Source organism: Aedes albopictus, chromosome 1, assembly GCF_035046485.1.
Source record: "Aedes albopictus strain Foshan chromosome 1, AalbF5, whole genome shotgun sequence".
Lineage (NCBI taxonomy): Eukaryota > Metazoa > Arthropoda > Insecta > Diptera > Culicidae > Aedes > Aedes albopictus.
Window position 1 is genome coordinate 50,871,298 of NC_085136.1, and position 142,316 is coordinate 51,013,613.

General features: G+C 41.2%; 2 protein-coding genes across 2 annotated transcripts in view; both read right to left on the bottom strand.

Annotated features, from left to right (window-relative positions):
• Positions 1-3,952, bottom strand: part of LOC109397930 (thiamine transporter 1) — a 17,000-nt gene extending 13,048 nt beyond the window's left edge. Inside the window, exon 1 of the mRNA XM_029855427.2 lies at positions 2,933-3,952. Within this exon, the coding sequence (XP_029711287.1) occupies positions 2,933-3,443 (511 nt within the window). The 5' untranslated portion in view covers positions 3,444-3,952. The remainder of the gene's footprint in view (positions 1-2,932) is intronic.
• Positions 3,953-51,803: 47,851 nt separating this feature from the next.
• On the bottom strand, positions 51,804-120,115 carry LOC115256649 (muscarinic acetylcholine receptor M5-like). The gene is made up of 3 exons (XM_062845998.1): positions 120,100-120,115; positions 109,533-109,968; positions 51,804-52,676 (listed from the first exon to the last, which is right to left on the bottom strand). The coding sequence occupies exons 1-3, from the start codon at positions 120,113-120,115 to the stop codon at positions 52,037-52,039; spliced, it is 1,092 nt and encodes a 363-aa protein (XP_062701982.1). The 3' UTR covers positions 51,804-52,036.
• Positions 120,116-142,316: the final 22,201 nt, after the last annotated feature.

Sequence of the window (142,316 nt, forward strand, 5' to 3'; positions counted from 1 at the left end):
ACCGGAATTTTTGGATAACCGCCGAAAATTATTCTGCATAAAGAAAATGCAGGGACGTGTAATGAAAACCGTCCAAGGTAAAGGCGTTGTTGGATAACCGCCGAAAATTTTTCTGCATAAGGAAAATGCAGGGACGTGTAATGAAAACCGTCCAAGAAACCGGCATTTTTGGATAACCGCCGAAAATTATTCTGCATAAAGAAAATGCAGGGACGTGTAGTGAAAACCGTCCAAGGTAAAGGCGTTGTTGGATAACCGCCGAAATTTTTTCTGCATAAGGTAAATGCAGGGACGTGAAATGAAATCCGTCCAAGGAAACGGCATTTTTGGATAACCGCCGAAATTTTTTTCTGCATAAGGAAAATGCAGGGACGTGTAATGAAAACCGTCCAAGAAACCGGAATTTTTGGATAACCGCCGAAAATTATTCTGCATAAAGAAAATGCAGGGACATGTAATGAAAACCGTCCAAGGTAAAGGCGTTGTTGGATAACCGCCGAAAATTTTTCTGCATAAGGAAAATGCAGGGACGTGTAATGAAAACCGTCCAAGAAACCGGCATTTTTGGATAACCGCCGAAAATTATTCTGCATAAAGAAAATGCAGGGACGTGTAGTGAAAACCGTCCAAGGTAAAGGCGTTGTTGGATAACCGCCGAAATTTTTTTCTGCATAAGGAAAATGCAGGGACGTGAAATGAAATCCGTCCAAGGAAATGGCATTTTTGGATAACCGCCGAAATTTTTTCTGCATAAGGAAAATGCAGGGACGTGTAATGAAAACCGTCCAAGGAAACGGCATTTTTGGATAACCGCCGAAAATTTTTCTGCATAAGGAAAATACAGGGACGTGAAATGAAATCCGTCCAAGGAAATGGCGTTATTGAAAAACTGCCGAAAATGGTTTGCATCAGGAAAATGCAGCGATGTGTAAAGAAACCCGTCTAAGGAAATGGCGTTGCATGATAACTGCCGAAAGCTGTGCGTGAGGAAATGCAGGGACGTGTAATGAAAACCGCCCATAAAAATTGCATATCGTAAAACAGTTTAAAATTCGAAGTACGCAATGAAAACATATCTACTGAAAATATGTTGTAGAATCTCTTTCGAACTCGTTTTGTAGAATCTATTTTCGTATAATGAAGGATATTTGTGTGTTATATATGGTCCATCTGTACCATCACATTGAAGCATTGAAAGTGGATTTGTATGATATACGGATTCTTTAGTCTGATAAATCTCGAATTCGTTAATCTCTTGTTTTTTTTTCTTGTTTGACAAATAATTCTTACAAAATATGTTCGTTTTCGTTGAATGCGTCGAATTTTCGCAATCGTGAATAACGATTGATTTGAGTGAGAGAAAAACAGGGCCGGCTACATAACGAGACGTGCGCTTGAAGGAGAGAAAACGCATCACCCAACTGCGTGTGTTGTAGTTATTTTTATTGGAGCTCGGCAAAACCCCATAGATGATCGGTTAGCATTGCAAGTTATCAATCAAATGATATAGGTTCGATATTAACAAAAGTGCGTTTACTAAACAAAAAAGTAAATGTGGCCATTCGTCTTAATTCTTGTATCTTGAAGTGTATCTTGTTGCTTTGGTGCCATAAGGATGAAGAGAACGAAATTGAAGGTTTGAGCGTAAAAATAACAAGCCTGCTAGTAAGAGAACATTTTTTTTTTTCGGAGAAGAGGGAGAATGTGGGGTATGAACAAAGCTGAGTAGCATTTCCCATGCGTGTATTTCCCCTAGCAAGCATCAGTGACAGCCAGCACCATGACGGGGTCATCGTCAGTGTGATGCTGCCTCATTGACGAGTGGACTGTTGGCGGAACAAGTCGCCATCACCGTGAGGTTCCGTATTATGCCAAGTGATTCTACTGCAGTTTGCTAAGATGGCTGGGAACGGATTGTTCCAGTGAGTTGCCCGGCATTCACACCTCTGAAACATCCTGGAACCCCTCTAAAATCCCCTCAGACGCCTCCGAAATGTCCCTGAAATGCTCCGTAATCCCTAGTATAGTCGGAGTTTTTGGAGTAGTTTCTAGTTAACTCCTCAACTCAACTCAACTCAAATATCCACCATTTCTCGGAATTTTTGAATTTATTCAGAATTACAATGCTGTTCAAGTAGAAATTCCCGGCGAAATATTTGTTCGATTTGGAACGAGTTATCATAAATTTGCAATGAGTAAATGGAGAGGATTGTACTAGAGATTTATATGAGATTATTCTTACGAAAGTTCTAGGATATCTCAATTCACTTTTGTCCGGAAAATAGAACAAAATCTTCCCGCCCCTGAGAGTTTCTTGTACTCCTGGAAATGCTTTTAGGGTCTCCTGGATCCCTCAGAGTTTTCCTGAAACGCCAATAAAATCTCCTGGAACTCCCCTAAAATACCCTGGAATCTTCTCGATTTCTCTGATACACACTGAAATGCCCCTGAAATCCCCTAGGAACCCCGTCAAATGTCCCAGAATTCTCCTAATAAGATCCATCGAAACGCCTCTGAGAACCCTTGAAACCCCCTGGAACCCGCTGAAACTCCATGAAATTCCCGTTTGCTCCTAAGTACTCCTGAAACACTCTGAGCCCCTCTGAAGCGCCCCTGGGACCTCCTGAAATGCCTCTGGGACCCTCGGGAACTCTCTGAGACCCCTGGAGCTCATGCCCCTGTAACCTGCTTTTGCTTTACCTTAACAGCGAACCAGGTCTCCGTTGCCATTACCATCATTATTACATTTTCTTATGCACTGTATTGGTAGGTACTGAATACCTTTTTTTATGCCCATGGTGCATAGTTTAGATCTGCATAAAATCTGTATAAATCTGTATACTTGGCATCCCTGCCGCACTGTTCTTTTTCTTTTGATCAGAGCGCGAACTCCAAATCTTATTTACCGAGTAATGTAATTAAACATGCTTACCTCCCAATGAAATGTAGTTCAGTCCTAGATAGTCGGTTACGCCAAAGTAGATAACCGTCTGTGAAATCGTTGCTGCCAGGAATCTCCCGGCCTGAGTGGCCGACCGGATATGCGAGGTGACCTTCTGATAGTGCTTCCTGTCAACCTTCGCGTAGATGTACGTCCAATAAGCAATCTCTGCAGCCATGTAAGTTCCATAGAACACCTCCAGAACTTGGAGCGCCCCAAGAGAACTGGTCCACACGAACAAACACCATACCACGGTACCGGCCAAACCGGCCACAATAATCAACGGTTTGTAGCGAAAATAGTCCGTAATCAAAAACACCACCACCAGCTGAGCCACGTACGAATACGTCCCAATGGGGAAAACATCTTGCACTACCTGTTCGACAGTCACGTTGTGCCAGGGACCGGTCAGAAACTGAAACACGAACGGTTCACTCGGTCGGAACTCCTTCAGGAAACCGAAAATGCACAAAATCAAAGAAACACGTTGCCAGCCTTCCATCACTAGCCATAACCAGTGTCAATAATCACTCCTAATAAGTATCACTGGCCACCAGCAGCAGTAAACGCTTGAGACGTGCCCTATCACTTCCTACAACCAAAGCCGTTCACGTTCCCTAGCGTGAGAAGCGAGATAAGCTACATTGAACGGCTGGCGGCCCAGACGACGACGACGCGACATGTGGTGTGCATACTTCGATGACGACGATGTGCGATGCACTACAAGAACCGTCAAACACGTGCCTACTGCCTTCTACTGCTATCGCTTATCAAGTCCCGCGCAAACTTTTCCCTCCGTGTCAGCATCCACCGCCGTACGGAGCAAACACGAACTCTTTATATGACATGATTTCGAAATTCGAAGAGCTGATGGTTCACCGAAAGAATGCACTACGCCAACCGTGCAAGAGCTGCCAGACTCGAACTCATCCCACCCACACCCACATCCGACTCTGCAGCAGCAGTAGCAGCAGCAGGAAAAACGACCAACTTTAAAAATAGAAGAACGAGGTGTGTGTTAATTCGAACCTCTGTGTTCGTCGAACGTCGAACCGCGTCGAACGTACGTATAGACAATTACTGCTCGTCGATAGTAAGAACTGGCGCGACAAACCATCTGATCTGATGAAACGACGACATCACCATCACCACCAGCTACCAAGGCAGCTGCCGCGCCGCGCCAATTTGACAAGCAATCAAATGGAATCAACACCACCCGTCCGTCGTTTTGGGGCTTGATCGTCTCTCACCGGGTGCGCATTCGATGCAGTTATCAGCATATGCACTGCACGTATACATGCAGGCCATCAAACGCATTGTGTGTGTGGTTTGGGTAGCATTCTTCTGTTCTGTTCGAATGAGAGTAGGAGTTCGGGTTCTGGTTCATGGTGCATGTCTTGTTTGGCTGAACCAAAATACGGCAGTCTTTCAACCCCATGCATGTTAAAAACGATCGAATAAGAAGGAGCCTGATTCTCAGCTTTGTCTTGTATAAGCTCTTCTATAGTTTTTAACTCAGCGTTTTCTTTGCCAAAATTTCCAAAAAAATGACCAGTAGTGTTTTGTTTTTGCCTTTCTCGTACACTAAGTGTACTGGAAAGGCTATATGTTCACTCCAAAAATGACTTTTTGATAGAAGGCCCGGAGGGTCGAGTCACATATACCAATCAACTCAGCTCGACGAATTGAGGTGATGTCTGTGTGTGTGTATGTATGTATGTGTGTGTGTATGTGTGTGTACAAAAAAAACTCACATCACTTTTTGGCAGTAAACCTCAACTGATTTTAATGACCAACGGTTCATTCGACGCGGAATCTGGTCCCATTGTTTCCTATTGAAAATGGTTCGGATCGGTCCAGCCGTTCCGGAGTTATGGCCATTTAGGTGTTCCGGATCGGTACCTCAGGAAGGGGCCAGATATGAAAACGCTACAAACCCATTCATGCGACACATCAAACCACGGCACTTTCGAAAACATGATGAACGGTAAACAAGAAAATAGTCTCGGGCCATATCTGAACCGGTAGTGTTCCGGAACCGGTTCCGGGTGACCCGCCGGAAGTGGCCAAATATGAAAGTGAACCAAACCCTTCATGCGACACATCAAACAGCGGATTTTTCGATAACCTGATAAACAGTAGGCAGGAAAACATTCTCAGACCATATCTGAACCGGTAGTATTCCGGAACCGGTTCTGGGTGTTCCGCCGGAAGTGGCTAAATATGAAAGTAAACCAAACCCATGCATGCGATACATCAAACAGCGGCTTTTTCGATAGCCTGATGAACAGTAGGCAGGAAAATATTCTCGAACCATATCTGAACCGGTACTGTTCCGGAGCCGGTTCCGGGTGATCAACCGGATGTGGCCAAATATGAAAGTAAACCATAGCCATACATGCGACACATCAAACAGCGGATTTTTCGATAACCTGATAAACAGTAGGCAGGAAAACATTCTCAGACCATATCTGAACCGGTAGTATTCCGGAACCGGTTCTGGGTGTTCCGTTGGAACTGGCTAAATATGAAAGTGAACCAAACCCATGCATGCGATACAACAAACAGCGGCTTTTTCGATAGCCTGATGAACAGTAGGCAGGAAATTATTCTCGGACCATATCTGAACCGGTAGTGTGCCGGAACCGGTTCTGGATGTTCCGCCGGAAGTGGCTAAATATGAAAGTGAACCAAACCCATGCATGCGATACAACAAACAGCGGCTTTTTCGATAGCCTGAAGAACAGTGGACAGGGAAACATTCTCAGACCATATCGGAACCGGTAGTGTTACTGAACCGGTTCCAGATGTCACGCCGGAAGCAGCTAAGTATAACCAAGCTAACCAACCCCTTACATGCGACGCATCACATCGCAAGCTCTTCAGGCAACCTGATAAACGGTTAATAAAAGAGAATACTATCAGATCATATTTGGATCAACCGATAGAGTTCCGGAACCGGTTCCGGGTGTCCCGCTCGAAGTGGTCAAATGTAGTAGATACCAAAACCTATGCCTGCGGCACATTAAAAAGCAGCTTTTTAAATAACGTGATGAACGATTAGTCAGAAAATAGGCTCAGACCACAACGAAGATCTTTATAAAGGCTACCGATAGTGTTCCAGGACCGATCTAGGGTGTCCAGCCGGAAGTGGCTAAATGCCAAAAAGAACCAAACCTATGCATGCGACACATCGAACCGCGGTCTTTTTTTTAAACCATGAGGAACGATTAGCAAGAAAATAGGCTCAGACAGGCTACCGATAGTGATGCAAAACCAGCATTGGGTGCTTCCTAGGGTGCTTCGCAGGAACTTCAAAAATGAACAAAGTCAATGCAAGCGATAAATATGTGTAAGAAAACAAAATTTTGACTGAACTAAGGCCACATACATACAGACGTCTTACTCTACTCACTCTCCATCGTCCTTGTTTTCAACGGTTGAAACAAATATTAATCGTTGTTGCTAGTTTGACGTCTACTCACTACCAACATCAAGCCGCAGTGGAACGCAACCTGATTAGCATTTGGCGATTATTTTTTCGTAACGATGCATATAATAGCAATATGTTACAAATGATATGTCTATTTGTCTGTACTAAAGCAATCTCATCAAATCACTGAGGTGTAAAAATATACAGTAGGATAGGTCAACGTTATATGAGAAAATTATCGCATTAACCCCGGAGAAAGTTTTTTCAATCCTCTTTTCCGTCTAAAACTACTGGGAATTTTTTTATGGGATTTAGTGTGGGCAATTTCACGTGCTTACATTTTTTGTCAAATTTTACATGAATTTTGTAACCCATGATAATAAAATATAGCCTAAAGTGTGAAGAAAAAACTATGTCGAAGACCGTAAAGCAGGGCTGTCCAACATACGGCCCGCGGAATCGATGAATGAAACTTGGCGCAAGGATTGAAATATTTGAAGATATTTCATATTTAAATAAAATTTAATATAAAAAATAAACTCGAAATAGGTAGAGTGTTTTGTTAAAAATTTTCAAAGATTAAAAAAATTAAATACATAAATTTAAAAATTTTAAACTTGAAAGGTACAGCCAAATTTGAAGCAGAATTTCAGCAAAATTTACTGAATTTCAGAAAAACGTTGCTGCTGAACAGCAGAGTTTACTGAACGAATCAGGAAAGTTTGCTGAATTTCAGCAAATTGTTTGCTGCAACCTGCAGTTCGGCAAAATTCAAAAGTATTCAGGGTGATTTTTGCAAAAAATCAAGAATTCTTGCTCACATTTTTATGACCCAAATGATGTCAGTGTTGTGAGTTGCCGTGAGAACGGGTAATCGGATGTACAAAATTTCACTGTTGCATTCGTGCTTTCGAAATTTGATGTCGAAATTTAATGTCTGGCCCGTCGACTGGTATGGAGTGTCACTTGTGGCCCGCGGCCACGAAAGGTTGGGCAGGCCTGCCGTAAAGTCATCTGTGATTGTGAAAGACGTTATATCCTAGCTTGTAATTATCGTCTTGATGTTGATCGGTCTTCAGTGATAGTGAAGGTGCTCAAGCAGTCAACTGAAAATTCTGATATTTTTCAGCCCAGTCTATACGTTTAACGTAACGTCGGAATATGTTCAATTAATATAAATTTCCCAATTTTATTAAAATTATTGCTTTTCTAAATAAGGTATGTATTCTCAGGATTCAGGAACAGTTCGCATTACGTCAACGGAAAGATAATGCTTCGGAATGATGGCCCTAGCACAGAAACTAGCTAAACATACAATAGTAGAAAATTTCAAAAACAGGGACCGAATTCTAAACCGCTCGATAGGTAGGAGATTGTCCACATCACGACGGTTTCAAACCGAACGGACTCAATAAATACCATAACTTCCGTATGACATTTTTAAGTTAGGCAAGGCCATCTTGACTAGGAAACCTTGACCGATTGAACCCTTGAAAAGGCCCCATACAGATCGAAACGTCGGAAAAAATCATAACCTAGTGTTTTAGATTCCCCCAAAAGGCTGAAGCCAACATTTTGAAGCAAAATCATCCCAGTCGTATCCCAACCACGGGGAGATCATGAGTACATGTTCGACGAGAAAGGCACTATCACCACTAGGTGGATTAATCTGGGTTTTTCCTTCTCTTATCATTGGGGAAGAAGGGGGTGGGGGTATTGTTTGCAAAACGATGAGTCGAAAAGGAGACCGTCTAACATAGCTCTCGTTCCCACAAGTTCCTATACCTTGCACGGGTCCAGCGATAACAAAGACCGCCAGCTAAGAGTTGTGTGCGTAGCTGGTAGTGCAGATTGGGCACTGTTGTCCTTCTGACTTCAGCCAGATTGAGGAGGTACGCCTCAAGCGTCTGTTCACCAAGGAGGTGCGGCTCAAACAGCGTTCTAGCATGCAGCGGCTGAGTAAGAAACGCTGCACCACGCCCAGCTGCACCCAAGGTGGTAGCCCCATCAGTGCGGTCGTCCTAGTGTTGGTTGGGACGTTAAACAGAACTGGCACGATGGCCCTCTTGCAAGACAGGAGTGTTGGCGTAGGCCCAAAAAAGCCACCCGTAAAAATTCCAATTGCGAAATACGACTCGATACAATCGGCAAAGACCCACGCGACGAAATAAGGACTACAGATTGGAAACTTGGAACAAGTCACTAGGTTTCGCAGGATGTGACAGAATAATTTATGACGAACTACATCCCCGTAACTTCGACATCGCGGCGTTGCAGGAGCTTTGTTGGACTGGACAACTGGGAACAGGATTAATAGTGTTGGAAAAGATGCGACAATGTGTGATCGGGTGGCAGCCGATCAACGCAAGGATGTGCGTGTATGTTAAGAGTTAAGGGCCGTTTCTTCAACTACAAAATCATCAACGTCCACTGCCCACACAAAGGGAGACCTGATGACGAGAAAGAAGCGGCCCATATAGCCGAGGCGGTAAACGCACGGGTATTCAGCATGACCATGCTGAGGGTGACGGGTTCGATTCCCGGTCGGTCCAGGATCTTTTCGTAAAGGAAATTTCCTTGACTTCCTTGGGCATAGAGTATCTTCGTGCCTGCCACACGATATACACATGCAAAATGGTCATTGGCAGAGGAAGCTCTCAGTTAATAACTGTGGAAGTGCTCATAGAACACTAAGCTGAGAAGCAGGCTTTGTCCCAATGAGGACGTTACGCCAAGAAGAGAGAGAGAGAAAGAAGCGTTCAACGCGCAGTTAGAGCAAACATACGATGGTTGCTCGCCGCGTGACGTGAAAATCGTTGTCGGCGACATGAACGCGCAGGTAGGAAGGGAGGAAATGTACAGACCGATAATCGGGCGAAACAGCCTGCACGCCGTATCGAATGATAACGGCCAGCGATGCGTAAACTTTGCAGCCTCCCGTGGTATGGTAGTCCGAAGCACCTTGTTCCCCCGCAAAGATATCCGCAAAGCCACCTGGAGATCACCCGACCATCAAACAGAAAACCAAATCGACCACGTTCTAATCGACGGTAAATTCTTCTCGGATATAACCAATGTCCGCACATACCGCACTGTGAATAAAGATTAGGATCACTACTTAGTCGCTATATGCATGCGCTCAAAACTTTCGACAGTTATCACTACGCGTCGAAGTCGAACGCCGCGGCTCAACATCGAGCAGATGCCTAACGTAGAAGTGGCTCAAGACTAGGCGCAACAGTTAGCAGTGGCCCTACCAATGGAAGAGCAGCTTGGCGCAGCTACACTTGAAGATGGCTGGAGGGACATCCGATCCGCCGCGCCATAGGTAGTACCTCGGCTACAGCACTAGGCTTCGCGACTCCGATTCACAGAAACGACTGGTACGACGGCGAATGTGAACAGTTGAAAAACGAGAAGAATGCAGCATGGGCGAGAATGCTGCAACACCGTACGAGAGCGAATGAGGCACGTTACAAACAGGCGCGGAACAGGCAGAACTCAGTCTTCCGGATGAAGAAGCGCCAGCAGGAAGAACGAGATCGCGAAGCGATGGAAGAGCTGTACCGCGCTAAGGACACACGAAAGTTCTACGAGAAGCTGAACCGCTCGCGCAGACGCTTTGTGCCACAAGCCGACATGTGCCGAGATAATCACGGGAATATTTTCACGAGCGAGCGTGAGGTGGTCGAGAGGTGGCGGCAGCATTACGAGGAGCACCTCAATGGCAACGTTGCAAGCACCGAAGGTGGCGCGGTAACAGATTTAGTAGTACGTGCGCAGGACGAAAGGTTTCTGTAGGGTCCACTTCCGGAAGCAGAGTGCGGAACTGGAGACAAACAGCCATGGACCGAGTGGAATGGAGACGGCTACTATGTACAGCAGAGGCCACCCCGGCCTTAACCTGATCGGTAAGGTAAGCGTCCCGAAAGCTGGGATGGGTGGGTCTGAAAAGGCCAGCTCGTCACGGATTAAAGGTAACAGGAGGCGTCGCGCTCGTCGTCAAGACCGAACAATCTAAGTGCTCGGATGTCTTGAAGGCAAGGAGGAGCAACGCCAAGCTCGTGGATGTGGGGCCAATGTGCGCAGTAGGGGAAAGAGGGGCATAACGCCCCGGCTAAGCATATGTGGTCATCAATCTCAAAAGATGCTTATTGTAAGGTCGTATTCTGCCTTGGAGAGCAGTTTACTCCTTTTAAGAGACTTCAACTTTTGAACCGCGTGCCCACACAAATCCCCATTCAAATAAATGATTCAAAAAAGTGTTACTTTATAGGTGCCGGGAATCTGCAGGAGGCAAAATGCTTTTTTGGGTGAGGCAAAATTCCCGCTGGCATTTCCCGCTTTGACTTGTTGTGAAATACCAAGGGGCTCCATCGAACTCTTCCCCAGCGGCAATTGAAGGAGTAGGAGGCGCGTGGTGGTTTAATGGCTTGATTCCATATAATCAGCGCGCAATGTCTTAATTTCTGTGCGCTGCAAATTAGGGAATCTTTCCAAATGTGGAAAATCGTCATTTTTCACGCTTTTCTTTCGACAATAGCAGCCGTTCTTGGGCTTAACCTGCTCAGTTTGAGTTCTAGTTTGCTTGCATCTAACGGAAACCTCCACAATATGATGAAATCGCGTGAAGGCGTTTTGTTCCCGGGGGGCGTTATGCCCGCAGTTCCCCTATTAGACGTACTCATAGGGGTGAAATGTGACCCTCGAGCTCAAGCGCGACAAGCATTACAAGGGCGTCTCCTACAAAAGTCCTTGGCGAGGTCATTGAGGTGAGGTCTCTTACAGCGGAGGCGGCTCTGAAGGTGCCAAACCTAGATGAGATCACCAAAGCAGAAGAGATCCTCACGGCACTGCGCAACAGCTCGAGGTGCAGGAGGCCACCGCAGCCATTCGGCTACGGAAGGGCCCGGCTGATACATAGGTGGCCTTAGTACAGCTACCTGTGGTGGACGTTAACAAATCCGTTAAAGTAGGTAAATTCAAGGTAGGCTGGTCAGTATGCCAACTGACCTTGCACCAGTCACGGGAAGTTTGCTTCAGGTGTCTGTAGACAGAACACAAGTCATGGGACTGTAAAGGCCCTGACAAGAACTGTGTGTGCGATGCGGCGGCGAAGGCCATTAGGAACAAGGTTGCATAGTCCACCCACATGTTTGATTTGTTTCGAGAAATCCGTGAGCTGCAAGCATTCTACGGGTACTCCTATGTGCCCAACCTACAGAAGAGCCTTAACTGACAAATCACATTGCAGGAAACGCAGCTCAGCAATTGATTTTCCAGGTGGTTTCTGAGTGGGGGACGGATATGGCCATCATAGCGGACCCATGCCGAGTACGCGCCGGCAACGGCAATTGTGTCCTAGAATGGGTCTAGAAAAACGGCGGCTATATGGTCGACGGATAAATACCCCTTACAGTAGTTGGTGTCTACTACCTATGAGGGCTTCGTGGTTGCCAAAGTAAATGGAGCTTCTTCTGTAGCTGTTATGCGCCTTGGTCGGTCGAGCAGTTCACGCAGATGCTGGACTGTATAACGACCGTGCTGCCCGGACGAAGGCCGGTTGTAATAGCGGGTGACTTCAATGCCTAGGCCGTGGTGGTTCGCTACAGTATCAACTTCAACAACAACAGGCAGCGCGAGCGGGTGGAGGAAGAGGCGGCTCGGCCAAGGCCGTAGACCAAGCCCCTCGTAGATGACAGACATCATACTTTGCCAACGAGGTATTTAAGGAGGCGCTCCGCCGTGAGCGTTTAAGCAAAGACGAGCTGGTAGCGGTGCTCTCGCGTGCGTGTGATGCAACCATGCCTAGACAAATCCAGTCTAGAAATGGGAGACCATCGGCTTACTGGTAGACTGACGCGATTGCGGACCTGCGCCGTGTCTACCTACGGGCTAGGTGGCGGATGCAGTGAGCATGATCTGAGGAAGAGCGAAACGAAAGGCGGGTAGTGTTCGCCACTGCAAAAACCGCGCTGAAGATTGAGATAAGAGCAAGCAAAATGGCCTGCTTTGAAGGTCTCTGCCAGAGTGCCAATGTGAACCCGTGGGGTGAAGCCTCCACGATCGTTATGGCCAAGACAAGAGGTGTAATGGCTCCTACAGAGCAATCTCCAGAGATGTTGGAGGTGATCATCGAGGGGCTATTTCTGCGTCATGATCCTAGTACTTGGCCTCCTTTCATAGGACAGCCGGGGACTGGGGCTGGCGATGAGGAGAGGGTCACCGATGAGGAACTTGTGGGGATAGTAAAGTCCCTTAGCCTTAGTTGCTATTGCAGAGGCTCCCGAGATGTCCAGGTCTGCTATGCAGAAATGCCTGGACGAGGTAGTTTCCCAGAGGTTTGGGAGCGGTAGAACCTGGAATTTAAACAAGAATAATGAGGCACACAAAGGGTGTAAAAGCCTGGAGCAGCCAGTTCGCCTTCCGGAAGGACAGGTCGGCCGTAAACGTTATCCTGTCGTTTATGAAGACGGCTGAGGTAGCGCTGTAGCGTAAGAGGAGGGAGATCAGCTACTGTGCATTAGGTAGCGACTCTGGATGTAAGGAATGCGTCCAATAGCGCCAGTTGAACAGCTTTTGTCGATACTCTCCTGCGTCTGGGGATACCCGTGTGCCTGTACAAGATTTTCGGGAGATACTTCCAGAATCGAGTACGTTTTTACAACACAGAGGTGGGTTGGAAGTGCTTTCACATAACCACTGGAGTCCTTCAAGGTTCAATCCTGGGTACGGTGTTATGGAGTGGCATGTACGACGAGGTGTTGAGGTTAAAGTTCCCGAAGGGGGTGGCAGTCGTCGGCTTCGCTGGCGATATTACACTGGAGGTCTACGGTGAATTTATCGAAGAAGTGGAGATGACTGCTACCCACTCGACCGCAGTTGTGGACCAACCAGCTCAAATACTCAAAGCAGTTGTTAAAAGGATTGTATCGCAGATGAACTCATCAGGATGGGCATAAGCAATTATGCTTTTTCTTATAAGGATGTCTAATTTTGGCATTCAGCACATTTTTATACATACCAGCTAGGTTCATCTGATAAAAACTTCAACTCAAGCATAAACTACTGTTATTTCTGCAAGAATAAAATACCAATAAAAAAGATTGCCCCTCTCGCAAATCCAATTTCGGAACCCACATACCTACTTATCGAATCCACGCAGCTTCGCAAAGCAAACGACAAATTTGTGGTAATGCACTGAATCGAATCCCACAGAAATCCAACCCGTGTCGTCAATAGAGAGAGAGCACAGCCCAGCAATCTCCAAATAGAAATCGGTCCATGGATGGATGCTGTGTCGTTTGATTGAATCTTTCGGTATCCCAACGACGAGAAATACTTGTAGGAGCACAACATAGAGGAAAAAAAAGAAACAAACTGTTGCAACAATCTTGCATATATAGGGGAAAGGTTTGATTCGGTTGCTTTACAAGGCTTCCCAGCTGGGAATAAAAAGAAGAGTAACTAAAGCAGCCAGCTCGTAGATGATGCATGCTAGATGCTCTGGCCATATGCTTTAGCCTGTGAGTTCAACCCAGCCCATGCATCGCATGACGCTGCTGATGCATTCTGCTACCATCCTAGGGGGCTACATGGAATACCAAAAACTTTGTTACTCTTCTATTGCTTTCGGTGCGTATGTGAGTTCAGCACTATAACTTTAACTGGGCAGGATAGAGGTACCACTGTTGTTCAGATTAATCAAAGCTCAATTCTAGAAGTTTTGAGAATTTTTTTGTAAGACTAAGTTTTTTGTATTTGTTTCATGAAGCCCGTATGGCCGATGCGGTAAACGCACCACTTTTTAGCGAGAACGTCTGCGTTCGATTCCCGGTACGGTCAGGTTTTTTTTGTAGCGAGTAATTTCATTGGTCGTAAAGTATAAATTGTTAAATTGGGCAAAGACGGCGGGGGCTACTAGTACTACAAGTGACTTGTCTAGCTCTGCAACCAACGAAGTCACACGATGATGGTCCACCTACCCTAGCAGGGTGCATCAACTCCATCACCGTGTCAACTAGCACCCTCTGGTGATTTGCCCTCCCATAGATTGCCTGCCTGTGCTACATCGAGCAAATATGCTGGGTTGCAAAATATGGTTATCTTTATGGAAATGATGGTTCTGATTTGGCTCCTGATGATGAGTTTCGGGAGATTATAGCTCCTTTTTATGACGCATGATATTTCTAAGTTTTCTCGAATACGAGGTCACGCAGTGTGGTTTATGAAGCATGTTATGCCACTACTAATGGGATGGGAGTTATCGAAACGAATTTGCTAAAATAGCTTCTGGGAACTGCATAGTGCATATTGATTCTTCATCCATGCAGGAGAGGCGAAACACGCTCGGATACAAGGAATTTAAATTCGGTTTACTCTCCGTATACTGTGCTATGTGCATTGCTACTTCTAAAAGTAAATATTTCTATTGGCGTTCTATCGTACCCAAAACATGCCGGATACAACCAACCAACCGCTTTTCAACGAAAGGTAGCAATACCGTTTTCCCATTGCAGCGCCCAGCGAAACAACATTTCAAACCCCTTCTCAGAACAACAACAATCCCACCGACCGTATCGCAGTACCAACTCTGAACCAAGCCAAACGAAGAAACGACGCATATTGACTGTGGAAATTTGTTATGTTTGCCAATAATGTAATCCAAATATTTCTGGCTGCATTATGACATTAACCATATCGTAAAGCTAAATATAGCCGGTCTAGGAACGTATTCGAATTTGATGCATCGGAATTGCTTTCAGCTAGGTATCGATACCCTATAGGAACACAACGACGACCACACATGGTGCAACTAGCCATGAATGTTGATTGCCTACTTTGTTCGTGCTGGACATGTGTAAAGAGGCGTAACCTCATAAATCTGGTAGTAACAAAGCCCATGGCTTACTGTGAACTGACTGGATTTGTCTGTGTCTGACTTAGCAGCGCTGGCTGTAAGTCTGCACGAGCTCTTCGGGCGATACCGATGTACAGGTATGATGCGATTTTACTACCTCATGAAAAAAGAAATAGAAAAAAGGTCCCAACGCCCCACTTGTTCATCGACATCATAACAGCGTATGTTGCGCAGCAGTCTACAGTGGGCTGGTCACGTAGTACGAATATCGAAAGATAGAATTGCAAAAACTATTAGCGGTGACTGTTGTTATTATAGTTTGAATATATTAGAGACCGATTTGGCCTCTGCATCTCCATAGTTTTTCAGAGAAGGAGAAGTTGGGTTTATGCAAGATGTAATAAAATTCTCGCGCTCAGTATCATACGGGCGTATCTACAATGATCGATTTCTCTTCATCGATTTTCTCTTCGGCTCATAACTTAGCCTGCAAATCATTTTTAGTTGTTTTTGTTGTTTTAGATGCTAGTCCTAGTCGTTCTTCACCGAAATACACCGAGAGATCATCCGAATATTGATCGTATTTTCCGGAATAATCCGAAGAGAAAATCGACGAAGAGAAATCGATCATTGTAGATACGCCTGTATGATACTAAACGCGAGAATTGTGAAGTCATAAAGTCGGGCCACTACTGTTGTAGAACCACACGTTTTCATTTCATCTCTCAATATTATACATAGCTCAACACTAGAAAAGTTTATGTTCGATGCGTGTTTCGCCATGCAATGGAGCAAGCAATGGAGAGACAACAACGTCAGTCTGCACAGGATACACCACCAAACAAACATATTGTGTACACCACCTCCCAATAGAAATATGAAAACTGTCTGTGCACTACACCGCAACGCACCGAAGTAATGTCGGGGAGCGTTACAACATCGTTAAATGAAACTGCATATCGCTGGCGACGGTTCGACGACGATGACACAAACTTTCGATCGCTAGTAGGTATGCGCTCGAGCCGGCAACGACGACGACGACGACAACCGATATGGATGAGATGTGCTGTGGTGGTAACTGCTGCGTGTAAAGTTGTAAAACATTGTCCGTGTTAACACGCCGACCGTGGCGACGTTTATATCCGCAAATCCGCCATCCGAAAAATGCATTAGTGCAAACCTGTGCGAATGAAGTTTTTTTTTTTCCTATTTTATTTTATGAGGCTGCGTGAGTTTTGGTCCGATGATGCTCCCCTTCATATGACCGATGGAGACGCATGGTGGTTGAGGAAAAACTACATCAATGTGCTATCATCATCACTCATATCGGAAGTAAGATGGGGTTTGTATCTCATATTTTGGCTCACATTTCCACGAATGGTCAGGAAGCAATCTGCTGAGGACATGGATTCATCAATCAAAGTGGATGGAATGGAACTGGAAAAGAAAGATGTCCAAAGGTAGTATATCAAAGCAATCCTTTTACGGGATGTGAATACAGAAATACATCAAAGCTAGGCATTACATACATAGTAAGGAATGTAACACTATTTCTACAAAGGTAATAGAATGTGCTTTTCATCTGATAACCCCTCGTTTGGCTTGTTGCTATTAAGTTAAGAGTATCATTTCCTCCGCTGCTATCTTGGTAAATATTGCCTATGCTATCCTCGTCCAACAGGTGTTTGTCGAAGTGTTGGTTCCACTTTTCGATCGCTATACATGCATACGTGAGGAGGCTCTCGTCCTTACACCCGCATATTTTAGCTTGCAGTAAGAAGTTTTTGATTCTTTGATTCGACTCGAAGTCTTTGACTTCGTGAATGCTTTGAGCATCTGGTAGAACTTACGTGTTTCTTTTTATTACTTATTCTATTTTTTACAGTTTTTTATACCCTAGGGCACTATGGATTTATCCCGGGATTTTATATTTCTGAGCATTCCATCAGGGATTCCGTCATATTGACTCCTCTTGCGATTGCTTGGGGGATTTTTGCACGGCTTACTCCAGAGATTGCATCAGGAATTCCTCCAGGATTCTTCCTGGGGTTCCTCCAGAGATTTCTGTAGGGATCGCTTCCTGGTTAACTTGTGGATTATTACCGAGATTCATAGTTCTTCCTGGGTTTTCTCCCGGGATTTCCACAGGGATTTGTTCCAGGCTCCCCGCAGGAGGTTCCCTAGCAATTTTCCCCAGAATTTCATCATTTATACCAGCTGGGGTTACTTCATTGGTTTTTACCGAGTTTTCTCAGAGATTCCTCGCAAGGTGCATTCTTTCAGGGGGATCCCCCGGAATTAATTCCGGCATTCCCTCAAGCATTTATTTATGAATTCCCCCTAATTTTGTATAGGGATTTCTCTCTGAATTATTTCGAGATTCCTTCGGGATTTCTTCATTGTTTTCTCCCGACATTCATTTATGGATTTTTATTTCGCAATTTTCCTTTCAAATTCTATCAGCGATGTTTCATGGAATTCCTTTTAGAATTCTTTTTTATCCATTCCCGGGTTTTCTACGAGGATTTCTGTCAAGAATTACTAGATTTTTTTCTGGATTTTTTTGGTACTCCTCCCGGGATTCCTTTATTGAATCCTCTCAGGATTAATCTAGGCATTCCTTCAGGGATGTTTCCCTGTATTCTATCAGAGATTTCTCCCGGGATCTTTTTATCAATTCCTCTCGGGATTTCATTCAGGATTTCTTTCGGGGTTTCTGCTGGAATTCCATCATTGATTCACCTGGGATTACTCCGGGATTTGCTCATAGATCTCTTTCGGGATTCCTCCAGGATATTCAAAGGAACTTCATGGGACTTATCCTGGGATTTTTTCGATGATCATTTCTAGATTTTCAACGATTCCGTCATTGAGCCCTTCCGGGATATTTTATTGATTTCTTCCGGGATTTTTTTTCCTCGGATTTCTTCAGTTATTCCTTTCACAGTTCTTTTCGGGATTCCCTCAAGGATTTCTGTTTGGATTCTTCCAGGGATTCTATTATTTCTCCAGGGATTTCATCTGAGAATTCTTCTGAGATTCCATTCGCGATTCCTTCCTTGAGTCTTTCCTGATTTTCTTCGGGGATTTCCCCCGATGAGCTTTTAGTGAATATTTCTGAGATTATTTTAGTGATTTCTCCAAAAGAATCCTTTCTGGGTTCCCTCATGGATTCCTTTAGCGTTTCCTTAAGGGATTCTTTCGGTTTTTGCTCTAGGAATTTTTAAAAATTCTGTCAGGGATTACTCCGGGAATCCTTCAGGGGAAGTTCTTTCAATTCTTTGCTGCCTTTCGATATTTCTCCTAGGATTTCTGGATGGATTTTTCTTGAAACTAGATTTCTTCAGACAATATTTCCGGGATTTCTGCGAGGATTATTTCACGAGGAAGAGAAGAGGATTCCTTGACAGTGTAACGAGTCATGCATGAGGTATGGGAAAATATGTTGAAACGGACAGGAGAATATCAAACGTTCCGAGAAGTTTACCAGCGTTTGATAGCATTTCAGGGGCGTTTCAAGGGAAAATGTGCGTTTCAGGAGGATTCTCAAGCCTTTTGATGGCGTTCCAAGGGGTTTCAGGGGAAATTTCAAATTTATTATTATTTCAAAAGCGTTTCAATGGAATATTGGAGGTTTCTGGAGCGTTTAGAGGCGTTTGAGATCAGTGTCGGTTCAGTGGGGTATTAGGAATATCCTTAATTTTTTAGGATTACAAGGGCATTTTAATGAGATTATGGAGGTCAAAAACAAAATAAAATAAATGGACGCACGATTTAGAAATTGAGTGTGCGAAGGACATAGTGAAAATTATTAATCTGTATACGGGCTCACACACAATTATTCTTTTTACTTTTATTATAATCACAGTTTGAAGTGCTTACATAAGTTGCTTAAAAAGTCATTTCTCAGGGATCTAAATAGGGGGCTTCTTGGAGTTTTCGAGGATGTTACAGAGGCACTACTGGAAGTTTCAGAGAGTATCCAGGTAACATTTTGATGGCAATTATTCTTGTACAGGTTTTTAGAACCATCATAAAACCAAACCTCCAAAAACGCCTGCGTAACACCTCTGTAAATGCTCTGAAACTTTCTAAAATGCCTCCAAAATTCCCCTTAAGACACCTTAAGACCCCTTTTAGACGAGATCACCTTAAATGCCCCTGAGACCTCCTATACCCCCTGAAATCCCCTAAAATGCTCCTGAGACCCACTTGAACTCTCCTATAATTCCCTTGAAGCGCCTCTGAGACCTCATACAACATTCTTGAAACCCTGTGGATCCTCCTTAAGTTGCCTGAGAGGACCCTGAGACCCCTTTAAATGCCCATGAGAGCTCCTGAAACGTCCCTATAACCCTTTAAAGCGCCCTTGAGATCCCTTTAGCCTCCTGAAGTTGCCTGAGGAGACCCTGAGACCGTCCTCTGGTGTCCGTTGCCATAGTTACCGTTTTTCAGCCATTCCATAGAAAAACGATATAGTGCATCTCCGATTGTCGTGAAACTTGGTGGGCTTGTAGTTCTTCGGAAATAATTAGACCCGTATGTTTTTATTTCATCATTAGGGTGACCAATTTTCATACAGGGTGGCCCAAAAAATTAAGGTTTTTCAAAACTCAAATTTTTCAAAAAAGCGCAACTTTTGAACCAGTTGAACCAGAATTTTAAACTTCTTTTTTTGTTTGAAAGCTATTGAATTGTAGTTTTCAGGAAAAATACGTTAAAGGGGCTAAAATGTGAAGAATACTATAAAATATGCAAATATATTGGTTTTTTCACGTTTTCATGATCTCGGGACCAAAGAGGTACCCTGGTTTAATATTTTTATCAGAAAATTCAGGAAATTTGGCGTAACATATCAAAAAATCAGAAATGTATGTTGTTTTGTTTTTGAGATATGATTTTTTGAATATAGAGAGTCATATATTTTAGTACTAGCTTCTCTAAAATTGCTTGAAATTGCAAATTCTCATAAACTATGCATAGTATTGCTTTTTAAAGTGATTCCTGGTGGTTTTGGTATCCATAATATTATAAGGAATCAAAATATAATCAAATTTAAAAAAGTGTCTTGTATGAGAAAATTTGACCCATGATTCGACCTTTTATTTATATCTCAAAAACTAAAAAATATACATCTCTGATTGTTTGATACGTTACGCCAAATTTCCTGAATTTTCTGATAAAAATATAAAACCAGGGTACCTCTTTGGTCCCGAGACCATGAAAACGTGAAAAAACTAATATATTTGCATACTTTATAGTACTTTTTACATTTTAGCCCCTGTATTTTTCCTGAAAACTACAATTCAATAGCTTTCAAACAAAAAAAAAAGAAGTTCAAAATCGGTCAACTGGTTCAAAAGTTACGATTTTTTGGAAAATTTTTAGTTTTGAAAAACCTTAATTTTTTGGACCACCCTATATGAAAAGTGGTCCCCCTAATGACGAAATAAAAAAATACGGGTCTAATTATTTCCGAAGAACTACAAGCCCACCAAGTTTCACGACAATCGGAGATGCACTATATCGTTTTTCTATGGAATGGCTGTATTATTACATTTTTTATGCACAATATCGAATAATTGGCCCTTTCTATGCAAGGTAAAATACCTGCATAAAAAGAGGTTTAAGTATATTCCAATGAGTGTTGATATACGTGTTTTCCAAAGAATGCCGATAAAGGGGTTTGCGGTTCATCGTAAGGCAGGTCGAATGTCCGTGGTATGCTTCCCACAGTCGATGCAAACGAGCGTTTTGGCTACGACGGTGGGTGAATTGATTGACGACAATAAATAAATAATTTACTACTAACAGAACGCATTGCCTTCAGTTATAATTATTCTGCACAATAAATAATTCATGGAGCTAAACTAGCATAGCACCGCACCGTTCCTGCTGACGTATTCTAGACTTTAAATTTGAAGGAACGCTTTGAAACCAAAAAAACACTGTTCATTTATACTTCAATGTGCCACCGGTTTTTTCAAGGAAGCTTTCACAGTCTTTTAGAATTTTCACACAGGTCCATCTTTCTTTACGCTTGGTCGTTGGTGGACAAATTTGCTATTGGCAATCATCTTGGATAAATCTGAGTCAATAGCTTCACTTCATGCCATCACTGTGCCCCGCATCGTTATTGGGGATGGATCAAGGAGAATGATGTAAGATGGCTTTGTGTAAGAATACGATATTCAGAATAGACACATGGTATATGATTCCTTTTTTCCACTGATTCGGAAAATGGCAAACATTTCGGGACCCGTTTTGATGAGTTATAGGCCCAGAGCTGCTTTATAGTTGTTCAACTGTGTATCATTTCTTCCGTTGTCGTTCCCTACACCATTCAAGTGTTTGCCAAACCCGAGCAAAGGCGGATAACAAAATGATAACATGTTCTGTTACCTGGTTATCATTCGTTTGATAATTGAGTTTGTTATCATTTAGGTTGAATTAAGAGCCAACATAACAAAAATGATAACTCATATTTACTTCTCGAATACCAAAATGATAAGAAGTTAAGTTATCATTGAGTTCAAGTTGATAACTAATTGTGTTATACAATATTTTGTTCAACATTAAATTTAGTTATTAACCTGAAAAAATACGGCTGATTGATAACTAGTTTTGTTATCAATTAGTTATCATTCAGTGCTATTTTATCGACCAAAATAGTAAAAATCTACTTTACCGACATCATCACCTATTGAAAAAAGTTTCTTATAATTTACAACCAATGTTTTCAACTATTGCGCCTAGGCGGGTCTCGAACCCTGATCGAGTGATTGTCGTTCGCAGCCGATAGCCCCTATACCAACGAGACTCATTGAGAGTGAGAGTAATAAAAGGCTACGCTTTCGAACTGCAGTCGCATTGAAGGTGGAAAGCGGAATCTATTTTTAGAATCGAGGTTCATTAGACTCTCAGTTTTGGGAAAGCTTTGAAATATGCGTATGGAAACAGATAACATATTTTGTTATCATTTAGTATTTTTGTGTTATCGCGATAGACCAAAATTATCGATAACTAAATTTGTTATCATCTGGTTATCATCAATTGAAAAACATAACAACAAAAATAACAGAATGATAACACCGATAGCACAGTTTATTATCAAAGTGATATCACTTTGTTATCCGCCTTTGCTCGGGAAGTGCTGCTCCCCCCTTTCAACCAACTTTCTTTGGTTTTACGGTTTTCAAGAAAGTATTCGTAGGAAATAGCTAGGATTGCTATCTATATGTAATAGTGTTATGGGTTTTAGTGAGTCATATAAAGAAGTAATGAAGGCATGCAATACATTCTAAACAGTAATGTATGAATGGACAGCTTTTGAGCGTACATGTAACGGTGCTTTATTTTGAGGAATTCAAGATTTATTTTGCCAGACTGAAATCAGCTACCATTTGAAAGGCACCCTAACCGTTATGCTGCCGTGTGAATCATAATTGTTAATAGGGGTTCCCATAGAACATGGGACAACAATGCTGCACACGGTATTATGCCAAAAGAGTGTCTGAGAACTGGACCTTGTAACGAACATTACCCGGTATGCTCATTCTTTCGTTTCTAAACAAAAAGGAACAAATCCAGTGCACTAGAGTGGTCCAAATGTGGAACTTCAAACCAGTCGCTGTCAAATTATCACGAGAACTTTTTTATCTCATAATTCTCTCGAAAGTTTATGTATATTTTATTTACTTTCATCGCTCCACTACCATTTTTACTGGGGCCACTCCATCATTCACATATAGGAATGTGTGGTACTTTGAATTCCCGTTCCCGTTAATTCAATTTTGAGCCTCCCAAAAAAAAAGGAGAGGTTAAACTTATCTCCCCTGCTTCAACTTTCCGGCTGGCGTTTTTCTGACAGCTCCCATCAGGGGAAGTTTAGCTTTCTTAGGTATTTATTTGCCAATCGTAATTGAAAAGGGAAGCTTTTCGTCCGTTCGCTCGGATTTGTTGATAGACCCGTTTCCCTTCACGGTCAGTCCTGAATCAACCTGGTTCCGTTGGGGTGGATTGATTGGGAAAAGTTTTACGGTGGGATTTGTTATTAATTCAATTGGCGGAAGAAGGAGTTTGTTGTGGTTGAAAGTTCTCTTCCAGAATCCTATCTCAAGTGTCTCAATAACTTACTTAACAAAAGGTTCCATGAAGAAAACTACCAATTCTTTGCAGCAAACGACCGGGAAGGGTCTATTTTCGGTTTTCATTCTCCGAAGCAGCTTTCGAGTGAGCTAAGAATCAATCATTCATTGCGTTGAAGCATCTCTCTGGTTCTGTTCATTTCATTTTTTTTTCTTCCCGTCCATCGCCACCATCCACCAACTAGAAGGCTAGAAGCCAACCATAAGCCGGTGTGAAAATGCTTGTCTGGAAAGTTTTTCAGAGCATTCACCATCACCATCCGAAAGCGAGTAGCGTGCCATTCTGTGTTGTGGCAGTGAAATTGGTTAGCCTTCTCGGAATCGGTAGTGAGATGGCGACAAGCCTCACTGATGTGAGGATGCTGCCAACCGAAAAATGGATCTCCTTCATGGTTGGGACATGAAAGTACCTACCTTAAAATGACTAGTGACAGTGAAAAGTTCAGCACGTGTGTGTGTGCTGTTTTCAACGTTGGACGTATATTTTCAATGCCAATTCCGCTACGGATTTGCTGGTAGCTGTTGTGTATTCAGTCATGATAAAGAATTGCAATGTACTTTGTCACTCAGAATAGTATAATTTATTTGGAAGGAATTTATTACTGGTGCGCTGTTCCCATGAAACGGGGGGATCCTATCAGCTGCTCTACGTACATATCTGAGAAAGACGAGAAGTTTTACCGAGTGCCGAAATTTGCAGACATATTTATAAGAATTTTCGACATACGGATATGAGATGCATGAAAGGTGGAAGCAGCACTTCGACAAGCACCACAATTGTCACCGAGAACGTAGCCACGAAGGATCAAAGTAGCAAACGAAATTACCGTGCCAGTACAGCAGAATATTGGAATGATCTAACTCTTTCGCTGAGTGAAACTTTATATGGCATTCTATATCACAAGGATACTGATCGTTTCCAATTCATCAAGATTTTTCCTTGACAATTTCCCAGAACGACGTGCAGCTCAGTGGACAAGGTCAGCTGACGTGAAATTGTTGATTCAGCATTATTCACAAAGATGGATGTGTATGTCAAATCTACCCACGACCGTCGAGTAAAGAAGAAATGTAAGGAAAAATGGATCTGGGTGGAGGTTCAAACGAACGGTGTAGATTTCATCCTTATATAAACTGTTACAAGCACATTGCTTCACATAATTCCAAGAATTATGCTATTTTTATTATGATTACATATAGGATAGCTTTAATGGGAAATGATATCTTCAAATTAAATATGTATAAAATGTCAGTCTGTGTTTATTTGAACGGTGGAAGTACTGTCGACGGTTTCGCCTCATAAATTATTTAAAATAATTACAACGGACTGTATTCCCTGGCTTCTTCTGCATGCGACTCGCTTTTATAAACTTCCTAATGACTCCTGAAAAAAAAAAGACATGATAAACATAACCGTTCGGAATAGAAAATCAGCTGGATCCAGACTGTTATCTCACAAACACTGGGGTATGTTGAGAGTTGAATGACGAAGTTAAATCTCAATCAACATATGGTGATGGAGACGACAGCCAGCATTCCCAAAATACCCCATTTATGTATTTAGTTTGAGTGACAAACAGCTTTAGCTGTTAAGAGATAGGGTAAGGGAGGTATTTTGGACCCCTTTAGGAAGTGGATGAACAATTCAGCGAAAAAAGAAGGTTCCCACTTCAAAATATGGATAATTTCAGTAGGCATTACGTAGAGCAACAAGTTTTCTGTCGAAAAAGGCCAAACAGAACTCAAAATTGGTGTAATAAATACAAGAAATATCAAAACTCCTGAAGGATCTCGGGCTTCTATTTTGGACCACCTGATTTTATTTTGGACCACCAAGTGCACATATTTTGGCCCACCAAATTAAACTTCAATTGATTCATGAAATGAAAGCCACCTCAGCAAAAATTTAAAAATAATTAAAACTACGTGAAGTTTACATCTTTTCTATTCATTTTTTGAGGCAGGGAACGTTTAAAAATTACGTAACGGAAAAAAAAGATGAAATTTTGTTGCAATTGCCAGTTTTTACGCATTGTAGTATGATGTTTCATAAAAAAAATGTGACGCGAAACGTGTATTTATTAACTATTGCATGACGTCAGTCACCATGTATAAATTACGTAACGCTTAATAGGAAGTGCGGAAGTCTAGTGATTTTGCTAAGTATAAAGACGTTCCACACATATTTTAATGAGTGGAAAGGCCATCAAAAATAAAGTAATTTGAATGATACGTAATTTGTCAAACATACATTAGATAACACATTGTCGCAGTCATCAACTGATTGCCGAGAAGGACAACTTTTCTACACTGGATGACTAAACACCTGAAAATTTCAACTTGTCGACAAGTTGTTAGGACACAAACCGAATCGAAATTTTTAACTTGGTGAAAAGTTGTTAGAACAAATCGAACCCACAACAATCTCATTGTAAAATAAACGTATAACAACCCAGATCACGGGAGGTCCAAACTTATTCTATTTATATGTTTTTAGAGTACATTACATTGGCATGAATATTTTGTCCCTTAAGAAGGAACTGGAGAGATGGATCTGACAGGTGGTCCAAAATATGTCCACATCTGATTATGTTGAACATATTTTGGCCATACCTCAAACCACCATTTTAGTGAATATTATCGCTCCACCGAGGTTAAGATCAGTTTATTTTGAGTTCTTACAAGGCCCTAACTACATTCACATGAAATAAATATTTATTTGTAAAATTTAATACCTCTTCGAAGCCGACTACAAATTTGTCACCTTCTTTGTTTTTGGTGCTTTTCCGTGCGTTTCATTGGAAGTGAAAACATTTTCTCTATTTTTGATACTGAACAGCATATTTAACTGACATCCAAAATAAAGGTCATCACATAATTGAATACTTTTCGTGTTCCAATAAAAAATTACCAAGATTTAGTAGAGATTATGTGATAAATATCATAAAACTCTCTAGGTGGGCCAAAATACCTGCCCGGTCCAAAATACCTCCACTACCCTACATGTTTTTTGTTTTGCGATACAGTTGGCGTAATGCAGACGGGAGCGTCTTAACGGTCGAGCGGGAAATGGTTGTAAGGTGGAAGCAGCACTTCGACGAGCGCCTACGTACGGTGTTTCTACAAATTCAAAATCTGGAAAATATTAGACGTTGTCGGAAACGAAACCTTGCACATAAGCATATGTAAGTGAAACAAAACCAGGTTTAGTGACGATTATGTTGCGTAACATATTTGTTTTTCTGAGTTATTACGGCTGGGAACAGTCTGTTTCGATAAAAGTAAACAGCTTCGTAAGCAAAACGTTACCTCATATTGTTGGAAGCAGTACATCAACTCTCTAATGCCCACTTTTTTATTTTGACCTAAATATAATATTTCGTCATCTAAAATCGATTTAAACAGGTTTTAGAAAGTAATTCCTTTTTAACATTCACAATACGCGCAACGTGAGACGAGACATAACACTTATAGTTCGTACTATCGTTGGGCAATACGATAGTAAGAACTATAAGTGTTATGTCTCGTCTCACGTCGCGCGTATTGTGAATGTCGTTACTGTTCTTACGTTAGCACAAATCACGTAAATTTAATAGTAATTTTTTTTGTAATTTTTCTAATTTTTATTTTTGAACATCCCTACATTTTTATACTTCTTCAGGAGCCTATTTGGTATAACAATTTTTTCAAGATGAAAAATTTTTGAGCAGTGAATCAAAATTCAATCATCGCGCAACAATAACGACAATGTCGCAACCTGAATTTGTTGCGACATTCTACCCAATGCGACATACGTTTGTCCCAACTTGAACAGAATAGGACAGTTTAGAGATTTTTAAGCCTTGCATTGTGATTTTCGAGCGGCAACTTCGAGTCGGTAAACACTGCAACGCTGCTGAAGATGTACAATACAAAACTGGTTTTGGAAGTAAAATTAATATTTTAATTCAAAATGTGGAATGAAATGTAGAAATGATAGTAACTGAGTCAAAGGTATCAGGATTTTAACAGGCAGAGAGATAGTGGGTTTCAGGGGCGTTACAATGGGTTCATAGGGCGTTTAGGGAAGTTTCCGCAGGTTCAAGGGGCTTTTTGTAGGCGCTTTCGTTGATTAGATGGAGTTTCAAGGGGTTTTAGGGCATTGTAGGGTTTTCGGGGGGCTTTACAGGGTTACTACTGGAGGTTGGGGGATCTTAGGGGCGTTAAGAGGATTTCAGGGACGTCTGAGATGCTTGAAAGGATTCCACGAGGCTTTCGGAGGCATTTCAGGAGATTCCAGAGAATTTTTAGCAGGATTCAGCGGTTTTACATGGGGAATTAAGGGACGTTTCTAGAGGTTGCTAGTCTTTTCCGGATAGGAGGATCTGAATATCCTTGAAGCTTCTTCTGAACGCAGTTCAGTGCACTTGAAGTTACCCCCCCCCCCCTCGCAAATTTCCCAAATGGAGGAGAACGTGCCTCTGGAGCCGACCTACTGATACTTCCCCTCAAAACACCACAAACTTCCTCTGCCTGTAATGAATCTGAAACTTCCTGGAATGCCTAAAAAAACCCTGGAATCTTTTGAAAACTTCCTGTAACGCCCACGCTCTGAAACCCTCTGAAACCCTTGAAACTTCCTGAAACCACCTGTATCCCCTCCGGAACCCACTAAAAGTTCTCTGAAACTCGCACGCACCTGCAGTTCGAGGACATAGCCCCCTGAAACTACTGAAAATGCTTCATAAACTCGCTGAAAATTCCCAAAAAAAACCCTAAAACTTCCTCAAATCCACTGTATGTGTGTACGCACATGAAACCCTCCAAAACCGAAACCCCAAAAGCCCATAATTCTTTTTTTAACGCCTATAAAACTCGTCGAAACATCCGAAACGTCGAAAATCTGTAAAGTGTACCAAACACTCTTAAAAAACCGTACCTTTCCAGATACATCTACTCACGATAACCCACGAGATACACTAAAACTTCTTTTTATACACCTTCCTTATGCTCTGCTTAGAAAAGAAGGAGAGCTATACAGAATCAATCTTGTGCATTAAAAAAAATCATGACGACGGTAACTATGGCAACGGTGGCAACCCGAACAGGAGAAAATAGCTGAAGAATACCAAACTCAGGTATGGAAAACTGAATACCTACAACCTGAATGAGGTATTAAGAAGCCCTGCATTAGAGGTAAAATGCATGAAATAATAACTAGTAACAGACATCAGGAATGACAATACCTAAATAATAATCGGCAGTATTTCGATACAAATAGTGATTTTTTCATAATTGAATAATGTCTCAAGCAGTCCTCAACACCAAACCAATAACTCGTCGAGGTATTTTATAACTACCTAGAAAATACCATAATAAGTTATTTTCAATACCTGGGAAACTGACCAATATCTCGTCTTGGTATGATATCTGATTTTGGTATGCTGTAGTTATGTATCAGTTATTCGTTCCCGCTCGGGAAGGCGACGTTTACAGGGGAGAGTTTCAGGGACGTTTCTGGGATTTTCGAAAAGTTTAAGCGTAGTATCAGAGCCCCAGGGGCGTTTCAAGGGGGTTCCAGGGAGTTTCTGGGGATACCAGGAGATCTCAGGAGCGTTTAAGGTGGTTTAGGGAATTCTCAGGAGGCTTCAGGGGGTTCCGGGCGGTCTCATTGGCGTTTCAGGGAGCCTCAGGGAGTTTTAAAAGGTCCACAGGGGCGCTTCAAGGGATCTCATGGGATCTTGGAGGCGGCACAGCGGGTCTCAGAAGCGTTTTAAGGGGATATAGGGCCATTTAAGCGGGTACCAGGGAGGACCTGGAGGTCTCATGGACGTTTGGTAGAATTTCTGGTGGCCTCAAGGAGTTTCAGTGGGCTCCAGAAAGTCCCGGAGGTGCTTCAGGAAGTCTCAGGCGTGTTACATGGGTTCCAAAAAGATTTTAAGGGGATTTCGGAGGCATTTCAGGAAACTTCAAAGGATTTTAGGCAGGTTTCAGAGGCATTACGGTGGCGTTTTCGGAAACTCTCAGGTGCAGTGGGGCCCGAGAGGGCTTTAGATTTCGGAGACATTTCATGAAGCTTCGGAGGATTGGTTGCGGGTTTTAGAGGCATTACAGGTGTATTTTTGGTGGGTCTCCGATGCGTTACTTGGGGTTCGTAGGGGTGTTGGGGTGGTGTCGCAGGCATCTCCGGAAGCTTAAGAGGATTTTAGGCGGGTTTTAGTTTAACGCCTTCGTTTCTGGGATTTCAGCGGGTCTCAAGTGCGTTACATGATGTCTATGGGGGTCTCAGTCGCGTTACGTTGGTGTATTCGGGGGTATCTGAGGGTCTCAGATACGTTACATAATGTCCTTGGGGGTTTTGGGGGAATTTTAGAGGCATTTCAGGGAGCTTCAGGTGATTTTCAGAGACCCTTTCACAAAAACCGTTGGATTTAAGAGTGTTCTTTTACATCCCTGATACGGCATTGACCTGAAATGCCTCGAAACGCATCTTCTTCTTCTTTATGGATCTACGTCCCAATTGTGACATGGCCTTCCTCGCTTCAACGTAGTGTTGTTTGAGCACTTCCACAGTTATATCGCACATTGAATTCTTTGCCTTGCATTGCATGAATTTGTATATTGTGAGGCTAGCACAAGGATACTCTATGCCCAGGGAGTCGAGAAAATATTCCCGACCGGAACGGGAATTGAACCCACCGTCTCCGGATTGGCAATCCATAGCCTTAACCACTAGGCTTACTGGAGACCCCCGTTGGGCGTAACCAACCGATCAAATTGTCGTCCACATTGTCATTTGGTTCTTCAAATTTGTACTTTTGACCTGGAACTCATTGCACCTATAAAATCCCCTGGAACACCCTTGAAACCCTCAGAAACCCCAAGATCGTGCCTGAAATTCCCTGGAACACCCATCAAATGTCCATTAAATTTCCGGGAACGTCCCTGAAGCCCCTGAAACGCCGTTGAAATGCCTTGGAATTGTCCTGAAACCCTTAAAATCGCCCTGAAATTCCTCTGAAATATCTGAAACGCTTTCTCAGGAATTCCCTTGAATACCTGAAACGCGGTAACACCCCTGAAACGCCTCATAAAACCCTCAAGCTTCATGAACGCCCCTGAAATCACCTGGCACACTTCTCCAACGCTCCTGAAATCTCCTGTGAACATCCCTGAAGTCATATAAACGCCGTTAAAATTCCCCGCAACGGCCTTTAAACTCTTGAAACGCTTCTTAAGCCCATTAAAACGCCTTCGAAACGCTTTGGAACGTTCCTGAAACCTAACCCCTGAAACGCATCCTAAGTCTCCTGGAACATGCAAACATCCTGGAACAATCCTGAAACTCCTGGATTGTCCACGAAACCTCCTGCAACTCCCTGAAGCTTCCTGGAATGTCTCAGAAACTCCTTGAAAATTCCTGGAACTTTTCTGGAACTGCCTCGAGCACCTTTGAAATCCCGACCGAATATGATCAGGCGGCATTCGCAATGGTAGTAGTTTAGAAGTCGCCTTCCTTGTTAAAGGGCCAGGTTACCCTTTCCTCCTCCTCCTTTGGTAGTCGTTTCCTAAACTAACCTTTGTTCTTCGAATAAGCGTTCTTCTTGCTTTTCAGGTGATCATCGCATTGCTGCTTCCTCTTTTCAATCACGTCACACCCGTTTATCAAAAGGCTAGGAACGGGCCCACGCCGTTCCGGATCCGCTGTTTCCGATTCTTCTTGTAACGTTTCACGTTCTACCGGGCTCCATGCTGCAGTCTTACCGCCCACGTATCGTTTTTTCTCGTTAAAAATCCCGGCTTCGTCGTTGATGGTTGCTTTTACTGAGCCCCAGAAGTCCAACACTGCCTCGAGAATCTAGTCGATTCTCTGAGGCGACATCTAGTTCCTTCAGTTGCTCTGGGTTGTACCGTGGTGGTCGTCGGTACCGTACATTGTTAATAAAGATGAGTTTAGAGCACTGCGGAAGATTCTGTAAAAACTTGTGTTGAGATTCTCGTTTTGCAACTTTGGACAGAGCAGCTCTTGACTGTTGGAGAAATGCAGAATTTTTAAGAGTCAGAGCTAAGCCCCAAATCTCTTTTCTTTGTTAGAAGAGGTTAGAAGAAATCTTTTACATAATAATGGAGTTGAGCTGTTATTCATTTCATTTTTCATTTATTTAGTTCACATCAAATTCATGATAATACTGAATCAACAATTTGCCGCCATAATACTCGATTTGCAGCTGCAGCTCTCCATCCTCGGTCACGCCCAACACTCGCCAGATCACGCTCCACCTGGTCCGCCCATCGTGCTCTCTGCGCTCCACGCCTTCTTGTACCAACCGGATGGTTAGCAAACACCAACTTTGCAGGGTTGTTGTCCGGCATTCTTGCAACATGCCCTGCCCACCGTATCCTTCCGGCTTTGGCTACCTTCTGGATGCTGGGTTCGCCATAAAGTGCAGCGAGCTCGTGGTTCATCCTTCTCCGCCACACACCGTTCTCCTGCACGCCGCCGAAGATCGTCCTTAGCACCCGTCGCTCGAAAACTCCGAGTGCTTGCAGGTCCTCCTCGAGCATCGTCCATGTCTCGTGTCCGTAGAGAACCACCGGTCTTATTAGCGTCTTGTACATGGTACATTTGGTGCGGGGGTGAATCTTTTTTGACCGCAGTTTCTTCTGGAGCCCATAGTAGGCACGACTTCCACTGATGATGCGCCTTCGTATTTCACGGCTCACGTTATTGTCAGCCGTTAGCAAGGAACCGAGGTAGACGAATTCTTCTACCACCTCGAAAGTATCCCCGTCTATCGTAACATTGCTGCCAAGGCTTGTCCTGTCTCGCTCAGTCCCACCTACCAGCATGTACTTTGTCTTAGCCGCATTCACCACCAGTCCGACCTTTGCTGCTTCACGTTTCAGGCGGGTGTACTGTTCTGCCACCGTTCCAAATGTTCTGGCAATAATATCCATGTCATCCGCAAAACAGACAAATTGGCTGGATTTCGTGAAGATCGTACCCCGGCTGTTGAGCCCGGCTCGTCGCATAACACCTTCCAAGGCGATGTTGAATAGTAGGCAGGAAAGTCCATCACCTTGTCGTAGTCCCCGTCGAGATTCAAATGAACTGGATAGCTCACCCGAAATCCTTACGCTGTTCTGCACACCGTCCATCGTTGCTCTTATCAGTCTAGTCAGCTTCCCGGGAAAGCTGTTCTCGTCCATAATTTTCCATAGCTCTGTGCGGTCGATACTGTCGTATGCCGCTTTGAAGTCGATGAACAGGTGATGCGTTGGGACCTGGTATTCACGGCATTTCTGGAGGATTTGCCGTACGGTGAAGATCTGGTCCGTTGTCGACCGGCCGTCGGTGAAACCGGCTTGGTAACTTCCCACGAACTCATTTACTTTAGGTGAAAGACGACGGAAGATGATCTGGGATAGCACTTTATAGGCGGCATTCAAAACGGTGATCGCTCGAAAGTTCTCACACATTAACTTGTCGCCTTTCTTGTGGATGGGACAGATTATCCCTTCCTTCCACTCCTCCGGTAGCTGTTCGGTTTCCCAGATCTTGACTACTAACTGGTGCAGACAGGTGGCCAACTTTTCCGGGCCCATCTTGATGAGTTCTGCTGCGATACCGTCCTTACCAGCCGCTTTGTTGTTTTTGAGCTGGTGGATGGCATCCTTAACTTCCCTCAGCGTGGGAGTTGGTTCGTTCCCGTCCTCTGCTGCACCAACATAGTCATTTCCTCCGCTGCCTTGGTCCTCCGTGCCTACATTCTCTTCGCCATTCAGGTGCTCGTCGAAGTGCTGCTTCCACCTTTCGATCACCTCACGTTTGTCCGTCAGGAGGCTCCCTTCCTTATCCCTGCATATTTCGGCTTGCGGCACGTAGCCTTTGCGGGATGCGTTGAGCTTCTGGTAGAACTTGCGTGTTTCCTGTGAACGGCACAGCAGTTCCATTTCCTCGCACTCCGCTTCCTCCAGGCGGCGCTTTTTCTCCCGGAAGAGACGGGTCTGCTGCTTCCGCTTCTGTCTGTATCGCTCCACATTCTGTCGGGTTCCATGCTGCAGCATTACCGCCCGCGCTGCATCCTTCTCCTCCAGAACCGCTCTGCACTCCTCGTCGAACCAATCGTTTCGTCGACTCCGTTCTACGTACCCGATAGTGCTCTCGGCTGCGTTGTTGATGGCTGCTTTCACTGTACTCCAGCAGTCCTCTAGAGGGGCCACATCGAGCACACCCTCGTCCGGCAACGCTGCCTCGAGATTCTGCGCGTATGCGGTGGCGACATCCGGTTGCTTCAGTCGCTCTAGATCGTACCGGGGCGGCCGCCAGTACCGTACATTGTTAATAACGGAGAGTTTTGGGCGCAGTTTAACCATCACCAGGTAGTGATCGGAGTCGATATTAGCGCCACGATAGGTCCTGACGTCGATAATGTCGGAGAAGTGCCGTCCATCAATCAGAACGTGGTCGATTTGCGATTCCGTTTGCTGTGGTGATCTCCAGGTGTAACGATACGGGAGGCTGTGCTGAAAGAAGGTGCTACGAATGGCCATGTTCTTGGAGGCGGCGAAATCGATGAGGCGTAGGCCATTTTCGTTCGTCAGCTGGTGGGCGCTGAACTTTCCAATCGTCGGTCTGAATTCCTCCTCCTGGCCTACCTGAGCGTTTAGATCCCCTATGATGATCTTGACGTCGTGGTTTGGGCAGCGGTCGTACTCGCGTTCGAGCTGCGCGTAAAATGTGTCTTTGTCATCATCAGTGCTTCCGGAGTGAGAGCTGTGCACGTTTATTATGCTAATGTTGAAGAATCGGCCCTTGATCCTCAACCTGCACATTCTTTCGTCGATCGGCCACCAACCGATCACGCGCCTCTGCATATCACCCATCACGATGAAAGCTGTTCCCAGCTCGCGTGTGTTGCCGCAGCTCTGGTAGATGGTATGATTACCTCTAAACGTTCGCACCATAGATCCTGTCCAACACACCTCCTGCAGCGCTACGATTCCGAACCCGCGGTCCTTCAGTATATCGGCGAGTATGCGGGTGCTCCCGATGAAGTTGAGAGATCTGCAGTTCCACGTACCGAGCTTCCAATCGCAAGTCCCTTTTCGTCGCTGTGGTCGTCGCCATTGGTATCGGTTCGCATTCTTCTCTTGTTGATTTTCCGGTGCTAGTCTTTTTTACGGCTGGCTCGCAGGGCCTGACACCAACCCACTAACCCAGGGAGCTGGGCTTACCTTCCCGGAAGCTACGGGTTCTGCATTGGCATTTCCTCCAACTACAGTGCTAAATAGCTAGGCTCGAGCGCCAGTCTTCGCCGGGGGTGGTGTTTTTAATGGGCGCCCAGGAGATAATATTTTACCTGAGCTTCCACCCCCAGTTGAGTTGAGCTGTTAATGAAATGCCAATATTTGTACAATAATCTGAGCTTTCACTTATTTGTGTAACGGTGTATATTGTCTCTAGAGTATATTGATGAAATTGTATTCTCTAAATCGTGTGAGGGGAACATCCATCTATCTAAAAACAAAATTCTGTCTGTCTGTCTGTTTGACCCTTATGCATTCGGAAACTTCTGAACCGATCGGTGTGAAACTTTGTATGTGGGTATGTTTGAGACCGGGGAAAGTTCTTTGCTGGGTGTGAGACCTCTCCGGTCTCTATAACAAGGGGTTCCCGTACAGATGACATGGCGGAGGACGTCTCTATGGACAATGACATGCATGCCAAAAAAACACAGTTGGTAGGCAATACGACGTTTGTCGGGACAGCTAGTCTACAATAAAAACTAGCTCACGAGCTTTATACGATAGAACTTATTACCTGAATTCAACCCAACAATAAACTTTCATTCAAAAGGCTCTTCATCCCAAACGTTCTCGTAAACATCATGACCACTCAGTCAAATCCACACTCAGAAACAGTTACAGCCAGTCGAATTGGTTTGGTGGACGTAAGCTAACCCCAGATGAGCCCAGTCGAAAACAAATTACAGTTCTGGGCGTCCGTTTCTTTTCCCTCCTCGATTGATGGGATTTCTTTCGATTTCTTTTACAAATTCAAACTACGTTGTTTGGCTCTGATTGCGGGAGAGAGGTCTCGATTTGGGTTTATTTTGTTTTCGATAACCGTTATCGATGCTTATTGAATCTGTCGTTTTTTTCAGGATTTGGCTTTGGGTTCGACTTTGTATGTAGTTGGGGATGGGAAAGCAATAGATTTTTCCTAACAGACCTTATCTAACGAATTTGCATTTTGAATTTACATTCTTATTCTTAAACCCTCTCATGCATTTTTGAATCCTTCAAAATGGACTGACATCACGAGGGGCAGATCTGACCAGAAATCTCTATTAAAGTTCACATTTCCAAAAGCAAGATTTATTTATTACAAACAAAGCAACAATCTTAGTATAGAAAAGTCGTTCTAATCGTGGTTTGTTTTAGTTTATGTTCTGTATATGAAAACCGTTATCTTTTCCCTCAACGTTCTGTAGAATCTCAATCAATACCAACTTTACTCTAGCATTCATAACTCTTTAAAGTCCTCTTTTAAATTTTGTACTTCAAACTGATTTCCTGACTATTGATGCCTGTTGAAAAAATAAAACATAGCAGCTCTGCTTATCACTATCACCTATATCGATTACCCTTTTGAAGAGAGAGAACAAATATCATCAATTTTCACTTTACTCTGCTTGGCAGGTAAACATTTCCCATCGAAAGGTAGGCAGGCCCTATCGTGGTGTCAAATCATCATCACAGGGCGAAAACATCACCCATCGCATCGTCGTGCGTGGTGCCCTTATCAAACGTACTCTCAGCCACCAGCAAAGCAGTTAGCAATATCGATAATGGATTGGAAACGCACAGGTCCACAGCAGGACGATTTTGCCCACAGCCTGTTCCCTGTCGATCTCTTTGGGGTCCAAACCAGGGTTGCCACTACATTTTTTAACTTATCTGGCAAGTCCGTAATTAAAAATCTGGCAAAATCTGGCACTACACGTTGCTAAGAAAATCCTTAACTTTGATCAAATTTGTACTGAATTTATGATTTAAATAATAAAGCAGTGTTCAATAATATTTGTTTTATTAGATTGGAATGCCTTCAAAATAATTTCATATGTAGTATGATAAAAACCATTATCAGTAGTTCAAAATTATCTTAAATTTTAGTATTGTGTTCAAGGTGCAAAATGTTTACAGTTATTAACAGAGCTAACTAGACTATTTCTGCATTGAATATTCAAAGCAAAAATACATTGCCGTTTCCCCCCTTCGTCGACTCTGTCATTTTAGTCAATAATACGAAGTTGAACAAGAATTATTCACGAGTATAGCTACAATTTCCACCAAACCAACTAAACAGTATACAAGCTGTGTAACTCATATTTCTTCAAATGTATCAAAAACGCAAATGTAATTTTGTACTTAGATAACATAATTACAAATATTCTCTGAATCTTATTCAGCTGAACAACGAGAACCAATAATAATTATCGATGATTATTTGAATATGCAAGAAAATTAACGAGTTTTCGGCAAATAGATTAAGATAAAAAACGCTGAATTTTGAGTTGTCTCAAAATTGCTAGATCAATGAAATAATTTTTCAAAACACCAAGGAGGAGTTGCGTTGATAAACAATCTGGCTTGAAATAAAAAATCTGGCAAAATCAATGGTTTCTCTTTTTGTATTTTTGCCACCCTAAAATCTGGCAGCGCCAGATAAATCAGGCATAATGGCAACCCTGGTCCAAACATACCTATGTGAGTGACTTATTTGTACAGTGGAGTGATGCCAAACCTTCGATAAAGTTGCCTGTTCCTTTTTGTGCTGTCCGGTGAAATTGTTTCACGAAGAGAGAGATGCTCATATAGTGACGGTTAAGTGGTAATAAAGCTGTAACATATCAAGCCTCACTAATGGGTTTTTGATTTATTATAGCGTAGACGGGACCATATGAAATTTGACTAAATTCACAAAAAAAATCCTCCAGGATTTTTCCAGATGTTCGTTAAAGGATTTCACAGAAATACTTGCAGGAATGCCTCGAAAATTCCACCAGGAATTTCCTATAAATTCCTCCAGCCATTTCCCAGAAATACTTTCGGAAATTCCCCATATATCCCCAAAAAAATCTGTGCTTCTGGAAATTTTCTAGCGAATCGATCCAGGAATTTTCTAGAAATTCATCTAGGAATTTCCTAGAAATTATTTCTCAGAAATACCTTTAGGAATTTCCCAAAAATTCCTGCGAGATTTTGCCAAAAATTTCTACGGGAATTTCCCAGAAATTCATACAGGAATTTTCCTGATATTTCTCCCAGAATTTCTCAAAAATTTCTCCCAGAATTTCTCAAAAATTTCTCCAGGAATTTCCCAGAAATTCCCACGGGAATTTCCCAGAAAATCCTACGGGAACTTCCCAAAAATTCCGGGAGTTTCTCACAAATTCCTCCAGGATTTTCCGAGAAATTCCTCCGGGAATTTTCCAGAATTTCCTTCTAGAATTTTCCAGATATTTCATCTGGGAATTTCCCTGAAATTCCTCAAGAAATTCCCAGAAATTCCTCTGGAAATTACCCAGAAATTCCTCTAGAAATTGCCCAGAAATTCCTCCGGGAATTTCCCAGAAATTCCTCCGGGAATTTCCCAGAAATTCCTCCGGGAATTTCCCAGAAATTCCTCCGGGAATTTCCCAGAAATTCCTCCGGGAATTTCCCATAAATTCCTCCGGGAATTTCCCAAAAATTTCCTCCGGGAATTTTCCAGAAATTCCTCCGGGAATTTCCCAGAAATTCCTCCGGGAATTTCCCAGAAATTCCTCCGGGAATTTCCCAGAAATTCCTCCGGGAATTTTCCAGAAATTCCTCCGGGGATTTCCCAGAAATTCCTCCGGGAATTTCCCAGAAATTCCTCCGGGAATTACCCAGAAATTCCTCCGGGAATTTCCCAGAAATTCCTCCGGGAATTTCCCAGAAATTCCTCCGGGAATTTCCCAGAAATTCCTCCGGGAATTTCCCAGAAATTCCTCCGGGAGTTTCCCAGAAATTCCTCCGGGAATTTCCCAGAAATTCCTTCGGGAAATTCCTCCGGGAATTTCCCAGAAATTCCTCCGGGAATTTCCCAGAAATTCCTCCGGGAATTTCCCAGAAATTCCTCCGGGAATTTCCCAGAAATTCCTCCGGGAATTTCCCAGAAATTCCTCCGGGAATTTCCCAGAAATTCCTCCGGGAATTTCCCAGAAATTCCTCCGGGAATTTCCCAGAAATTCCTCCGGGAATTTCCCAGAAATTCCTCCGGGAATTTCCCAGAAATTCCTCCGGGAATTTCCCAGAAATTCCTCCGGGAATTTCCCAGAAATTCCTCCGGGAATTTCCCAGAAATTCCTCCGGGAATTTCCCAGAAATTCCTCCATGAATTTCCCAGAAATTCCTCCGGGAATTTCCCAGAAATTCCTCCGGGAATTTCCCAGAAATTCCTCCGGGAATTTCCCAGAAATTCCTCCGGGAATTTCCCAGAAATTCCTCCGGGAATTTCCCAGAAATTCCTCCGGGAATTTCCCAGAAATTCCTCCGGGAATTTCCCATAAATTCCTCCGGGAATTTCCCAGAAATTCCTCCATGAATTTCCCAGAAATTCCTCCGGGAATTTCCCAGAAATTCCTCCATGAATTTCCCAGAAATTCCTCCGGGAATTTCCCAGAAATTCCTCCGGGAATTTCCCAGAAATTCCTCCGGGAATTTCCCAGAAATTCCTCCGGGAATTTCCCAGAAATTCCTCCGGGAATTTCCCATAAATTCCTCCGGGAATTTCCCAAAAATTTCCTCCGGGAATTTTCCAGAAATTCCTCCGGGAATTTCCCAGAAATTCCTCCGGGAATTTCCCAGAAATTCCTCCGGGAATTTCCCAGAAATTCCTCCGGGAATTTTCCAGAAATTCCTCCGGGGATTTCCCAGAAATTCCTCCGGGAATTTCCCAGAAATTCCTCCGGGAATTACCCAGAAATTCCTCCGGGAATTTCCCAGAAATTCCTCCGGGAATTTCCCAGAAATTCCTCCGGGAATTTCCCAGAAATTCCTCCGGGAATTTCCCAGAAATTCCTCCGGGAGTTTCCCAGAAATTCCTCCGGGAATTTCCCAGAAATTCCTTCGGGAAATTCCTCCGGGAATTTCCCAGAAATTCCTCCGGGAATTTCCCAGAAATTCCTCCGGGAATTTCCCAGAAATTCCTCCGGGAATTTCCCAGAAATTCCTCCGGGAATTTCCCAGAAATTCCTCCGGGAATTTCCCAGAAATTCCTCCGGGAATTTCCCAGAAATTCCTCCGGGAATTTCCCAGAAATTCCTCCGGGAATTTCCCAGAAATTCCTCCGGGAATTTCCCAGAAATTCCTCCGGGAATTTCCCAGAAATTCCTCCGGGAATTTCCCAGAAATTCCTCCGGGAATTTCCCAGAAATTCCTCCGGGAATTTCCCAGAAATTCCTCCATGAATTTCCCAGAAATTCCTCCGGGAATTTCCCAGAAATTCCTCCGGGAATTTCCCAGAAATTCCTCCGGGAATTTCCCAGAAATTCCTCCGGGAATTTCCCAGAAATTCCTCCGGGAATTTCCCAGAAATTCCTCCGGGAATTTCCCAGAAATTCCTCCGGCAATTTCCCAGAAATTCCTCCGGCAATTTCCCAGAAATTCCTCCGGCAATTTCCCAGAAATTCCTCCGGCAATTTCCCAGAAATTCCTCCGGCAATTTCCCAGAAATTCCTCCGGCAATTTCCCAGAAATTCCTCCGGCAATTTCCCAGAAATTCGTCCGGGAATTTTCCAGAAATTCCTCCGGGAATTTCCCAGAAATTCCTCCGGGAATTTCCCAGAAATTCGTCCGGGAATTTCCCAGAAATTGCTCCGGGAATTTCCCAGAAATTCCTCCGGGAATTTCCTAGAAATTCCTCCGGGAATTTCCCAGAAATTCCTCCGGGAATTTCCCAGAAATTCCTCCGGGAATTTCCCAGAAATTCCTCCGGGAATTTCCCAGAAATTCCTCCGGGAATTTCCCAGAAATTCCTCCGGGAATTTCCCAGAAATTCCTCCGGGAATTTCCCAGAAATTCCTCCGGGAATTTCCCAGAAATTCCTCCGGAAATTTCCCACAAATTGCTCAGGGACAGACAGTGTTTTGACAGTGACAGTGGTTATTTCAGATGTTGCGTTGTGTGCAACCAAAAAGCTGTTCAAGACATTTTACGAAGTTTTATTAGTACTTTATAGTTCCTAAGAGCTCATTCCCGTATTCTGTGTAACCTTCGATCTTTAATAAACTTGAAAGTATATTCTGTCATGAAAACAAAACTTTTTTTTATTAAATTGGCCAGCCTGCCAATCTACAGAAGCAGATTCAATAATACTCTAATTGGCTTATTAACGGATGCCATTACAATAAAACACAACATAACATCATCCTCCATGACGAAATGTTAACAATAGATATTTTTTTCAGAATCATACAACTCACTCTCTGCTCCGGGTTTTCCTGACCGGAAACAGCTGATAATCGGCGCTTCCGAACAAAAGTCACAATATGAGTTCGTTGCATTCATCAGTCTCCATTGGTACCCCCATTTTCCGAACATCATTTTAATCATTGATAACATCCGATTAAATGGCATGAATGGCCATAAATTCAGTTCACAATAGACCGAATGTACCTACCCGTCGACGACGTGTCGTCAACTGCAAATATCAACGTCCGTCATCACGTCCTCCGGCTCTGTGAATGTCGCCGGCGGACTGAACTGTGTCTCTACAATAAATCATGCATTTATTGTGGAAGCTGCTGCTCTGTTCACTCACTCACTCACCACCGACTTTTCATCAATGCGAACGGGTGAATTATTTGCCGTCTGCCTGTGTTGGGTGAAAAGTGTTCCGAGCTGGTGCATTTGATGTCGTTTTATGTGTCCGAGGTTCAATGAGCGATGTGTGTTTTATGACATCGTTAGCTTCGACGATGAGTGATTTTTGTAGAGGAACTGCGCAATTATTCAGCGGTTTGTTGACGTAGGACTACGTATTTTTCGAGAGAACTATTACCAACAGATGAAAATGTCGTTTCATCCTATAAATCATCAAAAACAATAAATCCAGGATCAAAACTCTCGTTAGTTGAGTTATATTATGCCAAAACTCCTTTGAGGAATTATTCATAAGTAACACTGAAAATGTTCACACTGTAATTCCTCAACATTTTTTAATGCAGCAAATTCCCCTAAATGCTAACAGCAGTTCCATCAGATTTTAAATACTGAGTTTCTATAGAGATTCCAACAGAAATCCTTACAGAGATTATGGCTGAAGATCCTCTCTTAAAACGTTTTATAGTCTTTTGAGTGTAGAATTAGCATTTAAGTTAAAATACACATAAATAAAAATAAAAAAAAACTTCAGACTCTAGTTTAATTTAAAAATACTTCACTAATACTTCACTTTTGCAAAAGAAAATAAAAAATGAATAACTCTTTTAAAGAAAAACTAGAAAGGACGAGCAAATTCCTTTTAATTTTACTACTGTGCTTATCTTCGGACAGATAGGCCTATTTCGTCTGTGACTTACAGACTTCTTCAGTGTCAAGTGCTCGACTGAAGAAGTCTGTAAGTCACAGACGAAATAGGCCTATCTGTCCGAAGATAAGCACAGTAGTAGAATTAAAAGGAATTTGCTCGTCCTTTCTAGTTTTTCTTTAAAAGAGTTATTCATTTTTTATTATCTTTTGCAAAAGTGAAGTATTAGTGAAGTATTTTTAAATTAAACTAGAATCTGAAGTAACAAGTTCTACTAAAAGCTCTAAAGTAATAGTAAAATAAAAAAAAGTTTATAGTAAAGTTAACAGAGGAATTATAGAGATTGAATACTTCCAGTGAATGCTTAATAAAATCGGCAGAGAATTCTTCATTTAATTGATCAAGTGTTCTGTGCCTCTAAAGACTCAAGAAGAACTTTTTAAAACATTTTGCTTAATTGCTCGTAAGACTTCCACTGCAATTCCTCTAAGGAATCCTGACATTTCTTCAAAATTTTCTTAGATATTCCTTCAGGTATTTTACCAGAAATTATTACAAAGAACTTCCTTAGTAATTCGTTCGCGAAATTAACCAATGTTTTTTTTTTTGAAAATATTGTTTTTAAACACTATACTATACTATACTAAATTCCTCCAGGGAACCATCCAGAAATTTTTTCAGGGGTTCTTCTAAAAATTCCTTAAGAGATTGCTCCATGAATTCCTCTAGGAAATCTGCCATAAATTCGCCTAGGAATTCCTCCAGAAATTCTTCCAGAAATTCCTCCTAGAGTTTCTCCAGGAATTCCTCTAAGCATTTCTTCAGAGTTTTCTGTAGGAATTCCTGCAGGGATTGCTTCAAGTATTCTTCTAGGAATTCCTCCAGAAATTCTTCTAGATTCCGTCAGAAATTACTGTCATAATTCCTCCAAGAACTCCACTCGGAATTCCTCTAGAATTTTTTCCAGAAATTCTTCCAGGAGTTTCTTCAGGATTTCCTGTAGGAATTCCTGCCGGGATTGATCCAGGATTATTTCTAGAATTTTTCCAGAACTTCCTACAGGGACTTCTCTAAAGGGTCCTTCACGGTTTCTCCCTGGAATTTCTCCAAAGGTTGCCCAGGAATCTCCAGGATTGCTCCTTGAATTTCTCTAGGAATTCCTCCAGAAACTTCTCTAGGAATTCCTCCAGAAATTCTACAAGAATTTCTTCCAGGAGTTACTCTCGGAATTCCTCCAGGAATTTCTTCAGCGTTTCTTGTAAGAATTCCTGCAGCAATTTATCCTGGGATTTCATTAAGAGTTCCTGTAGTAATTCTTGCAGGAATTTACCCTGGAATTTCTCCAGGAATTTTCCTCAAGGATTTTTCCTCTGGGGATTCCTCCAGGAATTCCTCTAGGAGTTCCTCCAAAAAATTTTCCACAGATTCCACTAGGAATTCTTTAAGAGATGGCTTTGTGAATTCCTCCACAAATTCCTCCATGAATTCATCTAGAAATTCCTCTGGGAATTCCTCCAGAAGTTCCTTTCACAATTCTTCCAGGAATTCCTCCAGGAGTTCTTTCAGAAATCCCTCCTGACATTTCTCCAGCATTTTCTTCAGGATTTCTTGTAGGGGTTCTTGCATGGGATTGATCCCGGATTTACTCTAGGAATTTTTCAGAAATTCCCACAGGGATTCTTCTAAGGATTCCTCCTTTTCCAAGATTGCTCCATGAATTCCTTTAGGAATTCCTCCAGGAATTTCTCCAAGAGTTCCTCTTCGTCTTCCTTCGGTTATTTCACCAAGATTTTTTTCCGGGTTTCCTATAGGAATTCCGGCAGGGATTGACCCAGGAATTTATCTTGTAATTTTCCAGAAATTCCCACAGGGATTCCTCCAAAGAATCCACCAAGGTTTTCTCCAGCAACTCCTCGAGGAATGGCTCCAGGAATAACCAGGATTGCTTCATGAATTCTTCTAGGAATTCTTCCAGAAATTCTTCCGGGAATTCCTTCAGTAGTTCCTCTGAGAATTTCTTCAGGATTTCCTTTAAGCATTCTTGCTAGAATTTATTGAAGAATTCCTCTCGGAGTTTATTCTGAAATTGTGGAAATATCGCCTGGGGAATGAATTTCAGGAGGTTTTTGTGTATCAACTTTACGAAGAAATCCAAAAATAGTTTTGAAACACATCCAATGAAAGTTCTGGATGAATAAGCATATATGAGACTTCGTAGTTTTGGTGAATCAAATAATTGATAATATTTTCTTATTCTATGTAAAGCTTGGGAATTGCCTGAAATGCATTTAGTGCAATGTTATCAGAGTTTAAGGAAAAACAGTTTTGGAGATGTTTTCAAGATTTCTAATGGTCCCATTCTTGCTAGAATTTCTCCAGGACTATAGTAGATATTTTTTCTTATTTCTCCGTAAAGTTTCCTTCTCAAAAGGCTTACCAAATATTATATAGTGATTTCATTGAAAAATTTCAGAAATTCTTCAGAATATTCTCTCGGAATCTCGTTTACCCAGAAACTTATTTTAAATAAATAATGTATTCAGAGCGGAATACGAATTCAAACAAGATTTTTTTTTTCCAAAAGTTTTATTAGAAATTTCTCTACAGAATTCCTTTATCAATTTATTTGGAAAGACTTTCTACAGATGAATTTCATAAATCAACATTTCTCCACAGAAAATATTTGGCGAAAAATAATGAAAAACCTGAAAGTAAATTAAGTCTATTGGAGAATTCTGAAGCAATCTCCTTATTAACCGAAATAATTCTCTGCAGCAATCCTTTGATGAACTTCTACATTAAGATAGATGAGACAATTGTTATGAATATTGGAGAGATTTTTGAAACTATCTTAAATATTGGAAAATTCTTAAAACATAAAGCGAAAAACTTCCGAATTTCTGAAGGAATCTTCGAAAAATCTCCCAATGAAATACTTCTTAAATAATTTAATAAGAGAACTGCCATGAAATATCTGGGTGAATTCTTCAGGATGATAAATGAAGATGATGATCTTTCGAGACGTTTCCCAAAGAAATTCTTGAAGAATGAACTGAAAAGATCATTGGACGAAGATGTAAAAAAAAAATAAAAACGTTCAAAACTTGGCAGTGGTGAGATATAAATTTGCGAAAAACATTGGTTCTGGCGGGATTCAAAACCACGATTCCACATTCGGAATAGAACATCAAATTAGATTCAAAGCATCACTCCATTTGGGGCTTTTTTTTTAATTGGCTTAAAATTGACTGAGTTATGACCAAACAACGATTCGTGCAAAACAAAAATCGGATGTAAAGTAATTCTTAAAACAGTGCCAGTTTATTTTTCAAGTATGAGAATCTCTCATAAAATCAAATGAAAAAACTCACGTAAATCTCCTAAAATTGTCTTGGGAGAAATCATAAAAGAATGCATTCAGAAATTTCTAAAAAAATAAAAACAAAAGTTTTAAAAAAGAGGGAGTCTAATGAGTTTTGGAAAAATCCTTCACCAAGAAAATTTCTGAACAACACCGGTAAGAATTGTATATAGAAAAATGAAGCATTTAAAGAAACAAATTAGTAAAAAACTGATAGAGCTTTAGGATTTTTTTTCCAGATTTTCAGTAGAAATAAAACTCAGAGATCACAACGCAAATCCTCAACAGTATGGTGCTGCCTATAATAAAAAAATTGAAACCTGGACATCGTATCTCCTGGATAAAAATCACATAAAAAGAGAAATCTCCAAGTTTGAGCCGAGAATGTGGAGATTGAGAAGTGGCGCAAATGATTTAAGATTGAATTTTCGAATATGTGTGAAGAAATGCTTTCACTTTAGGTGACATAACTTTCTCAAGTTTCAAACGATTTTCAATAATTTCAAAAAACAAAACTATACGAAAACATTTCAAGAATTTCTTCTTGGAGTTTCCAAAGGTATCTTCAGGAGTTTTCTAGAGATTTTTTCACATGTTTATAAGGGATTAGAAATTGCTTTAGTTCTTCTTTTTCTTCTTCTTCTTTCTGTCTCGACGTTCAAATTGGAACATGGCCTGCCTCTCTTCAAATTAGTGTTCTTTGAACACTCCCACAGTTATTAATTGAAAGGCTTTCTTTGCCTGCCATTGCATGAATTTGTATTTTATGAGGCAAGCAATTATTCATTCTGCCCAGGGAGTCGAGACAATTTTCCCGACCAGAACGGGAATCGAATCCGCCGTCTCCGGATTTTCGATCCATTGCCTTAACCACTAGGCTAACTGAAGATCTGGAGTGTTATGTACAAAGCAATTTCCGGAAGCATTTCTGAAAATTCCCTGGAAAAAATATTCTGCAGTGCTCTAAAGACATCCGAGGTGACATTTCTGATTGAACCATGAGAGCAACTTCTAAAAGAATACTTGTATGACTTTTTGCAGAAATCACTGAAGAAATTTCCTAAAGAATTCTTGGAGAAACGCTTGGAAAATTTTTAGAAGCAATCCATGTAAAAAAGTTTGTATAAAATAGTTAAAAATAGTTAAAAAACTGAATGGAATTTTTTTTGAAAAATCCCTTGCCAACTTTTTCTGAAGAAATCCCTAAAATTTTGAGAAATTTTCTGGATTAAAAAAACTTCTAAAGAAATTTCAGAAGAAATCCTAATTGAAATCTCCGAAAAAAAAGCTTGCTCTCTTTAGAAATTGTAGGAAGAACTTTTGAATGAATCCCTGGGGGAAAATTAGAAAACATCCCTGGGAAAGGTTGTAGGTCATTTCCCAGAATCCCATTCCCCAGAATGCCGTTCCCCAGAATGCCATTCCCCAGAATCCCATTCCCCGGAATGGGACATTTCCCAGAAAGCCGTTCCCCAAAATGACCCATTCCCCAGAAAGCCATTCCCCAGAATAGGACATTCCCCAGAATCGTTTCTATTTTTATTTTCAAATTGGTTTTGGGACAAAATTTGAGTAACCCTGATACGGTAGGTTGAGCAGTACTAAGCTTGAAGTTGCACTAGTGTTTGGCTACATATACCATTACTTAATGGATTGGGGGCTTGTAATAGCAGCTGCTGACTTCATATGAGATTATCCCTTCTTTTTGAAATTGGCTGTTCTTTCTAGTAGGGTTATTGGAGAGCTCTATGGCGAACAAACTGCTTAACTTTATATAAGAGATTGTTCCTTCTTATCATCAAAGGCTGTTCTTTTTAGTTGCACTATTATCAAACATGGTTAGAAGGAAAACATGACTGACTCTGGTTTTTTTTCGTACTCGTCGACACACTGTGTAAGATACACTACCGCCATCTATTGAGCGAGAAGGGCGAAACATTCTTTTTTGCTGGGTTCAGGTTAGTGAGTACCATTTTGACTGAAATCACACTAAAACAGGTCAACTCGAAATTGCGTCGAGTAAACCCAATTCAGCTTTTTTTTTTGTAAATGTCTTAATAATGCAAACAAAGTTATTTTAATGTATTGGATTCATACGGCATGTGATTTATTTTTGAATTACCATTGGAATAATTACATGTATGGTTGCATCCACCCAAGAAACTTTGAAGGGAATTTGGTCACAAGGATAAAATCCAGTATCTGGCATCCGAAAACCTTCATTGAGACATTTGACAACTTGATTTACACAAAAGCATCATTTGAAGTAGAACTATTTTTACAAACCTATTCGTGTTATCGTACAATGGAATATATGAAAGACTCCTCCTTCTTTTAAAATATGCTGTTCTTTCAAACTAAGTTGGATAGATAACGAAGGCACACTTTTAATTTACATGAGCACAAACTGTAACAAGTAAAAGCCTAAACTACTCTAAACTGTAACTGTAGCGCAGTAGTTTGGCGAATATACAGTTAAACTTTCCATCTATATGTTTTGCTTTTTCTAAAAATGCGCTGTTTTGTCTCCGATTGGTCCAAACAACATTTTTTGCAGCCAAGTGTCCTTTGCCCTAATGAGTTACCAGGTGAGTTACCATCTTTTTTTTATTTTTCATAACATTGGTATATAATTCAACTTCATGCAAAAGTATGGAACTCTACAAGTTAACGTACTCCCGAAACAATCATTCCGAGATGCGTCCAATAGAATGACTTTTTTGTCTTCTGAAATTTGCCTTCTTTAATTAACAGGCTGTTCTTTTGGGATATTTTGGAATTGAGATTTTCTTTTATTGGGTGTTATTCAAAGTTGAATGATAAAATGACTGACATTAGTTATTAGAAATACAACCTTCTTTAAGTAAGGTTGCCACATTTTTGATCTCAATTCATTAGGTGAATTTTGAGATACACTGAAGAAGGTATCATTATATGAAAACCATTTCCATTTGAAAGTTATCTCATTCATTTCCGAGATGAACTAGCCTAGGGTTAAAAATCTCGTTAATACAGACAAAAAAAAATATTCCATTCAACGATGTTTAACTTGCCAGGGTGGAAGGATGATTTAAACCACGCTGAAGTGTTCTGGTCTTCCGGTGGAGTTCGGTCACATCACCTTGAGCTCTAAAACCAAACAATTCACCAGAATTCCCATGGAACTACTGAATCTCATATTTTTCTGGGGAATGTCGCATTCTGGGGAATAATTTTCTGGGGAATGTCCCATTCTGGGGAATGGATTTCTGGGGATTGGGTCATTCTGGGGAATTCCATTCTGGGGAATGTCGTTCTGGGGAATGGGTTTCTGGGGAATGACATACAATCCTGGGAAATTTCTAGAAGGGATCTCAGGGAAATGCCTGGAGAAATTTCTCGAGTAACCTTTGGTGGAATTCCTAGTAAAAAATATTGAGGAATTTATAATTTGGCGTATTTTCTAGAAGTATTCTTGAAGAAATATGTGGAAAAATTTCTAAAAAAATCCTGAATGCCTCGAGAAACGTATTGATATGCTTCTGCAAATATCCCTGGAAAAAGCTGGTGAGATATTTCTAAGGGATTTTCCATAGAAATTCTCAGGATATATTTTTGAATGAACTCCTTTGAGAACCCGTAGATGAATAAATGGAGATATCCTTCGAGGATATCTCGGATAAATTTCTGGAGTAATACATGGAGGAATATCTGGGTGAAATCCTGAAGGAATCTCTGTATGAACTCTTGCAGGAATCTCTGGAGGAGTTCCTGCCTGGAATTACTAAAAGTTATAGTGCAAGAATCTTTGGATAAATTCCTGTAGTATTTTCTCGATAAAACATTGAACAAATATAAGGATACATTCATGTCCAAATTTTCAATGGAAACTCTGCAATAGCTGGAAAAATCTCTGTTGTACTTTCTAAAAGAATACCTGAATAAATTTCTGAACGAATATCTGGAAAGAAACCACGGGAAGCATGTTTTGAAGAATCTTTGATCGAAAAAACAAATCTTTGGAATAGTTTTTAGAGAAATCGCTGAAGGAATCCGTCAACAAATTTTCGATGGTTTTTAAAACAAATCTGTAGGAACACGGATTCCCCAAAGATCCGAAAAGACCGTTGAAACTCGAACACGTGGTAGACGAAACACGCGGTGTGTATGAAGCGATAGTTAGGGTATTCTCCCGTTATTGGTAGCAATAATGCGCGGATGATGTGTTCTGTACGAGCGATATATTTGAACTGATGGTTTAATCTGAACACAGATATACTATTACTCTACAAGGGGGTATAGTGTGATTGCCGAATATTATGCTCACTAGCCGAATGATAGTGAGAGAAGAGAGAATCTAAATCGACTTATATCTAGGGTATGAGTGTGTAAAGAGTGTGCTACAATTAGTGTTTATATGTAGGAACTAAGATCTTGCCCCAACAAAATCCGTAAAAAAAATCGAAGTAATCCCTGGACGAGTTTCAGAAGTAACCTATAGAAATCTACCTAAAAGAATTCGTGGAGAATTTTTTGAAGAAATTCATTCCGAAACTTCTGAAATTCTGAAAGATTTAATGGATTAAATTTGGAAGAAAGACATAGAAGATATCCTTGGACTTGAAATCCTTGGACGATTTCATGAACAAATCTCATTGGGAATTTTCGAAGGAATTTCTAGGAAATTTCTCTAATCCCTGGAAAAGTTACTGAAGAAATCTTTGTAAGAATTTCTGAAGGTGTCTGCGGCAGATTTTCTAAAACAATCCTTTGAAAAATAGTGGAGAAACCATTGATTTTAAGGATTTCTGAAGGTAGCTTTTCTTGGGGAATTTTTGGAGAAAATTCAGGGGGATCCTCTTATAAAAATTCCGAAGGCAATTCTGGAGGAGATTCTGAAGCGAATCATGTAACATTTTTTATGGAACTCTATCACGTAAGGTCGGGCTCCAACGTTCAGCAGGATTCAGATTATCAACCGAAGAATCTAGTAATTCAACCAAATGCCAACAAGATGACGAGCATGAATTGGGCAGACAACTGATCCGAAGCAGTCTAACAATGGTGTGTCTGAACGTTAACCAAGCGTATCCTTTGGAGTTTACCCTTCCACTAACAACACCCAAATTCCCGTGACACCTAGGCCTGAGAGATCGTAGAGTTGTCTACATTTTTCATAGGTGTCCAAAACTAACCATCCTTTCCCATTCCTCAGCAGCCGCAAGGACGTGGCCAGGACAGTGCTCGACCATTGGATGATTGCGTCAGTCTTATCTAAGAATCAGAGATTAGTCCCAAATCTTTGTGCTTTGGTTCGGACGGGAAGGAGGCAACCCTCATAACACCGGTCTAGGACTGTACCACCTACGAATTTGTGCGACTCGCTTAATGCTAATGCTAACTCTATCACGTAAGGTGATAGAATTGTGTGTCTTATTATTCTGAAGCTTCTGCGGCACGATTGCATAACTCTTAGGCGTTATCTGATAGATGCTGCACACTGTACTGTGAAAGTTTGAAAATAAGGAAAACGACTTTTTCAACCCGTTTCTGTTCTAGCGATGGCTATGAACTTGTGAATATACATGAATTGTGTATGTAGAGAGAAGCGAGAAAGTATTTAGAAGAAAGATACAAAGTAGGAGGAAAGGGCCAGGCCAGGGATTGAACCCAGGACCTTTTGCTTACGAATCAGAAGCGGTAGCCACTAGACCACCATGCCCATCTTATCAGAAGGAATCCAGAGAAGGTTTTATAAAAAGTTGCTAAATAATTTCTGAGTTTCTGAAGATATCCATGATAAACTAAAGAAAGCCCTGGAAAAAAAAATCCCAGTGAATCTTTGTTAGATTTTTTAAAGAGGTCGTTAAGGAATTTCAGGGGCTTTTGAGGAACAATCCTTGAAAAAAAAATCGGAATGTCGTGACGAGTTTCTGGAAGAATCTACGAAATATTTCTTCTATGTGTGGGGATTTCTGAAGGGGCCCCCGGAGTTTCTTCTGCTTGAAAGGCATGCAAGGATCTACCGAAAATTACTTCGGAAATTCTGCAGCATTCACATATTGGTCACTGAAACTATAATTCAAGAAGATTTGTTTACAGACCTTGTACACACTAGACTGATCCATAATCTCTGCAACCGTTCAATTTGAGCATCTCTCGTACGTGACCAAACAGCATCCCGTTCAAACTAACTGAGATCTAATTTATCCAAGGGGACGGCATCCTATTTTTTCACTATGGAGTTTGACAGGTTGGATTGTGCCTCCTTACGTGGAGCATAAATTTATGCTCCAGCCAAAATATTCACCAACACAGTCGTGGAATTTGAATGTTTACCTTTTCACGAGGGATATTGGTGCAAAACGCTTGCATCACATTAGATCTCGTAAAAGTGTTGATCATAAAAAAGCGGCATAATTGATAATTTTCAATTTGAGAGTGTCAATGTTTAGGTAAAGTTCCTACAGAGAGTGGGAATTGTTTGTGAAAAGACACACAACACACAACGCAAACGTTGTTCGCCAAAGTGCGTTTCTCCATATTTTCTCCAACTGCTGTATTGAGTGAATGTTGGTATTAGTGAGCACTGGTTGCGCATGATAAGCGGCAACAAAATCAGATCACCATAGCACCCCCGTGAATTTATCACTCCGACTATCATCAAAAGCACACATGCGGCACCTTACTGGCTCCACTCGCAGCAAACAATTCCGCTTATGTTTATCGACTTAACAACGGTATCATCACCTTCCGTGAAACACAATTAGCACCTACCTACTGCTCTTGACCCTGACTGTGGTGACAGTACCGATGGTGCTGATGATGATTATGCAAACCCCCATCAGACGACGCATTACCAGCAGCTGTCGCCACTACTACTGCTGCTTCTGCCGCTGTGTCTCTCTGCTTCAAACTGACCACCCCGTCCGTGCTGAGAATGGTGTCCATAGTTCGCAGCGATTGCCGCTGCTTCCGCCTGCTGCTGTACTTTCGGAGCAGGGCAGCCGTCCCACCTACTCCACCGCCTCCACCACCTCCGCTATCACAACCGCTGGCCACGTACAGCCCGCACATGGCGCTACTGTTTCGACGGTTTCGCCGCAGTCCACCGCCGTCGTGACCCGAGGCCCACGAGCACGGCCGAAAGCACCGGAACAGATTGAGGAACGCCTTACGGAAGCCACCGCTCATGAAGCAGTAGGTGATGGGGTTGCAGCACGACGACGAGTACGCCAACAGCTGGAAGAAGCTGATGGCCGTGTAGCCCAGGTTGTGGTAGACGGTGCTCGGCCAGAACAGGGCCATCGTGTTGATCACGTACAGCGGCGTCCAGCAGATGAAAAACTCCAGCACCACCACGAACAGCATTTTGATGATGCGTTTTTTGTTCGTTAGGCTCTTCTCCATGTTGGATCTGTGGGAGGGAAATGGGGGAAAGAAATTCTATATCAGCTCTTTAATTGAATTGGGTGCAAAATCCATTAGTGTGTATGTGAAAGTAATTTTCGAACGCTAGATTTAATTTATTAGGATTTTTTGAGGGAATGCATTGAAGATTTTCTACGCTAGGAATTTATAAGATACCCTTCAATGTTGTACAGTCAGAATTTGTCATACACGGTGTCACCCACTTTGCGCGCACCGCAATTTCTCTGTAATATTTTAAAGAATGCAGTTGACTTTTGGAAGGTAATTAGCTTACTACATACAGGGGGTGGCCAAAATATTTGGGATAGGCAACTTTTTTTTCTCTCATAAAAAAGTTCAACATGCTGTAACTTTTCATAAAGTGCATCAAAATTTCTCAAATTTTGACGGTTTGACAACCTATTATATGTGCATATATGGTACAAATTTAAGCTTGATTGGTTAATCTTTCGCGAAGCTAGAACCGTTCACGTTAAACACTATTTTTTAGACAACTAATTTTTGAGCTGTCATATCTCGGAGACCTGTGAACCGAATTGAATGAAATTTTGAGCGATTATAAACAATATATTAATGCTTAAAAATTCTTTTTGAACGTTGAAAAAAGTTATGATGATTTGAAATTGTCACCCATTCAGAGGAAAATGAGTCAAATTTACAATACCGCACAAAAAATACTAAACGTGTTCTTCCTATAATCTAAATGGGCTCTAATATATCTTACTATAGATATCTTTAGAACAGAAGTAGAAAATCTTTGGATATCGAAAATAAAATTTGATGACATAGATGTGAAAAATTTATATTTTTTTCGAGAAAGATCCTAAAAGTGTCAATCCATCATAACTTTTCTCGACATTTGAAAAGTACCTATGTTTTGAAGAACTTTCAAGCATTAATATTTATTGTTGATAAACGTTCAAAATTTCATTCAATTCGGTTCACTGGTCTCCGACATATGATAGCACAAAAATCAGTTGACTAAAAAATAGTGTTTTATGAGAACGGTTCTAGCTTCGCGAAAGATTAAAAAATCGAGCTCAAATTTGTACCAACGATGCACATATAGGTTTACAAACAGTCAAAATTTGAGAATTTTTGATGCACACCATGAAAAGTTCAGCATGTTGAACTTTTTTATGAGAGAAAAAGAGCTGCCTATCCCAAACATTTTGGCCACCCCTAGGAATTCCTTCGGGATTCCTCCAGGAATTCCTTCGAGATACCTCCAGGAATTCCTTCAGGAATCCTCCAGGAATTCCTTCTAGAGTCCTCCAGGAATTCGTCAAGGAATTTCTTCGGGAATTCCTCCAGAAATTTCTTCGGGGATTCTTCCAGGAATTATACCGGGAATTCCTCCAGGAATTTGTTCGGGAATTCCTTCAGGAACTTCATCGGGACTTCCATCAGGAATTCCTTCGGGAATATTCTTCTAGAAATCCCTTCGAGAATACTCCTCCAGCATTTTCTTCGGGGATTCCTCCAGGAATTCTTCCGGGGATTTCCAGGAATTCCTCCGGGCATTCTTTCAGGAATACTTTGGGAGTTCCTTCAAAAATTCCTCAGAGAACTATGCAGAATTTTCCCTTGAAATATTGCAGAAATTCCTCCAGAAACCGCTTCACAAAATACTTCGAGAATTTCTCCAGAACTTCCTCAGGGCATTCTTCCACTAATTCGTCTCGAAATTCTTAAAAAAAAAATAATACCTCAAAAAAGTCCTCTGAGAATTCCTCTAGAAACTCCTCTTGGAATTCACGCAGAAATTCCTCCGAAAATTCTTCCGCGAATTCCTCAAGCGATATATCCAGGAATTCATGCAAAATTTCTTCTAGAAATTCCTTCCTTAAAAACCCCTCCAGGAATTCATATAGAAATTCATCCAAAAACCTCCAGTACCTCCAGAAATTCGTCCTAGAACTCATCCATATATTCCTCCGAAAATTCCCCAGGAAATGTCCAGTGAAATTTCCTTAGAGAAACCTCAAGTAATTCCCTCAGGGAATCTTCTATAATTTCCCTCAGGGATAACTCAAAACATTTCCACACAGAATCCTCAAAGGAATGATCAAAAGAGTAATCCTCGAAGGATTTTCTGGAGAAATTCCCGGAGGAATCCCCAAAGGAATTTCCGTAGGAATCCCCGAAGAATCCTCGGAGGAATTTCTGGAAGAACCCCGAAGAAAGTCCTGGAGAAATCGCTGAACGAACTGCTGGAGAAATTCCCGAAGGAAGTTAAAGAGGAATCCCCGGAGAAATTCCTGGAGGAACCCCCGAAAGAATTCCCGGAGGAATATTCCTGAAGAAATTCCTGGAGGAATTCCTGGAGAAATTCCTGAAGAAATTTCTGAGTAATCTCTACGTGAATTCCTTGAAGATTCTCTAAGAAAATTTTTTAAGGTGAAACTGGATCCATTACCTCACTTTTTGGTTTTTGATTTTTTTTATAAAATAACGCAGCAATATTTTCAAAATCGGTTTTCGTGTACATTTAGAGTATGGATCAAGGTATCTCCTGATTTTTTTTCCTGGTGGAAAATGTTCGTTTTATCATAATCCAGTTTTAAACTAAATTTCACAAAAAAAATGGTTTCTGCAAAAATGGAAAACATTTTCCACCAGGAAAAAAAATCAGGATATACCCTAATCCATACTCTACATGTGCACGAAAACCGATTTTAAAAAAATAAGGAAATGCTTCCAGTTTCGCCTTGAAGGATCTCTGAGGTAATTTTTCTGGGGATTTTGTGTGGAAATGTTTGAAATTATGAGGAAATTAATGAGGATTCCCTGAGGGAATTTTTTGAGGTTACACTGAGGAAATTTAACTGAGCACTTTTTGGGAAATTTTCGAAGGAATATAAGGATGAATTCTAGGAAAAATTTCTGGAGGAACTCCCGGAGATATTTCCGGAGAAATTTTTGGACAAATTCTCAGAGAATTTTCTAGATGAATTTCTATATGACTTCCTGATGGAATTCATGGAGGGATTATTAGATGAATTTCTTGAAAAAAAAAATTGGATGAATTCCTGAATAAATCGCCTGAGGAATTCGCGGAAGAATTTGCAGAGGAATTTCTGACTGAATTCATAGAGGAAGTTCCAGAGGATTTCTCAGAGGACTTATTTGATGAATTTTTTGAGGAATTTCGAGGCTAATTAGTGGAAGAATGCTCTGAGGAAGTTCTGGAGAAATTCTCGTACGAATTTCTAGAGGAATTCTCGCAGAATTTTCTGAAGGGATTCCCGAAGGAATTCCTGCAAAATTTCGAGAGGAACTTCTGCAAAGTTCCAAGAGGAATTTCTGATGGAACTCCCAAAGAAATGTTGGAAGAAATTCTGGAGGAATTCCCGGAGTAACTTCTCGAGGAATCCCTTAAGTAATTTTTGGAAGCGTTAACGGAAAATTGTCTAGAGAAATTCCCGTAGGAATTTCTTGTGGAGTTCGTGGAGGAGTTTTTGGCGGAATTCCCGAGGAAGTTTCTGGAAGAATTCCCAGAGGAATTATTTATACCCGTAACATATCTAGAGGAGTTCTCAAGGGATTTTTTGGAAGAGTTTCTGGAAAAAATCTCTGATGAATTTCTGGGTATTCCCGTAGAAATATCTAGAAGAGTTTCTGGAGCGATTCCCGGAGAAGTTTTGGAGGAATTTCCGGAGAAATTTCTAGAGGAATTCACTGAGGAATTTCTGGAGGAGTTACCGGAGGCGTTACCGGAAGATTTCATGAAGGAATTCCCGGAGGAATTTTTGGAGGAGTTTCTGTAGGAATTCATTGAGGAACATTTCTGCATAAATTTCTGGACGGATTTTTGACTTTTGGAGGAATGCCCAGTAGAGGACCTCGCGGAGGAGTTTCTGGAGATACTTTCGGGGGAACTTCTAGAGAAATTCCAGGAACAATGTCTTGATGACTTACCGAAGGAATTCCTGAATTAATTCCTCGCGGAATTTCAGGTAAAATTTCCAGAGGACTTCCTCAAATTATTCCTGGAGGAATTCCTGGAAGAATTTCCAAAAAATTCCTGGAGAAATTCCTGAAGAAATTTCTGCAGGAATTCATGAAGAAATTTCTGCAGGAATTCCCAGAGCACTTTCTGGGGGTGTTCCGAGATGTTTTTTCTGGCGGTTTTCCCTGAGAAAATTATGGAGAAATCTCCGGAGCAATTTATTGAGAAATTCCCAGAGAAATTTCTGGACCAATTCCTAGATGAGTTACTTGAGGAATCCCCGGTAGAATTTCTGGAGAAATTTGAGAAGGAATAACCGGAGGAATTTTTGAAGAAATTCCTTGAAAAATTTAGGAACCTGAGAACTTTCAAGAGGTATTCCCAAAACATGTTCTGAAGAAATTTTTTGAAGGTTTCCCGGGGGAATTTCTTGAGGAATTGCTTAGGAATTCCAGGAGGAGTTCGTGGATGAATGCGGTTGGGGATTTTCGAATGGAATTTCTACAGAAATTTTGACCCACAGTATGAGTTTCTGCTAGAGAAACCTTCTGTTGGAAATTTCACACGAATAATTTACGTGAAATTTTGTAATCCCTCGAAGAACAAGGAGGAGTTTCGGAGCGAATTCTGTGTAGGTAGTGATTTTAGGAACGATTGTCCAGAAAACTAATACAAGACCCCCGGAAGTGTGATCCACCAAAGTAATGGATAAAAATCAGGGAAAGAGCTTCTCAAGGAATCCCAAGTGAAATGTGATGCGCACAATCCCATTTGAAGAGGCAACACGGGTTCTGCTGCTTTTCTGTTGGCAAAATACAAGCTGTATCAATTGTTCATCCCTGTTAAAACCATAGTTTAATGCGAAACATAGGTTTTCGTACACATGTAGAGTATGGATCAAGGTATTTTCTGATTATTTTGTGGTGGAACATATTTTTCGTTTTTGCAAAACCCATTTTTGAATAAAATTTCACCAAAAAAAATGGTTTCTGCAAAAATGGAAAACATTTTCCACCACAAAAAAATTCAGAAGATATCTTGATCCATACTCTACATGGGTACGAAACCCGATTTTCAAAATATTGCTTCGTTATTTAATGAAAAATCAAAAACCAAAAAAATGAGGAAATGCTTCCAGTTCCGCCTTAAGATTCGGAATTCTGGGAGCATCTGGAATCTTGACAGTATTTTTGATTCGGAAAACTGACAGCGCGGTTTGATGATGTCCACTGATCATCGATACTGCGAGATGTATCCAATGTTCATCGCGCAATTCCCGCAACAACAGCAGCAAAAATCTGCAAATTAACAGCGAGGCCGACCAGAAATCTTCGGAGGACTGGAACGACCAAGTGGACTCCCGCGTTCAAGGCGAAGTTAACGATAAGCACCGGCTGTCGATCACGGTTCATCACGCAGGAAGAACAAACTTTTTTGCAAGAAAATAGAGTAAATAAACACCTGCTGATTGGAATAGACATTTCTGCGAGCTGGACTATCACGAGAGATGTAACCGTCAAGTGTTACAATTGCTCTCGCGAATTAGTTTGACGATTTTCACCACCATGCCAGTTTCTAAAGAGAGGTTGAGAAATTTAGAACCCTATTCGGCGTGGCAGGGTACAGATGGTTTTGGTAGCGGTGCAAAACGATAGGCATATGGCGGTCTAGCGAGCTACCAATCGGCCACGATGCAACCGGTGGAAATTGGAATGCCGTGGATGGAGCTATAGGGGTTCAAGCAAGGAAAAATGTGAAGATAGGCTCTCTTAAGTTGTGACCGTGGTCGTGAACAGATCGATTGTTTAGTCCAAAAAATTTCTCCAACATTTTGTTTCCCGCCAAGTTCAAAGGCGATTTGGGACGGTCCAACTGGCCTTAGAGCCCCGATCACCAGTAACGCCATTGGTGACTGGTTAACCGCCAAGGATCGGTCAGAGCTATTTTTCTCAAAAACTGCACGTGTTACAGAGATTTTTAGGTAAGTTACCAAATCGGTGGATGAAAATCTAATAAATATAAATATTGGCTAAAATGAGGAGATAAAAACTTGAAATTAAAATGACAATAGTATATTTTCTTTAAAAATATGAAATTTTGTAAATAAAACCCCATTTTTCTCAAAAAAAAATACGTTTTACAAAAATTCTTAGGTCAGATTCTTAATTAGTGAATCAAAATCTATTGAATTTCAATACTGGTTATGATGAGCAGATAAAAAAATTATAAATATTAAGACAACATTTTGTTTTCTATAAAAATATGAAATTTTGTGAATAAAACCCTATTGTTCTCAAAAACTGTACGTGTTACAGCAATTCCGAAGTCAGATTCGGAATCAGGGGGCCAAAATCCTTCGGAAATGGATCAAGTGGTCAAAGTGCGTGATCTACTGTCGACCAGTGTAATATTATCTTTTGAAGTTGCAGTATGCCGTGCAGACTGCAGTGATGTTGTTCGCTTCACGCGGAAAGCAAACAACCAACCACCCTCGTCAGGTGGTTGCTCAATATTTACTACAAATGAAGCAACAAAGTGCTATTGTTCGCATCACGCGGAACGCAAACAATCGACCACCCACGTCAGGTGATCGTTTAATATTTACTATTAAAGACGCGACAACATATACAAACTTAAGCGCTATTGCTCACTCCGCGCGGAAAGCAAACAATCATCCACCCGCGTCAGGTGGATACTCAAGATTCACAACAAAAGACGTGACAAAACATGCAATCTGATGCGCTATTGCTCGCTTCACGCGGAAAGCAAACAATCGACCACCCACGAAAGGTGAACGCTCAATATTTATTCATAAAAATACATACAACAAATATACATGGACAGATACATAGAAAAACAGTATGTCGTTAAGAAATTGCACAAAAAAAATGAAATTCAATAAAAAGAAGAGATAATTTGTAAAATGCCATCCCGAACAGTGACAAAATGGAACAAAAATCCATGTCGACACTCATGGTGACGAACTATACAAAATCAATGAAAAAATATTTGAAAAGAGAATATCATAAATATATGGTAAAAAACTGAATTAATACAATAATTGATGTAGAATCCATAGAAAGAGAATAGCAAGGAACAAACTCACCGGATAATCGCCTGCCATCAATCGAACTAAAAATACGAAACGAAGAAAAAAAATCGGAGCACCGAAGGTAACGCACGCGCGAGTCCGGCCTCCAGTTGCCGAGCCGTCACTACACACACTGACTAAAGCCGGGTCTTCCTCCTCTGCCATCAATCGAATCAAAAAACGCAAAAAGCAAATGAAAAAAAAAAAACTAAATCGGAGTACCGAAGGCAACGCGCGCGCAAATCCGGCCTCCAAGTCCAAGTGAAGTAGAAGTCTTTAGTTCAATCCACACAGGGATGAACTGAACGCGACGCTTAGAGTTATATTTACTAAAGCATGTATCGTAGGATCATGATTCACTTTGATCATATAACGTTTTGTTTTTGAAGTGACGGACTATACAAAGTTTTCTTTGGAGAATACAAAAAGTCTACGTAGAAGAATCATGTAATTTTACAACGAATATTCACAATAAAATAATAGCATGAAACGAGCTCACCCATTTATGTGTCTCCATCGCTGGTTGTCTGTGTATCTCGACGTAGAACAAATCACAAAAGCAAGCGCGCACTAATGTGGATGATTAGCTGCAAAGCTACCGCACAACTCCGATCTTTGGCAACCGCACGACCGACCCACTTTTACTGGAACTAATTTCGGCTCTAACACACGCGTGCCATACACTTGCTGTATATGTAATGTACCCTTACATTTGAATCTACGTGAATGCTTTAAAATCGCGACTTCGATTTGGTGCTCCGCGAAAGCACCACCGGCACATAATGATAAAATGCGAAAAAAAAGAACGACCACACGCGCGTCGTCGTTTTTCTATTTTCTATTACGAAACTCCGAAATGCTCACTTCCGAATAGAAAATAGAAAAACGAAACACCGAAGCAAACGCGCGCGACACCAGCGCCCGGACGAAATCCCTTCACACACTGATGCACGCTGGGTTCGCCGCCGTCGAAATGCTCACTTCGAAACAGAAAAGAAAACAGAAAAGTAATTGAACGACCGAAGCAAAAGCGCGCGACACCGGCACTCGGACGAAATCCCTTCACACACTCCGTTCATCTAGTGAGTAATTAAAGCGTTTCTAAACTAACATCCAATCCTTGCGAATCACAGGTCCAAAAACCTCCCCATAACCTCAAACGATCCTGGGGCTCGAGGACCAAAAGAGGTCTTGCGTACCCACCCCGTAGGCTGCCGAGGCTCTAGACCAGCGGCCTGGGGCTTAGGACGCTTCCCCCTCGGGGTGCGTCGGAATTATCCTCGAGGGCTAAGAGGCCGTACCAGAAACGGTAACAGAGAGAGGATGGCTGCGTGCTTCCTTTTTTTTATCTGTATTAACGAGATTTTTGGCCCTAGGCTAGTTCATCTCGGGACCCACGCTTTACTTCCCTTCCGAAGGAAGAACTCACATTTTGTGAGTTTGTCGGGAGTGGGATTCGATCCCAGGTCCTCGGCGTGATAGTCAACCAGGTCCGCTTCACAATTGCGTGCTTCCTTCGTTAAATCCCCTCTTGGAGCACTTTGATGATTACCGAATGGAGTACCTATATTAAAATTTATTAAATCTGGGTTTTTTTCAAATTGAGATTAAATCTCGTTTTAACTGCGTTGGTGCTTATGACCATTAGTGTAGTTATGATTTTTTTTGAAAATAGTCGAAAAACACTTAATTGATTTCATTCATCTCTTAATTTCAATGGTTTCGCTGAAACTTTGACCAGTGACTTCTTTTTGAATGCCTAAGCCGACCATGTGGGACTCGGCTATGTTACTAAGGTGTTCCGAGGCTCGGACGGAAACCTCCAAGTGTGGTAGACATCTGGACAAGCAATATGGGGTCTTTCGGAGATCAATCTCGAAGATTTTCGTGCTTCCAACCAGGGACGACGTAGTTTCTTCCAAGGAAGGGGCATAACTCGCCTCCATCAGTTGTGCTTCGGCACCCGCGGATGTCCTTCGCGGCCTCCGCACTCCAGTAAGTTTTTTTGTATATAAAATTATTTCCAAAAACGTAACCAGTCCAAGATCTGGTCTCCAACCCAAGCAGCACACATGATATAAAAATGTCTCGTAGCGCAGTTTTTTTGGTTGCACACGAGTCAAAGTGAAGTTTCTAACATGGCGTCAGAATAACATAACTATAGCTCATGTGCAATGAGCTATATGCCGTCTGTCACCGATGGCAAGAGAGTTCTTGGGGCTATATCAGGCTGTATTCATGGGTGAACGCGCTACAACGGACCAGATGTTCGCCATCCGCCAGGTGTTACAGAAATGCCGCGGATACAACGTGCCCACACATCACTTGGTCATCGATTTTAAATCGGCGTATGACACAATCGATCGAGAACAGCTATGGCAGATTATGCACGAATACAGATTCTCGGATAAACTGATACGTTTGATCAAGGCGACGATGGATCGAGTGATGTGCGTAGTTCTAGTGTCAGGGACACTCTCTGAGTCTCTTCGGATCTCGCAGAGGGTTACGGCAAGGATGGTCTTTTGTGCTTGCTGTTCAACATTGCTTTTGAGGGTGTAATAAGGAGAGCGGGGATGAACACTAGTGGAACGATTTTCACGAAGTTCATTCAGCTGCTTGGTTTCGCTGATGTTGTTGATATTATAGCTCGTAAATTCGAGACGATTACGGAAACGTACATCCGACTAAAGAGTGCAGCCAGGCGAATCGGATTATTCATTGATGTGTCGAAGACAAAGTACATGATGGCAAAGGGCTCCAGGGAGGAATCACAGCGCCCGCCACCCCGAATTTATATCGACGGTGATGAAATCGAGGCGGTTGAAGAATTCGTGTACTCGGGCTCACTGGTGTCCGCCGCCAATGACTCCAGCAGAGAAAATCAGAGACGCATTGTGGCAGGAAATCGAACTTACTTTGGACTCCGCAGAACTCTCGGTTCGCCGTCATACGAAGTTAGCTCTCTACAAAACGCTGATTAAAAGACACTACACCGTCTTCAACCAGAGGTTGTACAGACTGAACAAGCACTAACATATGACAACGGACGGCACGGTAAAGGCTGGGTATGCTGCGCAATTCAGATCCCATTGTGATCCACTAGCCTCTGCCCAGCAACTTCTATTCCTACCTCCACGCGGTACCGGCCGGAAACTATGAGCAACCTTAGGGAAGATCGGGTAACCAACCCCGGTGGGAACTTTGGTCGTAGGCTGACAGGGAAGGGGGGGTTTGCTTCGGCAAACCTGAGCGTCTGTTCTCCAGGAGGAGCGGCTCACAACAGCGTCTGATCCCCATGTTAGGGGCGGCTGATCTACGTCCGAGTGCCAGGGAAGGACTCTAAGCTCAACTGTGCACTATGGTCCTCCGTAAAGTAGGGGGTTGGTGTCAGGCCCTACGAGCCAGCCGTAAAAAACCATTGTAACGGAAAATCAGCAACAGAATAATACGAACCGAGACCAACGGCAACGACCCCGGCGAACAAAAAGGACTTGCGATTGGAAACTCGGTACGTGGAACTGCCGATCTCTCAACTTCATTGGGAGCACCCGCATACTCGCCGATCTACTGAAGGACCGCGGGTTCGGCATCGTAGCGCTGCAGGAGGTGTGTTGGACAGGATCCATGGTGCGAACGTTTAGAGGTAATCATACCATCTACCAGAGCTGCGGCAACACACGCGAGCTGGGAACAGCTTTCATCGTGATGGGTGATATGCAGAGGTGCGTGATTGGTTGGTGGCCGATCGACGAAAGAATGTGCAGGTTGAGGATCAAGGGCCGATTCTTCAACTTCAGCATAATAAACGTGCACAGCCCACACTCCGGAAGTACTGATGATGACAAGGACGCATTTTACGCGCAGCTCGAACGCGAGTACGACCGCTGCCCAAGCCACGACGTCAAGATCATCATAGGTGATTTGAACGCTCAGGTAAGCCATGCAGGAGGAGGAATTCAGACCGACGATTGGTAAGTTCAGCGCCCACCAGCAGACGAACGAAAACGGCCTACGACTCATTGATTTCGCCGCCTCCAAAAATATGGCCATACGTAGCACCTTTTTCCAACACAGCCTCCTTTATCGTTACACCTGGAGATAACCACAGCAGACGGAATCTCAAATCGACCACGTTCTGATTGACGGACGGCACTTCTCCGACATTATCGACGTCAGGACCTATCGTGGCGCCAACATCGACTCCGACCACTATCTGGTGATGGTCAAACTGCGCCCAAAACTCTCTGTTATCAACAATGTACAACACCGGCGACCGCCGCGGTACAACCTAGAGCGACTGAAGCAACCGGATGTCGCCTCAGCATACGCGCAGAATCTCGAGGCCGCGTTGCCAGACGAGGGCGAGCTCGATGAGGCCCCTCTAGAGGACTGCTGGAGTACAGTGAAAGCAGCCATCAGCGACGCAGCCGAGAGCACCATCGGGTACGTGGAACGGAATCGACGGAACGAATGGTTCGACGAAGAGTGCAGAACGGTTTTGGAGGAGAAGAATGCAGCGAGGGCGGTAATGCTGCAGCAAGGGACTCGACAGAACGTGGAACGTTATAATCAGAAGCGGAAACAGCAGACCCGCCTCTTTCGGGAGAAAAAGCGCCGCCTGGAAGAAGCGGAGTGCGAAGAAATGGAACTGCTGTGCCGTTCCCAAGAAACACGGAAGTTCTATCAGAAGCTCAACGCATCCCGCAACGGCTTCGTGCCGCGAGCCGAAATATGCAGGGATAAAGACGGAGGCCTTTTGACGGACGGACGTGAGGTGATCGAAAGGTGGAAGCAGCACTTCGATCAGCACCTGAACAGCGTGGAGAACGTAGGCACGGGAGCCCACGGCAACGGAGGAAACGACGACGCCAGTGCAGCGGAGGACGGAAATGAACCAACTCCCACGCTGAAATAAGTTAAGGATGCCATTCACCAGCTCAAAACCAACAAAGCAGCTGGTAAGGATGGTATCGCCGCTGAACTCATCAAGATGGGCCCAGAAAAGTTGGCCATCTGTTTGCATCGACTGATAGTCAGGATCTGGAAAACCAAACAGCTACCGGAGGAGTGGAAGGAAGGGGTAATCTACCCCATTGAAGAAAGGCGACCATTTGGAATGTGAGAACTTCAGGGCGATCACTATTTTGAATGCTGCCTACAAAGTGCTATCCCAGATCATCTTCCGTCGTCTGTCACCTAAAACAAATGAGTTCGTGGGAAGTTATCAAGCCGGCTTCATCGACGACAACGGACCAGATCTTTACCATACAGCAAATCCTCCAGAAATGCCGTGAATACCAGGTCCCAACGCATCACCTGTTCATCGACTTCAAAGCGGCATACGACAGTATCGACCGCGCAGAGCTATGGAGAATCATGGACGAAAACGGGGAAGCTGACTAGACTGATTAAAGCAACGATGGACGGTGTGCAGAACCGCGTCAGGGTTTCGGGTGAACTATCTAGCTCATTCGAATCTCGCCGGGGACTGCGACAAGGTGATGGACTCTCATGCTTACTCTTCAATATCGCTCTGGAAGGTGTGATGCGACGAGCCGGGCTCAACAGCCGGGGAACGATTTTCACAAAATCCGGACAATTTGTGTGCTTTGCGGACGACATGGACATTATTGCCAGAACATTTGGAACGGTGGCAGAGCTGTACACTCGCCTGAAACGCGAAGCAGCAAAGGTCGGACTGGTGGTGAATGCCTCAAAAACAAAGTACATGCTGGTAGGCGGAACCGAAAACGACCGGATCCGTCTGGGTAGTAATGTTACGATAGACGGGGATACTTTCGAGGTGGTGGAGGAATTCGTCTACCTCGGATCCTTACTGACAGTTGACAACAACGTGAGCCGTGAAATTCGGAGGCGCATCATCAGCGGAAGTCGGGCCTACTACGGGCTCCAGAAGAAACTGCGGTCGAAAAAGATTCACCCACACACCAAATGCACCATGTACAAAACGCGGTCTTATCAGTGATCCTCTACGGGCACGAGACATGGACCATGCTCGAGGAGGACCTGCAAGCACTCGGAGCTTTCGAGCGACGCGTGCTAAGGACGATCTTCGGCGGTGTGCAGGAGAACGGTGTGTGGCGGAGAAGAATGAACCACGAGCTCGCTGCACTTTACGGCGAACCCAGCATCCAGAAGGTGGCCAAAGCCGGAAGGATACGGTGGGCAGGGCATGTTGCAAGAATGCCGGACAACAACCCTGCAAAGCTGGTGTTTGCAACTGATCCGGTTGGCACAAGAAGGCGTGGAGCGCTGAGAGCACGATGGGCGGACCAGGTGGAGCGTGACTTGGCGAGCATCGGGCGCGACCGAGGATGGAGAGCGACAGCCACGAACCGTGTATTATGGAGAAATATTGTTGATTCAGTTTTATCTTGAATTTGATGTAATACTAAATAAATGAATGAATATGACAACGGACAACACACATAACACCCAGTGGCCCAGTGGAGAATTTTCCGTTTGACGAAAAGTTTTCCACGACTGGAGCGGGAATCGAACCCACACTCCGAGGCTTACGAAACGTCTAGATGACTGACGCCTCTAGCCGCACGGCCACGAAGCCCACCATCGCCCACACCGCGAAAATCGAGAGGCTACGGTGGACGGGTCATGTCATCAGGGTGTCGAATAGCAACCCGATTAAATTAGTTCTCGAGAGCCATCCAACCGGTACAAGAAGACGTGGTGCGCATCGAGCTAGGTGGCCTCTCTAGAGGACTGTTAGAATGCAGCCGAGGGCTAACGACTACGTCAGTACAGTAGACAACGGATACAATCCAACTTTCACAATGATGGAAGTCAAACATTCCATTCACCAGCTCAACGAGCAAAGCGACTGGTAAGGATGGTATACTTAATTCAGAGACAAATGCCGCATTGCAGTAAAGTCTCTTAAAAAAAAAGAAATACTTAGGGGTATTAGGGGCATAATGGACACCCTAAGCAAATGAGTACATTAGGCCTGTATAACAGAGTAAAACTTAACATATTATCAATTGTCTTACAACTTTAACTTGTTTCCTACGTCTTTCAATCATTTACAGCAGGTAGAATGTCTTTATTGTGAAGAAATAACGAATTTTAAAACGTGTGTTTTTCAGGGCTGGCAGGAAAGGTACGGGGCGAAATGGACACCCATCGGGACAAAATGGACACCCCTGCATATTTTATGCTAATTCTTTGTTTACACCAACCAGTTAAGTAATTTGCCTACGGAGATCAATACCACAGATATAATACTCCATCTTAGACGAGTTTACATAACATCAAAGTTAATTAAACAAACTTTAGGCTAAAATAATTGGATCGATTATTTTCAAACGCGCTAAAACGCCTAACGGTATGCAATGAACGTACATCCATTCGTAATTGCCAGTGTTCATTTCGCCCCGAATCGACTGCAACATTAAAATTGCTATTTTAAGTAAATTCTGATCAAAAATAAAATGCTTCATCCATCGCTAAATCTTCGTTTACATGAAGATAAGGTAACAATTCACTTGTTTTTGTGGTAAACACACTTAAACACTCGTAATACCTTATTTGATGCTGCTTTGAAATTATAAGAATTTCACCATATGAAAAACATATTTCAATTTCAATGATATTTTGGTTATTTTGGAGCAATATAAATGGTAGTTTTGCAAAATAGAACCATGACTTATTTCTTTACACTTATGCATTACAAGTTTTACATAAAAGTCAACGGTTTCGGCAAAAACAGGGGTGTCCATTTCGCCCCGGGTGTCCATTATGCCCCTAATCCCCCTACTTCCAGTCCTGAGCACCCACGGTGGTGCAGAGGGCCGAATGGTATCATTTTTGAATGCCACCTACAGAGTGCTATTCCAGATCATCTTCCGTCGTCTGTCATCTATAACGAATGAGTTTGTGCGAAGTTATCAAGCCGAATTCGTCAATGGCCGCTCGACTACGGACCAGATCTTCACCGTACAATCCTCTAGAGTGAATGCCTACCAGCATCTCTTGTTAATCTAATTAAAAGAAAGGCATGGAGTGTAGAGAACACAACAGACGCACCAGGTGGAGCGTGATCTGGCGAGCAACCAATGATGGGTAGCAGATGGCAGCCTGCAAATCGAGTATTATGGAGTACTATTGCTGTTACGTGTTTGGTAAATGTGATGTTGTACGAATTAAGGTATGCACACAGCAAAATCTAGCCACCGCTTTTTGGATAGAAATTTCTCTATTTTCAACGAATCGTGGCGATCTCTGGCGCAAATGAAAGCTTATTGTGTAAGGAATCGAAAAATATTTACTTCGGGATATATTTTGACATTGTGTTTAAAATAGAGTCAAGGGAACAAGAAGTCCTCGAAAAGTTTTTGCACAAACGTGCTGAAAATCTGACAATGTACATTAAAGCGATCGTCCCCGCAGACCTAAGTTAGCTTTCAAGTATTCGGTTCTATACATCATTAGACCCTGAAAAGGTTGCAGATCAACTTAAGAGCAAGAAAAAATCGAAGTTTGGCAAGAAATACATAGTTTGGTCAACAATATGAATTTGTGGTTTGAAAAACCGAACTTTTAGAAATACATGTACAGCAAATCATCTTTTTCACTACGGGAAATGTCGGGAAAAATGGCTGGCACCCCTTATTCAAAAGCTTAGATATTGTGTATTGATTTGAATTGATTTTTGTCCCCTGTTTTTGGCGGAGAATGCTTGCGTTTGTATGCAGAAAACTATGTAGAAATTGTACTGCATTTTTTCAAAAAACGTAAAATCTCATACACTTCAAAACTCAACCCAATTGAAAAATATTGAGTAACCGTGAATTGGAACCTTCAAAAAATGTCAAGAACGACAGCTTTCATCGAAAAATAAGATTGATTTTGACACAAAGGTGGTAAAAATTTCTTGGCATGCGGTCGAAGGTACTGTGCAAAACTTTACGGAAGGACTCAAGCTCAAAACTCGAGATGACGGATATAACAAGTCAAATCAGCAATGTCTTGATGTTGATTTAAAGTAAATTAATGCTTTTTTACGATGAATTGCTTTTGGTTTGGGAATAAGTTGGAATGAATTATTACTGCTTGATTTTCTTTGGCCAGATTTTGCTGTGCGCATACCTTAATGTATGAAATGCTAATAACCATGCTATAAATAAGAGATATTTCTTCAATTGATGTGTTCTGATGAAAAACCCATGAACAAAAAAGCCATTTACAGTTTATGTAGTCCTACCGAAGTTTATGCAGATGACACAAAGCTTATATTTAGTCCATTTCATAGGATTACGTAAATACGTTTAAAACGATTTGCCGTATGTACGATACATTGTCCATTGACAATTAGAATGCAAATGACGGCTCAAATCAGTACAGCTAGTTAAGTTGTATACCCAATACCCATGCACTGGTACATGTAACGCAATAATTGAAAACGGACATGGAAATGTGATCAGTTTTATTCTTACGAACTGTGCACCGGCCAGCTGTCGCTAGGGGCATGTGACTGATGAATGGTGGTGACGGTGACGGTGGGCGTTGAGCTTTCAACCAATTTGGAATGCAAAAAACGTTTCACTCGGGACCTATTCATACAACATTTTGCCTAAATGTGTTAAATGGGATTCATTCCAATCCATCAGTTGAGCACAATAAATAGGACGGCAAATGGAGTGTTAATTGTCTGATGAGAGGGGACCGCGTTTCGCGGGAATTTTTGATTGAGAGGAATTTCGATTTGATGCAGGTGGTACTAAATGGCTGCAATTAGGATCATCAAGAGGCAAATCTAATGATGCACATGGGGATAGAAGCGCTTTATTCAATCAGTAGAGTTAAGGAAAAAAAAACGAATTTTCACCTCTTCCCACGCCGGCAAAAAGTTAACATTCTCATCACCACACCGTAAGAATCTGTATTTTAGTTTCATCATGCTGCAAACCAACATCACCCAAGGGTGTTGTTTACCATGCACTAAACTATTTCGCAATTGATGTGGCACTGTGGCATTCTACCTTTGCTGGAAGATTTTCACATTCTGGATCTTCTAGACTGCATAGAAAAAAGTTATGCAAGAGGAAACTGTTTCACACGGAGCTGCTAATCCAGAGAGTAGTAGAAGAGAGTTTTTTTTTAAGTATGTTGTGACATTTGTAGATTGATGTTTGCTCTCTCTGATAGTAGTTGTTTACGAGCATTTTAACATTGATGATCCTGAATTGTAATCAGCAGGACATTTTTCAGTGTTATTTTCTGCTTGCCTGCTTGCTGCTTAAAAGAATTTGAGAGAAATTCCTGGAGAAACTTCCCGGGGGAATTTCTGGGAAATTTCCGGAGGAATTACTGGTAAATTTCAGGAAAATTTCTGAAAGAATGTTTGGGAAATTTCCGGAGGAATTTCTGGGAACTTACCAGAGGAATTTCTTGGAGATTACCGGAGGAATTTCTGGGAAATTCCCGAAAGTATTTCTGGGAAATTGCCGAAGGAGGAATTTCTGGGAAATTACCGAAGGAGGAATTTCTGGGAAATTCCTGGAGGAATTTCTAGGAAATTCCTGGAGGAATTTCAGGGAAATTCCCGGAGGAATATCTGGGAAATTCCCGGAGCAATTTCTGGGAAATTTCCGGAGAAATTTCTGGGAAATTCCCGAAGTATTTTCTGGAAAATTCCCGGAGGAGTTACTGAGAAATTCCCGGAGAAATTTCTGGGAAATTCGCGGACGAATTTCTGGGAAATTCTTGGAGGATTTTTTGGGAAATTCCCGGACAAATTTCTGGGAAATTCCCGGAAGAATTTCTGGGAAATTCCCGGACAAATTTCTGGGAAAAATTCTGGGAAATATTATTTGGGAAATTCCTGAAGGAATTTTTGAATAATTTGTGGAATAATTTCTGGAAAATGCCTGGAGAAATTTCTTCACCATTTCTTGAGGAATTTCCTGTGAACTCCTGGACTATTTTCTTGGAAATCCCTGAAGGAATTTATTGTACGGCTAAAATACGGCAGCAAAGTTACAGTATGACCGTAGGAAAACGGCAAGTGGGTGCCAAAAAACCAATATAAAAACGACAGAAAGGCGAAAGAAAACTGTCTTGGAAACGATAAGAAAACTACAGAGAATTATAAAATGACGAATGATTATACAAATACGTAAGCAATAAGGCAGAAAACAACAGGAAAACGGCAAGAAGACGGAAATAAAATGACAAGAAGTTGATAAAAAAACGGTAGAAAAACGGCAGATATCCGATTGAAAAAGTGCAGGAAGACGACAGAAACATTATGGAAAAATGCCAGAAAGACGACCAGAAGATGATAAGAAGGCAACAGTAAGAACTCATAAAAGTGGTCAGGAAGACGATAGGGAGACGACTGGGAGAACTTAAGCAGACGACAGGAAAATGACAAAAAGTTCGTTGAAAGGCAATAGATACACTTAATTGTGAATACCGAGTACGGTAAACACTGCTGAACATAGCAAAAATGATTTGTTTTTGACAGTTGATGTACTGAGCCTCAGTAAAATCGATTACCGAAATAGTTCTGCTGTTCAATTTTCATCGAAAAAGTACCGAACAGGCAATTCAGGATTGAGTGTGGAAAGAAGGAACGACAACAGAAAGATGACAGGAAGACGAAAGAAGGCATGGGAACGTCCATAAATTACGTCACGCAAAATTTGACAATTTAAAACCCCCCTTCCCCACTATGTCACACTTTTTGTATGAGGCCTCTAAAATGTTTGTATGGGTCGTCACACTTTGCCGAACCCCGCCTCCCCCCTCAAAGCTTGAGGTGATTTATGGACGTTCCTCAATAGGAAGACAACAGGAAGACGACAAGGGGCTTCGTGGTTGTGCGGTTAGCGGCGTCAGCCGTCTAAATGTTTCGTAAGCCTCGGAGTTTAGGAGTTTAGTTTAGTTTGCATGAAAATAACGGAAGACGATAAAAATATGTGATAATATAATAGGAAGACGACAGGAAAGTAATAGAAAGGCAACAGGAAGACTACAGAAAATCGGTAGAAAGACATCAGAAAGACTAAGAAAAGACATCAGAACGACGTCAGGAAGGCGATAAAAAGACAACAGCAAGAACTCAGAATATACGACAGAAAGATGTTAGGAAGACGAGAGAAAGACGTCAGTAAAACGAACAAAAGTCGGTAGGAAGACGACAGAAATACATTGGAAAGCAAAAGAAAGACGGAGGAATGACGACTGATAAATGATAGGAAGACGACTGGAAGACGACAAGAAGGCGAAAACAAGACGGCCGGAAGACAATATAGAAATGACAGAAAGACGACTGTCGCCATCCAAGTTATCGTTTAAGGCAACATACAGTATGACCCATAAAAAATGCGACATTTCATTTTATTTTGCGGTATTTGATAATTTTTAATGAAATAATCCTAACAAATTAAACTTTTTTGGATTAGGATATAATAAGGAGGTCATTGTTATACAGAATCTCTAAAATTTTTGTCAAAATATTCATTGGTTACGTATATGGAACACCTTATATTTGTTAACAATTTCTTAATAAAATCAAGTTTTCCTCTAATTTTCAGAGCAAAATGAACTAAGATAAAAACTTTTAAACACATAGAAACCATGAAGAAATATGTACTCTTTAATACGCCCATGTTTGAAAAATATTTTAAAAATAATTTCAAATGTTTAGGAAACAAAAACTAAAAAAAAGTGCTACATATTAAAAACCGTATTTAAGATAAATTCATAAAAAACTTTACACTGTTTGAACATTTTTCAAAACAATTTTTTGTCGATGAAGGCATATAAACCTACCTTTATGACAGGTACAAATACTAAGTACTTAAAAACAATTTCATGCTTAAAACATAATATTTTCTAAAAATTATCATTAGTCACATAATTTAACTTTCAGAAAATATCTCCTTATTTATAAGTTAATATACCAACGAACTCCTGAATACCTTATCCACCCATAAAAGTACTATTTTGAAAATAAAATTCGATTGAATGTGATTGAAAGCAATTGAAAGAAAATTGTATCCTCAAAAAACGGCCTCTGGCGCGTGGGCGATTTCGACATCCATATGTTCAACGTTATATTTTCAAATGTATTTATGTGCATGAAATCAGTCTATGTTCCTTTGCCATTATCAGATTAGTGGCTCTACTATTCAATCCAATAGATACATGCAAGGTTAATCAGTTCGAAGTAGGGGAACGATGACTTTGAAAACTGTCGCCTTTTTTTATGGGTCATACTGTACATCGAACGCTCTGTGAGAGAATTGATGCTCAACACACCCTAAAAGCTACTGAAGTTACTTGTTACTTCATTGCACCTTCTTTGTCACAAGTTAGACAACTGTCAAAATGGAAAGACGCGCAAGTTTTTCGCAATATATTTGGAACATAATCTGCGTGACTGTAACGTAGCACATTTAAAGCAAGCTGACTGTTTTATCACTTGTGAGGAATATGTAAGATCCTCCTCCACGAATCGATGTCAAGCACGAGGTTTGGTGATTTCTGTGAAACAAAGCCGAAACTTTACGCAATCCGGAGTTTAAATGCAACTCAATTGACAAGATGGAATTTTTTTTTTTTTTTTTTTTTTTTTTTTATTTGTGAATTTTAACTTATTGCTAATTCTTCACACCCACACAAGATGGAAGTTATTATTATTATTATTATTATTATTATTATTATTATTATTATTATTATTATTATTATTATTATTATTATTATTATTATTCTTTTTATTAATGAGGTTTTCAACCCTTGGTTGGCTCGCCTCAAAGATGGAAGTTGCGTGTGCTTTCGGTGCAACTCGTTTAGACCAAAGTATAGAAAACCACACTTTTCGTGATGTTCCAGATGCTGTTTAGATCCTTGGACCCCCTGAAATGCCCCAGGGACCCCCTGGAACTCTCCTGAAACGCTCATGAGAGCTTCAGGAACTCTCTGAGATGCCTCTGGGACCCTCTAAAATGACTCAGAGATCCCCTGGAATGCTACTACCCTCTGAAACTCCCCTGAGACCCCCTGAAACTCCTTCAGATCCTCTTGAAATGTCTGTGTCACCTCCTGTAGCGCCGTTGAAACCTCCTGGAACCTCCAAGTACCTCAATGGACTCCTCAAACCGTCCCTGGGACCCCCTGGAACTCCCCTGAAATGCTCATGAGAGCTCCAGGAATTATCTGAAACGCCCCTGGGACTCTTAACACGCTCTTGAGACCCCTTGAAGCCCTTGAGACCACCAGGTACCTCCTGAAACCTTAAGGACCTTCTTGAAGCGCCCTTGAGATCTCATGGTACCCCATGGAACCTTCTCAAACGTGCCTGAAATCCCCTGATACGCCCCTGACACACCTCGATATGTCCCCAGAGACCCTTAGGGATTGTTCATGGTATAGACTCTAAGTCAGATTGGTTTTATGTTCCGCAGAATCGTTAACAGTTCTGCGGTTTAGTAGGTGAACACGGTCAAAACCCATGTAACACATTTGTCACAGAAGAGTCACGGCGGCGCAGGTTTTTGTTGTGCAGAAATCGCTGTGACTTGCTTCTAGCAAGTAAGTGTTTATTTGTTAGAAGTAAGTCACAGTGACTTCTATGCAACAAAAACCTGTGCCGCCGTGACTCTTTTGTGACAAGTGTGTTACTTGGGAAGCACATAACAAGATCATAACAAAATTATGACAGCCATTGTTAGAAATAACAATAGTTGATTGATATAATTCTGTTATGAGGATTATTGCATGTGAATATCCATCACAAAATTATATTAACGTTGTTATAATTTCGGTAACAAAACTTGTTTCGTTTATTCAAACAGATGTATAACAACATTTGTTATATTATTCATTATAATATAATTGCCTCTAGCATAATTTCGTAACACGTTTATTGCAATCTGTTTTTATATTTTTTGTAACAAAACTTTTTAAGATTTTATATGATTTTTTGTGTTGTCGCGAAAAAGACTTATATTTTTTGTTGTTTTGGCTACTCGATCCAAGTGATTTATAACAAAACTTGTAACAAATTTGTTCCAAAATATATTACAGAACTTGTTATAATTTTGTTATGGTTTCACAAGTTTAGTTAAATAAAATTTGATATAATCTTGGTATGATTATATCTCAACTTGGTATTGAGTTTTTAAAAATGTATTAGACTACTGTGCAAATATTTTTTGCACAGTGATTATTTGCACACCTCACTGAACACCTTCGTTTCCTCACGGTTACCCCGACAACAACTTTTTTCCTCACTGTTAGGAATTTTTCACCCAACGTTTGATGAGTTCAATTGTTTTGATTACCGTCGTATCCGCAGCCAGCGATAAAAAATTCGAAATAGAGCTCATGATTTAGGAGTGTCGGAGTAAATTAAAATAAATCTGGGCCTCTGTATAGTTTTCGGGAACCAGCTGGATGAATCTGCGGCCTCTAGAAACAATGTGTGGGTTCCAAGAGCCGGAAACAGCCGAGGGCAAGTTGGGGAAGGGTCTTGGGAAGGGTGGGTTTTAGATCGAAAGCTACTACATTCTTAGTGAAGTTGAGGATGTATTTAGTCCGTAGAGGTATGCAAGGATACGTCGGGTAGAAACTGTTATTTTAGTTTTGCAAGAAGGCTCATGGATTCAGGAGGGATACGATTATGGGTAAAAAACGGCACCGTATTAGCTGCATCACACGTCCTGGTTTAGAGTAAATTGCCAGCGCGTATCACCCGGCGAAAAACTACTCTTTGACTCTCGTTTCACTTCTGGTTTTACCCGGACGTAGTCAGACCAAACCCGATACACGAAACATTTCCCAAAAACAAATGTCGCTGAAGGTTGTCGTCTGTGAGCTCGCTTCTTTTGTGTTGTCAAATATTTTGCACACGCCTACTGATATTAGTGAGTGTGCAAATTGTATCTCACTCAAACAGAACTGCACTAGAGTCTAAAAATTCATGCAATCGTCAATATATATTTGTTTCAATTGCAACGAGTTTTGTTAGAATTTTTGTTATTTTCACTACTAACGGTACATGTTTTATAGCAACCGTTGTTATACAAATCACAAAATAACACAACTTGTACTCGTTTTGTTTTTCCCATCTAGTCGGGAAAGTATCGCTCTAGCATATACGGAGTCTTGGGCAGTGTTGTGAATACTCACAAAAAAAGAATTATTTAGTGAGTGTTAGAGTTAAAAAGAGTCACAATGATTTTGGTCACCCCGTGTACCAGCAAATCTGGTTAAAGCCAGTCAAGTGGAACATTCCTGGAAAACCCTGAGATCCCTTGAAACGCTCCTGAGGCTCCTTGCAATCTCACTGAGGTTCTCTGAAACGGGTTACGTACAAAAGGCTGAAACACAAAAGGCTGAAATAACAAAAGGCTGAATTACAAAAGGCTGAATAACGAAAGGCTGAAAATATCAAAAGGCTGAAAAAACATAAGGCTGAAATAATGATTCGACTAGTTTTCAAACGACGAGCCCATAAGCAGTCATGCTGAAGACCAGCCCAACACTAACATCACAGACAAACAGACATAACGCTCTTATTATTCATATCGTACACTGATATAACGGTCTTTTTGAAAATTTGCTAGTTGGCCGACCAACCAGCCTTGGTACTTGTATTGGTTTGCTTGAGTTGGACATTTGACGCACACTACCGCTTATTGGTCACTGGTTGGTCAAACTAAACCATTTTTGGCATTGGGCGAACATGCTTCCGTTACTATGTTTTACATCGGGAAGCGTTAGAACTGTTTGTCCGCGCTATGCATTATTGATCACCTCCATAACTATGATAGTATTTCTCCAAAGAATAGCATATGTTTAAAAGAAGGGAAAATCTCTCATCACATTGTTAGCAGCTGAATGGCAACCAATCTCAACAGCATAACTTGAAAGAATAGCTCATGTTCAAAGAAGGAAAAATCACCGATTGAAATATCATCAGTCATTTTTTATGTTCGTTGGTATGCATCATTAGCCTCTTCACTAAGCACAACCTATGACTAGGGCTCATATATGTAGCCAATGTGTTAAGCGAACAAGTAGTCATGCGAAGAGTGACAGGTTCGATTCTCGCTCGGACCAGGAACTTTTTGTAAAGGAAAACCACTTGACTACCACGGGCATAAAGTATCTTCTTGCCTGTCACACGATATACAAATGCAAAGTGGTCATTGGCAGAGAAGGCTCTCAATTAATAACTGTAGAAATGCGTATAGAAGCTGAGAAACAGGCTTCGTCTCAGATGGGACGTTACGCCATAAAAAATGAAGAAGAAGTACTATAACTCCTATCCTACATTTTCGCAAATTCAGCCTTTTGTGCATTCAGCCTTTTGAAATTCAGCCTTTTGTTACTTTCAGCCTTCCGTGTTCAGCCTTTTGTGCATTCAGCCTTTTGAAATTCAGCCTTATGTTATCATCCCCTCTGAAACACTCCTGAGGCTGCTTTAAGCGCCACCAGTGCCCCCTAAAACTCCACTGAGTCTCTTGAAACGTCCTGGGGTACTCACGGGAGTCCCGTGGAACTCCGTAAGATCTCTGAGACTTCTGGGTACCCCCTGAAACGCCCTGTGGGTCCTATGAAACGCCACTGAAATCACCTGATACCCCTTGAAATCCCTGACATGCCTCTGATATCACCTGAAGCACCCCTAAGATCACCTGGAGCCCTCTGAAACAACTTGAGATGAACCCGAGATTCCCTTGAAAGGCCCTGTGACCTCCTGTACCCCTTGGAACACACGGGGCCTCTTTTAAACGTCCCAAAGATCTCCTGGTAGCGCACTAAAACCCCTTGGGACCCCAGAAATAACTTTTTTACAGTCTGTATTTTTCCCACCTAATCTAATAAATTTTCAAAAAAAATATTGCTGAAGGAAGCACATAAGTCAGGAAAAAACATGAAGGAAATTTTATTTTTGAAATTTTCAATGAATTTTCCTTAGGTCCTTCTCAAAATAAGGTTATACTCAAAGTGGTGAACTGATGATACGGATTACTTGTTTTGGTAAATGTTTTGAGGCAAATTAAAAAAAAAATACATAAAAATATTTCATAGAATTGAAATTTTAAAAACTCAACTAAAATCACTTTAGAAAAATCCATGTGCCCATCCAGAATTTGGTTTTATTCTCTTTCTTTTATTTCGAATAATTTTAATTCATATAAAATTTTTGCAGATTTTTATTTTGGCAGTTTATGCTGTCTAAGAACTCCACCAGAATATGGGGGATTCTTTAAATGCCATTATTTTTTGGACAAATTGTTTTAAAAACGCTTGTTTATTTTAACAGAACACTTGAGTTAGATTGTTTTACATAAACTCTGGAATTAAATTTGTACTATGTACATATGTTTAGGCAGTCAAAAAATCCAAAATATTGAAATTTGTTTATAACTAGTACTTGGTGATGATATTATTGAGAAGGTCGATTGCTTCAAACATCTTGGAGTGCATTTAGATCCCTCATTATCGTGGGATCGTCACATTCAGATGGTCGCAAGTAAAATGTCGTCAATGTGTGGAATTTTGAGCCGCATTAGTAGTTTCCTTCCAAGAAAAGTTTTACTGCAGTTTTACTTTGCGCATATACCCGGGTAGACGTGAATATCATAATCATATCTTAAAACGATCAAATTTTGATGTCATATCTTAATTTGATATTGATGAGATATTCAAAAAGTTGCCAAATATCTGCTCAATATCTCATCGTGATATGATTTCAAAATTAGTACTTAATTTGATCTTTGGAAAGCCTACTGCAACCCGCTGTATAAATATCGAAATTTCCCAACATTTCGCATAAAAACTATTTTAAGTTTTCAACTTTCATTATGCGCCGTCCCCAAATAACGTAACGCTTCAGGAGATAAGGGTTCAACAAATTCCGTAACGCTCCAAGGGAATAGGGAATACAGCCTAGCGTTACGACCCATACAAAAAAGTTAGAGTTATCATACAAAAGCACATTATGGATTCCGCCAGATCCTAATGAACCAACCACCGAGCTCAAAAATATCGAATTTAGCGCTCCATAATAAATAGATGTACCCTTATGTACACCACAAGTTTTACAAACGAGCACTGGGACAAAAAGGAAGTAGGAGTAGCCTTCATTTTCAATAAGCGGATTTCCCGAGCAAAGTTCCATAACAACCGGATAATATAATAAGTTATCTGATATAAAAAATTATTAACTAAATGTGTTCTCATTTTGGCTGAATAAGCAGGCAACATAATAAGCATGATAACAACCAAGTATATGTGAGATATCATTTAAATAACTCATTTTGTTATCGTCAAAGGCACCCTGATAACAATTTCTGTAAATCAATCAATTCCATCCAAATGAAAACTCATTTTGTTATCAAAAAGATATTTACAACGGTTATGGATAACTAACTTCCCCTGTTGTCGTTGACGATGATGCCCCCCAGTTTGACAGGTGTGGTAACATGAGTTATCAAGTTGATAACACAAAATTGTAAAATGAGTTATGGAGCGAGCACTAGTTATCAGTTTGTTAGTGGTAAGTTATTGTACTTTGCTCGGGTTATGGATGCGGCAATTGAACAAAAAAAACAGAGTAATCGTAACAAAAAAAAATGCATATAATCGATATCTGTTTTTCTTTAAAAAAGGCATAAAAATATATACACTGAAGTTTTTTTTACGCGGTTTTTTACGCGGTCCGTCCTAAAAAAAACACGTTATTTCAAGACCCGTCGTACAAAAAAACCGCGTTATTTCAAAAACCGTCGTAAAAAAAATCCGCGTTTTTTTTTTCAAAAACACGCGTAAAATAGTCAGCACCACATCTAAAGTGACTTGACTTTTTTACGACGTTTTTTAAAATAACGCGGTTTTTTTTACGCGGGACCATTACCGTCGTAAAAAAAACTTCGGTGTACTGATTTTATCTGTATATGTCGAGCTTGCATTTGCGGTACGAATCCAATAAATGAATCACCGGACAATTTGGGAACTTTATCGGCCCGCTAAGCAAAATACGTATATTTCGAAAAACGGACCGTTTGATTCTAGATTCAACAAAACATACCGCTGTAGACGACAAGCTTTTTGAGTTTCAAACAACGAATTGCGAACGGATTCTGCCTCGGGTATACGAGCAGACGATAGTCGTGGCGACTACGATCTTCTAAATGTTTCCAAAGCTTTTCTGGGCGACAGTTCACAATAGAGCACGTTCAGTGAAGTACATACTAGATTTTTAGCTGATTTTTTTATGGCTAGAAGGTAAATGCTCCGTTTCTACAACGAAATTATGCAGGAGGCGTGGGTATTATGATTCCTTGCCTTATTTGGTGCTGTTGGAATAAAACTTTGGAAAACTTTGTTGCAATAAATGGAGAAAACAATAACACAGTTACCTAAAGTTTTGCTCAAACACCATTAGGTAAGGCAAGGAATCATAACAGCCAGGCTTTTTGCGTCATTTCGTTGCAGAGATTGAGAATTCACCTTCTCACCATACAAAAATTCAGCTCATTACTACAATCTAGTACTTCACTAATTGCGTCCTATTGGTGGAAATTCGTCCTGTTCTAGGCACAAAATAAACCAAACATGTTTCTACACATGTCGTTTTTAAAGTTTGGATCACTAGCTTTGTTAACAATTCAGAGAAAGAGCATAAAATGTGAAATCATCTAGAGAAAAGTGCTCTTTTAGTTTAGGAAAATATGCAATTCCTAATTGAGCCTTAATTCATTTTTATTTTCCATACCATCACGTCAGTTTGCAAATTTTGGGTGGAAACTGTATTAATATTCTGCAATAGAACATTTATCATTGAGAAATCTGAAAAATACTGCTCAAGATCAAAATTAGCTCTTCACATTTCCATCTGCAACATCCAGAAATCGAAAGATCTGAAAATTACTGTTCAAGATCAAAATCAGTTCTTTGACACATTCATCTATAACATCCGAAAATTGTAAGATCTGAAAACTACTATTCAAGATCGTAATTAGTTCTTTCACATACTCATCTACAACATGGCGGGACCAAACCAACACAACTACCACGACTCGCAAGCACCTTTGAAACGTAGAACTTGATGCTCTTGTTACCTCCTATTTTCAGATATGAGTCGTAGTGCAGTGGTAATGTCACTGCTCATAAATCACAAGGTCATAAGTTCGATTCTGGTCGCGGCCATTTTTCATTTTTTTTACTCTAATCCATCTGTCAGATCATTTTATGATATTGGTTAGATGTGCTACAGCCCAGATCTCCCCAGATATTAGTCTGATCTTATAACATCAAAATGAGATATTATTATGTTCTTCCTCATACTAATTTTTGATCTTATTTTTGATCTTTTATCTCTTATGTCAAACAAACCAACAGCTAATTATGATCTTGAGTACTTCACTGAGGAATATCAAATGATGATATTGTTATGATTTTTACTTCTACTCGGGAAGATTAACAAATAAAAGAATAATTACAATTAAATTAATCTAATAACAATAGAAACGTAATTGTTCGCAGGTGGTTGACATACATTTACCAGAATTCAAAAAAAAAATACGATCCGATATGACTAAATTACTAGCTGTGATATGTGGTTTTTAAGGTAACGTTTAAGATTAGTTTTGAAGGAAATGAAATTACTTATCTGTTGAATATTACGTGGTAAAGAGTTGAATTTGGTTGAACCTATAAACGAAAACCGATTTTGACCAAAATTTGAAAACGCACGGGACCTAGTCAAATTGTTAGCTTGCCTGGAGCTGCGAATCCGAGGTACAACAGTAATGGGTAAGTTGTTCAAAGTCGCAGGACAGTGTAGCACTTTATGGACCAAAAGTAGAGTTTGCTCATCGCATAGCCCTATTACAGGTAGAATGTTGTGGGGTAAATCTGAGTATAAGCGATTTGACGAATACAATAACGGTAGCTTGAAAATAATTTTGAGACACCTATTTTGAATTGTTTGCAACTTTTTTAGTTTAGACTTGCACGCCCTACCCCATGATGTAATTACATATGTTAGGTGAGAGTGTACCCGAGTAGAAGTAAAAATCATAACAATATCATCATTTGATATTCCTCAGTGAAGTACTCAAGATCATAATTAGCTGTTGGTTTGTTTGACATAAGAGATAAAAGATCAAAAATAAGATCAAAAATTAGTATGAGGAAGAACATAATAATATCTCATTTTGATGTTATAAGATCAGACTAATATCTGGGGAGATCTGGGCTGTAGCACATCTAACCAATATCATAAAATGATCTGACAGATGGATTAGAGTAAAAAAAATGAAAAATGGCCGCGACCAGAATCGAACTTATGACCTTGTGATTTATGAGCAGTGACATTACCACTGCACTACGACTCATATCTGAAAATAGGAGGTAACAAGAGCATCAAGTTCTACGTTTCAAAGGTGCTTGCGAGTCGTGGTAGTTGTGTTGGTTTGGTCCCGCCATGTTGTAGATGAGTATGTGAAAGAACTAATTACGATCTTGAATAGTAGTTTTCAGATCTTACAATTTTCGGATGTTATAGATGAATGTGTCAAAGAACTGATTTTGATCTTGAACAGTAATTTTCAGATCTTTCGATTTCTGGATGTTGCAGATGGAAATGTGAAGAGCTAATTTTGATCTTGAGCAGTATTTTTCAGATTTCTCAATGATAAATGTTCTATTGCAGAATATTAATACAGTTTCCACCCAAAATTTGCAAACTGACGTGATGGTATGGAAAATAAAAATGAATTAAGGCTCAATTAGGAATTGCATATTTTCCTAAACTAAAAGAGCACTTTTCTCTAGATGATTTCACATTTTATGCTCTTTCTCTGAATTGTTAACAAAGCTAGTGATCCAAACTTTAAAAACGACATGTGTAGAAACATGTTTGGTTTATTTTGTGCCTAGAACAGGACGAATTTCCACCAATAGGACGCAATTAGTGAAGTACTAGATTGTAGTAATGAGCTGAATTTTTGTATGGTGAGAAGGTGAATTCTCAATCTCTGCAACGAAATGACGCAAAAAGCCTGGCTGTTATGATTCCTTGCCTTACCTAATGGTGTTTGAGCAAAACTTTAGGTAACTGTGTTATTGTTTTCTCCATTTATTGCAACAAAGTTTTCCAAAGTTTTATTCCAACAGCACCAAATAAGGCAAGGAATCATAATACCCACGCCTCCTGCATAATTTCGTTGTAGAAACGGAGCATTTACCTTCTAGCCATAAAAAAATCAGCTAAAAATCTAGTATGTACTTCACTGAACGTGCTCTATTGTGAACTGTCGCCCAGAAAAGCTTTGGAAACATTTAGAAGATCGTAGTCGCCACGACTATCGTCTGCTCGTATACCCGAGGCAGAATCCGTTCGCAATTCGTTGTTTGAAACTCAAAAAGCTTGTCGTCTACAGCGGTATGTTTTGTTGAATCTAGAATCAAACGGTCCGTTTTTCGAAATATACGTATTTTGCTTAGCGGGCCGATAAAGTTCCCAAATTGTCCGGTGATTCATTTATTGGATTCGTACCGCAAATGCAAGCTCGACATATACAGATAAAATCAGTACACCGAAGTTTTTTTTACGACGGTAATGGTCCCGCGTAAAAAAAACCGCGTTATTTTAAAAAACGTCGTAAAAAAGTCAAGTCACTTTAGATGTGGTGCTGACTATTTTACGCGTGTTTTTGAAAAAAAAAACGCGGATTTTTTTTACGACGGTTTTTGAAATAACGCGGTTTTTTTGTACGACGGGTCTTGAAATAACGTGTTTTTTTTAGGACGGACCGCGTAAAAAACCGCGTAAAAAAAACTTCAGTGTATATATTTTTATGCCTTTTTTAAAGAAAAACAGATATCGATTATATGCATTTTTTTTTGTTACGATTACTCTGTTTTTTTTGTTCAATTGCCGCATCCATAACCCGAGCAAAGTACAATAACTTACCACTAACAAACTGATAACTAGTGCTCGCTCCATAACTCATTTTACAATTTTGTGTTATCAACTTGATAACTCATGTTACCACACCTGTCAAACTGGGGGGCATCATCGTCAACGACAACAGGGGAAGTTAGTTATCCATAACCGTTGTAAATATCTTTTTGATAACAAAATGAGTTTTCATTTGGATGGAATTGATTGATTTACAGAAATTGTTATCAGGGTGCCTTTGACGATAACAAAATGAGTTATTTAAATGATATCTCACATATACTTGGTTGTTATCATGCTTATTATGTTGCCTGCTTATTCAGCCAAAATGAGAACACATTTAGTTAATAATTTTTTATATCAGATAACTTATTATATTATCCGGTTGTTATGGAACTTTGCTCGGGAAATCCGCTTATTGAAAATGAAGGCTACTCCTACTTCCTTTTTGTCCCAGTGCTCGTTTGTAAAACTTGTGGTGTACATAAGGGTACATCTATTTATTATGGAGCGCTAAATTCGATATTTTTGAGCTCGGTGGTTGGTTCATTAGGATCTGGCGGAATCCATAATGTGCTTTTGTATGATAACTCTAACTTTTTTGTATGGGTCGTAACGCTAGGCTGTATTCCCTATTCCCTTGGAGCGTTACGGAATTTGTTGAACCCTTATCTCCTGAAGCGTTACGTTATTTGGGGACGGCGCATAATGAAAGTTGAAAACTTAAAATAGTTTTTATGCGAAATGTTGGGAAATTTCGATATTTATACAGCGGGTTGCAGTAGGCTTTCCAAAGATCAAATTAAGTACTAATTTTGAAATCATATCACGATGAGATATTGAGCAGATATTTGGCAACTTTTTGAATATCTCATCAATATCAAATTAAGATATGACATCAAAATTTGATCGTTTTAAGATATGATTATGATATTCACGTCTACCCGGGTTGTGTGCTTCTTTAAAAGGATAATCAATCCACTAGAAGCATTTTACAGATTTGTTTTGTTTATATATATTCTGTTTTCCTTGCTTATTTGTCCCAGCCATTAGTTTTTGCTTTTGTTTGATTTGTTGTGTTGCCTACGGCTGGGGCTTGAGTGTCCACTACCAGGAGGCTCAACAATGAGTCTTTTGGTGTGGGGGAGAGCGGAGGGTCACTCAAAAAAACAAAAAAAACTATTGACATATTTGGAGTTCAGATAAGAGATTTTTTTTTTGCTTAAATATAGTCTGAAGACTTTTATGAAATTTTTCCGTGAATTCATTGGGGAGCGCTTTTAAATTTTTCTCTCTCTAAACTATATAAAGTTACTGTATTGAAATAAACTATATACATCTCCCATTTTACTTATTCACATCATATCGAAGGTTTGATTCAGCTTCCGTCTGGAAAACTCGCTGTTAAAGATAATATAAAACCCTCTATGTTCCCTCAGTTCATTTTAAACTAGCAACAAACAAACAGGTTTGTTTCCTCATTCGTTGAAAGGAATTTTCCAAGAAATGGGAATGAGTAATCTGTGCTGGCTGGGTTTTGTTCTAAATCCTCTCAAATGCCAATCGGTTCGTGAGTTTAAACCGTGTGAATCACACGCTTGGAACATATGTGATGGATTTGAAAAGCGGCCGCGTATGTTTGTACGCAAACTGCCTCTTATACAAAAACGAAAACAGCTTAGGTACCTACCTTCGCGGAAGGCTCTAAGTTGTGTGTGAAATTCCGTTTCAAACACATTCTTTCGCAGAAACAGGACTTCATCAACATCAACCAAATGGAAGAGTATCGATAATAAACCGCCGCCGTACCACATGCCATTCGAGCACGGTTTTCATTGTTTCATTTCATTCAAGGGTGAGAGAGAGGGGGGAGACCAGTGAAAAAGGTACCGCTGGAAAGAATCGCGTGCATCCAACTGTTTATTTATTTAGCTTGTTTATAGTTTTTAGTAATAATTCTTAAAATGAAACACAATCAAATCTACGAGTGAAATTTAACTCAAACAATAATATGAAACGAGCTCACCAACCTACAACAATCACTGCGTATGTCCTGGCTATGCTGGTTCAATCATCCAAAGATATTTCCGGTATTTCAGAGATTTCATCTTGTTTTCCTCGTAACATACACTGTGGCTCGATTTCCCAGATTCATTGCTTTGAACAAGAGTATGAAAGCACTCGGTTTGTACTCCGCGAATTAATGGATTAATTTTAGGTTGGTATATTGAATGAAACCAGTCAGGGCACTTTTATCTTGCACATAACTTTGAACACTTGTTATCATCCGTTGATTAATCCTTACATCGCTGTGCGTTCATCCAAACAAACCTGAAAGTACTCTTGACGTCACAGGCAGATGTGGATTTCAATCGGAGTATTTCGGTCTAAAATTATACTTCGCAGAAAAAACGAAGAAGCCTTTTTACGCCTGATGGATGGCTGTGGTTGGAGATCAACAGATGAAGTCCATTAAACCACATTCTGTATCAGTATATTCCCAGAACTTGACGCAGCTCATCGCACCTCAACGGGTCAACGGGTTTCAATCGAAACTCGGGAATGTTTCGAATGTTTTCCCAAGAATTACCCAACGGTATTTACCGGACACCGTTCCAGTTCAGTTAATAGCCGGCACAGCGCACTGATTAAATCTCGATTTTTTTTTCGCTCCCTGAATTCTGATGTGGCTTGTGGCTTTGATAAATTGGCCTTCCAGCTGGCCCATCCGTTTCATTATTTGGCCACCAATGCAATTATTGACGCATTCATTTGCCAATCTTCCGGCGCCCTCATATTTAACTTTGAGTAATTAAAATTATTTAATTTAATTTACTGGGTGCCGAACTTCGAATCATGCCGACAAATGGAAACAACAAGACTGAAGTGTTTGAAAGGAATTTATGCGTTTTCTGCTTTCTTGTTTTTATTTTAATCTTGTCTAGTTCTCATAATTATATTACCCTCTGGTGTCAATATTGTCCTTTTTTGTTTTATTTTTGATAGTTATGGCAGTTTACTTTCATCTTTTAACCATTTTTTGCCGTTTTGTCATAATCTACTGTTTATCTACTTGTTGTCTTTTTTTTATCCGTTCCTATTGTTCTTCTGCCGTTTTCATATCGTGCTCGTGTAGTCTTCTTCTCGCTTTCCTGTCGTGTTTTTCCCAGACAACCAGTCATCGTATAAGATGTTGCATAAGATGTTAAAGTGGAGACGATATGCGTACATTTCACATTCGGCTTAATGGAGGCATGCACGCATAAGGCCTCCACTTATTCATCTTATGCAACATCTTATACGATGACTGGTTGTCTGGGTGTCGTCTTCTTGTCGCATTTCTGTCAGCTCCTTGCCTTTTTCTTGTCGCCTTTTGGTCATCTTTCTGTTCTCTTTTTATCATTTTCCCGTCGTTTTTTTTTTCTACCGATCGTCTTCTATGTGTTGTTACTGTTGTCCTCTTATCAACTTTTTATCGTCTTTGGGTTGTCTTCTCGCTGCCTTCCGGTTGTCTTCCTGTCGTCTTCATGTTATGTTCTTGTCGTTTTTCTATTGCTTTCCAATCGTCATTCAATCGTATTTCTGCCGTCTTCCTTTCTTCTTTTTGTTGTTCTCCTGTCGTTTTATCAGCGATTTTGCTGTCGCATTCTTGTTGCCTTTCTGTTGCCTTCCTGACGTCTTTCTGTCATATTCCTGTTATTGTCGTCATTTCTCCGTCTTACTGTCGTCTCCTATCGTTTTTCATTAATCTTTTCGTCATCTTCCTAACGCCGTTCAATCGTTTTTTCCTGAGTTCTTCATACTGTCTTTTTACCGTTTTTCTGTCGTTCTCTCGTGCTTCTGTAGCCTTCTTACCATCTTCCTATTGCTTTCCTGTCATCCTTCCTATAGTATTTCCACTTCTTTTTGTCGTCTTTCTGTTATTTTTCTGTAGACTTCTTTTTTCTTCCCGTCGTCTTCTAGTTGTCTTCCTGACATCTTTCTATTGCAATTTTTCCTTCATTCCGTTGTCTTCCTGCCATTTCCCAATCGTCTTTTTGTCGCCCTACTACAAATTTTCTGTCATCTTCATGTCATTTATGTTGTTTCTCTGTCGCCTTTTGTGATTTCTTGCTGCTTTTTTATCGACTTCCTATTGTCTTTCATTACTGTCATTTTTGCTTAGTATTGCTTTCGTCTTCTTATCGATTTTTTGTTATTGTCTTCCTGTTGTCTTTCTGCAGTCTTCCTGTCGTCTTTCTATAGTATTTTCCTGTCCTGTTGCTTTCCTTTCTTTATCTTTCTATCGTCTCCTGTGATTCTGTGCAGTTTTACAATCGTTTTTCTATTAGCTTCCTGGCAGCTTTTTTTTACCTTTCTTTCGTCTTTTTACCGTTTGCATGTCGCCTTCTTGCCGTCTTCCTGTGATCTTGTAGTTGTTTTCTTGTCGTATTTTTTTTCGTCCAGGAAATTCAAGAAGGAATTTCCAAGAAAATGCTTCAGGAGTTTACCAAAAATTTCTTCAAAAATGTTAAAGATATTCCTCCCAGAGTTTTCCAGAGACCTCTACAGGAATTTCTTAGCAATTCCTCCAAAAATTCCTTCGGGAATTTCCCAGAAATTCCTCCAGGAATTTCCCAGAAATTCCTCCGGGAATTTCACATAATTTTCTCCCGAAATTTCCCAGACATTCTTCCGGGAATTTCCCAGAAATTTCTTCAGGAATATCCCAGAGATTCCTCCGAAAATTTCTCAGAAATTCCTTCGAGAATTTCCCAAAAATTTCTCCGGGAATTTCCCAGAATTTCCTTCGGAAATTTCCCAGATATGCTTCCGGGAATTTCACAGAAATTCTTTTGGGAATATCACAGAATTAGCTCCGGGAATTTTCCAGAAATTCCCACGGAAATTTCCCAGAAATTCCTCCGGGAATTTCCCAGAAATTCTTCCGGGAATTTCCCAAAAATTCTTCCGGGAATTTCCCAAAAATTCCTCCGGGAATTTCCCAGAGATTCCTCCGGGAAAATCCCAGAAATTCCTCCGGGAAAATCCCAGAAATTCCTCCGGGAATTCCCAGAAATTCCTCCGGGAATTTCCCGGAAGTTCCTCTGGGAATTTCATTGAAATTCTTTCGGGAATTTCCCAGAAAATCGTCCAGGAAATTCCCAGAAATTCCTCCGTAAGTTTACCAGAAATTCCTCCGAGAATTTCTCAGAAATTCCTCTGGGAATTTCCCAGAAATTCCTCCGAGAGTTCCACAGATATTCCTCCGGAAATTTCCCTGAAATTCTTATGGGAATTTCCCAGAAATTCCTCCGGAAGTTTCCCGGAAATTCCTCCGGAAGTTTCCCGGAAATTCCTCCGGAAGTTTCCCGGAAATTCCTCCGGAAGTTTCCCGGAAATTCCTCCGGAAGTTTCCCGGAAATTCCTCCGGAAGTTTCCCGGAAATTCCTCCGGAAATTTCCCAGAAATTCCTCCGGAAATTTCCCAGAAATTCCTCCGGAAATTTCCCAGAAATTCCTCCGGAAATTTCCCAGAAATTCCTCCGGAAATTTCCCAGAAATTCCTCCGGAAATTTCCCAGAAATTCCTCCGGAAATTTCCCAGAAATTCCTCCGGAAATTTCCCAGAAATTCCTCCGGAAATATCCCAGAGATTCCTCCGGAAATTTCCCATAAATTCCTCCGGAATTTTCCCAGAAATTCCTCCGAAAATTTCCCAGAAATTCCTCCGAAAATTTCCCAGAAATTCCTCCGGAAATTTACCAGAAATTCTTCCGGAAATTTCCCAGAAATTCTTCCGGAAATTTCCCAGAAATTCCTCCGGAAATTTCCCAGAAATTCCTCCGGAAATTTCCCAGAAATTCCTCCGGAAATTTCCCAGAAATTCCTCCGGAAATTTCCCAGAAATTCCTCCGGAAATTTCCCAGAAATTCCTCCGGAACGGAAATTTCCCAGAAATTCCTCCGGAAATTTCCCAGAAATTCCTCCGGAAATTTCCCAGAAATTCCTCCGGAAATTTCCCAGAAATTCCTCCGGAAATTTCCCAGAAATTCCTCCGGAAATTTCCCAGAAATTCCTCCGGAAATTTCCCAGAAATTCCTCCGGAAATTTCCCAGAAATTCCTCCGGAAATTTCCCAGAAATTCCTCCGGAAATTTCCCAGAAATTCCTCCGGAAATTTCCCAGAAATTCCTCCGGAAATTTCCCAGAAATTCCTCCGGAAATTTCCCAGAAATTCCTCCGGAAATTTCCCAGAAATTCCTCCGGAAATTTCCCAGAAATTCCTCCGGAAATTTCCCAGAAATTCCTCCGGAAATTTCCCAGAGATTCCTCCGGAAATTTCCCAGAAATTCCTCCGGAAATTTCCCAGAAATTCCTCCGGAAATTTCCCAGAAATTCCTCCGGAAATTTCCCAGAAATTCCTCCGGAAATTTCCCAGAAATTCTTCCGGAAGTTTCCCAGAAATTCTTCCGGAAATTTCCCATAAATTTCTCCGGAAATTGCCCATAAATTTCTCCGGAACTTTCCCAGAAATTCCTTCGCGAATGTCCTAAAAATTCCTCCGGGATTTTCCTAGAAATTCTTCCGGGAACTATCCAGTAATTCTTTCGGGAATTTTCCAGAAATTCCTCCATAAATTTCGCAAAAAATCATCTGGAAATTACCTAGAAATTTCACCGGGAATTTTCTAGAATTTTTTTCGGGAATTTCTCAAAAATTCTTCCGGGAATTTCCTAGAAATTCCTCCAGGAAATTCCCAGAAATTCCTTCGGGAATTTCCTAGAAATTCTTTCAAGAATTTTCAGAAATTCCTCCGAGAAATTACCACAAAATCCTCCGAGAATTTTCAAGACATTCTTTCGGCAATTTCCCAGAAATTCCTCCGGGAATTTTTCAGAAATTCCTCCAGGAAATTCCCAGAAATTCCTTCGGGAATTTCCTAGAAATTCCTGCGAGAAATTACCACAAATTCCTCCGAGAATTTTCAAGACATTCTTTCGTCAATTTCCCAGAAATTCCTTAGGGAATTTGTCAGAAATTCTTCCAGGAATTTCCCAGATATTCCGCCAGGAGTTTCCCAGAAATTCCTCCAAGAATTCCCCAGAAAGAAAGTTTCATACTATGGATTCCATATGCTATTTATTTTCTGATTTGTTTGATCAACAGTCCCGCATAACTTCGATAAAAATATGCACCACAGTTTCGCGGTAGTCGTATTCTCGGAAAAGTGAATAATTGGCTCAGCAAACAGAGCTGCTTATCGGATGACCTACCTGACACTTGCATATAATTTACACGAAATGTGGGTTTGGAATACCACAATGCAGAAAAATGCGGCCACCACCGTTTCGTCCGTCCGTCCGTCCGGTGACAGAAACTTGTGTGACTATGTGTGTGTGCACATACCACGATTCAAATATGAATTTATGGAGGAAATTGGTCACCGTTTTGTTTGACTGGGATATGCTGTTTGGACTGATTCCAATCAGTTGTTGATACTTCATACCAAGCTACAATATTTGGAAATTTTGTGTTCTCGCAGCCATGGCATATTTTGTGGTTTTGGATGTAATAACAATGAACATAATATATGATAAAGATCTTATATGTTTCAGTTGGAAAACTAGGAGCCATAGAACCACACAAATATGGAAAAAGCTGAGGCACTAAAATCATAGAAAAAATAAGTTTCCACTCCTCAATTGAATTCGACATGTTACTTTAATTCAAACACTATCGATTTATACAGAACAGAGCAAATTCTATTTCTGTGAGAGAATCTTCGCCACTGTATGGAATGTAGCCATGACTCATAAACTATTCAACGTTTGCTGTGAAATATATGTAGCCGGAAGCACAAGTCTCCCTCGATGCAATTCGAAAATCTATTGCCAGATACACTCAATATCGACAGACAGTCGGAACTTATTTTTGTTCTAGTTGGAACTGAAGTGTATTCCTGCTAGTAGCAAATGAACGATAAACTCCGATGTATTACGAAAAAAATAATTAGAATGATAAATATAAACCTCGACAGACAAGAAGAAAAAAAAAAAACAAGAAGACACAGAAGACATAGAAGATACAGAAGACACAGAAGACATAAAAGACACAGAAGACATAAAAGACACAGAAGACACAGAAGACACAGAAGACACAGAAGACACAGAAGACACAGAAGACACAGAAGACACAGAAGACACAGAAGACACAGAAGACACAGAAGACACAGAAGACACAGAAGACACAGAAGACACAGAAGACACAGAAGACACAGAAGACACAGAAGACACAGAAGACACAGAAGACACAGAAGACACAGAAGACACAGAAGACACAGAAGACACAGAAGACACAGAAGACACAGAAGACACAGAAGACACAGAAGACACAGAAGACACAGAAGACACAGAAGACACAGAAGACACAGAAGACACAGAAGACACAGAAGACACAGAAGACACAGAAGACACAGAAGACACAGAAGACACAGAAGACACAGAAGACACAGAAGACACAGAAGACACAGAAGACACAGAAGACACAGAAGACACAGAAGACACAGAAGACACAGAAGACACAGAAGACACAGAAGACACAGAAGACACAGAAGACACAGAAGACACAGAAGACACAGAAGACACAGAAGACACAGAAGACACAGAAGACACAGAAGACACAGAAGACACAGAAGACACAGAAGACACAGAAGACACAGAAGACACAGAAGACACAGAAGACACAGAAGACACAGAAGACACAGAAGACACAGAAGACACAGAAGACACAGAAGACACAGAAGACACAGAAGACACAGAAGACACAGAAGACACAGAAGACACAGAGGACACAGAAGACACAGAAGACACAGAAGACACAGAAGACACAGAAGACACAGAAGACACAGAAGGCACAGAAGACAACTTTACCGTAGTAAATAATTTTCATGTGGGTGAAAAAATCAGTCAAAATTCCAGATGCTTTAGTAAGCCGCAATTTTGTTCAACTCATGATTACTTACCCTAGTTACCTAGGGCCTAGTAAAACCATGTTTAACATTTGGTGTAAGGTACCCCGGGGCAAGCGGGACCTAAAAAAATGCTAGTTTGGTTTTGTCAAGCCAAAAAATTCTAAACATAAATAATTTTATAATTCCAATGGTTCTAACAGACATTGTTGGTATATTTCTTCTTATTAACGGGCATTAAAACTGTTTCAAAATTTTTCAATTTTTTATATTATGCATACCTATAATGAAAAGTGGGGCAGATCTTCATTTACAGCGTATTACGGGGCAAGTGGGACCTATTCGGATTTTTTGTACAAATGGCTTAATACAGTTGCTGCATATGTGTAAGGTAGCATAAATTATACATATCGTATGCGAATAACTATGTTTAGCGATTAATGTTGGGAAATTTTTTTGGTATCGTGCATAAATTACGTAACACACATAATAACGAATCACTGAGAAAAAAAATTATTCAACTCTAGCAGCTGGTGCAAAACAAATTGATTTTATATATACAAAAAGCGCCCTAAGGTTAAATTCCGAAAGATTTCCAAACTTACTTTTCATATTACGTAGTTGATGAGTCTCGCCAAAAGATTTTTCAAGATTTACAGATGTTATGTTTTCCCTTACATAATTTTACGATTAATAAATAAAGATTTTTAAATCGTGAACTTCGCGTAAGTTTTTTTTCTAAATTTTTCATACTTTATGGCCGGCTCCCTAACATTCAGAACCTTATTATGCAACGAAAAACGAAAAAATAATAGAAATTACTTGAACGAAAATATGAAAAAAAAGATGATTTCGAAAAAAATATGTTCTACCAAAACCTTTACATTTTAAACAATAGTTCCATCATCAGAATAGAAGTAATTAATTATAATTCAACGATTGATTACTTAAGGCGCCGATTTTCGCTTCACTTTTGTGTAAATTTCGACTTAGGCTGAAGAAAGCGAGATCAAACTATGAAATTTTGTTTGTTTACTCTCATAGGTCTCACTTGCCCCAGATGCTGAAATGCACTGGGGCAAGTGAGACCAGTTTACAAAGGTAATAAATGAAAATAAATTACAGCTTTTTCGTTCAAAATAACTTGTAAACACTCCAAATATTATCCTGAAACCGAAAAAGTTTTACTTTATTTGTTATTCTATTTTTGAACGACGAATGTAGTACAGTACGTTAATCTCACTTAGTGAATTGAAAATTACATATGAATAACAATAACATATATGGTCTCTTTTTGGTGAGAACAATAACAATTTTTGAATTCAAAGTATCCGTTGGTGTGATACCTATGTTTTCTATGAAGAATGTTTGCCTTAAAACTAACAAATAAAAAAATATGGCTGTAGGTCTCACTTGCCCCGGATTCTCACTTGCCCCGGGGTACCTTATATCAAAGATATTGATGCGCTCTTTTATGTCAAGATTTAAGTGTTGCTGAAGTTGATGGGGTTTGAATTAGAACGCAGTTTTTTTACAGTTTTGTCACAGTTACTCAACCATATCATCAAAAAAAAAACGAGTTTATCTTCAAATTAAGAACCCAATCTGTTTTTAACCCTCTACAGGAAACCTTAAATGATGGTCCATTTCGGAAACCAAACTCGTTCTTCTGTATCACATGATCCTCGCTTATTAGAATATCGGTGTCTTCAGTAAAGTTGAACCGTTTAATTCGGAATTTCATATATAGGTGGCGCTAGTGAGCATGTAAGTATTCAGTATCAATGCACATATATATCAAGATCCTGACCACATAGAATTTTGGTGTCTTTAGCAAAGTTGTTTATTAGGTAAAGTGTCTACTAATGATGGACCGTTTGTTTGAAAATTTCACACATAGATGGCGCTACTGGGCGTGCAAATTTTATATTAATATATCTCAGGATCCTGATCACCTAGAATGATGGTATCTTCGGCAAAGTTGTTGAATTTCTCAAGGATCTATGACAAAAGGTCGAAGGTCAAATGGTCGAAGGTCATAAGGTCGAAAGTCTAAAGGTCGAAAGGACAAAAGGTCGAAGGGTCAAAAGGTCGAAGGGTCAAAAGGTCGAAAGGTCGAAATAAAAAATAACTAGGACAAAAGGTCGAAAGGTCGAAGGGTCAAAAGGTCGAAAGTTTGAAAGGTCAAAATAAAAAATTAACAAGGCCAAATGTCGAGAGGAAGAAAGTTGGAAGGTCAAAGGCTCGAAGGCTGTAGTTAGTAATAAAACTGAAAGGCCAGGATTCGTTAGGTACGAAAAGCGGATTTAAAATTTATTCAAGTACCTGCAACACGTTGATTTACGCCATAAATATTTTTCGCATTGTGTCACTCATAATCAATATGAGTTTTTGGATGGAATAAAAAGAAATGGTCAAAACGAATAGAAAAATTACGTATACAGTATCAAAAATGCAATGTCTAATAAGTACATTGAACCAGAGATTATTAAAAAAAATGAAACGTAACATTGATCTTCACATCTTTTCAAATTTAAGTAGATCTTTGTAGGAGATCTCTTTGGACATATTTAAAATCAAATTTAAAATAATCGCTGTGATAGTATAACTAGGAAGAACGACCTATTTTTAAAAGAAGGGAAAATATTATACACAATTATATCATTAGTAAGTACGCCAAACATTATCCAAAAGCATTGCTAGAAAGAACAGCCTATGCTCAATAGAAGGTAAAATTATATACGAAAAAATAATGGTAGTCACGCCAATAGTTGTAAATATGTCACTACAAAAAAAAATTAAAAAAAAAACAACATTAAAACATAATTTGAAATAGTTTATTTATTTATTGAATTCATTGCTTGATATAGTAATATCTAAGCTAATTTAAAAACTCTTAATGTTCAATGTGATTCCTGTTCCGTGATCTGAAATGTTGCTGGGTGAATACTTGGACACCAAATTGAAAATCTCCTTGTCACTTTGAAGAAAATTTTGCGAGTTTTTGTTTTTTTAATGCTCCCTGTGACAGTATAACTCGAAAGTACAACCAATTTTTCAAAAAAAGCAAAATTTGAGAAACGAATATATTATTAGAAAGTAGACAAAAAAAATGTCAAGAAGTACTACTAGAAAGAACAGCTTATGTTTGAAAGAAGGCAAAATTCTATTAAAAATATATAGTTATAATATCAACAACTGCCAAAAGCATTACAAGAAAGAACAGCTTATCTTTGAAAAAAAGGCTAAATTCTATAAAAATATTAATAGTAGTAACGCCAATAATTGTTCAAATGAATCATGCATTCTACAACAAACCAGTACTAGGAAAACGCCAACTATTATAAAAACCCACTGTAATTAAAGGTTGGATTCCCGTTCCTGTCAGGAAATATTGTCGACTTCTTAGGAATAGTGTTCTTCTTCTTCTTCTTGGCGTAACGTCCTCACTGGGACAAAGCCTGCTTCTCAGCATAGTGTTCTATGAGCACTTCCACAGTTTTTAACTGAGAGCTTCCTCTGCCAATGACCATTTTGCATGTGTATATCGTGTGGCAGGCACGAAGATACTCTATGCCCAAGGAAGTCAAGGAAATTTCCATTACGAAAAGATCCTGGACCGACCGGGAATCGAACCCGTCACCCTCAGCATGGTCATGCTGAATACCCGTGCGTTTACCGCCTCGGCTATATGGGCCCTCGAATAGGAATTAGGAATAGTGTATGCTTGTCATATAATATAAAAATTCATACAATGACAGACAAAGAAAGCCCTTCAATTAATAACTGCGAAAGTGCTAAAAGAACACTAAATTGAAAAGATGCAGGCCTAACTGCAGTGAGAATGTAAAGTAAGAAGGAATAGGGAAGAAAATATTTATGGTTATTTTGATCTTCTGTATCATCGTCATTGTCCTCCTTCATCCATTTTTCAATTCGACCTTTCGACCTTTTGTCCTAGTTTATTTTTTTTTTCAAATTCGACCTTTCGACCTTTTGACCCTTCGACCTTGCGACCTTTCGACCTTTTGTCCTTTCGACCTTTTGTAATAGGTATTGTTTTATTTCGACCTTTCGACCTCTTGACCCTTCGACCTTTTGACCCTTCGACCTTTTGACCGTCGACCTTTTGACCTTCGACCTTTTGTCCTACAACCGTTTCTCAAGGATTGACAAATGCTGGCCGTTTGATTCGAAACTTCAAACATAGGTGGCGCTAATGAGCATGTAAGTATTAAGTATATGATCACATTTATATCAAGATCCTGACAACATTCATATTTGGTGTCTTTGGCAAAGTAGTTTATAGAGTCAAGTGTTTACTAATAATGGACCGTTTGTTTGAAAATTTCACACATAGATGGCGCAACTAATCCTGCAAATTTTATATTCATATATCAGGATCAGCACCTAGAAAGAGACAAGAACAGACAAGAAGAGACAAGGGAGCGTCTATAAATAACGTAGCATTTTTTACCGATTTTTTACACCCCCTTCCCCCCTCGTTGCATATTTTCCTATATCTAATACTTGGCTCGCCACACAATCCTAGACTTCCCCTCCTCCCTAAAAAGCTACGTCATTTATGGACGCTCCCCAAGAAGAGACAAGAAGAGACAAGAAGAGACAAGAAGAGACAAGAAGAGACAAGAAGAGACAAGAAGAGGCAAGAAGAGGCAAGAAGAGACAAGAAGAGACAAGAAGAGACAAGAAGAGACAAGAAGAGACAAGAAGAGACAAGAAGAGACAAGAAGAGACAAGAAGAGACAAGAAGAGACAAGAAGAGACAAGAAGAGACAAGAAGAGACAAGAAGAGACAAGAAGAGACAAGAAGAGACAAGAAGAGACAAGAAGAGACAAGAAGAGACAAGAAGAGACAAGAAGAGACAGGAAGAGACAAGAAGAGACAAGAAGAGACAAGAAGAGACAAGAAGAGACAAGAAGAGACAAGAAGAGACAAGAAGAGACAAGAAGAGACAAGAAGAGACAAGAAGAGACAAGAAGAGACAAGAAGAGACAGGAAGAGACAAGAAGAGACAAGAAGAGACAAGAAGAGACAAGAAGAGACAAGAAGAGACAAGAAGAGACAAGAAGAGACAAGAAGAGACAAGAACATATTAAACCCTGATTCGAGGATTTCCACTTCAATCATTTTGTCCACCTTTTAACTCATAGTGCGTGAAACAAGTACACAGCTAATCGCGTTCGGTAATTTTTACCGAAATCTCAACCGTTGAGCGTTCGGTAATGGATTTTTAACGAAATTCTGTAAAAAAATAACAAATTTCGGTAAAATATTATCGTTTATTTGTCAAACTCTAACGAACTTCGGTAAAAGTTACTACCTTTACCGATTTTTTCCTGTAAAATAAACTTAACGGTTGAGATTTCGGTAAAACATTATCGAAGTCGGTGATTTTTTCTAACTGTGTAGTGGCTGGCTGCAATCGATTGCTTCAGTAGGATTATTGAACCTGGGGCGATGCCCGCAACAGGAGAATCTGTTATTGATGGCAAAATAACGATCACGTCGTCATTATTTATCACCATTTAATTATAATGTCAGAGAGCTTTCCATAATGCGGCACGTGTTGGTACATATAACGAGACACCTGCTCCAGCATTTCGATGGCATATGTGTAGAGTGTTGCAAGTCACAGTTTGGGTTCACTGTTGAATTTTGTTGAACAGAAGCTTTTTGAAAACAAGAGAAAGACGAAGAAAAAACAATAGGAAATTAATGAAATTTTTTTAAAGGCATTCCAACTGGTTTTCTCACTTCTGAAACGAAGCGTCAACTTAAAAGTTTTTCAATTTCCAGCTGCTTTCTTCTTGAGATAGGTATTGAATGCAAAAACTGGAAAACCTGGAACGTCCAACGTTATTGCCATGATTGAATAGTGATGATGATTTTTTTTGCTTCATTTCTCAGCACATTGTTTCGTTGACAAATGATTGAACTACCGTGTCGTACGATAGCTATCTGAAGAGATTGAAGAATGGACAGAATGAACAAAGCGGTCCATTAGCCGCCTGCCAAGTTGCTGCTTTTCTTTTTATTCAAGTGGGGATGATTGAAATTGCTGAGAAAAAAATGATACTTTTTAGTTTTGCTTTAAGTTAGGCACCAACTTGTACGCCAATCTTTAAACAATGGTTAAAACGAAAGAAAAAAGACATTGCATAATAAGAAGATAAATTACAACTCACAAATTTTCGATAATAACGATTGCTGAAAAAATGATTTAATCAAAATTACAATTCACAGAACTTCATGATCAAGTTTAAGAAATAAAAGTTCGAAGAATCACACTACTGGAAAGAAACCGGAGATGATGACAAACATATATTCCAAGACAGCTCATTTCATTTTCACCATGAAAAAACACGTATCTCCAGCAATAGTGTTTACCACACATTTGTCATTTCAACGCCGTCACTGCCACTGACTGGCAGCTCCATTTTCTTGGACACGTAATTGCATCCCAAGAAGCACTCCATTACTCGGCAGCGGTCATAACCCCATCATCCGGAAGATGGATTACCATCGTGTGTGAGACAATTGGAATTCCGCACCCGAAGATGGATGATCTTCGCGTTACTTCGTTACTTCTGCGAAGGACAACGATTGAAACGAACATTTTACTTCCAATCCGGATTGGCGAAATAAATAATGCAACGCGTTTGGCACACCCATCAATAATGCAAGTTCCTTCGTGCCTTCATACGTACCCGCTTTTCAAACACTTACCTACTCAAGAAGTGCGGTTTTTCTACGTACCTATGTACCCCTACCTACAAGATGCAATATGTGTTTGGTTCCCACACGTACAGTGTTCCACACTCTGTTGTTCGTCGAAGAGGGAAAATGGCTCAGAATGCTTCTTTTAGTACACTGCTATGGAGAATTTTTCTCTATTCCATCGCTCACCTTCTAAGTTCCATTTCCTAGCTTCTGGTTTTAAGAATTTTGCTCCAGCCGGTAGCTTTATGTCTCTTTTTTTCAGCTTCTAATTCCAAGCCTCAAACTCCTTGTTTCCATGTTTCCATGTACGCTTCTTCTATCTCCCACCTTCTAGTGGCTTACTTTCAGCTCTTAGGATCTATATTCTATATTTTATCTCTTCCTGTTCTCTTCTATATTTTATCTTGCAGCGTTTAGTTGATATTCTATCATCTCTTTTACCTCTTGTCACCGTTCTATTAGATCTGTGCGCCGACTATATTTAGCTCGGCCGACGGTGGCGTAATCAGCGTTATGCCGATCGAAAGTTTCGACAGGGTGCCGTGACCGCAATTTGATCATTGGCACCAGTTATTAGACCTATTGTGACATTATTCGTTTCACCGTATCCATAGTGAAGTGCATGTCGTATTACTCCATTGCCATTGCAGATCAACATCGTATCGATTTTGATAAGGTTTTTTTTGTTTTGTTTTCTTAGAAACTTCCGAAGCTATCAAATTTGATAATAAGGTAGCACTAAGGTGCCAGGAGGAATTCCCGAAGGACTTCCAGAAGAATCTTTGAAGGAACTGCAGGAGAAATCACTAAAGAATCTCCTAGTGGAATCACTGAAAAATAAAAAAACTCGAAGAGGAATCTCCTACGTAGCTACCGGACAAATCCTTACAGGAACTGCTGTAACCCAAGTAACATTTTAAGTTTTGTTCGGCTCTACAAGAGATCTTCATGATCAAATTTTTAAAACTTGCAATAAAACTGATTTATACATCAAAACCTCTTGAAAACCTTTTTAAGAGCATCTTCCGGCTAAGTGGACTACTCTCGGAGAGGTTTTGCAAACCGCATTAGAAGTAGCAATAAACCCGTTTTAAAACCTAGTTGAGAAGTTTCTCATTCTCGATTGTTGTTGTTTTTTTTTATCAACAAAACTATGACAGCTCAAGATGCAGAGAAGCTTCTTCGATGGCACGGTAAAGTTCAGGAGGATACATCATTCGTAAGTAGAAAGCTATCATTCTAAAGCAATATTTTAGTTGTTATTGTGTTGGTAGGCTTATGCGCATTCAATTTGACCGTGAATATTGGGGTTGCAGAACCATAAAATTAATGCGCTTCGAAAATAGTGAAAATTATCATCTTGGAATGAAATAAATCAATTGGTTAATTTAGTAAACCTATCGCGAATCACAAGAAAACTCAGCAGAGATAGTTTAATTATGTGAGCACGTTATGGAAATTATGGCAAACTATCAATTCATTGCTAATTTGAGCAAAAAATAACTATTTTCCATTCACGTTAGCTAATTCTGCAACATGGCGATGACCATAATCATCGAAAATAACACGAAAGCAAGTTTACTTTTATGATGACCGCAATAAACCTAGCAGTGTCGTAGTTTCTGCTTTTCCACCAACAGATGTCGTTCTTAATCGAACGGATCGCCATCTGTTGAGAGTTTAAACAGTTTTATTGTGGTAATAATGATTGCCAGAAGGTTTACATATCGGAGAGTTTTGTTTACTCTTAAAATCTGTCTTTATGCATATCTTCAAGTATACTATAAAACATTTCATCGATGGTTTTCATAAAAGCAGTCATAAAACTGAGAGTTTTTATTATTGCTGTGATAAAACCCTAATAAAAATCAAACAAAACCAACCACCAATGGAATTGTTACTTGGGTAAGGAACCCTGAAGAAACTTCTGCAGGAGTCCCTGGTCTCTCTAAGAAAGACATCCGCAGAAACTTCTGAAGAAATCCCTTATTGGAATTTTCGGGGAATTTCTGAAATAATCCCTGAAACGAACCAGAAATCCCGGAGAGAACTCTAGGAGAAGTCTCTGAAGGAAATGAATTCCAGTAGAAATACCCGAAGGAATTTCAGCAGGAATCACCAGAACTCCGCGGGAATTCGAGGAAGAATTCCCAAACGATTTCCAGGAGGAATCATCGAAGGAATTATGAGAGGAATCCCTGAAAGGATTCTAGGAGAGAACCCCGAAGGAATTGCAGGAGAAATCCTTGGAGAGTTTCTAGAAGAAATCCCCGAGGAATTTCCATGAAAAAATTTCGATGAAATTCCAAGGGAAATTCCTGAAGAAATTCTTGGAAGAATCCCTGAAGGAATTCCAGGATAACTTTCCGAAGGAATTCCAGGCGGAGTCCCCTAAAGATTGTTTAGTGGAATCCCCGATGGGTTTTTAAGGAGAATCCATTGGGTATCTCTGAAGGATTTCCAGTAGGTGGAACCCCGGAAAAATTTTCAGGATTCCTTGAAAGAATTCCTTGAGGAATTCCTGACGGAAAACTTGGATGATTCCCTAAAACATTTCCTGGAAGAATTCTTGTAGGAACGCTATGACGAAATCTTGGAGAAATGCCTGATTATAGTGCTAAAGAAATTCTTGAAAGAACTCCTACCAGAATCCTTGAAACAATTTCTGTGGGAGTTTCTGAAGAAATTTCTGGAGCAATCTCTGATGTAATTTCAGAAGGCATTTCTGAATCCTCCCGGAATAATGTCCGAAAGAACTCCAGGAGCGACCACTGGAAGAATCATCAAAAGGACTTCATGAGGAATTCCTGAAGGAACATCTGAATGAACTTCTGTGCGAATCTCCGAAGAAACTTCAGGCAAATCCCTGAAATCTTCTGGGGGTATCCTGAAGGAAATACTGGAGAGATCATTGAAGGAACTTCTGGAAGAACCCTTGAAACTCTTGTGAAACTTCTAGAGGAATGTCTGAATGAACTTCTTAACTAATCCATACGGGAACTTTTGTAAGAATTTCTGAAATTATTTCTCGAAGGAGCTCCTTGACTCTCTTAAGGCCCTCCTGTACTGCTGAACTCCTGGAAGAATTCCTGAGGAAACTCCTGTTGGAATATGAACATTCTTGATGGAACGCCTGGAGGCATCCCTGCATACTTCTGGAACTACTGGGGTTATTCCTAAAAGAATCACTATACTGCAGGAATCCTCGGAAGAACTCCTGTATTAATCCCTGGAGTAACTTCTGTAGGAATACCTGAAGGAATACCTAGAGCATTTTCTAAAAGAACTACAGATCTCTGAAACATCTCCGTGAAGCATCCTGAAAGAATTCCAAGGGGAATTGCCGAAGGAATTTCAGGAGGGATCCTTACCCAAGTAACAATTTGATGCCTTATTTGCTTTTAAGTCCGGACGGAACGGTCCGCCATTGCTCTGTTATTAGTAAGAAGCAAATATCTACTTCTACTTCATATTATTGACTAGAAGTTTGCTCGTTCACTTGCTCACTTGCGGTGCACAATCGACTAATGTTTCAGCAACGTTAGTGCAGAAATTGATATTTGCATCTTCAAAATTGCGAGGCAAATTGTTAGAAAGAGACGGAAGATAGCAAAAATTACACGTCAGCCCGTGCGGCCTTAAGAGGTGTTAGAAATAGCCTTAATACCAAGATGATTTAATTTTGACTTTATGATGGTGGTCATAAACTCTTGGTAGCTACTCGACCAAAAAATGATACCTGCGTGAAGGAAATACACGAGGGATTCCAGAAGGAACTCTTGCAGAAATTACTGAAGGAGGTTCTGTGGTCATTCTTAAAGGAATTCCAGGAGGGACTCCTGGAGCGATCTCTGAAGCAACTCTTAAAGACTTTCCTGTAAGAATACGAAAAAAAAAATCCCTGATTGGAATTCTAGAAGAATTCCTGAAGGAACTCCTGGAAGAATCTCTAAAGAAAATTCAGAAAAAAAACCCTGATGGAACTCGCAGACTCTAGGACCTCCTATGGGTATCCCTGAAGGATCATCTGGAAGATTTTCTGAAAAAAAAAAACTTATTATGAAACTCCTAGAGGCATCTCTAAATCATGTCTTCTAGATTTCATTCCCACTGATTTTCAATATTTATATTCTTCTTCAAGGCGAATGTATTTCCTCCTTAAATAATTTGGCAGTAATTTCAAAACCGGTTTCCTGTATTTAAAGTAAGGATCAAGGTAGGGTATTGTACCATTTGGGCAGGTGTACCTATTTTGGGCACTTGCCGCTATAACTAAGTCAATTTCAAACCGATTGATTTGAATTATTGTACAGAGTTAGATACTGTACGTGCCTAACTCTATACAAAATTTCAAATCCATCGGTTTGAAATTGACTTAGTTATAGCGGCAAGTGCCCAAAATAGGTACACCTGCCCAAATGGTACAAGACCCTGTTTCCTGATATTTTTCCTAATGGAAAATGTTTATCAGTTTTTCTAGAGACAATGTTTGTTACGAAATTTCGTTTAAAACTGATTACTGCAAAACTAAAAAATATATTCTATCAGGAAAAAAAAAGAAGAAACCTGTGTAAGGACACCGATTTTGAAGATCATGCAACGTTTTGTAGGGAAAAAATCAAAAATCAATAAAGGATGAAATGCATCCAGCATATTAATTATATAGGGGAACTTACGTATTTTTGGTCGTTTTGTTCTCTTCGTCATAGGGGTTTTTTTTATAACCTATTGAACTCAAAATGGGCATCTAATCTTTCTCAATCAAGATGAATTATATAACCAAGTTTCAGGTATTTTGGCCAACAAGAACCTTTCATGACGAAGAGAACAAACCTGCCGATAAAACCCTTTGTCACCCTATTTTCAAACATTTATCTTTCTTTTTTCAGCTCTTTCTATTGTTTTTCGCTTTCTCGTTCACCTAAGTGAACTGAAAGGCTATATGTTCACTAATGAAAAGAAATTTTCGATAGAAGGCTCGGAGGGTCAAGTCACATATACCAATCAACTCAGTTCGACGAATTGAGATGGTGTCTGTTTGTATGTATGTGTGTGTATGTATGTGTGTATGTATGTCTGTGTACAAATATGTTCAATCACTTTTAAGGCACTTCCCATTGGTTGATTTTTTGGATTATAGTTCAAATCGAGCCGAGATTTTAAAATGGTCCGGATCGGTCAAGGCGTTCCGGAGTTATGGCCATTTTAGTGATTCGGACCAGCACCGGTAGAATTGGCCGTATATAAAAGTGAATCAAGTCCCATCACGCGACACATCAAACTGCGGCGATTTGTGTAACCTTCAGCATGGTTAACGAATTCTGTGCGGAAATCAACACTGGAGACCGGAAATTCCACGATGTCGGCCCAAAAGTTGGCGGCTGTTTAATAGAAATTTAGGCTCTAAAACTGTTGCTAAAACCATGCAATATCAGTATATTTGGAATGGAGAAGACGTCTGGAGTCCAAAAATGGCGTCCAAAATATCCAAGATGATGGTCCAAAATCTAAGATGGCGGCGCAAAATTCAAGATGGCGGCTGTTTAATGGAGTTTCAGGCTCTTGGTCAAGTACAAGACACTGAAGACGACCTTACAGTTGAGGTCGAAATACGTATCTGTCAAAGGATGCAAATTCTTAGTGGAATTCAAAGGAACAGTACTTAACGCGATTTTCTTTTTTCTTACAGATATTCCACTAACAAGCCCAGGTAAATCATCATCATTTTCCTCGCTATATCTACAGTACAGTTAATGTGAATATCGATACCCTTGATAAGAACATAAAAGGACAGAATCTACAGTAATTATCATCAATCAAACAAAATCATTAACGACAAGTCAAGTATGTTTTATGTGTTAACAAATTCAATGTGACTTCATACTACCCCGCTTTTGTAAGTGTTTCGTTATTTTCGTCGTCTGCTCAAAAGCAAAAAAAAAAACAATAAATCATCTTAGTCCGAATCCGAAAAATCAATGCTGACGACTAGCAACTTTTTCGTCATTCCCTTATTGTTCTTTGGAAACAAACGACGACGAGCCAAGTGAATGCCACCAGGGAATAACGCCTACAAGTCATGCAACCAAGTAAACTGTGTCACTTCTCCTTCAGAGTAACCTACACACAATCTATCTTCTAAATATATCACTACCAAAGGTGCTCACAGATCTAACATCCTACCCTGCTAACAAATACCGCATCCACCCAAGTAACACACATGATATATAAGAGTTACGACAGCGCAAGTTTTGGTTGTATAGAAGTTTATTTTACGTTATTTCAAAACAATGTTAGAATTACGTAAAATAAACTTCTATACAACCAAAACTTGCACTGTCGTAACTTTATTATAACATGTGTGTTGCTTGGGCATGCTGGTTGCGGGGACGCAGAGTGCTCTCGTTCTCTAGTACCCTACAACAATTTTTGACACAATCCCGGGAGAAATTCCTGAAGGAGTGCTAAGGAGAGTATTTGAAGAAATTTTGGGAAAATCCTGTCGAATACCAGTATAATTTCCATGCGGTAATCTGATTTTTCTCAGAGGATTCTCGCCAGCATTTTCGAGACAAACAAAAAAAAGTAGCAATTGCTGCCTAGGAGAAATAACAACAGTACACAGATAAAAATAATGAGGTTTACACGTCATGTAAACTTCATTTAAGTCATGTAAATTTCCAGTTGTTATGGTTTACATGATATATCATGTAAATGTGTGTTATATGTCATGTAAAAACTCTGGATCATGCCATATAATGGAAGCTTACATGATATTTCATGAGATTTACATGAAATGCCATGTAAACCTCTGTGGAATCACACGCTCCAATCATGTGCATTATATGTCACAGAAATTTACACTATCTTTTCGATCTGTGTAGGACATACAAGAAACCCATAAAACTAAAAAATCAAACTAAAAAACAAATTTATTTCACACTAGCTGTCCCAGCAAACTTTGTCTTGCCAAGCTGTGGTTGTTTGACAACTGTTGAGGTCATTGCAGCAACGCAGTCTAGATTGATTTAATTTTAATCACGCCGTATTTGTTCCCGGCTCATAAAAAATCAGTACTTTATCATTTTTTTTTTACTTTTCCTGTGGATTTTTGTAACTTTTTATATATATAAACACAGCCACCACGAATACGAATCAAACCATGCAAGACTTATGCTGATCGGTCCACCCGTTCTTGAGTTTTGTTGCCTCAAAGGAACTTCAAACTCATTTTTATATATATAGATTTACAGATCGCAGACATTTTGCAGCAACGCTTGCGCTACCTAGCGAGTCATTCTGAAGTAAACTGATCATGTATGAAGTATGGGCCTTATGAACAATTTCTCTGAAGTTTTCTCCAACGCCTAGGCCTAGGGTATAGTGTTCCAACTTCGTAGGTTCATCTGGTTCCCTGTTGAATGCTGTTTTCGCTGTTGTTTCTTCCTACATTCGCACTACAAGAAATGTCCGCAGCACTTTTAGATGTAAACACACAAACTAGTATTCAGTCTGCTCATATTCGCATAGTTGACGTAAGCGCCACTGTAGTTTGTTTACACTTTTTCAATTTCAGCACTGAATAATTCGTAATTCAAGATTTCCGTGTTAACGACTAACCATTGATCTTGTACCGACTTTTCGAACCCTCTAAGCAGAATACCCTCTTCGAATGAGTGTAATCAGTTTTGTACCTTATAATTCCGCCCTATTTACTCCTCGAAATATGCGTATCTGTCAAAGGATAAGCAAAATGAGGCGGAATTAAAGGGTTGTGCTCTATTGAATAAAATTGATTACAATATGTACACATGTGTTAGATACATATAAGCTTGTGTATGCTGTCATTGCCAACGGTGGTTACGTCAATTATGCGAACATGAGCAGAAGCTTCTTTAACTTTTACGCCTCGTGACCGTAGAAAACTACCGGAGGAAACAGCGACTTATACAGAGCGAATTTCATTTGCGTTTGAATGTTTCAGGACCTAAGCTGGCTACGTAATCCATAAAAGGTCCTATTCGCAGCTGGTTGTTGCGCGTTGCGCGTATCAGCCTAATTTATTTTGCCGGAAAACCATGTTCTGGCATTACATTTCGATCAAAGCTATTTTTTTTACTGAATCAATCAACATATGGTGAGTCTGCAAGTTATGTGTACTCCTAAAATTTATTCAGGATTATCCCCAGATTTAACATCAAATCTGTCGTTGATCGGCACTGACGAAGACCAACCTGATATTCACTGACGAAAGACTCGTCAAGAAGTCTCAATTCGTTGAACAGGACCTGTTTTAGTATCTTGTGTGCCGAAGTTAATAGGGTAATCTCTCTGATATTCGTACACTCTAGTCTACCATTTGTCCATTCGACCTTTTGTCATTCGATCTTATGTCATAGATTCCCCTGTAGGATCTCACATCTATGACGTCATGGCGTTCATATGCCATGCAACACTATTTAAGTGATCACTTACCATGCCTGTTAATCAGAAGCCTGTACTCTTGGGAATGCTTGAGTGATTTTCCTTCTCTCTGTCTAAAGGTACATAAGCACTTCAGGAAGCATTGTGAACCGTTTTCCCACACTCCTTGTAGGTGTGGAAGCTGCATATCCACGTGACAGAAAGCCACAATCCGTTGTGTTGTTGGTACTACTGACTTACAGAGCTACATGTGCCTGTGGAACGCAAGTTTTTATTTTCCCCATTCGTTCCATACCGGATCTAGCAAAAAAGTAGGAACCACAAGTACGCCAACACTTACGGTTGCTGGCGACATATTGAAAGAGATTTCACTCGGAGTGGTGGACCATGGCGGCGTAGACGGAAGGGCCATACAAAGTGCTCATTTCCAGATGGGTTAACATGCGGAAAACTGTTATAGGGAATCGTATTGAAAAATAAATCTGAAGCTGGAAATATTTCTGCTATGAGACACCACCGACTGAGTTGGTTGAATCGGTTGGAAATACAGAAGACAGATGATTGAGCATGGATTTTTGTAATGCAGGAAGTTAACTCAGGCACATATTTTCTGCAACATTGTTCAATTTTGTTTCGGTCTCAGCTGGTTGGATCGAACCGTTTTCCCTCCAGCTACATATACTGCGCCAGTCAGTGAAAGCACTATGCAAATTCATTCGAATCGACAGTCAGTGCTTCCACAATTGCATGCTTCTCGCCTTTCGTAAACACCCCGCACTTACTGATCTACATATTCCAAGAAGGTGACGACAAACGTTAGTCCACGCTTCCAGTCGCCTACAGCAAGGACTGTGCGAGGGACTGACTGGTGGTTCAACAGTCGCAAACGTAGAAGAACCACGCGGCAACTGCGTAGGATACTGCCAGGCCATGGGTCCATTCAATAGCATGGTGGATTCATTGACAATGACACTTCCAAGTAGTAGCAGTTTGCTGAAAAAATTAAACTCGTTTAGTTTGGTATCGAAGGAGCACAATTTTCCTGCAAAGAAAAACACATTTTCTTGCCAAGACTGCAGCAAAGCTAAGCAGAAGGATTAACTGGAATGGCTAATTGTTTTCCTCGTTTTCGTTTTACTTTCCGGGGGAGGGAACAAAAAATATCAATCCCCATCGTAAAGAGTCCAACAGGAGGTCCTCCGACATATCCATCTTTAAGAATTTATATGACAATTTCTTGAGATTTTAGGCCGAAAGAAAAATGGATTTGTGACAAGGGAATGTGCATGGTTTTGACTCGGTGTCAGTTTGGCTTGTTTGTTCCGCAAAATCGTAGCCTGTTCTGTGGCTTATTTGGTTAAGGCACGGGTATAGTGAATACGGAGTCGTGGGTTCAAATCCCACCAGAGCGCGATATCTTTTTTTTTTCAAAAATTTATCTCTCAATTTGTCAATTAGCAACATTCTGTGCCTTCGATATTAATAACAAGGTTTTCCAGAATGTCTCTAGTAAATTAGCAAATCTGGTAAATGCAAGTAAGTTGAAGTAAGTTGAAATATTTGTAATTAACGAATATTTCCCATCTGATATGAAGAGAATTAACGCATATGACGAAGTGGATTTCTACCCTACCTCGTTCGAGGTGTTGATGGTTTTAAGCATGCTTTTCACTACCCAATTCAAAAAACCCCTCTACTAAAACCCATCCACTTACTTTCTCAGAGCTGGATTCTTCAACCGATTGGACTCCTTGATGGATGCCGTGGATCGGAACGGCGAAGACGAGGACGAATCCACTGAAGAAGCCGCCGCCGGGGGGTGCTGGTAGTGCTGCTGGTGGTGGTGGTGTTGATGATTCCAGCTAACGACGACCGAGTTGTTGATGTCGTTCCCCTCCTGGTGGTGATGGTTGTGCAGTAGAGTGTCCGACAGCGGTGCAGCATTGGTGCCAGTTTCAGTAGCCACCGCCGTCGTTGTCGTCTGCATTGTCTCGGTGGACGATGTGGTGGCGGAAGCTGTCGTCGTTGCTGTCGCTGCCCCCGTCCCCGACGCCGTCGTTGTCGTCTTCGTTCGGTGGCATTTGATCAAGGGGCAGCGCGTTTTGGTGCTTCCATTTGGACGGATGTACACCTCCAAGTATTGATCAGTCGCTGAAAGAGGGAGTTAAAGAGAGGAAGGGAGAGGAAACGAGAGGAACACAATTAAAACTTAATTAGATTGCAATTGAATTGGCGTTAGGATTACATTGTATGAAACATTTCTACTACTTGAGGGTTTGTGGCTTGATGGTTTCCTCTGAAGAACGAGCTATTTTTACCGGCTTCTATTGGTGCAATAAAATTAACTGACGCTTCTGAGTAATGTGCAATTGATTGTTTTATTCTCACGATTCTTGGGGATAGTATTATTAATCCATTTGAACGTAAAATATCTCTCAAGAACTTAATTATCGGCGGGTTCTGCTGTTTAGCTTTTGCAATGAGTAGAAATTGGGTACATAACCCTAATACATAGTTTGCGATGTGAGATATTTCCATTCGCATTTTAATATTCATACAGGATTTTAAAGTGATCATATAGACCAATTATGTACTCATGATCATTCCGTCGACGTTAGCCGAAATGTTCCTGAATCCTGAGAACACTTTATATAGAAAAGCAACATTTTTAACAAAGCCATCATAGATTTGGGAAACTTATTGATGGCACACATTTCGATGTTATGTTCAACGACAAAACAGAGTTGACAAATATCAGACCTCTCAGTTGACTACTTGACTGCCTTAACTCTATTCAAAATCACAGATCGTTTACGATCTTTGACAAAGTTTTTTCCATACCTTACCTTACCAGTCAGGCTAAGGCCGGGGTGGCCTCTGCTGTACATAGTAGCCGCCTCCATTCCACTCGGTCCATGGATGTTTGTCTCCAGTTCCGCACTCTGCGTAGGGTCCGCAGATCGTCCTCCACTTGGTCGACCCACCTAGCTCGCTGCGCTCCACGTCTTCTTGTACCGGTAGGATGACTCTCGAGAACCATTTTAGTCGGGTTGCTATCCGACATCCTGATGACGTGACCCGCCCACCGTAGCCTCCCGATTTTCGCGGTATGGACGATGGTTGGTTCTCCCAGCAGCTGATGCAGCTCGTGGTTCATTCGCCTTCTCCAAGTCCCGTCTTCCATCTGCACTCCGCTGTAGATGGTACGCAACACCTTCCGTTCGAAAACTCCAAGGGCGCGTTGGTCCTCTGCACGTAGGGTCCATGTTTCGTGCCCATAGAGGACGACCGGTCTAATCAACGTTTTGTAGATGGTTAACTTCGTGTTACGGCGAGAGTGCAAAGTAGGCACGATTTCCTGCCACAATGCGCCTCTGAATTTCTCTGCTGGTGTCGTTGTCGTCGGTCACCAGTGAGCCCAAGTACACGAATTCTTCAACCGCCTCGATTTCATCACCGTCGATATGAATTCGGGGTGGCGGGCGCGGTGATTCCTCCCTGGAGCCCTTTGCCATCATGTACTTTGTCTTCGACACATTAATAACTAGTCCGATTCGCCTGGCTTCACTCTTTAGTCGGATGTACGTTTCCGCCATCGTCTCAAATTTACGAGCAATAATATCAATATCATCGGCGAAACCAAGCAGCTGAACGGACCTCGTGAAAATCGTCCCACTCGTGTTTATCCCCGCTCTCCTAATTACACCCTCTAAAGCAATGTTGAACAGCAAGCACGAAAGACCATCACCTTGCCGTAACCCTCTGCGAGATTCGAAGGGACTCGAGAGTGTCCCTGATACTCGAACTACGCACATCACTCGATCCATCGTCGCCTTGATCAACCGTATCAGTTTATCCGGGAATCCGTATTCGTGCATAATCTGCCATAGCTGTTCTCGATCGATTGTATCATACGCCGATTTGAAATCGATGAACAAGTGATGTGTGGGCACGTTGTATTCGCGGCATTTCTGCAACACCTGGCGGATGGCGAACATCTGGTCCGTTGTAGCGCGTTCACCCATAAATCCAGCCTGATATTGCCCCACGAACTCTCTTGCAATCGGTGATAGACGGCGGCATAAAATTTGAGAGAGTATCTTGTAGGCAGCGCTCAGTAGTGTGATCGCGCGGTAGTTCCCGCAATCCAACTTGTCGCCCTTTTTGTAGATGGGACACACGATACCTTCCATCCATTCCTCCGGTAATACTTCCTCCTCCCAAATCTTGGTAATGACCCAGTATAGTGCTCTCACCAGTGCTTCTCCACCGTATTTTAGAAGCTCGCTTGGTAGTTGATCTGCTCCAGCGGCTTTGTTGTTTTTCAACCGGCCAACCTCCTCCTCAATCTCTTGAAGGTCAGGGGCCGGAAGTCTTTCGTCCTGTGCACATATTCCTAGATCTGTTACCACGCCACCTTCGGTACCTGCAACGTCGCCATTGAGGTGCTCATCGTAATGCTGCCGCCACCTCTCGACCACCTCACGCTCGCTCGTGAGAATATTCCCGTGATTATCTCGGCACATGTCGGCTTGTGGCACAAAGCCTCTGCGCGAGCTGTTCAGCTTCTCGTGGAACTTTCGTGTGTCCTTAGCGCGGTACAGCTCTTCCATCGCTTCGCGATCTCGTTCTTCCTGCTGGCGCTTCTTCATCCGGAAGACTGAGTTCTGCCTGTTCCGCGCCTGTTTGTAACGTGCCTCATTCGCTCTCGTACGGTGTTGCAGCATTCTCGCCCATGCTGCATTCTTCTCGTTTTTCAACTGTTCACATTCGCCGTCGTACCAGTCGTTTCTGTGATTCGGAGTCACGAAGCCTAGTGCTGTAGCCGAGGTACTACCTATGGCGGATCGGATGTCCCTCCAGCCATCTTCAAGTGTAGCTGCGCCAAGCTGCTCTTCCGTTGGTAGGGCCACTGCTAACTGCTGCGCGTAGTCTTGAGCCACTTCTACGTTACGAAGTTGCTCGATGTTGAGCCGCGGCGTTCGACTTCGACGCTTGGTGATAACTGTCGAAAGTTTTGAGCGCATGCATACAGCTACTAAGTAGTGATCCGAATCTATATTCGCACTGCGGTATGTGCGGACGTTGGTTATATCTGAGAAGAACTTACCGTCGATTAGAACGTGGTCGATTTGGTTTCCTGTTTGATGGTCGGGTGATCTCCAGGTGGCTTTGTGGATATCTTTGCGGGGGAAGAAGGTGCTTCGGACTACCATACCACGGGAGGCTGCAAAGTTTACGCATCGCTGGCCGTTATCATTCGATACGGCGTGCAGGCTGTTTCGCCCGATTACCGGTCTGTACATTTCCTCCCTTCCTACCTGCGCGTTCATGTCGCCGACAACGATTTTCACGTCACGCGGCGAGCAACCATCGTATGTTTGCTCTAACTGTGCGTAGAACGCTTCTTTCTCGTCATCGGGTCTCCCTTCGTGTGGGCAGTGGACGTTGATGATGCTGTAGTTGAAGAAACGACCCTTAACTCTCAACATGCACATCCTTGCGTTGATCGGCTGCCACCCGATCACACGTTGTCGCATCTTGCCCAACACTATAAATCCTGTTCCCAGTTCATTGGTGGTGCCACAGCTTTGGTAGAAGGTAGCCGCTCGATGCCCGCTTTTCCACACTTTCTGTCCAGTCCAACAAAGTTCCTGCAACGCCACGATGTCGAAGTTGCGGAGATGTAGTTCGTCGTAGATTATCCTGTCACATCCTGCGAAACCTAGTGACTTGCAATTCCATGTTCCAAGTTTCCAATCGTAGTCCTTATTTCGTCGCGTGGGTCTTTGACGATTGTATCGAGTCGTATTTTCTCCTATGTTAATCGCAATGGGGATTTTTACGGGTGGCTTATTGGGCCTACGCCAACACTCCTGTCTCGCCGGAGGGCCATCGTGCCAGTTCTGTTTAACGTCCCAACCAACACTGGGACGACCACGCTGATGGGGCTACCACCTTGGATCTAGCTGGGCGTGGTGCAGCGTTTCTTACTCAGCCGCTGGGTGCCAGAACAGACGCTGTTTGAGCCGCACCTCCTTGGTGAACAGACACTCGGATCGTTTTTTCCAGTACATTTTATTATTCTTGGTTACACGATTCATGTAAAAGTTGACGCAGGTAGTCTGGGGTTCTCTATGGGAAAAGGACCAGCGAGTTACCTGCTGAACAATTCGATATTTATAAGAGAAATGCAGTAAAGGGAAATTTTCCTTTCAAATTTCAATCGCAATGAGAAGAGCGAGGGCTTAACCAGCCGCACCCAAATTGTGAGCAGTTATTTTAGACGCAAAAGGGACTGGAAAAACTTTTTTAATGGTTGATCCATCCTACTGTATATTTACCTCGCTGGAATCTAAAATGATGTGATTTGATGAGATCGCATTTGATCTCTTTTATACATGGAGACTTCGACAATTTCTTACTTTTAATCTTACCCAACGTTTACCAGGCTATAACAAAATCCACGATTAGATTTATCGCTAACATTTTTTTTGTTCACTTTTATGAATACGCTATTTGATATGCCGTATGCATGGGTTTGGTTAAATTTTACGTTTGAACACTTCCGGCGGGATACCTGGAACTTTTTCCATGACACTACCGATTGTCCCAAATATGGTCTCAGACTGTTTTCGTGTCAGTTCATCAGGTTACCTAAAACGCCCCAAAAGCCGCGAATTGATGTGTTGAATGCGTGGGGTGACATTTGACCAATTCCGGCGGGATACTCGGAACCCGTTTCGGATCACTACCGGTGGTTTTCTAATGTGATCTGAGACTATTTTCTTGCTAACCCTACGATAAGTTTTTGAAAAAGCCGCGATTTTATGTGTCGCATGCATGATTTTTTTTTCACTTCTCTATTCATTAACTTTTGGTGGAACACCCGCAACCGATTCCGGAACACTATTATGTACTAGTCTTAGATGTGGCGTGCGACTATTATTCTGCTGACCGTTCATCAGATTATCAAAAAAGCCGCTAGGTTTGGTTCTCTTCTATATTTTACCACTTCTGGCGGGACACTCATTACCAGCTCTGGAACACTACTGGTTCTCCCAAATATGGCCTGGAACTTTTAGCTGACTAACTGTTCATTGGGCTATTGAAAAAGCCTCGATTTGATGTGTCGCATGCATAGGTTCGGACTTTTATATTTGACCACTTACGACGGGACACCCAAAATCGGTTTCCGGAATCGACCTGTTATCCCAAATATGGTCTGAGACTATTTTCTTGCTAACCGTTTATCAGGTAACTTAATAAATCATTCGATATATCGCGAGTATTGATTTTCTTGTACATTTGATCATTTCCGACAGGACACCTGGTTTCGGGTCCGTAACACATTGATATGGACTTAGCCTACTTCCTTGATTACTGGTGATCAGGTTATTAAAAAAGTCGAGATGTGATGTGTCGCATTCATGGATTTAGTTCACTACATGTGGCAATTTCCAGAGGGACACAAGGAGCCGGTTCCGGAACACTACCAGTTCAAATATGGTCAGAGACTATTTTCTAGCCAACCGTTAATTAGGTTATAAAAAAAGCCGCTCTTTGATGTGTCGCATGCAAGGGTTTGGTTCACTGTTATATTTAGCCACTTTCGGCGGGACATCCGGAACTGGTTCCGGAACTGGTTCCACAAGAGGCATACGCAGGACTGCCAGGATGGCCTCTATGGTCAAATGGCAGCGCGCGTGGGACAGTTCCACCAAAGGAAGGTGGACCCATAGGTTGATACCGAGGGTAGATAGTTGGATTAATAGGCGCCATGGGGAAGTTACATTCCACCTGACACAGGTCCTTACAGGTCATGGTTGCTTCCGACAGTATCTGCACCGTTTCGGGCATGCGGATTCTCCCGAATGCCCAGTGTTCAATGGTTTAGAGGAAACGGCGGAACACGTTTTGTTCCTGTGCCCGCGTTTTCGCACAATGCGTGACCGCATGCTTGCCACATGCGGGGAGGACACAAACCCGGACAACTTGGTCCAGAGGATGTGTAGGGATGAGTTTGGCTGGAACGCCGTTTCAACGGCTATTACCCATATCGTCTGGGAGCTACAGAGGAGGTGGCGCGTGACTCGGAGAATGGCTAGTCCAGATGCAGTGCGAGAGGTGGTCCAGGGGTTCGAAGTCGGCTTCGTAGGTCAAACCGGTGCCCTGCGGTCGAGATCGACCCTTACAGCGATTAAGTGGCCGCGGAGAGGAAGTCCCGGTAGCGGTGCTGTCGTGGCGTCGGTCTACTGGGTTGGATCCGAGCCCGCGGTTGGAAAGGGGTCCCCGGCAAGGGTCGGGGTAGGTGAGACCCTGCTGTCTGCAACCTACGGATGCATCTGATAGGGCCTGAAGGGTAGTGATACCCTTCTTTACGGGCAGGTCAGATCGGGTTGCATGTGGGCATCAGTTCTTGATGTCCGCTCAGCAGTAGGGCGCGGGCGGGGTTGACCCTGCCCGCCTTCCGAGGACAAAGGGAGTGGTGAGGACCACTCGGGAAACTGGCTAAGCGCCAGCATGTTACCGTGATGGACTCTCCAAAGCGAGTCATCGATGTTCGTTGCTGCAGGCTACGCAGCTAACCTTGAGGGTGCAATATGCACTAGCCCCTCTCTGAAGCAATACCTTCTTGGTGGTTCCGGAGAGGCGTAGGGTTTGGCGACCATAGGAATGTGTTTAGTGGGTCGAGGAGAGAGTAGTCCTGGATTTTACTTTTGTTGTAGAAGACGGCCTGTCAGACCTACACTACCCTAACATTCTGTTAGGGTGTCTGTTGAGCAGATTATCCCCCTATGGTTTAGAAGGAAAAAAAAGGCTCATCATCCGGTGAGTATTCTCGAGTCGTTTCATGTCTCGGTTAACTACTAGAGCCCTCGACCATGCAGCGGTGCCATACCGTAGTATGGAGACCGCTACTATCGCGTGCAGGTTACGCTTATTCGAGACTATTACTGTGGGGTGTGAACAACGATAGTGCCATTCCCCTAGCTTGCCCTTCCCCTAGCAAGCATCAGTGACAACAAGCATTATGCCGAGGTTGTCAGTGTGATGCTGCCTCATTGAGCAGTGGAGCTTTGGCGGTCGCCTTGATCGTGAGTCCCGTACAATGCCAAGTGATTCTACTGTAGTTTGCTAAGAGGGCTGGGTGCGGTCTGTTCCAGCGAGTTACGCGATATTCACAATTATAGAGCGATTTGAAATTATTTTTGACAATGCCATTATCGCCATGCTTGCTCTTTTGCAGGCATATTTTACGTGGTTTCCGAATTTCAACTTATCGTCGATCATGACCCCCAACTGCTTGTTGTTCAGACTTGCGATTGTTTACCACCATTACCCCCGTTTTGTGATGCGCAAGTGTCAACTCGGCCTCCAGTAAGCCTAGTGATTAACACTATGGATCCCCAGTCCGGAGATGGCGGGTTCGATTCCCGTTCCGGTCGGTAAAATATTCATGACTCCCTGGGCATAGTGTATCATTGTCCTTGCCTCACAATATACAAATTCATGGAATGGCAGGCAAATCAATAATTGTGGAAATGCTCGAAGTATACTAAGTTGAAGACAGGTAGGCCAAGTTCCAGTTGAAACGTAGAGCCATAAAGAAGCAGAAATACCAGCTGTCTTGACCTCATCCAGTGCTCCACTATGTCAATTGCGTGCGTTGCTGTCTGTTCCACTTCCTCTATCAACTCGTCGTACACCACGAGGGTAAGATCATCAGCACAACCGATAATTTTTACGCCCGGTGGAAATTTGAGCCTCAATATGCTATCATACGCCGCATAGTACCATAGTACAAAACCGGTAGCAGGTATCAGTAGGTCGGCTCCAGAGGCACGTTCTCCTCCATTTGGGAAATTTGTGCCATCGCCATGAATACGAGCCTATTCATCATTTACCTGTCGGAGAGGGAAGGGAGGAATACGGAATGGGATTGGGAAAGGTAAGGGAATAGGATCAACATAATCACATAAGCGTACCACCACAACGGGTTCAAACAGCATAAAGCGTAAATTAAGCCTATAGCTACTTACCACATCGGGTTCAGAACAAAAGAACATCCTGAAGATTCAGACTTCTTAGGTCAGTTCCACTTAATCAAGTGTTTACCGAGTACCGGGCCCAGGACGGAGCCCTGAGGTCCCCCGCGGTGATTATGTAGCTCCTCTCGCCTTCCTTAGTGTCATACATCAGCACCCATTTCAGGAAGTAACTCTCCAGTATCCGGCATAGGCTAACCGGGACTCCCAGATGGTGTATGGCGCACTCGATGTCGGCCCAGCTGACGCTGTTGAACGCATTCTACACGTCCAGCGTGACGACCATGAAATAGCGGATTCCCATTCGCTTCTTTTGGATCGGCCGTTTGAGTAACAGCCCTAATGACGTCCACCGTCGGCCAGCTTCCGGAAGCCGAACTGGTTATCCGAGAGGACAAAGTCTTCGGGTTGTCTCGGTATAAACCATCAACCTCGACAGAATGATCCGTTCCAACAATTTTTCGTCGGTGTTCAGAAGGCAGATAGGTCTTTTTTTTTTCAGCTAAACCATAGGGGTAAAATCTGCTCAACAGACACCCTAACAGGAAGGCCCTGGTAGTGTGGAGTTAAGACCGTCTTCTACAACAAAAGCAAAAGCCAGCACTACTCTCTCCTAGACCCACTAAACACATTCTTATGGTTGTCAAACCATTCGTCTCTCCGGAACTACCATTAAGGAATTACTTCAGAGAGTGGCTAATGCACATCACACCCTCAAGGTTAGCTGCGTAGCCTGTAGAAACGAACATCGATGACTCGCTATGGAGAGTTTATCACGATAGCATGCTGGCGCTTAGCCAGTTTCCCCAGTGATCCTCACAACTCCTTTTGTCCTTGGAAAGCGGGCAGGATCAACCCTACGCCCGCGCCCAACTGTTTTGCAACTGATCAACCACTGCAGAACTGATGCGTATGTATGTGCTACCAGCTCTGACCTGCTGAAGGCAAGGCTATCACTACCCTTCAGGCCCTATCAGCTGCACCAGAAAGTTGCTGACAGTAGGGTTGGAGACCCTGCTCCGACCCTTGCCGGGGACTTCCAACCGCGGGCTTGAATCCTACCCAGTAGTATGACCTACGAAGCCTACTACGAGCCCCTGGACCACCTCTTGTACTGCATCTGAACTAGCCATTCTCTGAGTCCACGCGCCACCTCCTCTGTACCCGAGCAGAAAAGAATGGCAACAAAATAACATATCGAGGTATTAATCTTAAATAACAATATACCTCGATATATCCTTCATCAGGTGGACATAAGACACAAACACAAACACAAACAAAATAACAAAAATGAATACAATGATTTTGTATAAATAACACCTTAAAAATAACAAGTACCATTAATTTCAAGTGCTCTATTTGTTATCCAGAAGGTATAAAATAACAAAGTATTAACATTTCTTGCTATAAAATTGAACATTTTTCGATAGCTACGAACATACATACATTTATTTGTTCAACATCACATTTAAGACAAGACATAATCAACAATAGTACGCCACAATACTCGGTTTGTGGCTGCCGCTCTCCATCCCCGGTCACGCCCAATGCTCGCCAGTTCACGCTCCATCTGGCCCGTGCCATCGTGCTCTCTGTGCTCCATGCCTTCTTGTGCCAACCGGATCAGTTTCAAACATCAGCTTTGCAGGGTTGTTGTCTGGCATTCTTGCAACATGCCCTGCCCAACGTATCCTTCCGGCTTTGGCCACCTTCTGGATGCTGGGTTCGCCGTAAAGTGCAGCGAGCTCGTGGTTCATTCTTCTCCGCCACACACCGTTCTCCTGCACACCGCCGAAGATCGTTCTTAGCACGCGTCGCTCGAAAACTCCGAGTGCTTGCAGGTCCTCCTCGAGCATGGTCCATGTCTCGTGCCCGTAAAGGACAACCGGTCTTATTAGCGCATTGTACATGGTGCATTTGGTGCGAGGGTGAATCTTTTTCGACCGCAGTTTCTTCTGGAGCCCGTAGTAGGCCCGACTTCCGCTGATGATGCGTCTCCGAATTTTACGGCTCACGTTGTTGTCAGCCGTCAGTAAGGATCCGAGGTAGACGAATTCCTCAACCACCTCGAAAGTATTCCCGTCTATCGTTACATTACTACCCAGACGGATCCGGTCGTTTTCGGTTCCGCCTACCAGCATGTACTTTGTTTTTGAGACATTCACCACCAGTCCGATCTTTGCTGCTTCGCGTTTCAGGCTGGTGTAAAGCTCTGCCACCGTTCCAAATGTACTGGCGATGATGTCCATGTCGTCCGCAAAGCACACAAATTGACCGGATTTTGTGAAAATCGTAACCCGGCTGTTGAGCCTCGCCCGTCGCATCACACCTTTCAGAGCGATGTTGAAGAGTAGGCATGAGATTCCATCACCATGTCGCAGTCCCCGGCGAGATTCGAATGAAATGGATTTTACCCGAAACCCTTACGCAGTTTTGCACACCGTCCATCGTTGCTTTAATCAGTCTAGTCAGCTTCCCAGGAAAGCCAATTTCGTCCATGATTCTCCATAGCTCTGCGCGGTAGATACTGTCGTATGCCGCTTTGTAGTCGATGAACAGGTGATGCGTTGGGACCTGGTATTCACGGCATTTCTGGAGGATTTGCCGTACGATAAAGATCTGGTCCGTTGTCGACCGGCCGTCGATAAAGCCGGCTTGATAACTTTCCACGAACTCATTCGTTTTAGGTGACAGACAACGGAAGATGATCTGGGATAGCACTTTGTAGGCAGCATTCAAAATTGTGATCGCCCTGAAGTTCTCACATTCCAAATGGTTGCCTTTCTTGTGAATGGGGCAGATTACCCCTTCCTTCCACTCCTCCGGTAGCTGTTCGGCCAACTTCTCTGGTGCAATCTTGATGAGTTCAGCTGCGATACCATCCTTACCAGCTGCTTTGTTGGTTTTGAGCTGGTGAATGGCATCTTTAACTTCCCTCAGCGTGGGAGTTAGTTCATTTCCGTCCTCCGCTGCACTAGTGTCGTCGTTTACTCCGTTGCCGTGGTATTCCGTGCCTACGTTCTCTGCACCATTCAGGTGCTGATCGAAGTACTGCTTCCACCTTTCGATCACCTCACGTCCGTCCGTCAAGAGGCCTCCGTCTTTATCCCTGCATATTTCGGCTCGCGGCACGAAGCCGTTGCGGGATGCGTTGAGCTTCTGATAGAACTTCCGTGTTTCTTGGGAACGGCACAGCAGTTCCATTTCTTCACACTCCGCTTCTTCCAGGCGACGCTTTTTCTCCCGAAAGAGGCGGGTCTGCTGTTTCCGCTTCTGTTTGTAACGTTCCACGTTCTGTCGAGTCCATTGCTGCAGCATTGCCGCCCTCGCTGCATTCTTCTCCTCCAATGCCGTTCTGCCCTCTTCGTCGAATCGTTCGTTCCGTTGATTCCGTTTCACATACCCGTTGCTACTCTCAGCAGCGTCGTTGATGACTGCTTTCACTGTACTCCAGCAGTCCTCTAGAGAGGCCTCATCGAGCTCGCCCTCGTCTGGCAACGCGGCCTCGAGATTCTGCACGTATACTGAGGCGACAATTGGTTGTTTCTGTCGCTCTAGGTTGTACCGTGGCGGTCGCCGGTACCGTACATTGTTGATGACGGAGAGTTTTGGGCGTAGTTTTACCATCACCAGATAGTGGTCGTAGTCAATGTTGGTGCCACGATAGGTCCTGACGTCGATAATGTCGGAGGAGTGCCGTCCGTCAATCAGAACGTGGTCGTTTTGTGATTCTGTCTGCTGTGGTGATCTCCAGGTGTAACGATAAGGGAGGCTATGTTTGAAAAAAGTGCTACGAATGGCCATGTTCTTGGAGGCGGCGAAATCAATGAGTCGTAGGCCGTTTTCGTTCGTTTGCTGGTGGGCGCTGAGCTTACCAATCGTCGGTCTGAATTCCTCCTCTTGGCCTACCTGAGCGTTTAAATCTCCTATGATGATCTTGACGTCGTGGCTTGGGCAGCGATCGTTCTCGCGTTTGAGCTGCTCGTAAAGTGCGTCTTTGTCATCATCAGTGCTTCCGGAGTGAGGGCTGTGCACGTTTATTACGCTGATGTTGAAGAATCCGCACTCGATCCACAACTTTCACATTCTTTCGTCGATCGGTCACTAACCGATCACGCGTCTGTTCATGTCGCCCATCACGATGAAAGCTGTTCCCAGCTCACGTGTGTAGCTGCAGCTCTGGTAGATGGTATGATTACCTCGAAACGTTCACACCATGGATCCTGTCCAGCACACCTGTTGCAGCGCTACGATGCCGAACCCGCGGTCCTTCAGTAGATCGGTGAGTATGCGGGTGCTACCAATGAAGTTGATGGATCGGCAGTTCCACGTACCGAGTTTCCAATCGTCCTTTTTGTTCGCTGGCTCGTTTCCGTTGGTCTCGGCTTATTCTGTTGCTGATGTTCCGTTACAATGGGTTTTTACGGCTGGCTCATAGGGCCTGACACCAACCCCATACTTTCCGGACGACCAAAGTGCACAGTTGAGCGTAGAGTCTTTCCCTGGCACTCGGACGTTGATCAGCTGCCCCTAACATGGGGATCAGGCACTATGGTTTGCAGAAGCAAACCCCTTTCTTCCCTGTCGATCTACGAACAAAGTTCTCACCGAGGTTGGTTACCCGATCTTCCCTAAGGTTGCTCGTAGTTTCCAGTCGGAACTACGCGGAGGTAGGAATAGGAGTTACTGGGCAGAGACTTGTGATCTCAATGGGATCTGTATTGCGCGAATTACCCAGCCTTTACCGTGGCATACCAATAAGATCTACGTTCTATTGAAACTTTTCATAATATTGTACGGACAGAAGTCAAAGAGAATTATGTTCAGTGCTGCACTACTCATAGTCGTACCGCAGGGAAATGCAATAATGGCAACATTCGTTTGCTATTTGAGACCATACATACCAGATCTGTTTGAAGATTAAAATTGAGTTTCATCATCGGTCACTAATGCTGGCAATGATGCCACTTCTCTAGTTTGGAAAGTATCTCACTGCCATCAGTCATCGGTAGAATTTTCGATGTCTAAACACAGCTATCTCAATCACAGATATGCACGAAACGCAAATATCAGCATTTTCACTAATCAAGTATAAAGAGCGTACAGTTGCCAGTTTAGAAAGGCGGTCCTAAAATTCATCCTACCCAAAACGCTGCGGGAGCAGCACGCACCGTTTGTTTCGTTTATGATTTTTGTACTTTATGCTATGGAAGTGAACACGTACTATGGCAAACAGAACGGAATCAATCGGCTCCACAATGCAATGGCTTGTAGGATAAATTCGGAAGCGTAGGATTACTAAAGGCACTGTGACTCCATTAAGAGTTGGTAGGTATATATGTACAAGCCAACGGCGGCGTCATCGTGTGTCGCACGAGGACCGCACCGCAACTCAATGATGGAGAACATGTCACTGAGCATGGCGGAAAATCGTGTTTTGTTCTGGTTTTTCCGTAAGCGGCTTGACCCCGGATTATATGATGAAGCAACAGCGTTAATTGGCCTGCCTGCTGTCCGTCCGTCCACCCACAGTTAGGTAGTAGTGATGCGTGCGTGCCATCAGCGCGATGTGCCTTTGATTTTCCCGATCTGACAGAAGTTGAGTGAGAACAGCTCTATAGTCAGGTGGTGAATGATGGTGATTGCAAAGCTCCTCAAACAAATAGATGTGAATGGAATTGGCGGTTCCTGTGAGTGATGGAGAAAACTCAAACAGAGCTGTAGTCGGCCTTCCCAAATTTCCAATTATTCAATATTCCATTTATTTCATTTTTTCTTGATTTATGTCCTTCTTTGTAATTTTTCAATACGTATTTCCTTACTTTAATAATTTTTCATTTGTTTATGTTATTAAATTAATTAAGTTTTTTTTATCTTAGTTATTATTTCTGAATTCGTTTAAACTTTATTTTTGCAGTGATTCAAGTATGACTTCATACACCCGTCTAATTCACTGCATAATTCCAAAGTTTCCACAGCATCATAAGGTTGCACCCCACAACATTATGCATTAACCACACAACACACCTCGTAGAAACTTTTCCCACGCTTAGCCTACGGTAGGTATATGCTCCACGTCCCGGAGTCAAAAGTTGCCGTTGCTTCACGACAGCTAGCGAGCAAGAAAGCGGTTGGTTCAAATTCAATCATCTTTTAAACAATCCAAAAGTGTGCCCCTCTGGCGCACAAAATGCCGGCGAAATTCTTTCTCTCGGGCGTGGCGGCGCGGTGGGTACACTCGCGCTCGTTAAGTATTTTATGATGAGATAAGTTGCTCCGTCGAACGAACAAACGGTGGTGGTACGGTTGTCGATTTCCCGCCCTTGTTTGTCAACATTGCAACGTAAACTTTCCGGATGAGCAGAAGCAGATAGGTACGCTTCGGAGAATGAGGACGAGTTACAGAACCCCACAGAAGCACGGTCCGGGAAGCACAATTGAGAGGCCACGTGGAACGCTGAACAGCTATGAAAATTAATTATGATGGTAGCGGAGCGGCAGCAGCAGTAGACAGAAACTTGCGCTTCGATGTTTCAGGGAATACTTGCTCCACGCCGTGGAACAACAGTTAGCAGCAATGGCAATGGAAACCAACACAAGAACCATCATGAACGCCGACGACGAGTTTGCGTTTCCTCCGGAGATGAAGTTTTCTTGGCGAATTACTTCGGTTCAATTAAGGAGCAAAGAACCCAGTTTCGTCAATGTTTCCTAGGCAACGCGGCATTGAAGACAGATTTGAATCAGCAGAAAGATGGAAAGAAGGGAAATTAAGGAACGGTAGAATGTGGTGAGCGAAAATAAAGTATAAGTGATAACAGTTAGAAGACAGGAAAAAGAGAAGAAGACAGGAAGACAAGAAGACAAGAAGACCTAGAAGACCTAGAAGACCTAGAAGACCTAGAAGACCTAGAAGACCTAGAAGACCTAGAAGACCTAGAAGACCTAGAAGACCTAGAAGACCTGGAAGACCTAGAAGACATAGAAGACCTAGAAGACCTAGAAGACCTAGAAGGCCTAGGAGACCTAGAAGACCTAGAAGACCTAGAAGACCTAGAAGACCTAGAAGACCTAGAAGACCTAGAAGACCTAGAAGACCTAGAAGACCTAGAAGACCTAGAAGACCTAGAAGACCTAGAAGACCTAGAAGACCTAGAAGACCTAGAAGACCTAGAAGACCTAGAAGACCTAGAAGACCTAGAAGACCTAGAAGACCTAGAAGACCTAGAAGACCTAGAAGACCTAGAAGACCTAGAAGACCTAGAAGACCTAGAAGACCTAGAAGACCTAGAAGACCTAGAAGACCTAGAAGACCTAGAAGACCTAGAAGACCTAGAAGACCTAGAAGACCTAGAAGACCTAGAAGACCTAGAAGACCTAGAAGACCTAGAAGACCTAGAAGACCTAGAAGACCTAGAAGACCTAGAAGACCTAGAAGACCTAGAAGACCTAGAAGACCTAGAAGACCTAGAAGACCTAGAAGACCTAGAAGACCTAGAAGACCTAGAAGACCTAGAAGAACTAGAAGACCTAGAAGACCTAGAAGACCTAGAAGACCTAGAAGACCTAGAAGACCTAGAAGACCTAGAAGACCTAGAAGACCTAGAAGACCTAGAAGACCTAGAAGACCTAGAAGACCTAGAAGACCTAGAAGACCTAGAAGACCTAGAAGACCTAGAAGACCTAGAAGACCTAGAAGACCTAGAAGACCTAGAAGACCTAGAAGACCTAGAAGACCTAGGTCTTCTAGGTCTTCTAGGTCTTCTAGGTCTTCTAGGTCTTCTAGGTCTTCTAGGTCTTCTAGGTCTTCTAGGTCTTCTAGGTCTTCTAGGTCTTCTAGGTCTTCTAGGTCTTCTAGGTCTTCTAGGTCTTCTAGGTCTTCTAGGTCTTCTAGGTCTTCTAGGTCTTCTAGGTCTTCTAGGTCTTCTAGGTCTTCTAGGTCTTATAGGTCTTCTAGGTCTTCTAGGTCTTCTAGGTCTTCTAGGTCTTCTAGGTCTTCTAGGTCTTCTAGGTCTTCTAGGTCTTCTAGGTCTTCTAGGTCTTCTAGGTCTTCTAGGTCTTCTAGGTCTTCTAGGTCTTCTAGGTCTTCTAGGTCTTCTAGGTCTTCTAGGTCTTCTAGGTCTTCTAGGTCTTCTAGGTCTTCTAGGTCTTCTAGGTCTTCTAGGTCTTCTAGGTCTTCTAGGTCTTCTAGGTCTTCTAGGTCTTCTAGGTCTTCTAGGTCTTCTAGGTCTTCTAGGTCTTCTAGGTCTTCTAGGTCTTCTAGGTCTTCTAGGTCTTCTAGGTCTTCTAGGTCTTCTAGGTCTTCTAGGTCTTCTAGGTCTTCTAGGTCTTATAGGTCTTCTAGGTCTTCTAGGTCTTCTAGGTCTTCTAGGTCTTCTAGGTCTTCTAGGTCTTCTAGGTCTTCTAGGTCTTCTAGGTCTTCTAGGTCTTCTAGGTCTTCTAGGTCTTCTAGGCCTTCTAGAAGCTAGAAGCTAGAAGCTAGAAGCTAGAAGCTAGAAGCTAGAAGCTGGAAGCTAGAAGCTAGAAGCTAGAAGCTAGATGCTAGAAGCTAGAAGCTAGAAGCTAGAAGCTAGAAGCTAGAAGCTAGAAGCTAGAAGCTAGAAGCTAGAAGCTAGAAGCTAGAAGCTAGAAGCTAGAAGCTAGAAGCTAGAAGCTAGAAGCTAGAAGCTAGAAGCTAGAAGCTAGAAGCTAGAAGCTAGAAGCTAGAAGCTAGAAGCTAGAAGCTAGAAGCTAGAAGCTAGAAGCTAGAAGCTAGAAGCTAGAAGCTAGAAGCTAGAAGCTAGAAGCTAGAAGCTAGAAGCTAGAAGCTAGAAGCTAGAAGCTAGAAGCTAGAAGCAAGAAGCTAGAAGCTAGAAGCTAGAAGCTAGAAGCTAGAAGCTAGAAGCTAGAAGCTAGAAGCTAGAAGCTAGAAGCTAGAAGCTAGAAGCTAGAAGCTAGAAGCTAGAAGCTAGAAGCTAGAAGCTAGAAGCTAGAAGCTAGAAGCTAGAAGCTAGAAGCTAGAAGCTAGAAGCTAGAAGCTAGAAGCTAGAAGCTAGAAGCTAGAAGCTAGAAGCTAGAAGCTAGAAGCTAGAAGCTAGAAGCTAGAAGCTAGAAGCTAGAAGCTAGAAGCTAGAAGCTAGAAGCTAGAAGCTAGAAGCTAGAAGCTAGAAGCTAGAAGCTAGAAGCTAGAAGCTAGAAGCTAGAAGCTAGAAGCTAGAAGCTAGAAGCTAGAAGCTAGAAGCTAGAAGCTAGAAGCTAGAAGCTAGAAGCTAGAAGCTAGAAGCTAGAAGCTAGAAGCTAGAAGCTAGAAGCTAGAAGCTAGAAGCTAGAAGCTAGAAGCTAGAAGCTAGAAGCTAGAAGCTAGAAGCTAGAAGCTAGAAGCTAGAAGCTAGAAGCTAGAAGCTAGAAGCTAGAAGCTAGAAGCTAGAAGCTAGAAGCTAGAAGCTAGAAGCTAGAAGCTAGAAGCTAGAAGCTAGAAGCTAGGAGTTAGAAGCTAGAAGCTAGAAGATAGATGCTTCAAGAATAGAATGAGAATGGAATGAATACTGGAATGAGACTGGAATGAGACAGGAATGAGATTGGAATGAGATTAGAATAAGACTGGATTGAGACTGGAATAAGACAGAAATGAGATTGGAATGAGACTAGAATGAGTTATGAATGAGACTGGCAAGCGATTTGAAAGACTGAAATGATACTGGAATGAGACTGGAATGAAACTGGAATGAGACTGGAATGGGATTGGAATGAGACTGGAATGAGACTGGAATGAGACTGGAATGAGACTGGATTGAGACTGGAATGAAACTGGAATGAGACTGGAATGAGACTGGAATGAGACAGGAATGATACTGGAATAAGTTTTAAATGAGCATGGAATGAGACTGGATTGAGACTAGAATGAGACTGGATTGAGACTGGATTGAGACTGGAATGAGACTGGAATGAGATTGGAATGAGACTAGAATGAGTTATGAATGAGACTGGCAAGCGATTTGAAAGACTGAAATGATACTGGAATGAGACTGGAATGAGACTGGCAAGCGATTTGAAAGACTGAAATGATACTGGAATGAGACTGGAATGAGACTGGAATGAGACTGGAATGAGACTGGAATGAGACTGGAATGAGACTGGAATGAGACTGGAATGAGACTGGAATGAGACTGGAATGAGACTGGAATGAGACTGGAATGATACTGGAATGAGACTGGAATGAGACTGGATTGAGACTAGAATGAGACTGGATTGAGACTGGATTGAGACTGGAATGAGACTGGAATGAGACTGGAATGAGACTGGAATGAGACTGGAATGAGACTGGAATGAGACTGGATTGAGACTAGAATGAGACTGGATTGAGACTGGATTGAGACTGGAATGAGACTGGAATGAGACTGGAACGAGACTGGAATGAGACTGGAATGAGACTGGAATGAGACTGGAATGAGACTGGAATGAGACTGGATTGAGTCTGGAATGAGACTGGAATGAGACTGGAATGCGACTGGAATGAGACTATAATGAGACTGGAATGAGACTGGAATGAGACTGGATCGAGACTGTATGAGACTGGATTGAAACAGGAATGAGACTGGAATGAGACTGGAATGAGACTGGAATGAGACTGGAATGAGACTGAAATGAGACTGAAATGAGACTGAAATGAGACTGGAATGAGACTGGAATGCGACCGGAATGAGACTATAATGAGACTGGAATGAGACTGGAATGAGACTAGAATGAGACTAGAATGAGACTGGAATGAGACTGGAATGAGACTGGAATGAGACTGGAATGAGACTGGAATGAGACTGAAATGAGACTGGAATGAGACTGGAATGCGACCGGAAAGAGACTATAATGATACTGGAATGAGACTGGAATGTGACTGGATTGAGACTGGAATGAAACTGGAATGAGACTGGAATGAGACATAAATGAGACTGGAATGTGACTGGAATGAGACTGGAATGAGACTGGAATGAGATTGGAATGAGACTGGAATGAGACAGGAATGAGACTGAAGTGAGACTGGAATGTGACTGGAATGAGACTGGAATAAGACCAGAATGAGACTGGAATGAGACTGAAATGAGACTGGAATGAGAATGTAACAGAAGATGTAAAACGAAATAGTGTGACAAGTCTACGAGCACCTACCATAGTGTTTTTACTTCTGTGGTGGCTCAAAATGACCGGGAATATATTTTTCAAGTGTATCTCTTTACAGATACTTTAGAGAAGGTTGAAGAGACGACAAAAGGAAGTAAAAATATGACACTCACTGGCAAAGAAACTGCAGTCGATTTCATACCGTCTGCCATTGCCGCTAGAACTGCCATCTATTCGCAATCGAAGAAATAAAAGAAAAACGAGGAAACTTCAAGATGCTCCTGCCTGCACTAACGAGGTGGAAGCAAGCAAACAGAGAAACAGCCAGCTTCCTGAGGGAGTTGATTATATTCAAAGGATGCCGGCTATAATTTTCCGTTCGCTTCAATAGTTACTCAGAAATGAGCAGCTTCGATATTGCTTGCTTTTTGCGCTTTTTATTCGAATGATGCTCTGAAAGTCTGAAAGACGTTGCTGGTATGTCTGTCTGGTTCCTGGACAGAAATAAATTTGCCCATTCAATTCGATTTATTCGTTTCAATGCCTTATTTTACGGTATGGCTCTTCGATTTCAATGAGTATGATTTATAAATAAATGCCGTACATATGGCAATGCTTGTCGCTTGGATTAATCCGACATTGAGAAACCAAAGATTGCGATGGATTCAATTTAATCAAACTGCATTTGTTCGGTATTTATTTTCCGAGTTTATTTTTGAATCACTGCTGTTGGTACTCTTGATTCCTGGAAGAAGAAGGTGTGCCATCCCCACAGGGGGCAATTTATCGCTATGAGCTTTATCCGATAGGAAAACGGTGATGACAACCATCGCATTGGACGGACGACAAGGGGGAGCGGACAATAATGCCTACCCCGTCGTGCTGTGAGGTAAACATTTGCACAAATGACACTTTTCCACAAATGGATTTGGGAGGAAGATGAAAAAACGAACCGGTAGACGTTACTAGGCACCCCTCTAAAGGAATTCAATATTTTTTATTTGTTTTTAAAACCAAAACTGAAATTGGATATTCAAATCGGCTTCGTGGTCGTGCGGCTAGGGTCACCAAGCTCTTAGTCTCATCGTGCTCAGGAGCGGGGGTTCGATTCCCGCCGCAGCTGTTAGGAAAAGTTTTCGGCTATGCCATTGGTCGTTGCATGCTAGTCCGTTGTCTAGTGTCGTGCTTCCTTCAAAGAGCGAAAAGCTCACTGGAAGCATTGAACGTGTCCGTGACTTGTTGAAACTTGGGATTGTAGAAGGCTTACTGTATGTGGTGATTTGGTACAGGTAGGCTAGAGTTGGAGCGTGATTGGCAGCCCGTAATACTACTTCATGACCAGTTCTAGAAAGTAGTCGCTGATAAAACTTTGTTCTTCTAAAGAGTTTCGGAAGCGCTGAGAGAAACCTGATGGGTCTGAAGCTCTTGAATGAGGAAGGATCTTTCTCAGGTTTCAGGATGGGATGACTTCAGCTGACTTCCAAGATGATTAGCTAATATCCATGAAAATGGGAATCAGGTCTGTCTTACCTGAGATTGTGTAAACTGACGAAATGTTGGTTGATCTATTTCATTATTAACCTTCCTAATGCATCACTTAGGTATCAGCTCGCGGACGTACAACTACTCTAATGTACAAGAATGGTTGAACGATGCCTAGAGTCAGCAATGAGATCAACTGTGGAACAGGTCTAAGCCGTGCTTTTGAAATTTGTGTGTTCTTTCAAAAATGATCTAGAATGATCATGGAGAGTGCGGATCATGTTTGAGAAATCATTGTTACGGGGAGCTCCACCATTTTGACCTTCCAAAGCAGCCAACGCTGGCACTGCCTGTGAGTGGTGTTTCACAATCGAATCGAGTCTTTAAGGAGTTTTTCAGTAGTAATGATGTTGCTCACCTGCTGAGTTGCCGAAACGTGGTGTTCTCGGGCCTGGAAGATGGCCGCCTCGATGCCACTTACTTGGCGGTCGATGTCTTCGACCGTCTTGGGGATAACATCGTAGTTCATTGCTTCGTCGACGCTCCGCTGGAAAAGGTGCCAATCGACTTGGTGATAGTTGCGTTGGAGAGCCAACTTGTCGGAGCATTGAGGTATCAACACCCGGGCTTCGTAGTTGCCCAGCTCAGGCGAAAGTTCTGGGTGGGTATAATATGTAGCGAAGGTCATCACATAGCTTCGTTGGAGGGGTCCGTGGGGGATAAGAAGGCTACCTTTCTTTCTGGTTGACGCTCTCATGCGGATCGCCAAGATTTGTACCTGCTTTAAGCAGTTGTGGTTACTGCCTTCGTGCTTGGCACTACAGTTAGCACCCTTTGGTTCGGCGCCCTATTCCATTGATGGACAAGAAGCTTCTCATCTCTCGGGGATTTCGGCTTTCAGTCAAAGAAAAGCGTTGATTTTCTTATCTCATCGCCAACGCTTCGATCCAGATGTTGGGATCTTCTTCAGGGCTCGAAATAAGAAGAAGATCTCAACATCTGGATCGAAACGTTGGCGATGAGATAAGAAAATCAACGGTTTTCTTTGACTGAAAGCCGAACTCCCCGAGAAATAAGTCAACTACCCAGTCAAACCTCTACAAGGATCATCTCATCATCATCATCATTTCATCTGTCAAAATGATCTGAGATTTGTCACACATTTTCGTCGTGCAATTCTAGAAAGCTTTTTTTTTTCAATCTATTTGAAGGAATATCAAAAACATCAACTGAAGGTCATTTATATATTGCGCTAAAGCAATTTTGAAAAAATTATTTTAGGGGGGACCCAAAAAAAAGATTTTTTTTTTGAAAACTTTCTTATTTCAAACTCTACGTAGTTTGCATCTTCTACGACGTTTTAGATCTGGAAAATACGGTTATTTTAAGATTGAAAGTCCGTCTATGCGGCAATGAGATACGTTCACACTGTGCATCGCTGTTTTGATGGATCGTGGTGGAATCCTTGTGCAATATTGCATTGAACAATACTATTTTTGTGTGGAAATTAAGCATTTGGGTTCCAGCTTTTTTCACCACGATGTGAAGTTGAAGTTTAGAGATTGGTGGGGTATTCCGATAAGCCAGGAGAAGGTCATAGGGTAAGGGAGGTATTTTGGACCCCTTTAGGAAGTGGATGAACGATTCAGCGAAAAAAGAAGGTTCCCACTTCAAAATATGGATAATTTCAGTAGGCATTACGTAGAGCAACATGTTTTCTGTCGAAAAAGGCCAAACAGAACTCAAAATTGTTGTAGTAAATACAAGAAATATCAAAACTCCTGAAGGTTCTCGGGCTTCTATTTTGGACCACCTGATTTTATTTTGGACCACCAAGTGCACATATTTTGGCCCACCGAATTAAACTTCAATTGACTCATGAAATGAAAGCCACCACAGCAAAAATTTAAAAATAGTTAAAACTACGTGAAGTTTACACCTTTTCTATTCATTTTTTGAGGCCGGGAACGTTTAAAAATTACGTAACGGTAAAAAATGATGATATGTTGTTGTAATTGCCAGTTTTTACGCATTGTTGTATGATGTTTCATAAAAAAATGTGACGCAAAACGTGTATTTATTAACTATTGCATGACGTCAGTCACCATGCATAAATTGCGTAACGCTTCATAGAAGTGTGAAAGTCTAATGATTTTGCTAAATATAAAGGCGTTCCACACATATTGTAATGAGTGGAAAGCCCATCAAAAATAAAGTAATTTGAATTATACGTAAATTATCAAACATACATTAGATAACACATTGTCTCAGTCATCAATTGAGGACAATTTTCTAAACTGGATGATGAACACCTGAAAATTTCAACTTGTCGAAAAGTTGTTATGGCACAAATCGAATCGAAATTTTTAACTTGGCGAAAAGTTGTTAGAACAAATCGAACCCACAACAACCTCATTGTAAAATAAACGTATAACAACCCAGATCACGGGAGGTCCCAACTTATTCTTTTTATCTGTTATTAGAGTACCTACATTACATTGGTATGAATATTTTCTCCCTTTAGAAGGAACTGGAAAGATGGATCTGACAGGTGGTCCAAAATATGTCCACATCTGATTATGTTGAACATATTTTGGCCATACCTCAAACCACTATTTTAGTAAATATTATCGCTCCACCGAGGTTAAGAACAGTTTATTTTGAGTTCTTACAAGGCCTTAACTGCATTCACATGAAAAAAATATTTATTTGTAAAATTTAATACCTCTTCGATGCCGACTACAAATTTGTCACCTTCTTTGTTTTTGGTACTTTTCCGTGCGTTTCATTGGAAGTGAAAACATTTTCTCTATTTTTGATACTGAAGAGCATATTTAACGGACATCCAAAATAAAGGTCATCACATAATTGAATACTTTTCGTGTTCCAGTAAAAAATTACCAAGATTTAGTAGAGATTATGTGATAAATATCATAAAACTCCCAAGGTGGGCCAAAATACCTGCCCGGTCCAAAATACCTCCACTACCCTAGAGGTCGTTTTTCCAATCTCTTCCCATTGCTACACTGATTTTCATCGTTTTCAAAAGGGTCATATTATGCTTTCTACAAGTCCATTTTGGAATGGAGCGTGTGGATCAGAGTGTTTAAGGATTATACCAAATGTGCTGCAGAAGTTTGTAAACTCATCTGAAGTGAATGACGGATCGTTATCACATACAATTTCGCTCGAATACCCAACCCATGCAAAGATTGTACGAAGTTTAGAAATAGTAGTCTTAGCAGTCATAGACGTGATGATCTCAATTTCAGGATATTTTGATTAGTAGTCTACGATTACTAACAGGCGAATTCCATTAGTAACTTCTGTGAAATCTAGTGCCAACTTTTTCCAAAATTTATCGGGTAACGTAGACCTCACCATTGGTTCAGTAGCTGGTTCGGAAACCAACAGTCACCAGAGCGTTCATGATTAATAAAAATTTTAATCATGATTAATCATTGATGATTAAAATCCCAATTTCGGTGATTATTGATTATGATTAATGATTAATTTGATTTTTGGGATGATTAATGATTATGATTAATGATTAAAACTTATTTTAACTGTGATTATTGATTATGATTAATGATTAAAAATGGCTTATTGATTAAAAATCATGATTAATCATGATTAATCAATCACAAAAAAACTGGAAATGATTAAAATATATTTGTTGTTTAAAATATTTTTGAAGTTCCAAAAGTAAAAGGTAACTCTGTCTGGGAGATTTTTATGAAAAGAATCATATAATATATTATTTGGAACAGCATTTGAACCAATTCAAATTGGAACATGTATTTTATATGGTGAATCATTTATGGTGATGAATGATTAATGATTGATTAATGTTTTTTCTTATGATTATGATTACTGATTAATGATTAAATTGTGAAATCAGTGTGATTAAGATTAATGATTAATGATTAAATGAGATTTTTTTTGATTATGATTAATGATTTTTGAATGTATCATAATGTATTATCGGCAGTGCTTCTCTCTTTGTCATAAGAGTTTTTTGTCGTCCAAATATCTTGAAACTTAGTTGTAAACAGTTTGATTGGCAAAGATGTGACGCCAACTTTCAGTTTATCAGACTTTAGATAACACCCCATGACGAAGAGAACAAAGCTGTCGAAAATATACTGAGTTTTCTAGCATTTTATACTAAAGGCACTAGAAAATCACATATACGTTAGTGGAAATTAAAGACGTGATATAAAACATAAACATTATTCCTAAATAATCTAATGAAAATTTACGATGCGCAACTTGTGCTTGAAAATGTTTATTTGGCAGCGCTTTCTTGTTTCCTTTATTCCACCATTCCATCAATTATTTCTTTCTCAAGGATTATTGATGAAATCACGAGGATCAAACCAAGTATCAATCCAATATCTTTGACATTACCCCTTTCCAGAGAGATAGATCAAGCCGAGGCTCGAGCAGAGAGAAAATCTCCCGGCAGTATGAGAGAAGTTAATGCATAAAGAGGAAAAAAAAAAACAAGTATCCGTGCATGCTTATCATACGTGCACAGCTAGCAAAGCAAAGCCTTTTATTGAATCAATGCGTCGTCGGTGGGTGTGCGGTTGATTTTCAGTCCTACCAATCCCAAAGCCAATAATGCGGAAGATAATGTATACAATGCATTTCTGTCACATTTTTATTTATGTTTTTTTAATGAATTTTCTATTCATATTAATTCTTCTTCCAACCATTTTTACATAATCAAACATTTTACATATTTTTTATTACGAAAAGTTTTTGGACAGCTCATGGGATGGGACTCGAAACACCTTCAGTGCCGTCTTGCTGAATTACCTTTATATTTCGACATTACACAAAATTACTACTGAAGGGTGTTATTTGTCAGAAGGGGGTATTTCTAATTTATAGGTAACGCAGCTAAGCATGTTAACACCATAATGTGCAAATTATTAATTAACTGGTGTTGGAGACCGCCAGTGCACCAGTAATTTTTAGCAAAGTTCGGTGGGACACGAACCGAGTTAGAAGATTACACAAAAAATGTTGTGAACTGTTTATTATCACTAATGCATTGTAATAGTTGGGTTCATTACATTTACCTCTGCATGAATTACTTTACATAAACTTTGCATAAATTTACTACATTACTTCTGCATAAATTGTTTTTTTTTTGTTCGATGATTTATTACATCTGAATTCAGTTTTTTTGTATAATATATTTCAATAGCTGTTTATTTAAATTTTAAAAAATACGGCAACACGGTAGAACGCTCTGCAATGATGATGCTCTCGTTCACGCGCTGCTGCATTGAAAGAATGATAGGTTGATCTGGAGGGGAAATATTGAACCAATCAATTGATCCATGGAATAATTTGACCCATGGTTTGAACAATCTTCGAGAGGATTGATGTAAAAATTTTGAAGGTGGGGAAATATTGTAGAGAAAATTGAAGAAAAAAGCGCTATGGAGGGGAAATATTGCTGTGTGGTTGATCAAACGGAAGATAGGGGAAAAGTTGAATGATTGATGTCAATCTATTTTTGAACAATATTATACATTCAATGCATCCATAAAACGGCCAACTATTGATCAATATATGCACCGTGTGACTGGCGCTAGTAGTGTGCGGTAGTTCGGCAGCAGCAAAGTTTCGCGCGCTCGCTTTGCTAGATTTTTGCGATTTTCTTTCCCCTTCCCTCTGCGGGGCTCCGACGACGGGACGCCAAGCAGTCAGTAGTGTGCGGTAGTTCGGCAGCAGCAAAGTTTCGCGCGCTCGCTTTACTAGATTTTTGCGAGAGTGAGTTTTTGGAGGCAAAGTGTACAGGCCGCGTTTTCATTCGGTCGTCGTCGTCGTCTATTTGACTGCTCATCTTCGTACGGGGCGATTTATGATACGATAAATGCAACAAACAACATTTTTTGCGATTTTAGTCAACAGACATTGAAATGTTCGTCACGTCAAGTGTCGGCCCAAGTTCCAAAGCCACGTTGGTTCAAATCACTTTATTTTCTCTTTCGTTAATTTTCGCACTTCGAAAACTATCTGAATGGTTCGTCATCTTCGATGTCGGCATGTGTTTTGTTTTAGTCCAAATGAAAATAAGTGGTTTGATATTAATAGGGTTGCATGAATCACTCCACTTACCAAAGTGAACTCATATCATGCGCCCTTTCCCCTCCCCACTAACAAAAAGTCCTTCCCATGACAGACGTGGAGACGCAGAGGTGATCTCGGTCTTTAGTAAGCAACGCATGTCATAATAACATTCCTTTCCTTCCTCGATGACTGTAAGGACGTGGCCGGCGCCGTTATTGACCTAATAAAGTTTGGAATTCTCGAAGATGCACATTGAGGACGGTAGGCTACTCCCAAGCTCCGTCTGTTGGTTCCTTGTGCAACTTCGATTGTTCTGGTCAATCACGGAGTAGCAACTACGAATAGTACGGTCATCTATGCTCATGCTCATGCTCATTAAATTTATGATTAATCATTAACGCTCTGACAGACACCCGTTGCACGAGTTCACGTATTCTTCTATCATCAGATCCATACGCACCCACCAAACCTTTTCAGGTAATTGTTATTTCATAGATGTGCTTCCTACACTGAAAATAAATTTTGTTTCATTGTACGAAATCGGTCGTCATGTTTACAAATGCCATTCGTTGTTTTCTGCAACGAAAAGCTTCGTAATATGTATGAGTTCGTTTCGTATAAAATCGCTCCGACAAGTTTTTCTGTCTCTTTTTTTGTCGGAATAACATAAAACATGCTTTAAAAAAATACCACACGTTCATCCACTTAGATATCACAGGCTTCTAATCACGTATCTTCTGATTTATACCTACCAGTGCTAGCCACCCATCTGTGGACACTTGTTGAAGAAATCCAAAAACAACCAGAACGCCTTCCACTTTGGTTCTGTTTATAAATAACTTTTACTTTTCAACCGAAAGCATGTTTCCTTTCCTCTTCTCGCACACGCACCGTCATATGCTCATTAAAACATGTTGTTTTGTTTTCTCTGCGATCCAATCAATCGTCAGTGATGACTGCAAAGCTTTGTTGCATTCTACGAAGCGAAATTTTCTTTTTACGCATGGTTAGTAAAAAATGTTTGACATTTGTTTATTTTGTTTCATTCTACAAAGCGGGAGCTAAAATCTACGAATGAGCAAGTTTAGCGTCTGTCGGATTCGTGATTTCGTACATGATACAATTCCATTTGTACTGTTTCAGCATGGTGGTACGAATGGACCGTACATTTTACGCAAATTGCTTCCAATTTACGAAAACTGGTTTTACGAAGCTTATTCGTTGAGGTTTAACGAAAGAATATTCTGAGTGTAAAAGGGGCTCATATCCTAGTTTAAGCACCCTGTCATATAGCTTCCTTGGAATATTAATTTTAATATTTTTCAAAATAATGTCTCCATCAGTTGAAAGATCATTTGTTTATACCTTGCCAGCGTTTTCGACCACCACCGTAGAGGTGAATGCGGGATCCAAAGAATCAGTTAGGTAAGCTCTATGTCGTTTTAATTGGCTTCCACGATTTCGCAAAGTGGGATTGCTATCGGACATACATCGGTAGAAACTAATTGAATTACTCTTTCAAATTCCTCATAGTTCAGATAGAAATACAAACAATCCTCAGAGCGGTCTTGTTGTTGACAGCTTGAAGCTAAAATAGGGTTTGTTGCTTAACATGGTGGTTGAGATTTAGAATTGAAACACACTTACAGCAAGTTTTTCTTCCACTTTTGGGTTCAATTGTAACAATTGTACAAGTGATTCATAGGAATTTAGATTATCAAATTTTAGGTTTTATCTAGGGTAATAAATTCATCATTAGTTGCACGAATTTCAATATATGTTGTACAAAGCTTACGTAACTCTAATACGCACCATATTTAGAAACGAAATTCCTCAAGCTCATTTAGTTAGTATTATTAGAATTTGTATATAAACAAATCCAACAGTATGGTAACTATGATAATCGTGATTCATCAATTTTCGGGTTAGTTTTTCCAACTCCTATAGTTGCTGGCAGCTCTGCCAGCCATGCCATATAAACCGGTTGACAGTATCAATACACACGAACTGTAATATCAGTTTAGGAATGTGTCATCCACGGTGACAAAAGAAAAGCATAAAGCTTCCAAGTAACAATTTGAGTTTTGTTCGGCTTTATAAGAGATCTTCATGAACAATTTTATAAAACTTGCAAAAAAACTGATTTATACATCAAAACTTCTTGATAACCTCTTTGAGAGCATCTTCCGACTAAGTGGACCACTCTCGGAGAGGTTGTGCAAAACACATTAAGGGTAGCAATAAAACCGTTTTAAAACCTAGTTGAAAAATGTTCCATTCTCGAGAAGAGGTTATGATGATTGTTGTTGTTTTTTTTCAACAAAAATTATGACAGCTCAAGATGCAGAGAAGTTTATTCGATGGCACGTACAGTTCTAGAGGATACATCATTCGTAAGTGGAAAGCGATCAATTCAAAGTAATATTTTAGTGGTTATTGAGTTAGTAGGCTTATGCGCATTAAATTTTACCGTGAACATAGGGGTTGCAGAAACACAACATTAATGTGCTTCAAAAATAGGTAATATTATTATCTTGGAATGAAATAAACCAACTTGATAATTTAGTAAAACTAACTCAAATCACAAGAAAACTCAGCTGAGAGAGTTTAATTATGTGGGCATGTTATGGAAATGGCGGCAAACTATCAATTCACTGCTTATTAAAGCAAAATCAATTATTTTCAATTCACGTCAGCTAATTATTCAATATGGCGACGACCATAATTAGCGAAAATGAAACGAAAGCGATTTTACTTTTATGATGACCACAATAAACCTGGCAGTGTTGTAGTTTCTGCTTTTTCACCAACAGATGTCGTTACTAATCGAACGGATCGCCATCTGTTGAGAGATTTTGAACAGTTTTATTGTGGTTATAATTAATGCCAGAAGGTTTACATATCGGAGAGTTTTGTTTACTCTTGAAATCTGGCTTTATGGATATTTTCAAGTATACTATAAAATATTTCATTAATGGTTTTCATAAAAGTAGTCATAAAACTGTGAGTTTTAATTATTGTTGTAATGAAACCCTAATAAAAATCAAACAAAAATAATCCGCATTGTAATTGTTACTTAGGATGTTAATAGGGATTCCCATAGAACATGGGACAACTATGCTGCACACGGCAGAGAAATGCTTGCTAAAACATAGGCAATTTTGACGCCAATCAATATCTTAGTGGCTAAACCAGAATGAATAGGGCATTGCAAACCGCGGTTGCTAAGAAAGATGTTTCTTTGACGTTTCGTGGTTTTGTTGTTTACAATTTGGACTTTTTAATCAGCTTTTTTTCATCAGTTTTTGGACTTGCTGAAGTGTACTGATTTATGACTTAATAAGATCCTTCTGGGATTCCACAGGATTTTCATCTGGGATTCCACAAATTTGTTCCAGGACTCATCCAGTTGTTTTATGTGGGATTCTCAGGGAGTTTCTTCTGAGATTCCTGAAGAGATTTTGTTAAGAGCTGTTGTCCGGATGCCGCCAGGAAGTACTTTTGGGATTCTTCTAAAGATTTTTTCTGGGATTTCTTAAGGAAAACCTTCAAAGACCACCTCATAAATTTCATCGTAGATTATCATAAAAGTTTCTTTTGCAAAGTCCCCAAAAATTTTTTTTTGTTTGAATTCCAGAAGATATCCCTGAAATTCCAGAAATTTTACCCGGGATATCTTTCGGAATTTCTCCAGTTCTCTCGGGGATTGCTTTAGGTATTCGTTACGAGGTTCCTTCAGAAACTTCTTTCAAGATTCTGTCAGGGATTCCTTCCGGGAATTCTATGCGAGATTCCTCCCGGAGTTCATTCTGGGATTTCTTCAGAGTTTCTGTATGAGATCCATCCTTCATCTTGTTCTTCTTCTTTGTAGCACTACATTCCCACTGGAACTTGGCCTGCCTCGCTTCAATGTACTTTTAGCATTTTCACAGTTACAAATTGAAGGGTTTTTTTGTGTCTGCCATTGCAAGAGTTTGTATATTGTGATGCAAGAACAATGATATACTATGCCCAGGGAGTTGACAAAATGTTCCCGATTGTAACGGGAATCGAATTCGCTGTCTCCGCATTGGCGATCCATAGCCTTAACCACTAGGCTAATAGGTGACCCCGAGAGATCCTTCCAAGAAATCCTTAACTTCTTCGGGATTTTTTCTGGAGCTCCTTCCGGGATTCTTTCAGGAACTACCTCTAGAATTGCTTCACGAATGCCTTTCAGTATTCCTTTGATAATTCCACCAGGAACTTCTTCCATGATTCCTCCAAGAAACTCTTTCGGGATTCCTGCAAGATTCTTTCGGGAACTTCTTCCTGAAGTTCCATCAAGGAATTGATTCTGGAGTTCCTTGAGGAACTCTTTCGGAGATTTCTTCAAAAACTTCTTCCGGAATTTGAACTCTTTCTGGGATTCTTCTTGGAACTAATTCCGGGAAGTACTTCTAGATTTTTTTCAAAGACTGCTTCCAGGATTTCTTCAGGAACTCTTTTCTGGTTTCCTCCAAGAGTTTCCGTCTGCAGGTCCTTCTGAAATTCCTTTAGAAGTTCATTCTGGAGTTCTATCAGATGTTTCTAGTAGAAATCCTTCAGGAGTTTATTAGGGAGAATTTCGACAAATTTCTCCTACAGTTTTTGTTCATAGAAATCCTCATGGAGCTCCTACAGGATTTCTTTTCGAAACTACTCCAGCAGGTTCCTTTGGCTTTTCCTCAGAAGCGTTTAGGGGTATCTCGGATGGAATTCCTGGAGCATTCCCGGAACTCCATGATAAATCCCGGAAGAAATCTCTTGAAGTCCCAGAAGGAATCTCGGAAGAAACTCCTGGAAGGATCTCTGAGAAAACCTCATAGGGAATCATACAAAGAATCTCAGATATATCTCCATGAGGAATCACAACAATAAATCGAGGGATCCTAGAAAAAAATTTGGAGAAACCTCGGAAAGAATTCTTGGAAGGATCTCAGTCTCAGAATTGCCGGGGTAATCATGGAAGGAGATATCCTCGTAATTAATTTCTAGAGAGAATTTTCAAAAAAAAAAAAATGGGAACTCCTGAAATAATCTCAGGAAGTATTCCTTAAGCAAACCAAAGTATCTCTGTGAATAATATCAAATATTCCATTTTATTACCTACTTTAAATATCTATTCCCTTGCTCTTTAAAAAGACAATGACCGATAAAGCCATGAAAGTTTCAAATTTAAAACCTGGTAAGAGCTTTTAAAGGAATCCCAGGCGGAGCCTCTTTGGGAATCTCAGAAGAAACTCATGGAAGAACTGCAGAGGGATCATCTGAACGAATCCTAAATAAATCTCCAAAAGAATTTCTTTCGCGACTGTCCCAGGGTTAAGATTATACTGCCGTAATTCTGCAAAGTGACGTAAGCGACATTGATAGTTTTGGCCCATTTTATGGTTATTATGCATAAAACTTTTGCTCATCCTCTAAGTTTATTTCCATAGATGATAGATTACGACTAAATCTTGCATTCTAATACAGCAAGCATACCACAGTGTTATTTTTACACCAGATATTATATATAATATACCAACAAATATCGATTGATTGATTGATTTGTCTTTATTAGAGAGACTTTCAGCCCTTGGCTGGTTCGTCTCTAACAAATATCGACATTTTGAATGGCGCTTACGTCACTTTGCAGAATTACGGCAGTATATACCAGTCTTTGGCGCCACAGAAGTGCAGCTACCCCCACATCAATGGCAGCTACTTACGCCAGTGATCATTTAGGTAGGTGCTATATGCAGCTGTCAAATCCGAAAGCCG

Bases quoted from the DNA above. Each gene is read 5' to 3' on its own strand.
- LOC115256649 (XM_062845998.1), bottom strand. The intron at 52,677-109,532 runs GTAAGTGGATGG...TCCCTCCCACAG, and splicing joins AAGAATCCAGCTCTGAGAAA to ATCCAACATGGAGAAGAGCC.